The sequence below is a fragment of the Sarcophilus harrisii genome, chromosome 4, assembly GCF_902635505.1.
Source record: "Sarcophilus harrisii chromosome 4, mSarHar1.11, whole genome shotgun sequence".
In the NCBI taxonomy this organism is placed as follows: Eukaryota; Metazoa; Chordata; class Mammalia; order Dasyuromorphia; family Dasyuridae; genus Sarcophilus; species Sarcophilus harrisii.
The window spans coordinates 290,766,196-290,890,943 of record NC_045429.1 but is presented as its reverse complement, the minus strand read 5'-3'; the positions used below and the strand labels follow the sequence as shown (position 1 = coordinate 290,890,943).

Below are 124,748 nucleotides of genomic sequence, written 5' to 3'. Positions count from 1 at the left end.
TTGCTGGGTAACTTCCGGACAGCAATCTAGCAGCAAACATGATAATTTAACCAATTATGTCATTATTGGCAATATACCAAAGGAATTCTTTTTTTTTTTTATTTTAACAAATGTTCAAAGATTTTTAGAGGGGCATTGTTTATAATTTTTTTAAAAGCTGGAAGTATCTAACAAATAGGAAACATGGCATAATGACCAAATACTGAATACATGCAACTGAAATCAACAAGAATGAGGAATCATGGAAATATGGAATACCTTTAAAAGGGAAAAACAGTATGATACAATGGGGGCCATACAGGCAAAGGACCTGTGTTTTTGCTCTACCACTTACTATGACTGTGAGCAAGTCAAAATTCTTTAGTTCTAAGTTTTTTCATCAGTAAATTGAGGTTGAATAAGAATATAGAATCAGATTCAGGATGGGAGAGATCCTAGTCATCTAGTATAATAAGTCCCTCACATTACAAAAGAAAAAACAACCGGACCTTAAGATATCAAATGAGTTAGGTCCACTTGACTCCAGATTAATTTTTTCCTTCTACTGCTCCATGAATTTTAAAGGTTTTTTCTAACCTCTACATCTATGATCCAAGACTCCTAGGACCTCAAATAATTCAAAGTGGTAAAGAGGGGGGAAAAAAACCATATTTACCATGGCCATAGGAGAAAAATGAATGCTGAAATTCATTAAACAAATAATTGCAAGGCAAGCTAAGCTTATGTTAATTTTAATATTACGTTTATAATACACCATTGGGGTAAGAGTGGAGTGTTTCACAGACACTGGAATGGTTTCCCTTCATGGAGGAGAGGAGGCCATACTTAGGTCAACCTAAGCTTGTGATGATTGTGAGAACGTAATGCTAAACTCAAATACAAGGAAATTCCTAAAGGCTGCATGTTGACTTAGAAAATGGAAAATTAACATTGTTTTATTGCATCTTTATTCATTTCGTTATACATTTCCCAATTACATTTTTATCTTATCAGGCTATACTAGAATTTTGCCAGCTATATACAGCACACCTCTGGTCTGAAAGATTAGGGCCTGAATCACTAACATTGTTGATTTATTTATTATTGTTTAAAGCATTAAGGGTTCAACCAAAAGGGAGTTATTGGAATTTCCACTAATATGTCAAATTGTTTTGACAGTTTGTTTAAATTTCTAATATATAGCCCCCCAAATTCCTTCCTGGTAAAGCCTGCCTATCTCCTGACTTGGCAGCCTTAAAAGGGTATATACCCCACCCCTTCTTAAGCTTGAGATTCTCTTATCAATGAAGCTGATTCCCAATTCTCATACTTACTCCTCCTATTCTTTCTCCTTAAGAGTCCCTGTCCCAGTGGGATTTAATACATTCTTAAGCAAAACCTTTGGGTCAGAGATCAAACATGGAGCCTGTATATAGTCCCTGCCTTCATCAGCTTTGCCCTGTGCTGTTACTAAATCCATAAACCACCCCTCTGCCTTATTCAATCCTAACATCAAATGTTTGGGGTCAGACTTAGAATTGGAAGGTAGTGAAATACTCATGAAATAATTATATCTTTAAAAAAAACTCTTATAAATTAACAAAAACACAGATTTTTCCCCCACTTCGGCAGTCACCATAGCAGCAGAGCTGTTAGAAGAATAGTTAGAAAGGTATGCAAAAATCATTAGCACATCAGCTCCTCAGAGGCCTGCCTTTTTATGTCTCAGACAACAAAGAAGCAATGGTTTAAGACCTGATCTTCCAGGCCAACCAAATCCGGAGGGTAGTCTCTTTGCATGACCTACCATTTGCTGCCTCTGATGTGTTATCCAACAAATTAACAAAACAATAATTAAAGTGAGACAAATGGTTAAGAAACAAGCTGCTGGTGAAATAAAGCATTAATAAATTTCAGCTATTATTATTTTCCGTAAAGCAGAGCAAATAATTCCTGCCAGGATTGTGAATAAACAGGAAAGGCTTTTACTGGTACCAAAAAAAGAATTGGAAAAAAAGTAGCTATCTCTCAAAAGAGAATAGTTAAATAAAAGGTGGCACATGAGTACAATGGACTATTACTATACTGTAATATTACCATACTATACTATACTGTATAATGAACATATAGAATTCAGAGAATCATGGAAAAACATATGAACTTATTCAGTGTTAAATAAATAGAATCAAGAAAGTAATTGGTATAATGGCTGTAACAATATAAATGAAAAGAATGAAAAACTAAGTTATTTCCAAAGGCAAATTTAACTAGTGGATACTTCCAAGTGGACATCTGATAAACATCTCAATTTGATATATCTGAAACAGAACTCAAATCCAAAACAGAACAGGTCTCTCAAATAATCCATCCTATCCCAGTTTCTACCTTCTCTGATAAAGGCACCATTAAATTTCAAGTCACCTTTGTCAATAGCCTTGGAATCTCAACTCTGTATCTTCATCCCACCCACTGATAGTCAATCATCTGCAAAGTCAAACTAGGTCATTCCCCAGCTTAAAAAATTCCAGTAGCCTCTCTAAAATCTATAGGATAAAATACAAATTCATGTAAATCCCTTTATAAGGAGCAGCTAGATGGCATAGTGGATAGCATGACGGCCCTGAAGTAAGGAGGACCTAAATTCAAATCTGGCCTCAGACACTTAATACTTCCTAGCTGTGTGACCCTGGGACAAGTCACTTAACCCCAAATTACCTCAGCCAAAATAAAAAAATTTAAATCCCTTTATAAGCTCTCTTGCCATTCTTCATCACAATAGTTTATCATCTATATGCTTTGCACAATATATCAATCATGTTTAGAACAAAGTATTCTCCTCTCTCTCCCACTTTGCAGAATTTCTGAATTCCTTCAAAATTCAGTCCAATTACCATTTCCCTTTCCAAAAACATTTTCAATTATAAATTCTCTCTTTCCCCTCCCCAACTTACTGAAACAAGGAATAAAAAACCTATTATACCAATGAAGTCATGCAAAACATCAACCACATAGTACCATCTCTTTCTTAGAAGGAAGGACCCTCCTGGTTTGCCCAGTTCTTAGTGACTCCTCCACAAAATTACTTCATGTCTAACTTACATGTGTATATATTATTATTCTTGATTAAAAAAAAAATAAGCTAATTGTAAGGACTGAATTGTTTTTGTCTCATATCCCCAACATACTTTAGGTGTTAATAAATTCTTGCTCCATTTGGTGGAGATAAAGTGGAGATTTTACCTGACAAACTGCAGCTTCCTAAACACTCAATCATAATCTTGAGTCATTTTTCACTCTTTGTCTCAAACATCCATTTAGTTTCCAAATACTGTCAATGATACAACTTTAAAAACATTTCCCTCCTTAATCTGGAGCAGCCACTCAAGCCCTCAGTACTTCTCAAATGTATTATTATTATATGAGCCTAACTGGTCTCTCAATATCCAATCCTGCCTTTCCTTCTCACAATACTGCCAGAATAACTTTTAATTTGGTCATGTTAAAAATCTTTAATGTATCCCAAATAGCCCATTAAATGAAGTATGATTTTCTCACTCTGGAATTCATGGCCCTAAAAAATGTGATTCCAACTTCATCCTCATAGTTTATTAGAATCAAACCTACCTATACTCCCCATGTCTGAATACATTCCATTTCTTCTGGTGTTCCAGCCCTTCTACACTGCCCTTTATGAACACCAAGTACTCATCTCTAGAAGATTATCTTTCAAGCTCTAACTCAGAAAACCAATCCTCCATTCCCCCAAGAGAAGTGATCTGTCTCATAACATTGATTTCATAGGAACTCATCCTACTTTAATCTATACTATATTTAACTGTGTACAAGTTCATCTCTCATACTAGATAAGAACAAGAACTATTTATACCTTTACATTTTAGAAGCACAGATCTTACATTAATAACAAATGAACACTCACTTAATGAAAATATATCTGTCCCTCTGTTAATCTTTCTTTTCTTCACTTTCAGCTTATAGTGTCATCTAGAAGAGATTGTTAACTGAAGCCTCAGCTGATCTCTGCCCTTAATACAAATTTCATTACTTGGTCACCAGCACCTTATTTAGTCATGGAAGATATGTAAAATTGGCAACTGACAGCATAGAAAGCATCCCTCACAGTGTCAATAAGCAGCTGTTTTTATATAGAGGTAAATGTTTGCTAGGGAGAAGCTACAATACAATTCCAAGCTGCCAAGGCAAAATATGGTAAATATACACTCATTTTTAAATAAATAATTTCAGCTAAGACTACTTCTTTTGGTTTACCCCTTCGCAAAGCAGTGACCACAAGTAATATTTCACACATGTAGATTTAAAGCGAGAAAGGTTTTTAAAGATCATCTAACCCATCCCCTCATTGTACAAATAAGGAAAAAAGCCCTCTACCCAGGATTGTAAAGGTGGTAAATGGCTGACTTAGAATTCAAACCCAGAACCTCTAACTCCCAACCCAGTGCTCATGACAGCAGTTTGCTTTTGCATTACACCAGCAAGTAGGTGATGGAACTGAATGCTGCATTTAAAAAAAACAATACATGCAGCAGAAAATGAACAGAGGTTCATGGATGTGATAGCTAATATTGTGTTGGTTGGCAGGATGAGAGGGAATGGAACTGAGTTTTTAGATGTTTAGTAACTATTTTAAGTTACCAGAATGACCTTTTAGAAAGAAATTAGAATTATTTATAGAGGTACTTTTAGAGGCTAACATGAACAGAAGGGCAGAATCTAACGATAGGCTGATATTTATCAATTTTGCTCAAGGAAAATGAAGGTGCCTTAGACATATAAAAAGTTAAAGAACACAGTCAACCTTATAAAAGACTACTGGGAATCACTGAATTATTAATGGTGGAAGTAACCTCAGAGCTTTAGACCTGGAAAGACCCTTAGAAATTACCTAAATCTGACCCTCTCTATTTTACAGATGAAGAAACTGGGGCCCAGAAAAGTGATTTGCCCAAAGTCAAATAATTAATTTAGAACCTGAGTCTTCTAAATCCAAATAGTTACTTTCCACTGTACCATGATTACCAAGCTTAACAATAATTCACATATATGGATGTTGTACTTTCTTCACAATAACTCTAATAAGCTAGTTGTTCATGGTAGCACCTAATAAGTATCAAAATAGAATCCAACCCCTAAAAATTACAAGTTGGGAGACAATATTTCTCCACTGGCAATATTGCAACTTTAAATAAATAGGAGTAGGCCTCATGCTTCATGGATGCCTTAATAGCATACCACCTCTTTCCTTATTCCTGCAGAGGAAGATACCTATCCATGTGATGTCAGGACTCTGTCTTGTAGAGAACTTGTTTAAAACCCAGACTCCAAAAGAATGTGGTATGTCTAAAAGCAGAGACTATTTGCATATTTTATTGTTTTTATATATGTAAAATATCACTTGATATTGCTTATTTAATAGCATTTTAGTTTCTGCTTGCTCTTTAATGTTGAGTTCATCTGTTGTAACAAAAGTAGTATTCAAAACCTGTTGTATGAAAACTGTGAGCATCCAGTTTCTGAGGCTGTTCTTGTCACTGCTATCAAATACCTGGAACCTTCTCTCACCTGGTGTCAATCAGCAAGCCTGGGAGATGAGGTGAAAATTCTGAGTTGGAATCTAAGAAGCCTAATTTGAAATGACTTTAAACTACAGAATGACAAAAATGCATAATACCTCACTTGATGAAAAAATGGTGGGATCCACCCTTTATATCCCATAAACTAACCCCTAACAAGCACATGATAAAAATCTGCTCACAAGGCTTCATGGTCATCCTCCACCTGCTTCTGATCTTGAGAGTAAGGATTACTCATTTCATCAGCATAAGAAGGAAAAGAGAAAAAGGAAACAAGGAATATGCCCTTGAAAACAAAATCTGAGACTTTTCTTTCTGAACCTGCCCTAACACCATGAGGGAAGCTCCGTGCCACAGGAAAAGTCAATTCCTCTTTCTAATTTATGAGCCAGATATTTGAACTTCTTGCGTCAATATATTCCAGCTTTTGCTTTCTCTCATACAGGCCATATATCAATTTCAATCTTCTTTTTCTGTAAAATTCATTGTTTCCACAAAAAAAAAATTTTTTTTTATTTTGATGAGAAGCATTTTGTTTTTTAAACCACATGATGATCTTATACAGCTGCCCACAGGACACCATCCTAAGTCATTAAACATGCCAAATGGATTCTGAATAAATAAAGCTACAAAGCCCAAGTTATGCACAAATATCTCAGGCGTGTAAGTTTACAAACCTATATACAAAAAAAAAAATGTAAACAGTAAATGCAGCATGTGAATAATCAAAGGATGCACAGGAAAAACACATAAAGTCCTACCCTTCTGAGGGGCAGTCTTCTCTTTGCCCCTTGGAGACGGGCCACTCAACTCCTCCCAATTCAACTGGTTAGGCCCACTGAGAACAAAACAAAAGTGCTCTGAAGACAATGTTTTTAGCTGAAGGATCTGGAAAGCTGGTGAGGGGGCAGTCAACCCTTCATCAAGTTTGAGGCACAGAAAAAGACATACCTCACAGCTGCAAAGTCCTCCAAAACACAGTCCCTAGGACTTCCAGGGGACCCTGTTCATTGCACTAGTTAGAACTAAATGCTGCAAATGCTAACTCAAAAGACTTCAAGGCACAGGAAACACGTGCCCTGTGTCCATGACTATCATGAATATGGGACAGAAGTGAGGCCCCCCAAGTCTTTGTTATAAAAGACCCTTTTGGGGGGAGCAGGAGATGTTGCGGGGTGGGGAGGGATAGAGAAGCTATCACACATCAATATGATCTTTTAGAGAATTCCAAGATTTGCACTGGTCCTACACTCAAATGACTCCTACTGGAACAGCAAGGAAGGGCTACAGGGGCCGAGTGGGGTGAGGAAGAACTTCAGTATCCAGAGAAACCATGTAATACACATATCAGCTTGTGACCCACAAAAGTGCAATCATATGAAACCAATGGGCACTATGGTGAGAAGAGAAAATAACCAGGGTTAACATCGAGCAGAGTTCTGCAGGGCAGTGGGCATGGTGTTTGCCATGGCATGCCATCTGCTGGCTACGGGAAGGCAGGTGGATATAAGGGCATGAGCTGGGCCTTGCAGGTGTGGGCACAGACAGGTAAGCGTAGGTATGTCCTTGTTCATCAGTAGGAGGGCTGGGTCCTCCACCTGGACACTGGGTGCTCACACGCTCAAAGGCAGCATACCTGGAGCAGACGATGGTCTGGAGGAGCCCAGACCAGTTGGAGGAACTTGGTCAAGGCCATTTACTGTCCTGGAAAGTGATAGAAAAAAAACAAAGATAAAGCACCTTTTAAAAACCATTGTGCAAACATCATAAAATTTCCTTTGTCATCCCCAAACCTGCTTTCTCTCTATTAATGGTTCCCTATAAGGAACTATTATGTACCCCATTCTAGTCACTGGAGATTAGAATAAACTCAAGATGACTTGGTTTCTGAGCCCTGGTGTACAGCCAGTTGTCACTTAATAAGGCACAATAAGCCAGCTGCAGCACTAGTGGCAGTTCCTTCAGAGCCACACCTCTAGCAGTTAGGGCAGGGGCCAATTTGCAGGCACCACAAATGTACCAGACCATGGGCATTGCTTTAAATGTTTTAACACAATAAATGACTCTATTATAGAAAGAGCTTTTTCCCCTCTCAAGGAAAACCCCACATTAGTCACCCAGCTGTCTCAAATCAAACTGCAAGGAACTATCTCTGTACCTCCCTTCATCCCTTAAAGAACAAGGGGTCAAGGTACAAAATGAAACTGCAAATTCCAGGATTTGAAAAAAAGGAATTGCATACTCCTTTGCAAGCAGATATAGTACAGGTTCCAGAAATTTAACTAAAGTCAATGTGTAGTTTAAGAAGAAAAAATAATCAAATAACTTATTCTGTTCAAAATAAATACTAAATATTTTTACAATATGGTAGTCTGGAAATTTATTTTAAAATTAGTGGGGGAAAGGAGATTCAGCGTGTCTCTTTTCTAGCATGGAGGGGAGGAACAAAAAAAAAATTCTTAAAATGAATTTTTTTTCTAGATTTTCATCTCTCATCCCAAATCCAAAAAGAACACAATTACTCCTTTTCTGCTACCTCTGTTTCAACCTCCAAAGCAATCAAGCCTGTGGCAAGTTCAGAAATTGCCAGCATCAAGGCAGGAAGCTAGGGTAAATCTAAGCTGATTTGGTCTGATGCCTGAAAGAATTTGTTCTCACCACCATGAGTCTAAGGACCTCCCCTGAGAAATAGAAAAAGTTTCTATATAAAAATATTAGAAGTGCATAACATCCCACAACATTCAGAGGGAGCATTTCAATATCATAAACCAGTGTTTTTACCCTAAATTCTCTAGGAAGCTAAACTATTGGCAGTACATTTAACAAAGAAACCATATAACTTCAAAGGTGAATTAAGGGGTCAGTGACTTTTGTGTAGAAACTTAATTAAAACAAGCCAATGAACATATAGTGGGATAATCTTATCAGGATCCAGTCCTGAGACCTACTAGATTATAAAACTATATCCAGAGTGACTTTAGCAAAGAGAAAGGCTCCATGCAGAGAAATGCAGGTCATGCAAGCTTAGTATGAAAATAAGCATACCAAAGCAATTAACAAAACTCACTACCATGAAGAGGCAGGGTCATGGATTGTTTTTGTTATAAGGGAGGGTTGGATGAGAAGGATTAGGGTGAACATCAGGGCACCTAGAATTTACAACAAAACAAAAACCTCAAAGTACAAATTCAGCTTGAATACTAGTGGATATCTACCAAACATATAAGCAAAGCAAGAAAAGGGTATATTGCATTATGATGAAGGTCCAAATACAGATATAGTTCAAAGTAATGACTACTCAACTAATGAATGCCAAGTATCAGGTGCAGGTAGATACATCTTGGGGGGGAGGGGAGAGAGGGGGGAAGGAGGCAGGGTTCCTTTTTAATAATCTGTACATTGGCTTAAATAACACAGACAACTTGGAGATGGCTGTTTGAAATCCAGTATGTGTAAATTAGATGAGAGTTACAAAGATTATAGATGGGATTTTAATCCAGTAAATAGAAGTTAGATTACAGAAGGAATTTGGCCATCAGGGTAGAAGAAAACAGATTAGCTGATCACATTACCAAAAGAGTTAATGCAATCTTAGGCTTAAACTTATCAAAGGTTACAGAGCAAAAGTGAGCCAGTAAAACTACAATTCTAGGCACCACAAAATTCAGGAAGATTTTAGTAAGCAGAACAGTTCCTGAAGAGAGTGAACAAGATGGTAAAGAGCTTCAGGATCAAGGGTCAAAATGAAATTTAGAGAAAAGACCTTGTCATTCAACAAGAATTTAAGTGCTTAATATGTGCTAGGTACTGTCCTAAGTGCTAAGAATACAAAGAAAAGGTTAAAAACAATCCCAGTGACAGGAAAGCTATGTGTATGTAGAAGGTGAGGGGGTGGGTGTGTATTTGTGTGTGTGTGTGTGTGTGTGTGTGTGTGTGTGTGTATATATATATATATATATAAAATAACAAGGATATAAATATATCCTTGCTAAAACCTGCTTGGGAGGGATGAAAGGGGTAAAAAAAGAGTAAAAACTATGCACAGCAGAGAACAAAAGAACAATCTACAAAGAAGTAAAGAAAAGATGGTGAATGTTGTATAATTTCTACTATTATATATCTTTTCTTGAATTGGTAATTTATTGTTACATATTTTGAATCCTGCCTGATGTTCTGTTGGACATATGACAATGTTTTGTTTGATTTTGTCTTCCTTTTCTGTTTTATTTTTTAATAAAACAAAAATATATTCATCAATTAAAAAACTAATAGAGCAGACAACAGGTAAAACAACTGAACATACACAAGATATACAGTGGAAATATGCAACGTAAATTTCACAGAAAGAGGAATCGGGGATGTCAAGAAAAGACTTCTGGCAGAAGATAGGATTTGAGTCATGCATATTCAACATATATAGGACTGCTTGCCATCTAGGGGAAGGGGTGGAGGGTGGGAAGGAAAAATCGGAACAGAAGTGATTGCAAGGGATAATGTTGTAAAAAAAAAATTACCCTGGCATGGGTTCTGGCAATAAAAAGTTATTATAAGAAAAAAAAAAAGAAAAGAAAAAAAAAAAAAAAAGGATTTGAGTCATGGCTCAAAGGAAGCTTTAAGGAAAAGAGAGGAGGCAGAGGTAAGAAGGTAAAGCATTCCAAGCATGAGACACAGCCAGTGCAGAGATGGAAATTGAAATGTGCTCAAGAACAGTAAGAAGGATGGTGTTACATGGATCGCAGAATATTACAATAAGTAGAATGGGAAAGCATGTAGGAAAGAATCAGGCTGTATAAGGGTATTATGTCTATCTTTGAAGTAACAGGGAGCCACTGGAATTTAATAAGCATACATACTGGGGCAGGGGCACTGTGGTGAGAAGGCAGGGTCAGGCCTGCACTCTTGGAAATTCCCCGATACTGGATTAGGAGAGAAAAGGCAGGGAGGCCAAATAGAAGCCTACAGCAAGAGAGTCCACACCAGGGCAATAACTGTGTGTGGAAAGGAGACGTGGGTGAGATGCTGTGAAAGCAGTCATAGAGTGGACTGTGAAGAGTGGGAAGCAGGGTGAGTATCAGTGAGGAGTCAAGGTTGACACTCAGGTCACTGTGGTACCTTTTACAGTAGTAATAGGAAAATTCAGAAAAGGGAAGGCTTGGAAGGAAAATGATTTCTGTTTTGAACATGATGACTACAGTATAGGATATCCAGTTCAAGCAGGACTGGAGATCAGAAGAGAGCTATATATAAATTCACCTGCAAATCATCTCATCAGAGATCAGACTGAATCCATGGGAGATGATAAGATCAACTTCAGAAAAGGTTTTTTTTAAGACTTACATAACCTTATGCTAAGTGAAGTGAGCAGAAACCAAGAGTACATGTGTGGATTTGCTCAAGAGAAAAGTCCATGGAATAATGATTGGAACAGTAGGGAAAGAGCTTGGAAGTCAGAAATCTTGTCCATGTGTAACAAGGGACAATTCAATTCCCTTTTTAGGGCTTTAGCCTCCCTCATCTGCAAAATGCAGGGGCTGGATCAGATGATCTCTAAAGTTCCTCCCAACTTTAAAATCTATCATACTATAATTGTGGAAATATGCACAGAAAAACTGCACATGTTTAACATATATTGAATTACTTGCCATGGGGGCGGGGGGAGGGGGGGAGGGAAGGAAGGAAGAAAAGGAGAAAAAAAATTGCAACACAAGGCTTTACAAGAAATATTGAAAACTATCTGTGCATTATGTTTTGAAAACAAAAAGCTTTAAAAGAAAGAAAAGACATACCTGGATTTCTTTCCCAGTTGAAAGATAAGTAGCAAGTATTTAAATAGCACTTAAGTTTTACAGAATACTTTACATATGTTATGTCATTTAATCTACCCAATAACTATTATTACTCGCGTTTAACTGAGACTGAGCTAGGTTAAATGATTTGTTCAAAAGAAAGAACACTGGGAAATGAGTGTAAACTCTGCATTTTTGTTTTTCTTCCCGTGTTATTTTTACCTTCTGAATCCAATTCTTCCTGTGCAACAAGAGAACTGTTCGGTTCTGCACACATATATTGTATCTAGGATATACTGTGACAGATTTAACATGTATAGGACTGCTTGCCATCTGGGGGAGAGGGTGGAGGGAGGGAGGGGAAAAATTGGAACAGAAGTGAATGCAAGGGATAATGTTGTAAAAAATTACCCTGGCATGGGTGCTGTCAATAAAAAGTTATAATTATTAAAAAATAAATTAAATGACTTGTCCAAGTGCTATTAAGTGTCTGAGTTAGGATTGAAATCATGTGTTCTGCATTCCAAGTTTAGCACAGAAAACTGGCATATGATGAGTGAATTAGGAAAGAGACAACAATCATTTGTTTTGATACCATAGCATTTTCCAAGTCATTGAAGTGAAAATGCATTTGTACAGAAATGGATATATAAAACATTTTTTAAGAATTATTATTTCTTTTAACTCTCCCAATAGTCTGCATACATTTTTATTGCTACAACTTAATAGAGTAGCTTTTCCTTTTATGGATGTGACCTCAAGCTCCTGAAAACCAAATTTGTTGTTTGGTATTAAAATCGAAAAATTTAACCAACACATGCCTTTGTGTTTTAAGTATATTTCCTACCTCCATTCCTGCCCTCAACCTCTTTATACCTTCTTAGCCCCTTTGGTAGTGATCTGTGAGACAAGAGATAACCCTCTGGAATCAAAGCTACCTACCAAAAAGTTTTCCTTGGAAGTGGAGTTGGATGGACAGGACTAATGGTAAATGAGTCCATCATATAACCTTTTTATTTTCATTGGAAAACACTTTATATTGTGAGGGCATGTCTCTTATTTCATAATTAAAACTTTTATTGAAAAAATTATCATGCTATGGTATTATAAATAATATAGAGATTTCAGCTTAACATAAGGAAAACTAACAACTGGAGCTCTCCAAAAATGGGAAAAACTGCTTTGGGAGAATAGATTCCCTTACATTAGAGGTAGGGGAATCCCCTCTTCAAACAAAGATTAGATAACTAATTGCCATTATGTTGTAGAACAGTGGTTCTCAAAGTATGGTCTAGAGAATCCTGGGGATCTCTGAAACCCTTTTAGAGGGTCTACAAATTCAAAAATAGTTTTTATTTCCAATATGGTAAATGTCTATAAATATAATCTTTGGAGAGATCCTCAATAATTTTTAATAGGATAAAGATACTGAAAACAAAAGTTTGAGAACCACTGTTGTAGAGGGAAATCTTGTTCAGGTATATATTGAACTTTTCTCCACTTCCCTGAGTGTACACAAACACATAAGAAACAAGATCTCACAAATTCCACCCATACCCTCATGGCTCACTTTAAGTCTCAGTTGTTCCATGAAGCATTTACAAACTATCAGAGTCTGTATGCCAAATGTGAAAAACAATAAGGCATGAAAGGCTGTGATGTGCAGCCTGGGTTAAAATCTCAGATTTTGGCCTTATCCTTTGGCAGATTCAGTATTTCTCAAAACACATTTTCATGACCAGTTGTTTTAATTCTCAAAAGTTTTTTGTTGAAGATAATTTCAAAGAGAAAGACAATTTGTTTCAAGGATATATACTAATGGATCCCTTTTCTTTCATCCTAGTAGTACCAAATGCCCCAAAGTCAATTCAATTCTTTTTCTATGCAGTAGAACAAGTAAATGAAAAGAGTGAAATTCAGTTTGGAATAAAAAAGACCAGAGTACTGAGTCTCAGCTCTACTGTCTACTAGTCATGTCAATTGATCTCTCAAGAGTCTCTGGCTTTCAAATCTGCAAAAGACTTTTTTATCTCAAGAACTGTTGTGAAGATCAGATGACATGCTCTATTTCTCTATATGGATCCCAAATGAAAAGGTAGGTATCAAAGGTGGCAGGGTTGGGGATGAGGGAGGAGAGAACTAAAGGGAAATAGATGACACAGACAGATAGACCACACACTTGCACATGCACACACACATATACTTTACCACTGGGGAGAAGTAATATCCAAGATCTCAGAGAAGAGTAGCTAAATTCAGGTTTCGTAGAAAGCCCAGTCACTGAGATATGAAAAATAAATGCCCATTCTGAATAACGAGGGCAGCAATTTTTAAAGCTGATTGCTGAGTCCTGGCAAAAGGTGGTTCTTTCGAGAAGAAAAAAATAACATACAGGCTCTAAGATGAACTTTAAGCCACAGGCTTCTAGGAGGCCTCTAAACAGCAAGCATTACTAAGGTCACAGAAGCATAAGAAATAAAAGGGACAAGATTATCTAGCTCAAATTAATTTTACAGGAAAATATAAAACAAAAAACTGAAGCAGTAAGAAGGGAACTGATTAACCTCAAGTCAAACAAGTATTAAGTAGAGGAACTAGGATTACAACCAAGGCCACTTTCCCAAACCTTGAGTCAACTTCTATTATTCAACACCAACAACTCCTGGCAGGGATCAGAAATTCAAAAAGATTATTAAAATCTAGATTTGGATATGAGTATAAGGAGAAATCAAATGATAAAAGAAGAGAAAGTCAGGTATGAGTAGAACTTCAGAGGTGTCAGTCAGGTTCTGCCAACTGAAAAATAGCTGATAATAATAGCTAATACTTGTATAAGACTGGAAAAGGACATTATACACATTATTTGAGTCTCATGAGTTCTCACAATGAACCATGATGGTAGGTATTTCAGTTATAACTGCCATTTGACAAATAAAGAAACTGAAGGTCTGAGAGGAGAGTCTCCACTGTTACAAAGCTAATAGTGGTCAGAGACCAGCCTGCTCTTAAAGAGTCCAAGACTTAAAATCCAGCATTCTTTCCAATAAAAAAAGGAGTTCTCACAATTTTTTGGTCTCCGGGCCCTTTATACTCTTATAAAATTATTGAGCCCAAGCATTTATGTGGGTTTTATCTACTGGAAATTAAAATGGATAAAATATTTATTCAGTCATTAAAAATAACAATAAACTCATTTCTTATTAACATAAATAACTTTTATGAAATGTAAATATTTTCCAAAACAAATCTGATCTCACAAAGGGAAAGAAACCTGAGAGTTAGATTACTGTTATCCCTATTTTACAGCTGAGGCAAATAGTTTAAGCAACTTTCCCAGGTTATTGCCCAGGGTAACACAATTACAACAAATCCGAGGCCAATCTGAATTCAAATTTTCCAGACACCAGGCTCTGCCTCTAAACCATCCCCAAAAAATGATGAGTATTTTAATAGGCAAATAAATTTTTGTGCTACTATGAAAACTGTTTTGATCTCAAGGATTTCTGAAATGTACTGAACATCCCCAGAGCTCTTGGACCACACTCTAAGAATTAATTAACTATATCATGTGGTCTCTCATAACAGTCATACTTATACAGTTATTTGACCACTACAGTAGTAGACTGGAGTAGAATTTAGGGATCTCAGCAGTTTTTCTATTGTACAATGTTACATGAGCTGAATGAAGTAAAATAAAAGAAAAAGCAGAAGAGAAATCTATAATCATGAAAAAGTTGCTTCAGATTTCAGCAAGAAGACAATGGAAACTGAAATAGAAGTGATCTGGAAGTAATAAAAGTATTGTGTAACTGACTACTAGACACATTGCTACTTCAATCTTTACAAGATGCTAGTCACCATGAAAGCTGACTATCATTGCTCTGAGTAGAGTTTAATGGGGGAAGAGAAGCTGAAGTTCAGGAACAGTTTCAGTCTTCATCTTGTCATCATCCCTGGTGTTTTAAAAATGGGAAATCACTAGAGAAATTATATATATATATATATATATATATATTTCCCCATATGTTACTGTTACTTACTCTGGTGTCCAATGTCTGCCTCCTAAAGTAGGCATGAAGAATATGGGGAATACATATAAAGCATGATTTTTGGATTTCAAAAAATATTAGGTGACAATATGAAATATACAAAATCACATTAGATTAGGATAAAATAACTTCTGCTTCCACTTTACCTAGAGCCCTGACCACATTAGTAACTGGGCTTTCAAAACTTATCACTATCTAACTCAAGAGGGTTTTGTGAATTAACTAATAATTCAAAGAAAATAACTAATGCTCTATCTAAAAGACTAATGGAAAAGCAGCTATTAGGGAAGAGTAAAGGTAGAAGAAGCTAAGAAAAGAAGGGAGAATTGAAAATACAACCATGAACTTTACTCCTAGGGCAAATTTCTACATAGATCTTGTTTAAGTTTTTCATTGGAGAAGTAAGGTAAATCTAAATCTAATTAACAAACTACTAAAAATCAAATCCCCATTTGCCTATCGGGTAACATAGACAGAAAGTTTAAAACTAGTTACTAATTCCTCAAAAGAAAGAAATCCTAATCAGCCATTTGACCAACAATAAATATCAAGGATTTATCATGTGTCAAGTACTGTGCTAAACACTAAAGATACAAAGAAAGACAAAAAATACAATCCCTGCCCTCAAAGACTGTATATTCTAATGGGGAAGACAATACATATACAATTAGGTACAAACATACATACAGAGTAGATGAAGGTTATAGGAAAAAAAGCATTAACAACTGGGGACACTTGTGAAAGTCTCAAGCAGAAGGTCCACTTTGAGTTAAGTTTAGAAATCAAGGAAACAAAGGCAGGAGTGGGGAAGAACAAAGCATTCCAGGCATGGGAGGACATCAAAGGGAGAGAGATGGGGTATTGTGTTTTAAAAAAAAAAAAAAAAAAAAAAAAGACTTCCAAGTAGGCCCATGTTGCTGAATTGTGCAGTGTGTAAAGGGAAGTAAAGTATAAGACTGGGAAAGACAGAAGGGGGTAGGGAAGCTATTCAGGTTATGAAGAGTTTTAAAGGTCAAAGGGAAGACTTTTTATTTGATTATGGTAATGGTCACTCTGCGGGTGATATGGTCAAACTACACTTTAGAAATATGACCTTGGCAACTGATGGCCTGGTGTGGGGTCAGATTTGAGGCCCAGTGACTAGTTAAGAAAGTTTTTGTACTAGTCCAGATATAATAAAGGCCTTCACCAGAGTGGGCACCCATGTAAGTAGAAAACAGGCTGTATGTAAGAGATTGTTTGTAGAAATGACAAGATTTAGTAACAGATTTGTGGAGAGAATAACAGGAACTGTTCAGTGGCACTAAAACCAGAACTGAAGTTCCTTCAGCTTTTTATAAAAGTAGAATGCAACCAGCAATATGTAGCCATCTCAAAACAGATACTAACAGGCTATAAGCTAGTTAAAACTGAGAAATAAATAGAAGTTCCTTAAATCTCCAGCAGAATGATGGCATGGAGCAAGTCTTATTTGTTGAATTGAACTGAATCAGGCCCATGCAGTTAGTATGCTGAATTTTGGTTAATTTCTCTTCTGTCAGACACCAAGATTCAAACAATGCACCCAACCACAGCAGAATAATTGAATTTACCCATGAACAAGGTGGGGAATATGACTTTTTCTTGCCTAAGAAAAGAAAAAAGGAAACAATTTATGTAAATAGCAACACATAAATTATTTTTATATTATTCATGAAAAATTAACACCTGCAAATGTGAATAAGGCCCAAAAGAAATTAGATTGTTTAAAGACCACCATCTGACATAACACGTTGTGTTTCCTTCCTACCATCAACACTTAAGCAGTTATCAAATGGCAATCTGATTTTGCTTTATTTTGATTTTAATTAAATTGTTTTTTGTACTATTATTAACTTGACAATCATTTTGGGGGTCAAAGAAAATAGGAAATGATGATTCTAAATGAAACTATAAATCTCTATTACACACAGCTTGGGACATTAAAAGTACACAATCAACATAGTATATAAAAGCTATAATACAGCAGCAGTTCCAAAACTGCTTTGCTAATGTATTTCTTTCTAAACTTCCTTCAGCTTCTTTTGTTCTTTTATAATATTTCATTCTTTCCTTGTAGGGGGGCACCACTCTGATCACCCTTCCTCCCTCCTAAAAACTCTCCCTTGTAACAAATACAGCCAAACAAAGCAAATCTACACAATGAGTGTGGCCATTTTTTTTTTCTGTGTCATAGCCAACTGTTTTAATCGCTTAGATCATCAATCAGTGAAAGCCTAGAACACCCAGCAAATTTGTTTTTGAGGAAGAATTCAGTGGCAGAACATAAACTCTTTTAGTTAAATGAGACATTAGGGAAGAACTAAGAGTCGTTGGCAGGAAGGAGAACCGGAGGGTGGGAGTGAGGGGGAGATAGTGATTAATGTGAATATGACAATATACATTTTATGGATTTATGAATTAATAATAGTGAAGCCCTCATTTAGCCAAAATCTTCAAATAACTAGAATTATTCTACAATCTATAAATTAATGTATACTTTTTAAAAGTTTACTTCCAGGATGTGCTCTAGGATCAGTATAAATATAGCATACAGATATTAAGCTTTTTATATCTAACCATACCATACAAAACAACAACCTTCATGAAGATGTCCCTGTATACGATACTGAATCATCAAATTAAAGGTTATTATAGGGCCATATACTATTTGTTTTTACAAATGTTTAACAGCACAGACTGAAATTAAAAGAGGTTCTAAGCCTTAATTAACCAGAACATTCAATTAGACAAATACCTTACTTAACAGGATATAACTATAATATCCTAATTCTAATTTGTTCTTAAAAAGACAGGACAACAGACTTCACACACACTTCTTTTGGCAGAGTAAGTAATAAGTAAATGTCTGAAAACTAATTTTAAAAAATTTCCAACTGACATAATTTCAAAAATGCAATCTGAACTGCCTTCAGAAAAACTCTGGCACTCAGATGTCACCAAAAAATTCATTTGAGAATAAAAAAACTGTTTTCAAATTACATATTTGACAATAAAAAAATATATTTTCAAACAAAAAAAAAAAGATCATGTTCTAATTTTTTTTAAACATTATTTAAATCAAATACTTAACAGAAAATGCTTTACCAAAATGCTGTTGACTCCCAGTGGGAAATAAAAGGTCTTTTAAGACTTTTTGATCTCCTAAAATTAGGGATAGGGCAGCTAGGTGGTGTAATGAATCTGGATCTGGAATCACTCATCTTCCCAGGTTCAAATATGACCTCACACACTTACTAAATGTGTGACCCTGGACAAGTCACTTTAACCCTGTTTGCCTCAATCTTCTCATCTGTAAAATGAGCTACAGAAAGATAGTTCCTGTACCTTTGCTGAGAAAACCCCAACAAAGAAAGAAACTGAAAAATGACTGAACAACAAATTAGGGATAGGAACAGACCTGTGTTCATTCATGTAGGGAACTCCCAGACAAGGAAAACCTGTCTACTAAAGCTAGTCTGTACCCTCTTGGTGCAGTTTCAGAATTACCTAGAGGACTAAGAAGCTAAGTCACTTGCCCAAGGTCACACTTACAATACATGTCAAAGGAAGGACTTGAACCCAGGGTCTTCCAGACTTCAAAGGTAAGCTCACTTCACTGTTTTATTTTTTATATATATATAGCTTTTTATTTACAAAACATATGCATGGATAATTTTTCAACATTGACCCTTGCAAAACCTTCTGTTCCAACTTTTCCCCTCCTTCCCCCTACCCCCTTCCCTTCCCCCTATTCCCTCCCCTAGATGGCAGGTAGTTCAATACATGTTAAAGTATATGTTAAATCCAATATATGTATTTATATTTATACAGTTATCTTGCTGCACAAGAAAAATCAGATCTAGAAAGAAAGAAAAAAACCTGAGAAGGAAAACATAAATGCAAGCAAACAATAACAGAAAGAGTGAAAATGCTATGTTGTGGTCCACACTCAGCTTTGGGTATAGACAGCTCTCTTCATCACTGAACAAGTGGAACTGGTTTGAATCATCTCATTGTTGAAAAGAGCCACATTCATCAGAGCTGATCATTGTATAATCTTGCCGTGTATAATGATCTCCTGGTTTACAATTCTGTCCCTCAAAAAATCAGTAAGAGGCCCCCTATTCCCTTGTAAAGAAGCTTGTGACAGTCTCTCCTGTTCCCTAGAAGCAAAGCTCAACTTACAAATGTGCAAAAAAACAAAAGAGCCCTGATCACAGAAGGCTACTATGGCAACAGGGAAGATGAAAACACAAACCCAGAAGTAGACAGCTAGGACAAAATGCCAACATGTGAAGCCTCAAAGAGGAATATGTATTGGTCTCAAACTTAAAAGGTTCTCTTGGAATAGGTCAAAAAGGATTTTAAAAATCGGGGGGGGGGGGGGGGGGGGGGGGGGGGGGAGGGGGAACGAGAGCTATGAAGAAGAATTATAAAAAAAAGTCAATAGCTTAGAAAAGAAACAAAATTGGCTTAAGAAAACAACTCCTTTAAAAAATAGGATGGCCAAAAGGGAGATAAAGGGAACAATACAATTTTTTTAAAATAAAATTGGGGGGCACATAGATGGCATCAACTCTGCAGTCAGGAGGACCTGACCAAAAATAAAATAAAATTGGGCAAATGGAAAAGAAGGTAAAAAATCTATAATAATTCATTAAAAATTAGAATTGGACAAGTGGAAGAGAATGACAATAGACATCAATAATCAATCAAACAAAATCAAAATAATAGAAGAAAATGTAAGATATCTCATTAGAGAAACAACTAACCTGAAAAAAAGATCCAGGAGAGATAATTTATGAATTATTGGTTTACCTGAAAGCCAGAATCCAAAAAAGAAGAAAGGAGAAAGAAGAAAGAAGCAGTAGCAGCAGCAGCTGGGAGGGGAGGAGGGAGGAAGGGAGGGAAGGAGGGAAGAAAGGTAGGGAGGGAGAGAGGGAGGAAAGGAAGAAGGAAGGTAGGGAGGAAGGGAAGAAGGAAGGGAGGAAGGGAGGGAGGGAGGGAGGAAGGGAAGAAGGAAGGGAAAGGAAGGGAAGAAGGGAAGGAGGGAGGGAGGGAGGGAGGGAGGGAGGAAGGGAGGGAAGAAACTTGGTCAACATCTTTTAAGTAATCATCAAAGGAAACTGCCTTCTAAAACCAGAGGGTAAAATAGTACCAAAAAAAGCCACCTATTTCCTTCTAAAATGAAAACTCCAAGGAATGTTGTAGCTAAATCCCAGAATTATCAGGTCAAGGAGAAAATACTGCAATCAAGCATAAAGAAATAATTCATATATTGAGGAGCCACAGTCAGGATTATCTAGGACCTAGCAGCTTCTATATTAAAGAATCAGAGGATTCTGGATTATAATCTTCCAGAAGGCAAAGGAGCTTAGATTAAAACCAAGAATCAACTATCTAGGAAAAGTTGAGCATTATCTTTCAGAGGAACAGATAGACATTTCAATCAAGCAGGAGATTTTCAATCATTTCTGATAAAAAACAAAAAAAAAAAACAAAAAAAAAAACAAACAAAGCTGAACAGAAAATGTGATCTTCAAATATAAGACTCAAGAAAAGCATAAAAAGATAAACAGGAAAGAAAAAAACATGTTATTTTAAAGGTCAAGCTTCCCTTGAACTCTTCTTTGTTAGATTTAAACCTTAATCTCATTAGAATTTAGTCAAAGAAGGAGTAACTCATACTCAACTGGGTACAGAAATTTAGAGAACAGGGGGGAGGAGGGGCAGGGAAGTAAGAAAAAAGAACGCAAATAGAAGGGAGGGCAGATTGAAGGAGGTGGGAATCAAAAGCAAAACACTGGTGAGGAGGAAAAGAGTAAAAAGGAGAGAAAAAAATATAAATGGAAAAAATATGATGGTGGGAAATACAGAGTTAGTAATCATAACAGTGAAGGTCAATGGGATGAACTCTCCCATAAAACAGAAGCAGGTAATACAGAGGATTAAAAGCTGTAACTCTACAATATACTATTTATAAGAAATACATTTGAAGCAGAAAGATACACACAGACTAAAGATAAAAGACTAAAGCAGAATATTATATTTCAGCTGAAGTTAAAAAAAAAAAAAGCAGGGGTGGCAACTGATTTCAGACAAAGTAAAACTAAAAATAGATCTAATTAAAAGATAAGGAAGGAAATTACATCTTGTTAGAGGGTTCCACAAATAATAAAGTTATATCAATACTAAACATATATGTATCAAGTGGTACAGCATTCAAATTCTTTGAGGTGAATTACAGAAAGAAATGATATCAAAACTATATCTATACTACTAGTGATGGATTTCAATCTCCCTCTCTCAGAAATAGATGAATCTAACCACAAAATAAAGAAAAAAGTTAGGAGGTAAAGAGAATCTTTAAAAAGTTAGTTATGATAGAACTCTGGAGGAAAATTGAATGAAGATAGAAAGGAATATACGATTTTCTCAGAAGTATATGGCATTTATCAAAAAAATTGATCATATATCAGGGCATTAAAAACCTCACAATCAAATGTAGAAAGGCAGAAATATTAAATGCATCTTTTTCAGATCATGACACAATAAAATTACATATAATAAAGGGCCATAGAAAAACAAAAATTAATTGGAAACTAAATAATCTAATACTAAACAATGGGTGGGTCAAACAATAAATTACAGAAATTATCAGTAAGTTCATCCAAGAGAATGACAATAATGAGCTCACCAAAAGAGCCAAAGCAGCTTTTAAGAGAAATTTTATTTCTCTAGATGCTTATATGATTTCTAGAGAAAGAGGAGATAAAGGAATTGAGTATACAGTTAAGAAAGCTAAGGGAAAGAAAAAAATTAAAAACCCCCAATTAAATACCAAATTAAAAATTCTGAAAATAAAAAGACCAATTAATAAAATAGAAAGAAAACTATTGAACTAGTAAATAAAACAAAAGAGCTGGCTTTATGGAAAAACAACAACAAAATAGATAAACTTGATTAAGTTGGTTAGAAAAAGAAAAAAAGAAACCACAAATTACTAGCTTCATTTCAAAAGGAAAAGAGAGAACTCACCATCAAATGAAGAGGAAATTAAAGTAGTAATTAGGGGCTATTTTGCCCAACTAATAAATCTGACAATAAAATTGAAATGGATGAATATTTACAAAAATATAAATTGGTCAGATTAACAAAGGTAAGAAATAAAATACTTAAATAATCCCATTTAAAAAAAGAAACTGAACAAGTCATCAATGAACTCCCTAAGAAAAAAGTTTCAAAGGCTAGATGGATTTACAAATGAATATTACAAAACATTTAAAGAATTAATTTCAATATACTATATTAACTATTTGGAAAAGTAGGTAAAAAAAAAAAAAAAAAGAGTCCTACAAAATTCCTTTTATAATAGATATGTGCTGATACCTAAACTGCTGATAGCCAAAGCAGAGAAAAAAAATTACAAACCAATTTCCCTAAATGAATATTGACGCAAAAATTTTTAACAAAATATGAACAAAGAGATTACAGCAATTATAAAACATTATGACCAAGTATGACTGATACCAGGAATGAAGGATTGGTTCAGTATCAGGAAAACTATCAGCATAATTGACTTGCTCAATAACCAAACTAACAAAAAACATGATTATCTCAAATGATGCAGAAAAAGCATTTAACAAACTACAACACTTATTCCTAATAAAAACACAAAAGAACATAGGAATAAAGAAAGTTTTCCTTAAAATGATAAGCAGCATCTATCTAAAACCGTCAGCAAGCATCAGGGTGAAACAAGAATGTGCATTATCATCCCTAACATGTTAGCTTTTGCAATAAAGGAAGAAAAAGAAATTGAAGGAATTAAGAGTAAACAATGAGGAAACAAAACTACTACTTCTTTAACAGATGATATGTCATATTTGGAAAATTCTAAAGAATCAACTAAAAACTATTTGAAACAATTACAATTTTAGCAAAGTCACAGGATACAAACCCACATAAATCATCAGCATTTCTACCAACAAAGTTCAGCAACAAGAGATAGAAAGAGAAATACCATTTAAGAAAATTGTAGACAATATAAAATATTTGGGAATCTACCTGTCAAGACAAATCCAGAAACTATATGAATAGCATTACAAAACACTTTTCACACAAATAAAATCAGATCTATACAACTGGAAAAATATCTATTATTCACAGGTAAGCTGAGCTAATATAATAAAAATGACAATTCTACCTAAATTAATCTATTTATTCAATGCCATACTAATCAAACTGCCAAAAAATTATTTTAAAGAGTTAGAAAAAAATAGTAACAAAATTCATCTGAGAAAAACAAAAGATCAAGAATATCAAGGGAATTAATGAAAATATAAAAAGGAAAGTGGCCTAATCATAGCAGACCTAAAACTATATTATAAAGCAACAGTCATCCAATCTACTTGGTATTGGGTAAGAAATAGAGTGGTAGATCAGTAGAATAGGTTAGGTTCATAAGACATAATAGTCAATGACCATAGTAACCTAAATCCAAAACCAGCTTCTGGAATAAGAACTCATTATCCAATAAAAACAGCTGGGAAAATTGGAACATAATATGGCAAAAACTAGACACAGAACAATTTATCATAATCTATATCAAAAGAAGATCAAAATGTCTGAACAAGGAAATCTTAACAGCTGCTACAGAAGTGTTTTGAATTACTTTGTGGGGAGAGGGAAATGGAAAGGGCTAGACAACAGAACATGGAAGCTGACATGTTAGAAATGTTATAGAATGGAAGGCCTTAGAAATCATTCAGTCTAATCAAAGAACCACCTATAAAAATAGGTATCAAGGATCATCTTTAGAAAAATGTCCTCTAGATAAGTTGGTATAGATTATTTTGATAACTCATTAGCTTTTCCCACTGAGATTCAGATGTACAATTATGTCTTTAAATCTCTTGGTTTGTTTTTTTAATCACAAACAACTCAAATAAAAAACATTTTTAATACTTTTCCAAAGCTGCCATATGACATATATTAAATGAAATAAGTGAACCTCAGGTTCACTAAAGTCAGAGAGAGGGTATCCCCTTGATCAAAAGAAGCATCAGAGCACCATCTGGCCTTTACATGAGTTCTCCTGGCCCATTAAGAAACACAATGACCATCTAACATAGATTTATCTTTCTTCATGTTTCTAACTAGCCTTATTTTCTTAGCCATAAATTCAATGACCTGAAAAAGGGACAGAGAATAAACAAATAAAGCTTCCAACTTATAGAAGAATCAGAGCTCCAAAGATTTATTTATAGGTCAGGTGTTCAGAGCAAGGAACACATTTTCCCACAGGAAATATTTTAACTGGTAGTTAGATTCCTAAGCCAATCCACAAAAATAGTTTCAGTCCATAACATGATTACAATAACATTATACTGGGCTAATACACACAATTAGTGTATTGATCCCCACAAATCAACACTTAAAACATTACTTCTATGTGAAAATAAATTAGTTCCACACAAGATCTTCTTTCATATTTCCAACATCCACACCTCCTCCTCCCCCTCCCATTAAATAGTTAGTTGTAGTATTCCTACAACTAAAGAGAACTATAAATGAGAACAGGGGATTCTAGCCTGCATCTAACTTAATTTCTCTTCATCCTGATGGGAATACAAATTAGTATGTCACTAAGATAATAATGCATTTAATGAGTGAAGTTATGGTTTAAATTGGTTTCACTGGAAGAGTATTAAATTAACAGGTTTGACAGAATTCATAACTCAATATGGAGAGAAAATAACTGATTTATACAAGTTAATTTGATGTTACTAGGTAAAAATCCAATGTATCTTTTAGATAATTTCCAACATGCATAAAGGATGCTCCTTTATTTTCTCCAAGCCTTTACACAAAAATTAGAGTTAAAATATGGCCACACTCTTCAAGTCTGTCTGGAAAATTAACCATATAATGTCAAGGAGAATGTTTCCACCAAGAAACTCCAGGAAATATATAAAAATTACTTAATATTTTAGCAATAAGGTTATTAAATCTAATGATGTGTGCTTTTAAAAGAAAATGGCCCTTAATCAAATAGTATTTAATTAGTAGTAATAGTTGGCTGGATCCAGAGTCAAATTTTCTAAGGCATAGATAATGAAGATACTCAGTTATATATTTTTGTATAAATAAAAAAACTATTTTTACAGTGGGCTTAAATACACTTGGGGTTAACATAGTTCATACATTTATTATAGATAATAAGCAAAACAAGAATTGCAAGCCCCCTTAAAAGTCTATGAAATCTTCTAGTAACTAATATTTTGCTTTCATAGGGAAAATGGGAGAAAAGAACTTCCTATATTAGTTATATTAGTGATAGAGATGAAATGGCTCAAAAGCTACAAAATCAGAGCTGCCCTTAAAAGTACTGACTTCTTTCAGTTTGCCCCAAGTTTTTTCTTTGTGAGTCAACAAGGATACAATTACCTTGAAAATGGGTTCCAAGATTTGGTGAGAGGCCCTAAAGGGAATAAGAATCCAGCTGATAATACATAATAATATAATACACATAATACACAACCTCAGGAGAAGTAGATTAATAAGTTTCTACTGGTTTATGCTTTCTGGATTTGTACAATGAAGTGTATAGTATTTTATGTTCAAGTATACCTTTCACTAAACACACTTGGTCATTTACTAACTTTTCCTAATATCTTACTCAAAAAAATTAATTCCCATGTTCTTTGGGACTTACCCTTTATCAAAGAAAGATGTATGCCCTGAACGAGAGAACTTTGTGCTGTTACTATTCACCAGGCCACAATTAACATTCCCTGAAATATAGGATTTCCGTGATGCTTGATCCTTTGCAAAATTCCTGCAAGCAGCTAATTTGGATTCTAAAGCCTAAATAAAAAAGAAAGAATAATTCAAAACAGTATCTGCACATAAGAATCTACATTTCAAACCATTTCTGTATTCTAATAGATAATTTGCACCACTCTCCCACTTTATAATAAAGGCTATCTAAATAACTTAGAAAATTAGGGCTATAAGCAAACAATCAGCTAATAAAATAAACGTGTTTGTAAGGAGCTCAAAACACTTTATAAACTTAAATTCTATGAAGGAGGATGTCACTCTCTTTCTCTATTTAGCCTTTAACTCAACAGAATATGTATTTTTTAATATGGGAATGATAATAAAAATTTTAACAATATCCAAACATTTCCCCTGGCTCTTAAAAATTTAACTAGCTCTTCAGATTATACATGTAGAGAATAAAAGAACTGGAATCTAAATCAGTCTTCTGACTTAGTGATCTTTAAAGCACAACTTCTGAAATAAAAAGAATATCTATTTTGCACAAAACTAACAAATTTTTGGTAATATTGCTAGGCTTTATTGTATAATCTCTATCTCATATTTCATGCCTATAATTAAAATGTTCAGATAAAAAGTAACTACTGGTTTAGTTCTCATATAACCCCTAAAAATCCCATATGTCTTTCTGCCAAACTGGAGAAACCAAGGGTAAAGTTAGCATGTTAACAACATGAACCATCTTATTACTCCCATTTTGTGGATGGGCAAATAAGGCACAGAGGAAAAAAGAAAGAATAATTCTTGCAATAAACAATATGACTCTAGGGGCCTATGTACGCAAGCATAGTATAATATTTCACAAATACATAACCCTTCAAGGTTTACAAGGCACTCACAACTATTAAAGGTATTTTATTCATAAAAATAATTAAACTATTGATTTGAGAAATTAATATGAACTTGCATTTCATGTTTAAATATTTTATTTATTCCCCAATTACATATAAAGATCATTTTTAATATTTATTTAAAAAAACTTTTTAAGTTCCAAACCTCTCTCACCTTTACCTTCCATGAGACAATAAACAATTTGATATAGGTTATGCATGTGCATTCATGTAAAACATATTTCCCTATTGTGAATTCCATAATGTGTCTGAGTGCAGACTGAAATATATTTTTTAGTTTATTTTTTTTCATGTTTTTTTTTTCCCTTTTGGGTCTATGTCTTCTTTCACGTCATGGAATTCATAATCACATGAATAATTAAGTCAGATTGATTGTATCTTGCTAAAAAAACAAAAAAACAAAAAACAAAAAAACAGAAATGTGGAGATGGTTATGTATTAAAAAGTCTAGGCACCACATTCTATGGTTTTTCAATTTTGTCTAAACTTTCTTAATAGTAAGAAGGGTTCCTTTCTATTCTTTGCTTCCAACATAATACAGATTAACTATATAGTAAATGAAATTTAAAGGGATAAATAGTTGAGTGCTCACCCCTACTTTCCGCAAAAGATCCCCCACAATGTTTAATGCCGATATCCTTGCAGAAGGAGTTAGTGGGCTGGTGCCAAAACCATTTGGTATACCTAGAAGAAATAAAGACATGTTCAAAATAGTTGGGTTTTTTTTGTTTTGTTTTGTTTTGCTGAAGCAATTGGGGTTAAGTGACTTGCCCAGGGTCACACAGCTAGGAAGTGTTAAGTACTCGAGACCAGATTTGCACTCAGGTCCTTCTGACTTCAGGGCTGGTGCTCTATCCACTGCACCACCTAGGTGCCCCCAAAATAGTTCTTTAAGTTTTTTGCACATGTTACATTTGCTCATTATAATAAGCATAAACTTAACTTTCTTCATACCTGCCAAAGCAATGACAGTTCCCAAGACTTGACAAAATAAGAGAATTTACTTGGAAACTACATTGGCTTTTTTCACTTCATTATTGTAAATAAATGTTTATCTTCACACAATGACATGCTATGGTATGGCAATTGGAACTTTTTAGTTCCAGTTTTGATGATCTAACCTAAGGTCTAAGCTATGCTACGCTATTACAACCCCAATTCACCACCAACAGAAGAGGGGCAAAATCCAAATAGAATCCTAATCCATAAACAAATGATAGGAAAGAAAAAAAAATAATATGTTGCTGAAAGGAAAGAAAGCTGCTTTGACTAATGGAGGCCAATGCCTCTCAAAAAGCTACAGTCTAATCATTCTGAGTCTTTGGGAGCCAGAAGGAAATAGCTGAAAGGGCAGGTTGGAACAAAAGACCTTTGGCAGGGTAGTCAGAATTTAGGGCAAGGGGAGCTATTTGCTTCTCCTCTCCTTTCTCTCTTAATTCTTCCACTTTACTCTTTATAACTTTTCTATTCTGCTTCTTCCCTATCCTAAATGTCTCTTTTTTCCCCTTTCAGCCACTGTTTTTGTTTTGAATGTATTCTCTCTTCTTTTCCCTGGATGTTTTTTTACCTATTTTTATCATTTAAGTTGATGTATTTAGTAAATTTTTATGTACTCTGTGCTTAATTTAAAAAGAAGTTAGTTAGAGTGAAATGAGCAGGACCAGGAGATCATTATATACTTCAACAACAATACTATATGATGATCAATTCTGATGAATGTAGCTCTCTTCAATAATGAGATGAACCAAATCAGTTCCATTTGTTCAATAATGAAGAGAATCAGCTACACCCAGCAAAAGAACTCTGGGAAATCAGTGTGAACCACCACATAGCATTTCTAATCCCTCTGTTTTTGTCCACTTCCATTTTTGATTTCCTTTACAGGTTAACTGTACATTATTTCAAAGTCCAATTCTTCTTGTGCAGCAAAATAACTGAATAGATATATATATACATATAATGTATTTAACATATATTTTAACATATTTAACATGTATTGGTCTACCTGCCATCTGGGAGAGGGGGTGGAGGGAAGGAGGGGAGAAATTGGAACAAAAGGTTTTACAAGGGTGAATGCTGAAAAATTACTCATGCATATATCTTGTAAATAAACAGCTAAAAAAAAAAAAAGTTAGTTAAATGTCATATTTTTCTCTCAAGACGTTTTTTTAATTTATACATTTTCCCAGTATTTTCTTTTGGCAAGTCATTCATCCAAAAAAATGACTTGCATAATTGCTTTATGCTGCCTCTTTTTGGTTTTTAGTTTTTCATAAATTGGCCTTCCCTACCTGTCCAGATTTATTCCTTCCTCCTTTTCCACATACTCTGTGATCCAGTGGCCTCCTTGCTGTTTCTTGCAAATGACACTTCTTCAGCCTGAGCATTTTCACTATCCTCACCTCCTGGAAGACTCTCCTTCTTCAACTTGTTTGAAGTCTCAGCTAAATTCCAAAGCCTTTTTCTCGGTCTTTCTTAATCTTAATCTTTCCTCTGAGACTATTCTCAAATTTTCCAGTCTGTTTTTTGTTTGTATATAGTTGTTTGTATGTTGTCTCTCCCATTAGACTATGAGCTCTTCAAGAGCAGGGACTGTTTGGAAGGATTTTTTTTTGCCTTTTTTTGGTATTCCTAGCACTTAGCACACACAGTGTCTGGCCATTACTAGACATTTAATTATGCTGGTTCTCTGATTGGCTAGAAATGTTCTACCCTTTTCCCAAATGCTCATTAAACATGACATACTTGATAGAGAGCTGGCTTCCAAGTCAGGAAGGTCTGGTTTCAAGCCCTACTTCAAGCTGTGTGATTCTGGAAAGCCAATTAACTGCTAAGTACCCCAAGCAACGCTCTTAGATTACAACATTGCTGAGCAGGTGTCAATCTGCACTGGTAAAAGTAGTTTTTCAAGAGTTCTCATACTGGCATCACTATACCAAAAGTATCATAAGGCCTAGTTCACCAGTATATCCAAATAAGTTGCTTAATTGTCAGATTATTCTAAATTGACATTATACTGTTGGAAAGAAAGAAATTACAAACCTTTTGGTGAAGAAAAGCTGTTTTCTGTCCCTTTCCCCACAGGAGTGGCTGGTAAGGAAAGGGATGCCTGTACAGCAGAATCCATTTTTTCACAATCTAGAGTTGGAGAACTAGGAGCTGACTTTCTGGTTACTTCTTGTTGCCTTTCACGTACTGCTAGTTCTTGTCTTAAATCTACAATTTAAAAAACAGTTTAGGAGTAAGACTTATTAGAAGTAATAGTAACCACAAAACAAATAAGAAAGAAATTAAAGAGGTAAATAGAATATTAGAAAAATTAGGTATGATAGATCTCTGGAGAAAACTGAATGGTGACAGAAAAGAGTAGACTTTCTTCTCAGCAGTTCATGGAACCTACACAAAAACTGACAATATATTAGAAGTAATAGTAACAAAGCTCAGTAGATATCATTCAGTAAACCGAGGCATGAAAGGGTTATATAAATATACACATTCTTTCAATAATGGCTCAATTATAAATTTTCCAAACCATTCATTTTCTCTTATTTATATATCAAAAGGTATCTACTAGGTTCATATAATGACTCAGGTTTTTAAATAATATATTAGAATTTTAAAAATATTTATTCAGTTCTGCTTCCAGACTGGCCCCATAACCATCATCCAGAAGAGCAAAGCCTGTGGAGGAGTCTGCCATATCCATTCCTATCAATATCCACTGGTGACCAACTTTTCCTGCCAGGGAGAGAAGCCTAAGAGCCCTAGAAACTGCAGTATTACCTCATATCACTACTTCTAATCTCTCCCAATGAGAGCAACTGCAACCGCTGCAGAAAAGTGACCCCATGGAAGTATTGAAGCTGCCATCTTCTTAGCAGTCACAGTTACTGAAGACCCAGAAAAAAGCAAGTTAAGGCCTGATTTGATATCAGAAACTGATAATGTTTTATTAATGGGAACCATACTAACGATGAAGTGTTTCCATATGCCTTAGTTCATATTAAGGATCACTACGCCTTTCAATCTAACTTATCATTGAAATCTTCTGTATATGTTGTATCCCCCAATAGGATACAAACTCCTTTGGAGCAGAAATTGTTTAAGCATCCCTATTGCTGAAAATAGTACTATATACACAGTAAGTACTTAAGTGTTTTTTCATTGACTATTCAAAAAAACTGTTGTACCTACTATATTTGAAGTATTGAGAATAATTACTTGTGCCACTGCATACTCAGGTTCAAAAAAAAAAAAAATCAGAATGAGCCAAAAGTATATCAAATGACTGGATGAAAAGAAATTTAGTATACTTTAACTTCTTAATTGCTTTTCTGAAAGAGTAATGGAATTTATGTTCTATTACTAGCAAGTGACATATTCTCTTAACATACTAAGAAGAAGAAAAAACAAAAGACACCCAGCAAAGAAAAGAATAAGCAAGAAGTAATGATGTAAGTATTTCAAAATGGCTTCCTGAAGAATAAACAAAGGACCTGAACCCCTTCACTGGATTAAAATGTGAAGACTTCCAATTCCCTTCTCCAAGAAGTCATTAGTGTCAACAATAATCTCTCTTTAGGTAATGCTAAATATTTTCAAAATCTTTCTCCTTGAGGACCTTTATAGGACAAATGACAATAATTCTCCTCCTAAGATGTCAACTCCTTCACTTGGCACCACTGGCTTATTCTTTATCCTTTATTACTTTTGTTCATTTTTCAAGGCTTGAATTTCAGCTCTTTTCCCTCTAAGAATTAATTCATATTCTCATGAATTCAAACAGCTACTTTTTGGCTAATGACGCCCAAAACCATATCAAGTGGTTTATAGACTAATGAAGATTTTTGGGGTCAGGGATTCCTAAATAAAAAAGGAAGTTAGAGAAAAGGAGTTATAAGTTTTAGGCACTGATTGAGGAGCAGAATGGGAAAGGAAGGCTACTTCTAAGGCAGTAATAGTAGGATATTCAAATGGAAATGAATTGCAAACATTTGAAAACAGTCCTAAAGTTCAAGTATCCAGATGTAGAACTTAGATTCACAAAAGTGATTCTAAAGTCCCAGATAATTGAATGAGTTCTCTAAGAAGATGATGGTTCTCTCATCAAATACCCAGAGGAAAAGTGTCAGGATCAGTAAATATAATAATATAATTATAACAGCTAACACTTGTATATTGCTTTTTAAAATTTGCAAAATGCTTAAACAGACATGATGCCCTACTTGATTCTTACACTCTATCATTATCCCTACTTTACAGACAAGGAACCTGATTTGTCCAATAACAGACAGCAAAGTAAATCTCTGAGTTAGAATTCAAATTCAGGTCCTCCTGCTCTGTTCATCATACCACACAGATACCACATAGAATGAAATGTTTTGGACCAATCACTGCAGAAAAGAACAAACTGTACCTCTTGCTTCATCCTTTAGCCTCTGTACAGAAACCAGCAAAGATTCCTTTTCATCAAGTTCACTTTCCAAAAATGCATTTCGTTCAATGGCTTGATTCAGCCTTTGTTCAAAGTCTTCCAGGGAAACTATTGTAGCCCTAAAACAAAGGCCAAAATATTAGATTTTCATAAAATAAAGTGTTTAAATGCAAGATATACAAATAATTAAGAAAAATATTATTCTAATTTTTATTTTTATTATTTCACCAAAATGATTCCTTTTCCTCTGAATTGAGACAGTCTATCTATAGTCAGACATGACTTTCATAAAGTAGCACAGTACAGATAAAACAATGGGAGTGGTCATAAAACTTGACTTGAAGTATTGCCTCAATAGTTCATTAACTATATGATCAAAGTCACTGAGCTTCTCAAAGCCTTTGTTTTCTCATCTGTAAGAAGGGGATAATAAGTATACTAAAGAGGTAATAAAGGCATCAGAAGTGAAAATATGAAATAGAAATATGAAATAGACTTGGGAGAGCACAGTGGTTAGAGAAATATCAAGACATCTAATCACAGATAACAGAGATTTGCCATGTATTTGTGTTAAACAGCTCACAGAGTCAAACAAATGCTACTAGGCAGGGCAGAGTCCCAACTTGCTTTTGAGGGGATTTGACTTTTATAGCTCAGAAAGAAGAGGGGAAAATAAAGGTAGGATTCTAGGGAGTGACAAGAATGTGTACTGACATGTTAAGACTATCTTAAAGATAGTCTGGGAAAATTGAATTCTCATCAAGGTTGTCTCAAATATGTTAACAAGGAGTCTTAGAGGCTGAAGACAGGATGGATGGATTAACAATGGACTCCAACTTCACATCATTCCACACAAACAAGACAGTCTGGGAGTACTGACCTAATTGTGATTGATAATAAGAACAGGATGAGCTTGTTTTAGCAATTCCTGAAGATAAGCTGTTTTAGGGTTCACATCAATACTACTAATTTCACAATGCTGATGTAAAAAAAGTACTTAGCAAGTCATCATGCATTGTATAAAGGCCAGTGATTACTACCATCCTTAACATGTTGTTTACTTAACTGACTTGAATTGTGAATTTTTTTCTCAAATTTTTTTCTATCGAATTTGATTGTAAGCTCCTGAAGAGGAATAACTGCTGAAAACTCATTATATTCTTCACTAGGTTAATGTGTGTGTATGCAGGTGATGTGAGCATTCACATAATTAGAGACTTTTAAATGAACATAGTTTAGAATATATGCTAGATAATTATCTGATTGACTCATAAGTGAAGTGTCAAATGGCCACTTCTAAGGCTCACTCTTTCGTCTGTCAAGAGCTCTCCTGTTAAGAATTTTTGTCCACACGAGAGATGAAAAGTTCTGACAAGGAAAAGTCTGAATTGTCCCTGACCCTCAAGATTGAATATAGCAGGACATTACAAGAATTCTAGTCCTACTTCACTCTCAAATTTAGCTAAAGAATGTGATCTAATTTCTACCACATCTATAAAAGACTCGCAAGACAAATGCAGAGGATTGTTCTCTTTTAAAAAGTCAGTTTATTCTAGAATATAAGTGCTAACTAAATAGTCCCCAAATGCCTAAAGACTTTTAAGCCTCAAAAAGTCCAAGAGTTCATTAGAGTAACAATCCACAAGGGACTATCTCCAGTGTTTCTCATCAGAGATCCTCTGTCTTTTATCTGGTCTCTTGCTGGAATCTTCAGTGTCACTAACTTTGTTCAAATCATGTCACTATCCAAATCATCTCTATATCCTGCCCTAGCTACATTTTCTCTTGTTTTGAAAAATACAATATTTTCCCAATGGATAAGTGATCAAAGTACAAGGACAAATAGTTCTGCAAAGCATAATGGAAGTTATTAAAAACCATATGAAAGACTGTTCCAAATCACTAACAAGAAAAATGCAATTTCTAAATGATACATTACACTATTGTAAGCTGTAAGAAGATCAAACAACTCTGGGAAAAAAATCTGGGATTATGCAAAGAAAGTGACTAAAATGCACATATCCTTTGATTTAGAATCCCATTGCCAAACATGCAGCCCAAAGCCAAAAATGGAATAAAATATCTTAGAGGAGTACTTTTTATTGGAGCTAAGAATAGAAACAAATTAGATTCCTATTGATTGGAGAATGATTCAACAACTTGTGGCACATGAATATAGCGAAATATTAATAGACTGAATAAAATAAAGAATATGAAGGACACAAAGACAAATGAGAATATTTATAAACTTTTATAAGGTAAAGTAACTAGAATGAGGAAAACAATGTGAAGTTTCCAAAATTTATTAAGCATTCACAATAGTGCTGGGGCTGTAAAGAAAGAAAAAATAGTCTCTGCCTCAAGTTGCTTACATTTTAATGAGTAAGAAGATAAAAGATAAAAATAATTAAGTTATATATGAGATAGGTACTCAGGAGATGGTACTAACTTTTAGAAGGACCAGGACAGGCCTGTGGTAAATGGGGGAGAGGGGTCCCTCAAGTTGAGTCTTAAAGAAAACTAAGTTAAAGTAGAACTGAGGAGAGAGAGCATTCCAGGTATAAAGGACAGTAATGCAAAGCCATGGGGATGAGGGATAGAGTGCTGCGAACAAAAAACTGCAAAGAAGCCAGTAGGTTTAGACTATAGATTGTATAGAGAAGAGAGGAAGGGGTCAGGTTGTGAAAGTTTTGATTATCAGAGGACTTTATATTTGAACTGGAGGACTGTGCTTGAGGAAAATTACCATAGGTCAGATTTAAGTCTTAAGATTAAGTTCTTTCCTTTACCACCAGACAAAATTGTAGGTAATAACTGATGAGTCCTCAGTAACTGGTTAGCAGAGAGGGACTGGAGCATCAATCGAATTGCTCCCTGGGGCAGGGAGGAAAGAGCACTGATTGAGAATAGTTTAGTCTCACAGTCCCACCCTCTATGAAGACTGTAGATAGCCCTACCTTGCTATGTCCAGCCAGAAGTCAGAGTTATGCCATTATGCCAAACCCCTAAGATTAAATTTCCCTGATAAATATGTCCACAGCTCATGCTGAATCCCTAGATCCTACCCCTGGACTATGTCTCTCAGTGTCTTTCTCCTCACCACTCCCCTCTGCCAAGTGGTATCTCTCCTCCTAGTGTCTTTCTTCTTCATATAGCTAACTAACTCTCCTTAAGGTGCTAAATCTCTTTTGCTATTTATCTTGCCAGCTAAGGGCACACTCCAACCTCATGGGGTGTTCCCTTTCTCCTGATAAATTGTGAGTTCCACTAGAAAATTTGTTTTTTCCATGATTAATTACTAAAATCTCTTTTCTTGCTATGTGCTCTCTCACGTTAACATATTTACCATTTCTGGTGCCTACTGTATTCTTCCATGTTGTCTGTAAACCATTCATCTAAATATATCTACCTTTTGCCAAAGAGAATGGCCATTGTGAATTCTTTACATGATTGAACCCCAACATTTGGAGCCCACAACTATCAATACTAGTTAAGAAATTAAATTAAATTAAATGAATAGGGACAGCCAGGTGGCACAGCAGATAAGAGTACCAGCCCTGATGTCAGGAGGACCTGAGTTCAAATCTGGCCTTAGATACTTAAAACTTCCTAGCTGTGTGATCCTGAGCAAGTCACTTAACCCCAATTGTCCCAGCAAAAATAAATAGATAGATAGATAGATAAATATTTGTACTATCTATTGAAAAGAGAGACTACTTAAGTTCTCTCATTACCACAGATGTCTAGATGCCTATGTGTCAGTTTTATATTCTTTGTTCACTTCTATTTGCTGTCCTTGGAATTCAGTTTAACCTGTTTCCTGTTAAATTGTGATCTGCAAAAGGGGAAAGGAATAAGTATTTATATAGCGCTTATTTCATGCTATTTTGTGCTAAGGACCTAAATTAAGTAATCTGCCCAGGGTTAAACACCTGAAGTGACATTTGAATTTAGATCTTCCTGACTTCAGGGCCAGTGATCTATCCCCTGTGCCTCAATGTCCTTATATCTATCTAGAGGTAGCTCTGTCTTTGAGATAGGGCATTTTTCTATTCAGATAATACCTACTCCCATTCTGGATGGGACAGACAAGAGGAACCCATCCCAAAAGAACCATAGATCATATGCAGTCGGCCCTCAAAAAGGGACTAGAAACTAAGTCTAGATGGAGACAGATTTCCCACAATTCACTAGAAAGTAGAGAAATCACTGTTAATATGAGTAGTTTTATGAAGTGGATCACAGAATCTACCTGAAATGGAACTCAGAGTTCATCTAATCAAATTCTCTCATTTTAAAGATGAACTGAACCCAGAGAGATTAAGTGCTATAAATCCAGGGTTCTTTTCACTACATCACACTGTCTCAATTATGTCTAGGACTTGATCAGTCATAGGGTGGTTTACCTGAACAATACACTTGGATTTAAATGGAAGGCCTATTTGGTTTATGCTCCCAATGAAGTTTATTTCATCACATGAGGGAACCAATCACACACAAAAAAAATCCAAGTCTGAGTTTAGGTTAGAGAAATTATTTTGTGGATTTGGTGCCTTCTTATTGTATGCCATGGCTGTTTTTGTTTTAACAAGTAGAAATAATCACAGTTACCAAGCACTAAAAGAAAACCCAGGGGATAAACCTTCACACTAACCTTTTCCCTCAGGTTTGCAAACAGAAAATCTAATAATTAGCAAGCATAAGTGCAGTGGAAAAAGTAATAGAAGCTTCTTGACAAAATAACATCTAATGAGAATAATCATTTTAGGAACTTAACCTGCGATATTTATTAAGTTCATTTTAAAATAAATGATTAAAAAATTATATTTTTATATCACTTTTCCTCAGAATAGTTTTGATTGACATTTTTCTTGCTATCAGTGATTTGAAGTATTTTTCCCCCTGGTTCAGAGTTTGCCACCCTGTTGGAATCTTTACAAACTGTTAAACCATTGGAGTTGATAGAAACAATAATTATCTAATTTGACATGGTTCAATATGATTGATTTGATCTTAGAAGGAGATATTTTGGGCCAGAACTTGAAACAAGGTACTAAGTACAACTGATAGAAATGATGCTTGTGTTCACACCTTTAGAGAGCTCATAAGTAAGTATCTAAGTACTCAATGGAGTTCACACGTTTGGGAGATTTCAGGGCTTAGTATGAGATATCCGAATTCACACCTCCCTTAAAGTTCTTAGGGCCAGAGAGCATGCTGGGAGATATCCCACAATCCCACTCTCGGAGAAGTAGCATAAATACAGCTGCAGTGAGCCAATCGAGAGAGTTACTTGGGAACATTGACTGGGGTTGGAGAGGAGCACTCTGGGAGGAAGCCCACAAGCCCTATCTTCGAAGCAAGAGAGATTTATTGTATCTTCTACCTTAGTGCTGGCTGGAGTCGGAAGGACAAACCTTTGGATTTGGAGACAGGACACAATAAAAGATCTGAACTTTTATCACCTGGCTGTGTTTTGGAAAAATAACACCACATTTTGGCACCCTGAACGTGGGGCTGACAGGCCCCTCAGTGGTTTTCAGTGGAAAAGCTCCGATCCTGATTTCAGTGGAAAAGCCTCTGATCCTGATTTCAGTGGAAAAGTCTGTGATCCTGATTGAGTGGAAAAGTCTCCTCAACCCAGAAATTAGAGTGAGTACAACAAAGAAATTTTGTTAAAAGAATTAAAGTAGAATTTCAGCTAAGATGGGACAGATCTTTAGAAAACAGTCTTCTGTTTCTGTTCAAGGAAAGTATTTAGAGAGCATTGTTAAAGTTATGGAAAGCCAAGGTTTGATTATAATTTTGGAGCAGATTATTGAACTTTTAGAAACTGTTAAGAATATATATCCTTGTTTCTCTCTGGAAAAAGAATTGGATTTAGACGAGTAGAAATTAATAGGAGAAAAACTGGATGAATACTACAGATCTAATTCAAATTCAATGGAGTGGAAATTAGAAGGAGAGGATCATTGTCAATTTTGCAATAAAAATGCAATTTTCAAAGACATACTTAATACATATAATTTAATACAACTGGCTATAAGAAATTATCTAACTGTTAGAATGAAGAAAAAGAAAGTGCAGCAGGGAGAGGTGCCAACTAAACTAGGTGATAAGCAGGAAAATTCAGATAAGAATGGAGTTAAGTACAATTCTGAGTGTGATACTTCACAGCAGGAGGAATTAGATCATTCCTCATCTCATGACCCTCCCCCCTCATGGATGGAGGAAGAAGAGGGAGGGAGAGAGGCAGAAACACAGTCAGCTTCTCCTGTGAAGCAGAATATGACAAGATTAGAAGAAGCATTAATTAAAGCAAAAAATGAAGGAGAAGATATATCTGATTTTATAAATGCATATCCTGTGATTGAAAAGCTTGACCCTTCAGGTCAAAAAGAGAGAAGACACACTCCTTTTAATTTGGAAAAAATTAAAGATTTGAAAAAGGGTTGCACTCTTTATGGGGCTATATCATTTTATGTGAAGATGTTGCTAGATAATTTGTCTTATGAAATCTTAACCCCAAATGATTGGAAATCCATAGCAAGAATATGCTTAGAACCTGGGCAAAATCTGTTGTGGCTTTCAGAGTATCATGAATTATGTAGGATTCAAGCCCAACACAATAGGCAAACAGGAACTATTGGACAAATCACTTTTGACCAACTAGCTGGTTAAGGTCAGTATGCAGAGAATTCAGAACAGATTTATTATCCCATAACAGTGTATGAGCAGATTTCTAAGGCTGCAATAAAAGCTTGGAATTCTCTCCCTGGACAGAAAGATGGAAATAAAGCTTTCACAAAAATAGAGCAAGGTCCCACTGAACCTTTTGCAGATTTTGTGGGACGTTTGCAAACAGCTGTAATCAGAACCATTGGAGATAATGCTGCTACAGAAATAATGACGAGACATCTGGCTAAGGAAAATGCCAATGAGATCTGCAAAAGAATTATATGGGGACTAGACAAAGATGCTCCTTTAGAGGAGATCATAAGACGCTGTGCCACAGTGGGCACAAATACTTATTATACCCAAACTATGATGAACATGGAAAGACAGGGTCCCTCTTGGCAAGGGACTTCTAGAGAAATTTGTTGATGTTTTCAGTGTGGAAAAGTTGGACATTTGAGAGCTCATTGTAGATATGGCGATAGAATGTGAAGACAGGGTGAGAGAAAACCCAAAACTCCACGTCCAAAATTCAATCGAGACTTTCACTGGGCCTCTGAATGTAGATTGATTGGGGTCAGGAGAGGAGCACTCTGGGAGGAAGCCCACAAGCCCTATCTTTGAGGCAAGAGAAATTTCATTGCATCTTCCATCTTGTTGCTGGCTGGAGGCTGAAGAAAGCAGAGGCAGAAGCCAAGGACAAAGCTGCAAGAGCTTTGCAGAGAGATAGGCCTCTGAGCTAACCGGGTTATATTGAAGGACACAATAAAAGATCTCAACTTTTATCGCCTGGCTGTGTTTTGGAAAAAGAACACCACACCACCCCTACCCAGCCACAAACTTTTTCTAGTGCTGACCAGTTTCTTGACTCTTATCAAGAGCAAACTCCATTGAGTCCCAAATTGAAACAAGGTAACTTCTATCAATTTTGATCTCCCCCATGGATCCTTACAGATGGTACTAAGAGACTCTCAATGATCCACAGGTTCACTACAAAGTCTTGGCTGAACCAGATATGTCATATGTGGCAATAAAATATCATGTTTGGGGAGAAGTGGAAGAACTGCAGAGTAAAGTGTCATAAGAAACACAAAAAGAAAGCCCCTGTTTGTAGAATATTGTTCCTACCATTACCTAAACTACAGAGGACAAAATTTGTGTTTTTAGACAATAATCCAGTGGAGAGATCAATAGAACCCCATTGCATGACCTTCCCCAAAGCCCTGACAAAGAAGGAACATCCCCGAGTCATGAATCACCTCACTGCTTTCTACCATCTCCTCATGCCCACCCCTCGGTACAAAACCACCACCAAACGTCTTCCCATAGTCCAGCAGGTTTAATTTCCCAAATGTTTCCACTCTGAAGAGATATAAGTCAATGACCAACTGACAGCCACCAATGTTGAAAACTATGAAGCAAAGGCAAAAGAACCAGATGCAAGCAAATCAGAACTGGAAGATGACAAAGATGAGATGGACATTCCAACTCCTAGAAGTTGTGGCAAGGGAAGATCTCTCAAAAAATCAGCAAGACCAGGGCTGGGGTGGCACAATCTGTCGCTGGACAGGGATAGTGAAGGTAAGTCTATTGGGGCAGAGCACAAAGGGGTGATAATCTGTCTTCTGGACACCAATGATAAGAACCACAACCATCTCAGCTGTTTTAAAAAGAGATGATAAATTAACCAGTATACTGGCACACAAAAACACCAAACTCTTCATGGGGATATGCATGAATTCCTAAACACCCTCACCATCCTTACCAGTTTCTGTAAAGGACAGATACTTCACTCATTTGTGAGGGATCCCCAAGATAAGCCTGGATAAACAAAATCATACAGAGGGCTCAGAAAACTATAAAAGGCATGAATTATCTATACACCAAGGACACTGTATACAAAGATCTGAAGTTCAAGAATACCTTCTCTGACAATAGCAAATTGATCACAATAGACTTCAGGCTATTTAGGATCTTTGGTAAGAGACAGGAGGGCAGCTAGGAAGCTGCCATATAAGATATGATGTTATCTGGCCCCAGAAATTATGTGGGTGCAGACCTCTGGGAACCTTTTCTAGCAGAGTTGATGTTTGTGCCTTTGGGGTGGTTTACTTTGCACTACAAGCAAGAGACTGGTCTTTTAGGACCCAAGCTGCAGAGACCTTCATCTGGCAGAATGGAATCAGGGAATGTATTGAGTAATCCTGGCATAAAACAGCTTGAGGAAAGAAGTCAGTGACATCTCATCAGTTTATTGGACCTTCAATATTGAGATGAGACCTAGTTTTCCCCTGCTAATGGAAATATTAGAAAAATTGTCCAAAGTGAACCAGAGCCTCTCTTACCCAGGCCACTTCTGAAAATTGGCTGAATTACAACTCTTAGCGTTGGTATATCAAATTGGCTTTTTCCCTTCACCTAATCGACTTCTCAACTCAAAAGCTGTCTCTACTGAATAAAATGCAGAAGTGGATTTTTTGCATGAATAATGGGGAATTTAATATCCATTTTTCTTCCTTTTCTCTAAAAATATTTAATCCTTTTTTTAAAAAAAATCAGAAATGAATTCACTAACCAAACCAGGTTGTGATAAACCAAAATATGTTATTTAGAAAAAAATTCCCTAATGATAAAGAATTGTTCAGGCAAAAGAGATAGCAATCTAGTAGAAATTAGGTTGAAATCAATACTTTGTAACATATACCACAAGAAACTGAAAATGACTATGTGACCTGAATATAAAAGGTTAAGCTATTTAAAAAAAAAAAAAAAAAAAAAAAAAAAAAGAACTAAATCAAGTACTTTTCACAGCTATGTCTATGATAGGGTTTCTTTCTTTCTTGTTTTTTACTATCCATAGATTGTTGGATTTTGTTAAGTTAAATGAGAAAATACTGCAGCTTCTTTTTAGATGACATAGAAAACAATAACCACAGTTATTTTACCTACAACATCCATATTTGGGTGAAAAAAATTACACTGCATATTACCTACCTTTTTGCTCGTTCCAAGTCATCATTGGCCTGCTCCAGCTCTCTTACATATTTATGTAATTGTTCTTTAATGGCTCGTGTCTGACTCAAATCATCTTCCAAAACAGAGACCTGTTTATAACTCTGTGCATACTGATGTTCTAGTTTCTCCTAAAAGTAAGAGTAAATGCAGGGGCTAGTACTATATCTCTGATATTAAATTTTCTACAATTTGGTTGAGGAAAATTAAATTCAAATACAATTTTGATAATATGGTACATCACCTTTCCAATATTTAAAAGAAGAATCACATATACATTTTGGATGCACTGATTCATAAAAAATTAAATATAAATTCTAATTTGACATATGTAATCAAGAAAATTAGATTTACTGACATTGCCATCAATTGTCCTGATACCCACCCAAAAAAGAAGCCCGAGAATGAGCTCTCAGAAGTGTCAAAGTCAAGTAATATGATTCCATTGCCTTAAAAACTTAGAAGGATACTGACAAATTCTTAAATGACAGTAACTATTGATGACTGATTAAAAACTTTATACATATTCAATCTATAGACTGACTCTGAATATGAGTCTCAAGAATAATTCTATAATCAAGACTTATAGATATAACTAGGAAATTGAAACTTACCTCAAAAACAAAAATAAACCTCAAAAAAAAAAATTATGAGTCTCAAAAATAATTCTATAATCAAGACTTATGGGTATAACTAGGAAATTGAAACTTACCTCAAAAATAAAAATAAACCTTAAAAAAAAAAAAAAACATTTCTAATCTATGAAATATTTCAGATTGTTTTGGTTTTAGATCAGACTTTAGATTTCATTAGTATATAGAACTCATGATGTGGATACACTCAAGCAATGTTATCTATAATTTATATTTTTAGAAAGTTACCCAGGAGCACTGCCCTACTCGCACAGCTATTATGTCTCAGCAACAAGAATGGGCTCAGTTCTTCTTAATTTTAAGGGCATTCATTTATTCAATAAATCATGCTGCTTCTTAAAAATTCAATACATAAATCTTCAATAACCCCATGGGGAGGAAAACCATTTTAAAAATCAATTTTCTGTTTCTTTCTCCATGCTCTATTATAGAGGCAATGTATATAAGTCTTATATGTTCACAGGCAGGAAGACCTACATTCAATTCCTGCCTATGTCATTAAATAGCTGTGTAACCCTGGACAAGTTTCTATATTTGTCAAATGAGAAGGTTAAATTGGAGGCCCTTCCAGCTTGTTCATATATGGTTCTACAGACAAACAACTCTCTAATTTCAACTACAATGTCATAGACTTAGCTTGCACCCTCTTAGTGAATAGAGCTCTCTACACTGATCCAATTGCAGCTTTTCTTTTGCTCTTAGTCTTTTTCTCCTTTCTTCTTATTTTTTGCTGTAATTATTCCTTATTTTTTACCTTAATAAAATAGAATGAAAGTAGAATTCAAAAGCACAATGCTTTAAGGCATTATAATAAATACATAATAAATGCACTAAATAAATTGTTGTTCAGTTGTTTCAGTCACTCTTCATGACCTCATTTGGGATTTTCTTGGCAAAAATACTGATATGATGTGCCATATTTCCTTTTCCAGCTCATTTTTCAGATTATGAAACTGAAGCAAAAAGGATAAAGTGCCTTGCCCAAGATCACAGTGCTATAAGTGTCTGAGGCTGTATTTGAACTCAGGAGTTCCTAACTCCACACTTGGAGATCTATCTATTGCACCATCTATCTGCACCTTACTAAATAAATGAATTTTTTTTTTTTATTTACTGATTAGAAATCTATTTTAAAAGCCGTATTTTATGTTTCTCACCAAAAATAAAAAACTAAATAACTATATAAATTTGACTTATAATGAGACTTTCAAATACCTTTAATGCTTCTACTTCATATTTCAGTCTTTGGTTATCAGCTTGTAAGTCTCTATTTCTTTGTTCAGCCTGGACTAGCTGAGCCTCCAATTCTGCTTCTAATTCTCTGCTTCCTTCTTGGAATTCAACCAGCTCTTCCTGTGCCTCCCGAAAACTATTTGAAAATAGAGAAGGAAGAGTTAAATTTTGTTGCTTTACAAAGATTTAAGCACTTGAGGACAATTTTATTCAAGTAAAAAACAAAACGCACTCGCATATATGTTTGATATAAAGTAACTAGTATGTGCAATGTATTTTAGCAAGCACCAGGAGAGAGACAAAGACAAATTAAGGCATAATCTCTGCCCTCAAGAAGGGATTAAACTAGTAGAGATGAGAACACAAACATAAATTACAACATAAGAACATTTTAAATGAAGGTAGTAGAATAAGATGACACAAGAAAACCCATATTCTCCTCAAAAATAGCAACAAAAATTATTTAAAAAAAAAAAAGGAATCTCAAAATAAAACATTTCAATAATTTATTTAAAAAAGGAAAAGAATCAAATAAATATGCAAATATAGAAAAGCTCCAACAGGATGGATATACTATGGATTGAAATTACAAACACAAGAAGGAAAAATATAACAAATTATAGTGTCACTATCCACAATAATGCAGCAGCAGAAGCATCAATATGTAAAATAATTGTACTGAAAGAAATGAAGGAAGAAATGAAATTGGTGAAGATAAGAAGTTAATGGAAATTTACTTGGAAATAGCTGTAAAAAAAAATAAAATAAAACACATTCACTGAAAAATATGCCTGTTGAAATGAAAATCAGAACAGTGAAATCAAGGAAGGAAATTATAGTACAAACTTCAAAACAAAAAAAAAGGTGACAAATCTGTAGGAGAAAGCTCTGTTTGTTAAACATAAGAGTTTTTATAAGGCTCTCTAAGAAATGTGATTATTGGGAAGAACTTTAGAAAAATAAAGGGATTTGCTCAAATTGTCCTCCAAACAACTTGAAAAAAGGCCTCAAAATGAATCCTGGAGCAATAGAACCCACAAAAGAATAGGCTAAAACAATTTTCTAGCCCAAGACAACTTAGGTCAGCAAGAAAGCTCTATTGCACCAGGTAAGAGTGGAACATAGAACCTGAGAGAATATGACAATGTTTCACATTCATGGAGTGCCACCAGTTCCTCTATTTTTTTTTGTTTTTTGGCTGAGGCAATTGGGTTAAAGGACTTGCCCAGGATCACACAGATAGGAAGTGTTAAGTGTCTGAGGTCACATTTGAACTCAGGTCCTCCTGTCTTCAGGGTGGCGCTCTATCCACTACACTAACTAGCTGCCCCACTAGTTCTCCTATTTTTTAAAAAAAATGTGGCAAAGAATGAAATTTCCCTTAAAGAAGATATATGAGAAAGTTCCTTTCTTTCACCACTTTACAATTGCCTGTTGATGTTCTCTGACCATTTATCTATTGTGGAAATGGCTCTTGTTCTTATACATTTGTATCAATCCCTTATAGATTAATAATGCATCTAAGACTAGGAAACATAAGGGAATTCAAAAATAACATTAAAAATGAAAACATAGTAAAGACATTCAAAATCTCAATGAAACTGTATAATTTGAGGATCAGAATAGCTCAGATAAATAGGAAAAATAAAGTAATAAAAGAAAAAAGGAAAAATGGCAGATTTAGAAGAGTATTCCAGAATTCTACAAACTGAACCAATCGTGATGAAAAAGTTTTACAAAACAATTTAATAATTATTTGTTTCCCAGAATATATGTGGGAATAAAGAGTGTGCATGCTACTTATATTATTCCTGCAAGCAACACAAGAAAACTTTGATCCCAGATTTTCTAACTCAAGATCAATTTTATTCTTTCTAGTGTACTATGCTGCCTCTTTAGGCAAGGTGGCTGTGACTTACACAGCATTATTTAAAATCAACCTCATGTCCAGCAGAGGAGCACAAATGCCTAGAGGAGTGTTTCTACCCAACAATAAATCATGTCCCTTAGAAAGAACAAGAGCATTAAGGTCAGTAAGTCAGTGTTCTAAGTTGCCCTATCTAGGCATTGTATCTACAATCATGTGTTAAGTTTGGAAAGTGTGGAAGAGAAGATATTAGACTGCCTACCACACTGAAGGTCTACAGAGCCACTGTGCTGACCTCACTGTCGCATGCCTCTGAAACCTGGACAGTATACCAGTGCCATGCTAGGAAATTGAATCACTTCATTTGAATTGTCTTAGGAAGATTCTGAAGATCACCTGGCAAGATAAGATATCAGACAATGAGTCTCTTTTTTTTAAATAAACTGACAAACATTCAGACTCTATTGCAGAGCGCACAAACCCAATGGGCAGTGACATGTTGTCTAAGTGCCAAACATATATTTGCTTAAAAGACTGTTTTATGGAGAACTTACACATGGTAAGTTTTTTTTTTGTTTGTCCTTCATTCTGGAACAAGACCATGTTCCATGAACATGGACTATGAACATTACCTTCCTGATCATGACATTCAAGTGAATTAAATATAAAGGAAGGAGGGCTGTGCAAGATCACCTGCCTCACTTTCCCTCCAAAGCTTTCTGGGTCCAGTGATCAAATAAAAATCAGGATGCCTGGATGCAATGGGACACCTTGGCCTTTTTAAGCTAAGATCTTTGATAGGTATCAATTTGTCTAAGGCCTCACCCATTTAGTGATTAAGGCTAAGTAGAAATTGAGGCAAAGAATGGCCTCTTTTACATGGTAACCGCTCACATGGTAGATAGAAGTAGTAATACAAGGTCACTCTCAAAGGTTTCTCTGAAGAATTCTGGAATTGATTGTGTTTCATGTTTTTACAAAGATCCATTCCTCTTCCTTAAGCTTTTAATTTTGCTCCATGGGATTTTCATTATTTCTTCTCCTAACCTAGAACAATTAGATGGTACAATGGATAGAACAGAATGACCTGTGCTTAAATTTGGCCTCAACACCTACTCCACTCAAACACTGACTCCAGCCAAGTCACTTAATTACTGACTAACACAATTTCCTCAACTGTAAAATGAGGATAACATTAGCACTTGCCTCCTGTAAGGACTGTTGGAAGAGAGAGAGTGACTGTCAGGCACAGAGAGAGTGCTTATTCCTTCCTTTCTCCTATTTGTTGTGAATTCATCCTTTTCAGTTTTGTTTTTAGTTTTTTTGTCGATTTGGTTTCCCTCTTTTAAAAAAAAAATAATAAATTAGTTAAGAGTTTAATCAATTTTCTTAGTCTTTAAAAGCAAAATCAGCTCTTTTAATAACAAAATTTTCCACAAATTTTCAATTCTATTTATTTTGCCCTTCTTTTTCAAAAATCTCATTCGTGTTTGTTTGGAGATTAAGAATTTCTTGCTTTTCTAGTTTTATTACTTACAAACTTAAAATATTTGTCTTCTCTATTTTATTCACTTAAATCCTCAGGGATATAATCAGGAGTTAGGGTTTTTTTGGTTGTGTTTTAAACAATATTGAAGGGGGAAAGTGGTACACTTTTGTCTATTATGTATATAAATTGAACTATTATAACAAATAACAGGGATAAAGTAGCAATGTTCAGTTCTTATTTTGCCTCTGTTTTCTAGTTCAAAGAGAATGATCTATGGGGTGGAAGTAGCAAAACAAAACAAAACAAAAAAGGAATTTTTTTCTTAATAAACAAAGCAACTCTGTTCCTTCCTCCTCCAGTTTCCCTTGAATAAGTGACAGCTTCCTAAAACCAAATTCTAAGTGCAGACCTAATCCCAATCAAGTTTCAGTGATATCTAAAGAGGTCAAATTTGCCTCCTTACATTAAAGTACTTAATTTATTATTTTCTGTGCACTTTGGTATTGGCGTCTAAGGTCATGAATTACTGGTTCCCTTGGTGAATTTTTCTCCTATGGATTTCTAGATGTCCCTACTATTATACTCTTCTTAAATTACCTAGAATATTTTAAGATATCAAGTTTAACAACTATATAATAAGGAAGCTTTCTTCCCCTTTCCCCTACTTTTCAGCTTAAAGTATTTCTTATTAGATTTATAGGACCTTATCATATTTCTATCTTTTAAACTAAGGTCTAGAAATCCAAATTATATTCACTTTTGGTAATTCATATGGCAGCAAATGATACTGCCAGATACTTTTTATGTAGCACTGAAATATTACTAGAAATCTCAAAGTCTTGAGAAAGAAACCAAACATTTCAAAGGTGGTGTTTTCATTACTGCCATCAATAAAAGGGAAAAAGATTCAGAAGAGAAAGGCGGATATGAAAAGACATTAACTGATTAAAATGATGATACATGTGAAAAGAGAACTCCAGAACTACACTATACTCCCTCATGGCACCAGGTACATCTAAAAGATATCTCACATGTGAATTATGCATTCAGTTTTGTGTCAGGCCTAGTCTCTGAAGCTCTGATCCTTCTGGCATTCAGCCTAGTGACCAATATCCTGAGGAAACAGCAGGGATCCACATGAGATGAGTCTTTTCCAATGTTAGGCATGATATATGATATCACCAAAACAGATTAAAATAGAAAACATCATCAGAGTATGAAAGAGATAATAAAGAATCAAAGACCAATAGAGAATAATGTCACAAAGGCTAAAAGGAGATAAGAACACCAAGAAAAAGTAGAGATCAATAAATGCCCAAAACCACAGAGAGGCTAAACAGAATGATGACTATGAAAAAGCCACTGGATTTTAACAACTAAGATGCTGTTGATACCTTTGTAAAGAGGTTTAAAAGTCCATTTGTACTGGTTTGAGAAGACGACAGGTTTCCAGTTATGATGGCAACATGAAAGGTTGTGGCCAGTCTTAGATTGCTTAATAAACATCAAAGAAAAAAAATGTAAAAATTTGCCCAAAAAACAATTATCAAGAAAATCAGAGAGAAATTACATCCATTCAGTACAGGAATGTACAAGAAGATAAACCGAAGTCTACAGGTACTCTGAGCAAGGACAAACTATGGGGGAGCGAAGAAAAGCTAGCCTGACTTACAGGAAACAGAACCTGAAGCCAGCAGGAACCCCCTGCTCTTTTCTGGTTAGTCACAGTTGAGAGGAGCCAGTCTCTATTGCTCAAGGAGAGCTCAAGATTCTAGGGGCTATTCTAGATGTCTGGAATTAATATTCTTTTTGAAGTCACTGAAAAAGACAGCTCCTTAACTCTCACTTCCTTCATCATCCTGAGAGATATAAAGTATGGTCTATCTAGAAACACAAGGAGACATAAATTGGTTGAGACCGTTATCTGCATGGTAATGCAGAAAGGGAAGAAAGACAAGAGATTTTAAATATGGGTGGGGCCTAGTCCCATCTACTTCAACCAAAACTGCAATACTCTCTCTGTAGTCTAGATACTACAAAGGAGAAAGAGCCAAACAGGACATGTCCACCCCATTCAAGAAATAGACATGAGTCAACAGAAGAAAACTCCAAATACTATAAAGAAACATTATGGGTTAAAAGAAACCTAAGAGGTAAATCCAGAAAGATGAAGTGGTATAAGAATGCAATGGAACATTGTGGTACTAAAAGGAGGGGTAGATATGAGAGAAATATGAGCAGACATATAATGTAAAGCAGAGCTAAAAGAAATAATAAATGTAAAGATTATAACAACATAAAGATAACAAAATTCACATCAATTAAAATGGATATTGCTGGAACCAAACTTTCAAAGGTAAAGTACACATTATTCCTGTCTGTTAACAAATCTATAAGCTAAAAAAGTAGAAAGTTGTAGTCACTTCATTAAGAGATTTTACTCAACATTTCAAGAAAGAGTAGCTTGTCTGAAAGTCTGTTTGGATAATTAAGATATGTCTGCTGTGTCAAAACAAAATATATCAATTAATCAAAAATATATCAAAAACAAAAGAAAAAATATATAGCCATGTCCAATATTCAGTATTCATTCAACAAACGAGAATAGGCAAGAAGGCTCAAAAATTGTAGAACTACAAATAGTGCTTTTTCAACCAAGTTTAATATAATCTTTATTACTATTATTCACAAAATAAAAAATATTTATCCCAAAGAAACTATTTTACTGACCTAGAGAAAATAACAACAAAATTCATCTGGAAGAACAAAAGGTCAAGAATTTCAAGGGAACTAATGAAAAAAAAAAATATATATATATATATATATATATATCAAATACAGGTGGCCTAGCTGTACCAGATCTAAAACTATATTATAAAGCAGCAGTCATCAAAACTTTGCATTTGGTATTGGCTAAGAAATAGACTAGTTGATCAGTGGAATAGGTTAGGTTAACAGGACAAAATAGTCAATAACTATAGCAATCTAGTGTTTGACAAACCCAAAGACCCCAGTTTTAGGATAAGAATTCACTATTTGATAAAAACTGCTAGGAAAATTGGAAACTAGAATGACAGAAACTAAGGCAGTGACCTACACTTAACTTACAACAAGATAAGGTCAAAATGGGTTCATAATCTAGACATAAAAAATGAGATTATAAATAAATTAGAAGAATATAGGATACTTTTATTTCTCAATAACTATGGAGGAGGAAGGAATTTGTGACCAAAGAAGAACTAGAGATCATTATTGATCACAAAATAGAAAATTTTGATTCTATTAAGTTAAAAAGGTTTTGTATAAACAAAACTAATGCAGACAAGATTAGAACTAGGAAAACATTTTTACAGTCAAAGTTTCTGATAAAGGCCTCATTTCCAAAATATATAGAGAACCGATTCAAATTTATAATAGTTTAAACCATTCTCCAACTGATAAATGGTCAAAGGATATGAACAGATAATTTTCAGATGAAGAAATTGAAACTATTTCTAGTCATAAGAAAAGGTGCTCCAAATCATTATTGATCAAAGAAATGCAAATTAAGGTAATTCTTAAGAGATACCACTACACACCTCTTAGATTGGCTAAGATGACAGGGAAAGATAATGATAAATAATGGAGGGGATGATGAATGATAATGATGAATAATGGAAGGGGTGTGGAAAAACTTGGACACTGATGGAATTGTGAACAAATCTAATCATTCTGCAGAACAATTTGGAACTATGCTCAAAAAGTTATCAAACTCTTTGATCCAGCAGTGTTACTACTGGGCTTATATTCCAAAGAGATCTTAAAGAAGGGAAAGGGACCATTTTGTGCAAAAATGTTTGTGGCAGGCCTTTTTGTAGTGGCTAGAAACTGGAAATTGAATGTATGTCCATCAATTGGAAAATGGCTGAATAAATTGTGGTATATGAATGTTATGGAATATTATTGTTCTGTAAGAAATGACCAGCAGGATAATTTCAGAGAGGCTTACAGAGTTCTACATAAACTGATGCTAAATTAAATGAACAGAACCAGGAGATCATTATACACTTCAACAACAATACTATATGATGATCAATTCTAATGGATGTGGCTCTCTTCAACAATGAGATGATTCAAACCAGTTCCAATTGTTCAGTAATGAAGAGAATCAGCTACATCCAGAGAGAGAACTCTGGGAAATGAGAGGAAACAATATAACATTTCCACTCTTTCTGTTATTGTTTGCTTGCATTTTTGTTTTCTTTGTCAGGTTTCTTTTACCCTCTTTCTAGATTCAATTTCTCTTGTGCAGCAAGATAACTGTATAAATATGTATACATGTTGTATTTAACATATACTTTAACATATTTAACATATATTGGACTACCTGCCATCTAGTGGAGGGAGTGAGGGGAAGGAGGGGAAAAGCGGGAACAGAAAGTTTTGTAAGGGTCAATTTTGAAAAATCACCTATGCATATGTTTTGTAAACAAAAAGCTATGATATTAATAATAATAATAATACATCACAGATTTATTTTACATATAAGGAAACTGAGCCCAGATTAAGGGACTTGTCCAAGGTCATATAAATAATAGTGAAATCAAAATAACACAAGCATCCCACAAATAATACAATCATCCAACTTAAAAAATTATGCTTCTATATAATATAGACCACGACACTCTTCCCCTTCTTAACTCTGGAAATTTAACTTTAGAACATGCTGTTTTAAAATAACACTAAAAAACAGAACTTAGGCAAATATCCTAATTGTTGTACTTCTCCCCATGACTCTTTTCAACATTTACCTTTGTTTATATTTCAAGGAAAGTTCCTTCCAATAAGCAGTTTCCTCTTTTAAACTTGAAAAGTCTGGTATTTCCTCACCATCCATGATCAAAATAGTCTGTAAAGACAATGAATTAAAAACAATTTTTAAGAATTGGACATGAGAAATAGGAATCATGTAGACAAATACATTTTTAAAATAAATTTTAGAATGGAACAACTCATGCTCAGGGAAAATTGAATATCAAAGATTCTAGGCAAGTGAAATTGTTAATTTCTTTAAGTTGAGTCATCTATTTTTAACTTTGCTTTCATCTACCTAGTGCTAGTCGGATACCAACAAGACCAATAACAGTCCTAAAACAAGGCACATGAAGTCCTTTTAGTTGTAATTAACAGATTGTAAAATATATATGGACTCCACAGCATCAATACTGAGATGGGAACAAGGATCCCAGAAACTATTGCTTCTTGGATCAGGGTTAACATGGTAACTCCTGCTAGAATAGCAAGGAACTCCTTGAAGAGTACTTGGCTCTGAAACTATATTCTACTCAATGAGTTTATTGCCTCTTTGGATTTTACTTCTTCTAGCACTTCAGAAATTATTTGCAGTAAAATATATGTCTATACTTCACAATGCATTCCTCCACATAGCCTTGTCTTTATTTTAAAAAAGCTGGTTTTGAACAAGCGCTCACTCTCGTGCGCTCTCTCTCCTCTCTCTCTCTCTCTCTCTCTCTCTCTCTAACTTATGATTGCATTGTGTTGGGAACTCAACATTAGTTCTCTTACCACCAATGTGGATCAGCAACATTTCTGTAACATAGAATTATAAAGGGGTGACTGGGTCATTGAAGTTAAGTAACTTGAGCCCATGGTCACACTAGCAGTATGTATCAGAGGCAGGACTTGAATCAAGGTATTCTTTACCCCAGAGGAGTATCTGACAGGTAAGACAGAAGGAAAAAATGTAGTCATTGACTTGGCTGAGCCTAATCTGGGCCTCAAACATTTATACTTCTGGAATATTATATAGTCTTAGAATATGTACTTCTGGAAAATTATATTTTCCCAATCAAGTCAATCAATGCTGGAAGCCCAGTCTTAGTGTTAAGACGCAAATTAACCTACAATAGGCAAATCAGTAATGAAAACTAATTCAGAAAATAAAGACTCAAATTTAATGGCAATTTAGATAACAAAGGCACTTTGAAGAAATCTAAAGAGGACTTACCAATTCAAAAATTAAATTGAACTTTCTAAAATACATTCGATTTAAATTTGTCTTGTTATCCTTTCTAACAAATGAACAATTAATTAATTTCCTAGGAAACAATAATAAGAGCTGAAATAGTCTTTTAAAGGCTACAATGTCTTATTTCTTTTGATCTCTTATGAGGCCTGCCTAATAGATATTATAAATATTAACAAATGGTTACATAGTTAATAAATGACATAAGGGGAATTTAACTCAGGTCTTACTGACATGACACTTCCACATTTCTTTTCATTATACCTTTCAAATCAATTACCTGGTTCTTTAATATTCTGTTTGAAATAAACATAATCTCCTTTTTTACCTACATGAAAATTATTTTCAGGGCAAACTTTCATTAATATTATGAAAATAACTAATCAATATATAAAGGCAGTTTCTCACCAATATTTTACTGTTGCAATAATTAAAAACATTAAATATTAAAGGCCTGAATCAGAGAAACACAATGTTAAAAGTATGTCTGACAGATATTTCAGAGGAAGATCTGAAAGGATCTGATTAGCTGCCTGGATATAAGAGATAAAGGAGAAAGAAGTAAAGGATTATTCAAAATTTCAAACTTGGAGAACAAAAAGATCAGCATCATAGGAAACTTAGGAGAGTAAACTATTTAGAAGAGAAGATAAGTTCTGGCATGTCTTGTAGGGAATACCAAAACATACAAAGACAACAATTCTAAAGGGCAGTTACAGATATGGGCCTGGGCTTAGGTAAGAGAGAAGAACTGGAGAAACAGATTTAGAAATAATTTTCATAAAAATGAAGTCCCTATAAAACCATGACAATGGATGAGATCTTTGATCAATCAATAAGTACTTGGTTATTAACTACCTACTATATGGCAGGCGCTATGATAGACATAAAGACAAAAAAGAAACAAACCCTGCTTATATTCTATTAGGGAGAAAACATGTTCTTTAGATATATGTATCTAGATAATGAGAGGAAAGGGGCAAATATCAATAGATAGAGGAGTATGAGGAAAGCTTCATGTAGAAGGTCAGTCAGTTAATTTTGAAGGAAACCAAGTATATTTTAAGAGCTTACTGTGAGAAAGAAGTGCCATCCAACATGGGAGATAGCCAATACAAAAGCAGAGATAGAAAATGGAGTACTGCAAATGAGGAAGAGTTTACTTGTTTTTAAAAAGGTTAGAATGACCTGACTTCAAAACCCACTGTTTGAGTGCATTACATGGATGATGAACCAGTCAAAGAGAAGTTAAAAGAAAAGAATAGCACAAAGACCAAAAAGAAAGAGTAGCCAACAGTGTCAAATGCATGGATGTGTAGGGAAGGATGAGGACTGAGAAGAGATCTCTCTGGTAATTAAAATATCTGATAACTCTAAAAAGAAAGTTTTCAATTCAGAGATGAGTTGGAAGCCAAAGGACTTGAAGAGTGAGAAGGAAGAGTGAGAGAGGAAAACGAGAGGGGAGAGGAAAGAATCTCAGGTACAGCTTTTTTTACCAATCTAACTGAAAAAAACTTTTCAGGTTTCTTTTCAGCTCTAATTCTATGATTTTATGGACCCATACAAGAAAGAACCCATGATTCAATTCTCCTTAACACATCAAACTTGTACCCATTAATGAAAAAATATTGCAAGCTAAATATAACAAGGAAAGAAAATAAGTTATAACTGAAGAAATTAGAATATAATACATACAAAATTATGAAGCACAGGCCATGAATTTAGATTTAGTTACTCAGAAAAACTAGGTATGCTGTAAGAAAGAGTCCATTCTTAAAAACCATTTAGATTCCAAAAAAGTTAGATGTCCTATGTACTTTTGAGAAAGTCTGAACTATTGGTCTTGCCTCAAAATCTAATGGATATTTAAAAATAATTCATGATAGTCTAAATATTCTAGAAAGAAATTTAGCATTATGCTAAAAAAGTGACTAAAATATCAATACCATTTTGTTAAGTATATACCCCAAGGAAATCAAAGACAAAAAGAAAGGCCCCTTTTATACAAAAATTTTCACAATATATTTTGTAGTAAAAAAGAACTGGAAACAAAACAGATGTTTTGCTGAATAGGGACTAAACACCTGGCAGATGAATGCATAAAGTTTTATTGCTCCATAAAGAATGAATATGAAAAGTTCAGAGAAACAGAGGAAAACATAAGAATTAGTGCAAATTGAAAAGAAAAATGATATATATACAATGACTACAAAAATGAAAATGAAAGACCATCACCACCACTACTATCTAAAGGCAACTGATAGAGCATCAACCCTGGAGTCAGAAGGACCTAACTTCAAATCTAACCTCAGACACTTATTAGTTGTATGACCCTGGGCAAGCCATTTAATCCCAACAACCCCAACTTAACTTTTCAAAAAACCACCACAACAAAAGACTAATTATAATGACCTGATCATAAATGTATTATGGATTTTATTCTTTTTTCTTTTCAATAAGTAGAAGGAAAGAAGGAGAGAATTTGGAACTGAAAATAAAATTCTTTAAAAATGTTTTTATTACTGTTATTAATAATATGTCCAAATGTATAACAGCCTAAAACAAATATATGAAAAAATTATTTCTCTACCTAACTTTGAGGGGATGAAATAGCAATGGGGGATTGGTATAGGTGTACAACACTGTATACTGTCAGTTTAGGTTGATGGTTACTTTTGTTGAATTGCTTTGCTGAAGTGCTGGGATTTTTTTTTTTTTGTCAGTTGATAAAATGGTCAAAGGATATGATCAGACAATTTTCAGGTGATGAAATCAAAACTGTTTATAATTTTATGAAAAAACATCTTAAATGACTATTGATTGGAGCAAATTCAAACAGTTCTGACATACCACCTCTCAGGCTAAGATGACACAAAATGATAATAAAAGTTGGAGGGTATGTGGAAAAACTGAAACACTAATGCATTGTTGTGAAAATTGTGAAATGATCCAACCACTCTGGAGAGCAATCTGGAACTATGTGCAAAGGGTTATAAAACTGTGCATACCACTGTGCAATGCCACTCCTGTGTCTGTATCTCAAGAAAATCATAAAGAAGGGAAAAGGACCCAATGTGCAAAAAATGTTTATAGCAACTCTTTTTATAACAAAGAATTGGAAAAGGAACGGATACCCATCAATTGAGGAATAGCTGAACAAGTTGTGGTACATGAAGGTAATGGAATATTACTGTTATATAAAAAATGATGAACAAGCTGATTATAGAAAGGCCTAGAAAGATTTACATGAACTGATGCTGAGCAAAATGAGTAGAACCAGGAATACACATTGTACATAATAACAGCAAGAATTGTGTTGTGATCAACTATGAAAGGCTTGGTTCCTCTAAGTCAGGGGTCCTCAAACTACGGCCAGCGGGCCAGATGCGGCAGCATTTATCCCCCTCACCCAGGGCTATGAAGTTTCTTTATTTAAAGGCCCACAAAACAAAGTTTTTGTTTTTACTATAGTCCAGCCCTCCAACAATCTGAGGGATAGTGAAGTGGCCCCCTATTTAAAAATTTTGAGGACCCCTACTAAATGATTCAGTAATCCAAAGCAATTAGACAAAGACTAAGACTTTAATCCAAAGACTTTAGACAAAAAATGCCATCTGCATCCAGAAAAAGATCTAAGGAGACTGACTATAAATCAACACATGCCATGTTCACTTCTTTTTTGTTTTTTAATCTCTACCATGATTTTTCCCTTTTGCTTTGATTTTTTCTCTCCCAACATGATTCATAAAGCAATGTGTATTAAAAAATAAACTTCCAAATAAAAAATAATAAAAAAAATTTAAATCTTGTTTGGATATAATATTCACATTTCTAAAAACAAGATAAAAACTAACAAAATGTGAGAACACTCATAAAATTGTTACCTAAATCACTAAATATTCAAGTAAGGGGGAAAAAAAGTGTGGAATAAAATAATCTCAAAGGGAGAATTATTTTTGATAAAGTAGAGATCCAACTTAAAACTGTATTACTATTAATATTAGCCACCACAAAGATCAATGACTCTCTGGCCCTCTGCAGATACTGCACCACCCCAGACAATCCATTTAGTTCTGAGATCCAACTTAGGACAAAGACCACCAAAGGGTTAAGTAGAACCTTTGATCTCAATCCTCTGTATCTAGCCTGTTCAGACTGAACTTCATTCTATCCAACCATCCCTAGCTAAACCAGGCATTCTGCCATCTTCCTTGCTATGACAACCTAACTCCCATCTCTTTCCATCTATTTACTCAGAGAATAATTGTCAAATCAATATTAGCACAGCTACTGAAAAGAATCCAATAATGTGCAGCCTTAAGGGTCCACTTAGAATTCTTGTGATTATGAATAGACGACCTGGAGCAAAAACTCCTTTGCCTAGCTTCAAAGCAAGTCATGGCCATCCAGGTAGGCCCTATCCTTTCCACAATCCTTACCCAGTTTTAACGTATCCTTCCATCGTGCCCTGTGGAACCCTCATTCTATCTTTTAACAAATTACCTTTCAATTAGATCTGTTACCTCTAATTTCCCCCCAAAAAATACCATATCCCTGGCAACCCCTCTGTTGTACTGGGGCCTTTTCTCATGTCTCTAGACACACGGGGCAAGAAATAACTTCATTCCTCATTGCCTCTTTCAGGTCCCTTTCCCTACTACCTTCAGGGAGCCTTTTTTTTTTTTTTTTTTTTTTTTAACTTTGTGGTTCATCTATTGAAATATAACACCTTAACTAGATCATGGTGGCTGACTATGATCACATGACCACACAACCCAAATTATTCTTCTTTTTTCCTTGGTTTGGTACATGGCTCAATCTTCTGTACTCACAAATCCTGCCTTTTTTATTTGGGTAATTCAATTTACATGATGATGAATTTTCACACACTCTTGCTTGCCAGCTTATCTGCCTCCCTAACTCCTATGATTTTTCAATACCTCAGCCACATCCAGGGTTGTTTTACACCTTAGATCTTAGTCACAAATATTCCCTTTTCACGATAACTTTGAAATTCTTGAATCTGACCATAACCTCCAGTCACTCCATTCCTTCTTAGTTTATTAAGCTATTACCCTTGTTCTGGCCTCAAATCTTCACCTTTTAGTTAATTCAATGTTACATGGTTCTTGACCCTTGAATCCCTTCCCAATGCTATTTCCAGGGGGGAAAGGATATCCCAAACTTCTGCTATAGCTAACCCATCAATTTGTGCCCTTGATTCTATCTCCACCAATACCCTGCCCTTATGATCTATTTTCCCCCCCAATTTTTAATCTCTTATCCACTAGCTCCCTTCATGGCTACTTTCAAATGTTAAGAGGTCCCCTGAACTTGTCTTTTGAGTTGCCATATTTTCCAGAAATGTTGGATCCAGAGCACAGAAAAGGTCCTGAATGTATCAAGGACAAAGCTCCCACTACTACCAACTGGCATAATTTGTTGTTTGCCCTCCAAGTTGGATTCCCTGTATGTTTTTGGGGAAGTTAAGACAGGTACCAGGAAGTCTATGGCAATCTGGAAGAAAGCTTGTGCAGCTGAGGTCCTTTGCTGATAAGCACTTTCTCCTATCTTCATAGTCGGGTGATTCCTAAAGGAATCCTCCCCTTTGGGAGCAGCTTGGTTCCTTTTCACATCTTTCCAATTCCATGCCATGCTCCTTACTATTTTCTTCTCTCCTTTCGTTATACTATCATAACTGAACTCTTTGGGTTCCACATGCAAGTTCATTTCTCTTGTAATACACCTAATAAAGTCTCATATCATTGAGTTTGCTTATTGACACAAACATGCTCATATATTTCCAACTTTAAAAAATCTTTACTAGATTCAAAGTATTATATTATCCTCCTTTTTTGTTGAATATTGTGTTTATTGACTTATTAAATTATATAATAAAAAGAAAAATTTGGGCACTTAGGTGGTACAATGGATAAGAGCACTGAACCTGGAGCTGAGTTTAAATATGACCTCAGACACTTACTAGTTATATGATCCTGGACAAGCCAAAACTTGTTTGTCTCAGTTTCCTCATCTATAAAATGTATTAACATTAGCATCAACTCCCCCACCAAAGTTATTGTGAGGATAAAATAAGGTAATTCTAAAGAATTTTGCATACTTTAAAGCTATCTAAATGTCTGTATATTACCAATTATTAAATATTTATTTGACTCTAGCACCATTAAATCTATCATCCTATATCCATTCTTCATTTCATAACCTAACTCCTAGAAAAAGCTATCTTTATTGTCTCAGCTTTGTCACCTTCCATTCCTTCTCCATAGAAATTGTTTCCAAAGCCACCAATGATGTTTCTTAATTCAATGGCACTCTCAGTCCTCAGACTTCTTAACTTCTATTTATAATCTGATAGAACTGACCACACCTTTTTCTTATATGCTTTCTCCTCCCTACCTTTTCTTCACTATTTTGTCATACTCATGAGGTTTTTTTCATTCCCACCAAACAGTCAACTGATCCTTCTGTTTCCTTTGTACAATATCCACGTGCCTACCTTTGGGTTGATCAATTGAAATTGATTTGGATCTTGCTGAAGATAGCCACTTCCACCAGAATTGATCCTCATATAGTATTGTTGAAGTGTTTCTCTTAGCATCAGTTCATCTAAGTCTCTCCAAGCCTCTCTGTATTCATCCTGCTGGTCATTTCTTACAGAACAATAATATTCCAAAACATTCGTGTACCACAATTTCCACAGCCATTCTCCAATTGATGGGCAGCCATTCAATTTCCAGTTTCTAGCCACTACAAAAAGGCCTGCCACAAACATTTTTGCACAAAATGGTCCCTTTCCCTTCTTTAAGATCTCTTTGGAATATAAGCCCAGTAATAACACTGCTGGATCAAAGGGTATGCACAGTTTGAGAACTTTTTGTGTATAGTTCCAAATTGCTCTCCAGAATGGTTGGATCCATTCACAACTGCACCAACAATGAATGCATCAGTGTCCTAGTTTCCCCACATGCCCTCCAACATTCATCATTACCTTTTCCTGTCATCTTAGCCAATCTGAGAGGTATGTAGTAGTATCTCAAAGTTCTCTTAATTGGCATTTCTCTGATCAATAATGATTTGGAACACCTTTTCATATGCATAGAAATAGTTTTAATTTCATCATCCGAAAATTATCTGTTTATAGCCTTTGACTATTTATCAATTGGAGAAGGCTTGATTTCTTTAAATTAAGAGTCAATTCTCTATATAATTTGGAAATGAGGCCTTTATCAGAACCTTTAACTGTAAAGATCTTTTCCCAATTTATTGCTTTCCTTCTAATCTTCTCTGCATTAGTTTTGTTTGTACAAAAGCTTTTTAACTTGTGATATAATCAAAATTTTCTATTTTGTGATCAATAATGATCTCTAGTTCTTCTTTGGTCACAAATTCCTTCCTCCTCCACAGGTCTGAGAAATAAACTATCCTATGTTCTTCTAATTTATTTATAATTTCATTCTTTATACCTCGATCATGGACTCCTTTTGATCTATCTTGGTGTACGGTGTTAAGTATGGGTCCATGCCTAGTTTCTACCATACTAATTTGTTGGAATCCTTACAAAGTGCTAATTTAGCATGGTACTTAGCAAATACTCTAGCTCATTAATGTATTTAAGTACTCATTGGAGTTCACATGTTTGGGAGATTTCAGGGTTTAGTATGAGATATCCAAATTCACACCTCCCTTAATCCCTCCCTCGGGAGAAGTCAACCTTTGGGAGATCATATATATAGAAGCTCTTAGAGCTTCAAGTTAGTTAGTTCAGAACATTGCCAAGAATCAAAGAGGAGCACTATGGGAGATTGAGAGCCAGGAGCACTCTGGGAGATACAGAAGCCCACAAGCCCTCTCTTGGAGGCAAGACAGATTCATTCCAATTTTCACCTTGGTGCTGGCTGGAGACATTCGGAGTTGAGCTAGAGGAATCAGATCCATTCCAGACTAGAGGCTGAAGGAAACAGAGGCAAAGGACTAGCGGCAAGAGCTCTTGGAACCAAGGAGAGAGAGGGCCTCCAGAAAACTAGCTGAACCCCAAGTGAAGGAGATAAGATTTTGGAAGAGACAATAAAAGATTGTACTTTAATTCCTGGCTGCATTTTGGGTGATTAGTGATCTAAACTGATACCAGGGCTACCTCCCCAAGAAACCTGCTCCCAGAGAGAACGATCTTATATATTAAAGAAGAAAAACACCACACTAATTTCCAATTTTCCCAGCAATTTTTGTCAAATAGTTAATTCTTATCCCAAGGTTGGGGTCTTTGGGTTTGTCAAACACTAGATTGCTATAGTTATTGACTATTTTGTTCTGTGAACCTAACCTATTCCACTGATCAATTAGTCTATTTCTTAGCCAATACCAAATGGTTTTGGTGAGCACTGCTTTATAATATAGTTTTAGATCAGGTACAGCTAGGCCGCCTTCATTTGATTTTTTTTTTTTTTTGATTAGTTCCCTTGAAATTCTTGACCTTTTGTTTTACCAGATGAATTCTGTTATTTTTTTTCTAGGTCATTAAAATAGTTTCTTGGGAGTCTGATTGGTATAGCACTAAATAAATGATTAGTTTAGGTAGTATTGTCATCTTTATTTTATTCGCTCAACCTATACAAGAGCACTTAATATTTTTCCAATTGTTTTTTGTGTGGAATTTTTGTGTGACATTATTTGTGTGGAAAGTGTTTTGTAATTTTGCTCATATAGTTCCTGACTTTCCCTTGGCAGATAGATTTTCAAATATTTCATACTATCAACAGTTATTTTAAATAGAATTTCTCTTTGTATCTTTTGCTGTTGGATTTTATAAGTGATGTATAAAAAAGCTGAGGATTTGTGTGGATTTATTTTGTATCCTGCAACTTTGCTAAATTTGTGGATTATTTCTAATAGCTTTTTATAGAATCTCTGGGGTTCTCTAAATATACCATCATATCATCTGCAAATAGTGATAATTTGGTTTCTTCATTACCTACTTTAATTCCTTTAATCTCTTTTTCATCTATTATTGCAGAAACTAGCATTTCTAATACAATATTGAATAGTAATGATGATAGTGTTTCACTTGTTTCACTCCTGACTTTATTGGGAATGGCTCCAGTTTGTGCCTATGACTTTTTACTGATGGTTTTAAATGGATGCTACCATTTTAAGGAGAAGTCCATTTATTCCTATAATCTGTAGTGTTTTTAATAGGAATGGATTTTGGATTTTATCAAATGCTTTTTCTGCATCTATTAAGATGATCATATGGTTTTTGTTAATTTAGTTATTGATATAGTCAATAATGTTAATAGTTTTCCTAATATTGAACCAGTCCTGCATTCCTGGTATAAATCCTACTTGTTTATGATGCATTATTCTGGGGATGATTATAATCTTTTTGATAATATTTTATTCAAGATTTTTGCATCAATGTTCATTAGGGGGATTGGTCTATAATTTTCTTTCTCTGTTTTTGTCCTATCTGGTTTAAGCATCAGTGCCATATCTGTGTCATAAAAGGAATTTGGTAGGACTCCTTCAATTCCTATCTTTTCAAATTGTTTATATAGCATTGGAGTTAATTGTTTTTTAAATGTTTGGTAGAATTCACATGCAAATCCATCTGGTCCTGGAGATTTTTTCTTAGGGAGTTGATTAATAGCTTGTTCTATTTCTTTTTCTAAAATGGGACTATTTAACCAATTTACTTCTTCTAATCTGAGCAACCTATATTTTTGAAGGTATTCCTCCATTTCATTCAAGTTATCAAATTTATTGGTATAAATTTGGGCAAAGTAACTCCTAATTATTGCTCTAATTTCCTCTTCATTAGTAGAATGTTCTCTCTTTTCATTTTTAAGACTAACAATTTGATTTTCCTCTTCTCTTTTTCTAATCAAATTTACCAAGGGTTTATCTATTTTGTTGGTTTTTTTCATAGAACCAACTCTTAGTTTTATTAGGGTTTTTTTTTTTTTTTTACTTTCAATTTTATTAATCTCTCCTTTTATTTTTAGAATTTAAAGTTTAGTGCTTGATTGGGGTGGGGGGTGTTAATTTGCTCTTTTTTCTAGCTTTTTTAGTTGCAAGCCTAATTCTTTGACCTTCTCTTTCTCCATTTCATGCAAGTAGGCCTTTAGAGATATAAAATTTCTCCTTATTACCACTTTTGCTGCATCCCACACATTTTGGTATGTCATCTCATTATTGTCCTTCTCTTAGGTGAAATTATTGTGTCTATGATTTGCTGTTTCACCCATTCTTTAGGATGAGATTATTTAGTTTCCAATTAATTTTTGATCTATTTTCCCCTGGCTTTTTATTGAATGCAATTTTCCTTGCATCGTGATCTGAAAGGGGTGCATTTACTATTTCTGCCTTTATGCATTTAAATTTGAGATCTTTATATCCTAATATATGGTCAATTTTTTAATAGGTTCCATGACCTGCCAAGAAGAAATTATATTCCTTTCTGACTCCATTTGGTTTTCTCCAAAGAGCTATCATACCTAATTTTTCTAGTGTTTTATTTACCTCTTTAACTTCTTATTTATTTTGTGGTTTGATTTATCTAGTTCTGAGAGTGCAAAGTTGAGATCCCCCAAAAATATAATTTTACTGTCTATTTCTTCTTGCAGCTCTTGTAACTTCTCCTTTAGGAATTTAGATGCTTATACTGCTTCGTGCATATATGTTTAATACTGATATTACTTCATTATTTATGCTATCCTTTAGAATATAGTGTTCTTGCTTATCTCTTTTAATTAGATCAATTTTTGCTTTTGCTTGATCTGAGATCAGGATGGCTATCCCTGCTTTTTTGACTTCACCTGAAGCATAGTAGATTCTGCTCCAGCTTTTTACCTTTACTCTGTATGTATCACTCTGCTTCGAGTGTGTTTGCTATAAACAACATATTGTAGGATTCTGGCTTTTAATCCTATCTGCTATCCACCTCCGCTTCATGGGGGAAGTTTACCCCATTCACATTTATGGCTAAAATCACTAAATCTGTATTTTTTGCCATCTTGTTAGCCCCAGATTATGCTTTTTCTCTTTCCTTTTCCCTTTACTACCCTCCTCAGTATTAAACTTATGGGTACCACTTGCCTCACACAGCCCTCCCTCTTTAGGATCCCTCCCTTCCCCCTTAAGAGTCCCTCCCCTTTTCTTAGACCTTTCCCTTTCAATTTCTGTATTCCCTTCTATTTATCCTATCCCTTCCCTTTTTGCTTTTCCCCCTCCTACTTTTCAGTGAGGTGGGAGAAATTTTTCAAATATGTCTACTATTTTCTCTTTGAGCCAATTCTGATAAGAGTAAGATTCATACTATGATCATCTTCCTCTCTCTTTCCCTCAAATATAATAGGTTTCCTTTGCCTCTTCATAAGGTGTAGTATACCTCCATTTTTCCCCTTTTCTGGTACAATTTCCTTTCCACCTCTAGATCCTTTTTTAATTATTATAACAGTAAAACCAAATTATACATGTACTCTTTATGTATACCCATAACAGAAATACAATTCTCAAGAGTTCTTTTTATCTTTTTATGCTCCTCTTGAGTCCTATATTTGGAGGTCAAACTTTTTGTTTAGCTTTGTTTAGCTCTAATTTTTTGTCAGAAATAAATGGAATTCACCTATTTCATTTAATGTCCTTCTTCCCTGGAAGAAAATGCTCAGTTATTACTGAGTTACTGAGTTATAACTTACATAAGTTACACTTATTTTTTAAAGAGTTATTTTCTTTTTCCAATTCACAAATTCTGTTGTTCAGGGAGTTTTTTTCTTTTTCCACTCTATCTTTTAATGAGTTACATACAGGCCTTACCCAGACCCTCTTACAAAGCTTCCCTTTCCTTTCCCCAGTTTTCTTCTAGCTTTCTTTTAAGAGCCTTTTTAATTTCTTCTATGAGAACCTCATGTGGTAGAGACCAGATCATATCCACCTTTGGGCTCTCATCTAGACTATTTTTATTCTCCTCAGTGTTTGAAATCTGCTCTCTGCCTTTTTAGTCATTAAAAAAAAAAAAAAAAAAAAAGCACTTTGATCTGCTTATGGCGCAGTGAGGTCTTTCCAAGCTGCCTCTACAGACAACAGGAAGTAGCAGTTAAACAACAGCGGGACACCAATAGTGTGCTGGGATTAGTGGTTGAGGGCTGAGATCATGCTGAGTCCCTCCTGATGCTAGGTACCAGGTGTAGCCAGGTCCCAAGAGACTCTAGCATTTTGGGATTATAGTCTTTACCCTTTGTGTTTATAACTTCTCTGCTGATCTACTGGCTTGTTACCAGGGCAGAGTAGTCGATAGTGATAAGAGTTCTCCCCGCAGATTTTCCACCAATAGAAACCACACCCTCCCCCACTCTGGTCTACTCAGCATGAGCTGTTCTTCATGCTCTCACTGCCTATCTGCCTGATTCTCTGCCTGGCCTATCCCCATTCCATCCCCACACAAGCAAAAATAGACTTTTTCTGGCGAATTTTGAGATTATCTTCTGTTGGTAATGTGTTGTACTCCCAACATTTGTGGGTTCTGACAGTCAAGCATTAATTCAGAGGCTGTTTCGACCTTTTCATTACTTATATATCTTTGTTGAGGATACCATTCTTCCAACCATCCAGATTTGCAACTTAGAATCTTTTCCTTTTCTGATCATAATCTCCCTATCCCCATATCACCAAAGTGGCTAAGAGTTGTTTATTCCATCTAATACAATTCCCAAATTTGTCAACCTCCAATCTCCTTCCCCCTCTCTATTTCTATCCTTTTTGTTTTGTTTTGGTAAGGCAAAACATTATTTACCTAGGCTCACAGTTATATGCATTACTTATCTGAGGCTGTATTTAAATTCAGATTCTTCTGACTCCAGGATTGGTACTCTATCCACTATACTAGCTAACTGCCCCTAAACTCTTCTCCATTAACCCAATAACCACCTTACAGGCTCTCATCTTCTCTTATCTAAATTAGCATATCATATAACAATTGATTAATGGATACTTGAGGATAAAACAGAGGAATTTTATTTATGGTGGATTTGTTAAAGTTTTATTTAAAAACAGAAACAAGAATAAGAAATGTGACAGAAAATGTATTCACATTCTAGTATAATGGATAATTTTATTATTAATAATTAGGTAATGGGGTTTTTTTGAAGAATTTATTTCTTTGTTTAGGTTATATGTGTACATTCATTTTTTCCTATTTCTGTATCTCCACACTGGGAAAGAAAAATTAGAACAAAAGGGAAACACTATGACAAAGGGGGAAAATAAAACAAAGAAAAGAAAAAATGACAACAGGACCTTGGAGGAGGGGAGGCAAAGCCAAGATGACAGAGAGAAGACACAGCTTTTTGGGACCTTCTCTGACCTTCTCTCAAATCAATAGCAGATTAAGCCTCTGAACTGTTTGGGAGTGACAGAACCCACAAATATTTGAAGTACAGCACATTTACAGAAGAAGATACTTTGGAAGAATTTCAGAACAGGTCTGTTTCAATTGTGCAAGGGGACAGTCTACAAAGCCCAGACCGAAAAATTAGGGAGCCACAGGCAAGGAGCTGGGGTGGGAAGCCAGAGCATTGTAACATCCTGTGTTGAGGAATCTTCTGTGAGCCTGCTACTCTGTCCTGTTTGCAAGTGAGTGGTTTAGCAGATTTGCTACAAAAGGTAAATTTTAAACCACTGAACGCCCAAGAACACAAGTCCTGGCTGGGATTACCCAGAACTGGAAGTCAACCAGCAGAACTGCCCCAGAGCAAACTAAAGCAGCTTTGCATTAAGAGCAAACCTCAACCCTTTAAAAAAAATGAGTAAAAAAGCAAAAAGAACTTTCACCATAGACAGCTTTTATGGAGAGAGAAAAAAACAGACCTCAAATCCTAAGGTTCCTAAAGGCAAATCAACTCCAGATGAAGCGCCAAAGGGAGGTAAGAGCTAATCCCCATTTCACAAGGCTTTCTTGGAAGATTTCAAAAAGGATCTTTAAAAAAAGAGAAGAAAAATAAGGAAAGGAAATGAGATCTTTGCAAGAGAGTATGGAAAGGGGAAAACAAATTACCTGAAGAAAACTCCTTAAAAAATAGATTTGATGAAATGGGAAAAGCATATAACTCCCTATAAAATAAATTTGATGAAATGGAAAAAACATGTAACTCCTTCCAAAATAAATATGAAAAAGATAGCAATTCATTGAAATACAGAATTTTTGAAATGGGAAAAAAAATGCAATGAACAAAACAATTCAATTGGTCAAATATAAAAGGAGCAAGGAGCTGAAAAAGGTAACTGAAGAAAATAATACACTAAAAATTAGAATTGAACAAATGAAAGGGAGGGAGGGAGGAAAGGAGGAAGGGAGGGAGGGAGGAAGGGAGGAAGGGAGGAAGGAAGGGAGGAAGGAAGGAAGGAAGGAAGGAAGGAAGGAAGGAAGGAAGGAAGGAAGGAAGGAAATATGAAATACATCCTAGGAAAAACAACTGACCTAAAAAATAAATCTAGGAGAGACAATCTAAGGATTATTGGACTTTCTGAAAGCCATGATGAAAAAAAAAAAAAAAAAAAAAAAAAAGAGCCTAGAAATCATCTTTCAGGAAATCATCAAAGAAAACTGCCCTGATGTCCTAGAACCAGAAAGTAAAGTAGCCATTGAAAGAATTCACCAAATACCTACTGAAAGAGACCCCAAAATGAAAATTCCAAGGAATATAGTAGCCAAGTTTCAGAATTATTGGATCAAGGAAAAATTACTGCAGGCAGTCAGAAAGAAACAATACAAATACTGAGGAGCCACAATTAGGATTACCCAGGACCTAGCAGCTTCCACCTTAAAGGATCTGAATATTTCTGGAATCTGATATTTCGAAAGGCAAAGCAACTTGGATTACAACCAAGAATAAACTATCCAGCTAAATTAAGCATTACCTTTCAGTGAAGAAAATGGCCATTCAATGACACAGGTGAATTTCATTTATCTCTGATGAAAAGACCAGAGCAGAACAAAAAACATTGATCTCCAAATACATAACTCAAGAGAAGAATAAACAGGTAAAAAGAACTCTTGAGAACTATATTGCTCTTATGGTATACTTAGAAAGTGTGGATATAATTACATTTTCTTGTGATAATATGAAAAAGAAACTAGAGATGGAAAGGGGAGCATCCTGGAAAAAGAGGAAATGGAGGTAAAATGAGGGAAATTACATTTCACAAAAAGGCAAAGAAGACCTATTATAAATGAAGGAAAAAAAAGGGAGGGGGATGAACACTATGTGAATCTTATTCTCATCAGATTTGGCTCAAAGAGAGAATAACATATTTGGTTTCACAGAGAAACTTGTCTCGCCATATAGGGAATTGGGAAGGGAAGGGGAAAAAGAAAAGGGAAGACTAATAGAAGGGGAAACAGAAGTAGCAAGAGAAAGATGTAAGGAAGGGGAAGGGACTCTAAAAGGGGAGGACTATTTGAGGGAGATGGTAGTCAGAAGCAAAATACTGGGGAGGATGGAAGGGTGAAAGGAAAGACAAAAGCATAACTTAGGGTACATAAGATGGCAGGAAATACAGAATTAAGTTATTTTAACCGTAAATGTCCAAAGGACAATTTGGATCCTATGATATTAGGACATAAAACCCTCAAAATCAAATGCAGAAAAACAAAAATAAGAAATAGTAAATGCATTTTTTTTTGATAATGCAATAAAAATCACATGCAATAAAAGGCCAGGGGAAAATAGACCAAAAATTAATTGGAAACTAAATAATCTAATCCTAAAGAAATAGACTAGTTGATCAATGGAATAGGTTAGGTTCAAAGGACAAAACGGCCAATAACTTTAATTATCTAGTGTTTGACAAACCCAAAGACCCCAGTTTTGGGGATAAGAATGCATTATCTGGCAAAAATTGCTGGGAAAATTGGAAATTAGTATGGCAGAAACTAGGCATTGACCCACACTTAACACCGTACACCAAGATGAGGTCAAAATGGGTTCATGATCTAGGCATAAAGAATGAGATTATAAATAAATTGGAAGAGCATAGGATAGTTTACCTCTCAGACCCATGGAAGAGGAAGGAATTTATGGCCAAATAAGAACTAGAGATCATTACTGATCACAAAATAGAAAAATTTGATTATATCAAATTGAAAAGTATTTGTACAAACAAAATTAATGCAGACAAGATTAAAAGGGAAGCAATAAACTGGGAAAACATTTTTACAGTCAAAGGTTCTGATAAAGGACTCAAGTCCAAAATATATAGAGAATTGACTAATTTATAAAAAATCAAGCCATTCTCCAATTGATAAATGGTCAATGTGAAGATCGTGTATTTTTAAATCAGCAGGAGTCCGGAGTTCAGGTTAGGGGAAAATCGCCAGTCTTTATTCTAAGTGAAGAAGGATCAGAAGCGGAAGAGAATCGGCGATAGCAATGTGTGCAGCTGAGTCAAGAAGCTAGCTAGACCCGCAGCCACACGACCAGCAGCTAGGAGAATGGAACCCAGGCCCAATCTCTCCCAGCTTCTCTTCCTGTTCCTCTCTCTGTCTCCACCCACCAAAATCGTCATTTCCTCTACAACACATCAGGACTTGCAGGGAGAATGGGCAGGGACCATTCTTTATCCAATCATGTATATTAATAGAGTATAGCCCAATTACTATTTAGCCTCATGTACTTGAGACCTCAGTGCATCAACTCAAACTTCAGCCAATTACAGGTCAAAGGATATGAACAGACAATTTTCAGATGATGAAACTGAAACTATTACCACTCATATGAAAGAGTATTCCAAATCACTATTGATCAGAGAAATGCAAATTAAGACAACTCTGAGATACCACTACACACCTGTCAGATTGGCTAGAATGACAGGGAAAGATAATGAGGAATGTTGGAGGGGATGTGGGAAAACAGGGACACTGATACATTGTAGGTGGAATTGTGAACACATCCAGCCATTCTGGAGAGCAATTTGGAACTATGCTCAAAAAGTTATCAAACTGTGCATACCCTTTGATCCAGCAGTGTTTCTACTGGGCTTATACCCCAAAGAGATACTAAAAAAGGGAAAGGGACCTGTATGTGACAAAATGTTTGTGGCAGCCCTGTTTGTAGTGGCTAGAAGCTGGAAAATGAATGGAGAATGGTTGAGTAAATTGTGGTATATTAACGTTATGGAATATTATTGTTCTGTAAGAAACGACCAGCAGGATGAATACAGAGAGGATTGGCGAGACTTACATGAACTGATGCTGAGTGAAATGAGCAGAACCAGGAGATCATTATATACCTCAACAACGATACTGTATGAGGATATATTCTGATGGAAGTGGATTTCTTTGACAAAGAGAAGATCTAACTTAGTTTCAATTGATCAAGGATGGACAGAAGCAGCTACACCCAAAGAAAGAACACTGGGAAATGAATGTAAACTGTTTGCATTTTTGTTCTTCTTCCCGGGTTATTTATGCCTTCTAAATCCAATTATTCCTGAGCAACAAGAGAACTGTTCGGTTCTGCACACATATATTGTATCCAAGATCTACTGTAACCTATTTAACATGTATAGGACTGCTTGCCATCTGGGGGAGGGGGTGGAGGGAGGGAGGGGAAAAATCGGAACAGAAGTGAGTGCAAGGGATAATGTAAAAAATTACCCTGGAATGGGTTCTGTCAATAAATATTTAATATAAAAAAAAAATTAAAAAAAAAAAAGAATGAATGGGTGAAACAACAAATCATAGACACAATCACTAACTTCATCCAAGAGAATGACAATAATGAGACAGCACACCAAAATTTGTGTGATATAGCCAAAGCAGGGGAAAATTTTAAAATCTAGATGCTTTTTTGCATAAAATAGAGAAAGAGAGGATCAATGAATTGGACTTACAACTAAAAAAGCTAGAAAAAGAACAAATTAAAAACTCTCAATTAAATATCAAATTTGAAATTCTGAAAATAAAAGGGAAGATTAACAAAACTGAAAGTAAGAAAACTATTGAATTAATAAATAAAACTAAGAATTGATGTTATGAAAAAACCAACAAAATAGATAAACTTTTAGTATTAGCTCAGCACAACTAGACATGGGCCACAGATGCCAATAGTCTTAAAGGTTTGGTATACTGAGATAGCAAAAGCAGAGAGCTTCTAAAAAAAAGCTCCTTTAAGGACTTAAGAGTCATAGCAACCAGTATAGGTATAGTAGCCCTCAATTTGAGACACCGAAGGCCTAGGGTTTTGAGTTCCATAAACTCTGTCCTAAGATGCCACAGAAGGCTATGAAAGGCTAAAGTTCTAAATATCAAAATATCTAGAAAATCTAAAACTTATTAGCATTTTATCATATACACTTCTGAGGGGTGAAGATCAGCAAAGAGGTCCAAACTGAGCAAACTGATTCATCTACCCAAAAATACACCAGTCAATACCAATCAATAGATATGCTCGCTCTTGGCACAATGTCTTATTTCAGAAACCAAAGCTGCAGATATACATTTAAAAAGGAAGATACAAACCAGTAGAATTAGAATTATTACACATATATACAATTATTATAAATCCAAAGAAAAAAATCCAACCTAGAAGAATCTGAATCCTTGTCCAGCACAAATTCAAAGGAAAACATGGGTTTTATACAAGGATTATATGAATACCTGAGAATAGTATTGTTCAGATCTGAAGAACTAGAAGACAAAAAATAAAATAAAATAGTTTAAAGTGTCAAAATGTACCCAAGTAGTGTGCTCCCTGAAAATTAGGTAAACCAATCAATGATTACATGAGACAAGAAATATCGGAAAGCAAAAGACTAACACAAACAGACAAAAGTAATGACAAAATGATGAAATGTGACAGTATATGCAACATTCTATTCTTATAATCCCTTACCTCTTTGATAAAGAATCTGTTACATCATCTGTTCTATAGGAATAAAACTAGTCATTACAATTAATCTAAGTTTAAATGAACAAATAGGTTTGTATGAATGTTTTAGAGCAGGCAACATCTTGCTAAGTGAAATGAGCAGAACCAAGAGATCATTATATACGTCAACAACGATACTGTATGAAGATGTAATCTGATGGAAGTGGATTTCTTTGACAAAGAGACCTAATTCAGTTTCAATTGATCAATGATGGACAAGCAGCTACACCCAAAGGAAAAACACTGGGAAATGAATGTAAACTGTTTGCATTTTTGTTTTTCTGCCCGGGTTATTTCTACCTTCTGAATCCAATTCTCCCTGTGCAACAAGAAAACTGGTTGGATCTGCACACATACATTGTATCTAAGATATACTAGGACATATTCAACATATATAGGACTGCTTGCCATCTAGGGGAGGGGGTGAAGGGTGGGAGGGAAAAATCGGAACAGAAGTGAGTGCAAGGGATAATGTTGTAAAAAAATTACGCTGGCATGGATTCTGTCAATAAAAAGTTCCTATAATAATAAAAAAAAAAAAGAAAAAAGAAAAAAAAAAGATCTCCCTTGGATATAAACCCAGTAGAAACACTGCTGGATCAATGGGTATGAACATTTTGATAGCCCTTTGGGCATAAGAACAGGTGTTCTTAACCTAGACCTTCTTTTTATATATATATTTGATGACTATACTTCAATAAAATTGATGGTCTTAAAAAAAAAAAAAGAGCAGGCAACATCTTTATACTCATGCAACTGAATGAAAGTTGTGAAAAACATAAGATTCCATTATGTCTATTTTTGTAAACGATGATGAAACATTAGATTTCTATGGTACAAAACAGAACTTTAAAAGCTGTTCAAACTGGAAAATGAATAGATGCCCATCAATTGGAGAATGGTTGGGTAAATTGTGATATATAAATGTTATGGAATATTATTGTTCTGTTAAGAAATGACCAGCAGCAAAAAGTTATCAAACTGTGCATACCCTTTGATCCAGCAGTGTTACTACTGGGCTTATATCCCAAAGAGATTATAAAGAAGGGAAAGGGACCTGTATGTGAACGAATGTTTGTGGCAGCCCTTTTTGTAGTGGCTAGAAACTGGAAACTGAATAGATGTCCATCAGTTGGAGAATGGCTGAATAAATTGTGGTATATGAATATTATGGAATATTACTGTTCTATAAGAAATGACCAACAGGATGATTTCAGAAAGGCCTGGAGAGACTTACACGAACTGATGCTGAGTGAAATGAGCAGGACCAGGAGATCATTATATACTACAACAACAATACTATATGATGACCAGTTCTGATGGACCTGGCCATCCTCAGCAACGAGATCAACCAAATCATTTCCAGTGGAGCAGTAATAAACTGAACCAACTACGCCCAGAGAAAGAACTCTGGGAGATGACTAAAAACCATTACATTGAATTCCCAATCCCTATATTTATGCACACCTGCATTTTTGATTTCCTTCACAAGCTAATTGTACAATATTTCAGAGTCTGATTCTTTTTGTACAGCAAAATAACGTTTTGGTCATGTATACTTATTGTGTATCTAATTTATATTTTAATGTATTTAACATTTACTGGTCATCCTGCCATCTAGGGGAGGGAGTGGGGGGTAAGAGGTGAAAAATTGGAACAAGAGGTTTGGCAATTGTTAATGCTGTAAAGTTACCCATGCATATAACCTGTAAATAAAAGGCTATTTAAAAAAAAAAAAAAAAGAAATGACCAGCAGGATAAATACAGAGAGGCTTGGAAAGACTTACATGAACTGATGCTGAGTGAAATGAGCAGAACCAGGAGATCATTCAACAATACTGTATGAGGATGTATTCTGATGCAAGTGGTTATCTTCAACAAAGAGAAGATCTAATTCAGTCCAATTGATCAATGATGGACAAAATCAGCTACATCCAGAGAAAGAATACTGGGAAATGAGTGTGAACTATTGGCATTTTTTGTTTTTCTTCCCAGGTTATTTTTACCTTCTGAATCCAATTCTTCTTGTGCAACAAGAGAACTGTACAGTTCTGCACACATATATTGTATCTAGGATATACTATAACATATTTTACATGTATAAAACTGCCTGCCATCTAGGGGAGGGGGTGCAGGGAGGGAAGGGAAAAGTCAGAACAGAAGTTAGTGTAAGGGATAATGTTGTAAAAAATTACCCATGCATATGTTCTGTCAGTAAAAAGTTATAATAATAATGAAGTTGTTCAAGAAGGCATTTCCAACTCATATGTCCAAAATCATAAAGATTCTTTGAAAATGTAATGTTTGATAGTGTAATTATTAATTTCAAGTAAAGTATAAAACAGGTAGACATGTGCTAACTATATGCCAACATCAAGGAGGATGGCCAAGGTAGAATCCAAATGGAAGAAAGGATTCCCTATAAATGGTGAAGTTTTCCAGATGATCCTAGTTGCAGCTGACAATGTGTTTTTAGCCTCAAGCCTCACTATCCAAACAAGAAAAAAACAAATGGATGAAATGTATTTATTTTCCAGACTATTGGAATAGAGTACCCAGAGAGCTGCCTCACAAGTTATTCTAATCACATATCCATCACTTGATTGCTAGACCAGAATTCAGAACAATTAAGTTAATGTTTATGGATAATTGAAAAACTATGATATTTATAATCTTCTGTCCCATTCAGAAAATATTCTACCATCACATCTTGCTAAGCAAAGAGATGGCAGCCAAGAGCAACATTACTTCAGAAGATAAATGCACACATAAGATGTGACATATTGTTTCCCCTGGCAGAATGTAATAAAGTAAGGACAGGGAGTAGCACATGAGAATTGCTTTGCAATTTTCTTTGTTTTGTAGCCAAAGAATTCATCACCAAATGGTCAGCCTACAGATGTTAAGAATCTTCATACTTAACTAGATGGTACTCAGAAAGCATAATATATTGTTGGGACATACTAAGCCTTTATAATGAATAAAATATGCCATAACTTAACACTGGCATAGACCCCAAGAAATCAGTGTCACCTCCATATTACAATGAGACACATTAAGAACAATTTAAAGCAGGAAAACAGAAAATTTAGCTTAAGTGACAGGCTAGATGAAAATAAAATATTTTAACTTCATTAAACTTCCCTATGCAGAGATCATGTGTCACAGATCTGTGTTCAAAAACTTTCAGTGGATCCCCAAGTACAATTTAAATCCCTTTCTTTAATATTCTTCTGTATGAACTATACTTCAGCCAAAATGGGCTTCTCTTATTTCATCTCCCTATATTCCCTCAAAAAAAGAAAAAAAAATCTGCCTTTCATTTTCTTGCTTGCCTTAGCTGCTCACATTTCTAATTCATGAAAAATGTTTTCCTTTTCCATCCATTTGTTAAAGCACAACTCAAAATAGTTCCTTTATAACAACTCCGCAACTCGCTTGTCAGTTAAACCTTTGTTATGAGATTTCACATAGGCCTTTTATTCTGTGCTTCTCTAATGTACTTCTACAATATCCTATATTGTAGTTATATGTCTATATCTAATCTTCCTAATACTCTCTTAGTTCCTTGAAGATAGCAGCTATATTAGCTCAATTCTGTATCATCCCAGAACCTGGAATATGATTCTTAACACAGATAGTGGACTGAAGGAAATATTGTTACTATATTTTTGTAGTATAGTTTCTGGAAATAAGTTAAAGACTCTAAATAATATTATTGTTATTACAATTAAAAATCAGAGTCATATAAGTCAAACCCAGGAATGGACCACTCAATAAAACTGTCAGCTTCAGAGAGGCCTACTACCCCTACTACCCTATGGATGGTTGTACTACCTTCTATTGAGAGCATCATAGAGATCAAAGAAGAACTAGAGATCATTACTGATCACAAAATAGAAAATTTCGATTATACCAAACTGAAAAGTTTTTGTACAAACAAAACTAATGCAAACAAGATTAGAAGGGAAGCAATAAACTGGGAAAATATTTTTATAGTCAAAGGTTCTGATAAAGGCCTCATTTCCAAAATATATAGAGAATTAACTCTAATTTATAAAAAATCAAGCCATTCTCCAATTGAAAAATGGTCAAAGGATATGAACAGACAATTCTCAGATGAAGAAATTGAAACTATTTCTAGTCATATGAAAAGATGCTCCAAGTCACTATTAATCAGAGAAATGCAAATTAAGACAACTCTAAGATACCACTACACACCTGTCAGATTGGCTAAGATGACAGGAAAAAATAATGATGATTGTTGGAGGGGATGCGGGAAAACTGGGACATTGATGTATTGTTGGTGGAGTTGTGAACGAATCCAACCATTTTGGAGAGTAGTTTGGAACTATGCTCAAAAAGTTATCAAACTGTGCATACCCTTTGATCCAGCAGTGTTACTACTGGGCTTATATCCCAAAGAGATTATAAAGAAGGGAAAGGGACCTGTATGTGCACGAATGTTTGTGGCAGCCCTTTTTGTAGTGGCTAAAAACTGGAAACTGAATGGATGTCCATCAGTTGGAGAATGGCTGAATAAATTGTGGTATATGAATATTATGGAATATTACTGTTTTGTAAGAAATGACCAACAGGATAATTTCAGAAAGGCCTGGAGAGACTTACATGAACTGCTGCTGAGTGAAATGAGCAGGACCAGGAGATCATTATATACTTCAACAACAATACTATATGATGACCAGTTCTGATGGATCAGGCCATCCTCAGCAACGAGATCAACCAAATCATTTCTAATGGAGCAGTAATGAACTGAACTAGCTATGCCCAGAAAAAGAACTCTGGGAGATGACTAAAAACCATTACATTGAATTCCCAATCCCTATATTTATGCACACCTGCATTTTTGATTTCCTTCACAAGCTAATTGTACAATATTTCAGAGTCTGATTCTTTTTGTACAGCAAAATAACGTTTTGGTCATGTATACTTATTGTGTATCTAATTTATATTTTAATATATTTAACATCTACTGGTCATCCTGCCATCTAGGGGAGGAGGTGGGGGGGTAAGAGGTGAAAAATTGGAACAAGAGGTTTGGCAATTGTTAATGCTGTAAAGTTACCCATGCATATATCCTGTAAATAAAAGGCTATTAAAAAAAAAAAAAAAAAAAAAAAAAAAAAAAAAAGAGCATCAAAGAATCATAGATTTATATCTGGAAGGAACAGAGATCGTAGACCATAACCTTTTCTTTTTACATTTTGAAGAAAATGATGGCTAGAAAGGTTAAAAAACTTGACAAAAGTCACAGAGTTAGAGCCTCTGAGTTAGGATTTGAATCTAGGAATTCCTGACTTCCTGACCCAGTATTCTAAAAGATCCAGCTCCAAATAAAACAAAAGAGTGAAAAGTAGAAGCATAACAGAAGTTTTTCTGCAGGTTTTCTAACTGACAACAAGATATATGTCTTCTTCACTTATGATTCTATTGCTGGGTTCCCATAATACCACCTTCATACTAGTCAGAAGAAAAGAAATAAATAAAAACCTCTCAAATACAAACTGTAATAGATAGAAAACATCTACTACTAATGTCCTAATAAATAATAAAATTTAAAGTATGTTTCATAGTAAAGTTATTTAATAGTTAAAACTATGAATACATTTCAAAAATATTTCAAGGAATAAAGAACCATATTATTATGAATGAATTGATTTCTTTACATCTTAATAGTGTACAAAAAAGGCAAAGGAAATGATGTTTAAAAAGTGTTATGAGAACATCAGAAGAAAAATATCAGATCTTTGATTTTCATTCTTTCCTTTGGAAAACCAACATGTCTCATTGTTTCAGCTATCACTTTCATGCTAAAGACTCTTAAGGTTGAAAGATTTTTTTGTAAAAAGTACAAGTAAAATTAATAATACAACGATTCCATCTGAAAGAACATACAACATTCCACATCTGTAACACCCAACCTGACATCTATTTTTAAAAATTTAAAAGGCCTAAGTTTTCTCATCTACAAAAGAAGGAACTTGACAAAACAGGTCCTAACTCTAAATTCTATGATCTTCTGAAATATTTATTTTTAGCTCCAACCATACCAATAAAGTTTCATAAAGCGTCTCTAGCTGCCTTATGGATGTCTCCAAATCTACTTCAACATGTAAGAAACTAAATCACCCATACAATTTGGAATTGAAAGGGATCTCATTTTATAGAAAACCAAGATCAATATAGGTATTATCATCATTAATCTTCTCTCATCAAATCAGCTTTTACCTACCTCAAAATTTCACTGTTTTCATCAATAGTACTCCCAGACACTAAGGCTCAAAACCTCTGAATGATTTTTGTGAAAGAGAAGCAATGAAAAGGGAGAAAATATCATTCATGACATGATTTCAAATTTTCTTTTAAGATGTTTCTCATCCATTCCCCTTTCGGTTCTCCTACTATAAGCATTTAGTCTAGACCACTATTCTATACACTGTAATAGGATCAATTTTCCTGACTTTAGTCTCTGCCCTCATAATGCAGCCATAAGATCAATTTAACAATTTCAAAACATAATTTCCCTCCTTAAGAAAATCAGTGGCAACAAAATAAACAAATAAATACCATTAAAAAAAAGAAAGAAAGAAAATTTACCAGGACTTATCTAAAAAAAAAAAGAAATAAAGAAAATCAGTGGCTCCCCATTACCATACATTAACTTTTCAGACGTTATCTAGGAAGTAACTTAGTTGAAAAGAACATCAAGAAAAGATAAACAGACAGAAATAAAGATTAGACCAACACTTTCTACCATATTCCACCACATATTTCACAATAAATTCAAAATGGATATATGACCTAAATATCCATACCATAAAAAATCAGATAAACCTATGAAAAAAAATTAGAAAAGAAGATCATAAAGTTTTCACAAGTATGAGTAAGGGGTAAACACGCAAACAAAAGACAGGAACAATTACAAAAGATAAAATAATTTTGATTACATTAAATAAAAAGGTTTTATAAAAAAATTAATGCACTTAGTAGAAAAAGGGAGGTAGCCAAATGTTATCACTATTTATAATTAGAGTTTAATATCTAAGACATATATAGAAAACCAAGAGAAATATGTAAAACCAATAGACAATTAGTCCAAGGATATAAATAAATCATTCTCAAAAGAATATCAACTTTTAACAGAATGTTCCAAAACACTAATAAAAGAAATACATAGCAAAACAATTATGATGCTGGCAAACTACTGGAAAAAAAAAAATAATAATGGCAACAGTCTTCATTGAAGAAGCTATAGCAAGACAGGTACATTAATGTATGGCTAGTGAAGCTATAAATTGGTATAAGCAATTTGGAATTTTGCAAAAATACTCACATATCCATACCTTCTGTCCCAGAGATTCCACTATTAGGCACATACCCCAAGGAGCACAATGATAAAAAGAAAAGCTCCTTTTAAACCAAAATATTTACATCAGCACTTTTTGTGCAAAAAACTGGAAATAAAGTAGATGTCCACTGACTAGGTCATGGCTAAATAAATTGTAGGATGATTACTCTGTCATAACAAAGGGTAAATATAACAAAACAAGAGAAACAAAGAAATTCTTAAAAATGAAATGATGCAAAGTGAAGATATCCAGGAAAACATATACAACTTAAAAATATCTCTTCAACAGTTATAAATTATTTGTTTTTCTTTTTAAAAATCAGTTTGTAAATTTGTCTTCTTTTTATCCCATCCTCAAATTAAATAGATCCTCTGTCTTGTCTATCCATTCTGTGAGAATTTTTTTGTCTCTTCTTTGAATTTCTATTTTGGTTTTTACCTGGGAAGTGATTTATTGTAAAGCATTTATCTATTTTTTTCATCTTTTACTGATGAAAATTTAGAGAGATAAATTTCCCACATGGATTGCTTTGGTTCTATTTCAAAAGTTTTAATATGTTGTCTCATTGTTGCCATTTTGACAAAATTATTTTTTGTTTCTATAATTTGTTCTTTGACCCACACATTCTTTAGGATATTGGGCTACATTTAACTTTAGATCCTTTCTTTAAATACTCTTAATTGCAATTTTTGTTGTGTAGTAGGCAGCTAAAGATATATTTAGTATTTATATTTTAATATATTTAACATCTACTGGTCATCCTGCCATCTAGGGGAGGGGGTGGGGGAGTAAGAGGTGAAAAATTGGAACAAGAGGTTTGGCAATTGTTAATGCTGTAAAGTTACCCATGCATATATCCTGTAAATAAAAGGCTATTAAATTAAAAAAAAAAAAAAGATATATTTAGTATCTGTTCTATAAAGTATGAGATACAAAGTTGGGATATGTATATACTTCTTTTGATTCCCATTTAGTAATCACTAGAGGTCTATCAAGTTAATATTTCAAATTCTACCTGGGGCCTTAAGTTTTTCTTATTTATATTTTTATTCGCTTTATATAAATCTAAAAAGAACACACTGAATTCCTCAAGTTTTATGGTTGTGCTTCCTTTCTCCCTATAGTTCAATTAGCTTTGTCTTGAAATATTTTGATTCTATACCACTAAGGACATAAATATTTAGTGGTTTCAATAAAATAGCATTTATTATCTTCCACATACATGACATTGTGATAATTACTGGGAATATAAAGATTTAATAGTCCCTATTCTCAAAGAACTGGCAACCTAAAGGGGGGAAAACATAAAAACTATGTACAAGATGGAGAGAGAGAGAGAGAGAGAGAGAGCGCACTAGTTCACAATTAATGTAATTTTGAATAACACAAAATTCAATTTAGTGGCAATTGTAAAATAATACAGGTCATATTTAATGTAAATCAAAATCCAACACAACAAATGCAAGCTAATCAAATGTTTTTAACACTGTACCAAGTTGTCAGTCTGCACTTGCTTAGGCTGAGTGTGGATGTGACGAGCCACTGAATACTTTAACAAGAATTGTATTTTTTTCAAAACTAATGCAGGCAAGATTAGAATGAAAACAATAAACTGGGAAAACATTTTTACCGTCAAAGGTTCTGATAAAGGACTCATTTCAAAAATATAGAGAGAATTGACTCTAATTTATAAGAAATCAAGGCATTCTCCAATTGATAAATGGTCAAAAAGGATATGAACAGACAATTTTCAGATGATGAAATTGAAACTATTTCCACTCATATGAAAGTGTTCCAAATCACTATTGATCAAAGAAATGCAAATTAAGACAACTCTGAGATACCACTACACACCTGTCAGATTGGCTAGAATGACAGGGAAAGATAATGAGGAATGTTGGAGGGGATGTGGGAAAACAGGGACACTGATACATTGTTGGTGGAATTGTGAACACATCCAGCCATTCTGGAGAGCAATTTGGAACTATGCTCAAAAAGTTATCAAACTGTGCATACCCTTTGATCCAGCAGTGTTTCTACTGGGCTTATACCCCAAAGACATACTAAAGAAGGGAAAGGGACCTGTATGTGACAAAATGTTTGTGGCAGCCCTGTTTGTAGTGGCTAGAAGCTGGAAAATGAATGGAGAATGGTTGAGTAAATTGTGGTATATTAACGTTATGGAATATTATTGTTCTGTAAGAAACGACCAGCAGGATGAATACAGAGAGGATTGGCGAGACTTACATGAACTGATGCTGAGTGAAATGAGCAGAACCAGGAGATCGTTATATACCTCAGCAACGATACTGTATGAGGATATATTCTGATGGAAGTGGATTTCTTTGACAAAGAGAAGATCTAACTTAGTTTCAATTGATCAAGGATGGATGGACAGAAGCAGCTACACCCAAAGAAAGAACACTAGGAAATGAATGTAAACTGCTTGCATTTTTGTTCTTCTTCCCGGGTTATTTATGCCTTCTAAATCCAATTATCCCTGAGCAACAAGAGAACTGTTCGGTTCTGCACACATATATTGTATCCAAGATCTACTGTAACCTATTTAACATGTATAGGACTGCTTGCCATCTGGGGGAGGGGTGAAGGGAGGGAGGGGAAAAATCGGAACAGAAGTGAGTGCAAGGGATAATGTTGTAAAAAATTACCCTAGCATGGGTTCAGTCAATAAAAAGTTATTTAAAAAATAAATTAAAATAAAAATGAAAAAAAAAAAGAATTTTATAATATATATTTTAGGCGTCCTTAATAAAAAGACCTTTAGAGCATTCTCAATCTACCCCTTTTATGGGAATGGGAGATTCACAGGAATTACACACATTTTTAGACTTTTTCAATGTACAACCCACTGGGGGCTGCTAGATGACCCTGAAGTCAGAAAGACCTGAGTTCAAATCTGGTTTCCACTTAACACTTAATAGCTATGTGACCCTGGCAAGTTACTTAAACCTAATTGCTCTACTTCCTCCACTCCCCACCAAAATCACAAAATAATGTATTCATCAGTTGCAGGTTTTTTCCCTCCTTTGGGGGAGGGGGGGGGAGCTCTAAAAAAATGCCAGTTTCAGAGTAGTCAAGTAAATGCCTACGATGTACAAAGTGTCATGCAACCCTTTGGAATATAAGGAAAGGCAAAAGACAGTTCTTGCTCTCTAGGGCAATCTGATAGAGGAAGATAATATATAAAAGAAGCTGGGGGGAATGGGGGAGGAGGAAAAGGAAAGTGGAGGGTGTGGAAACATAACCAGGTATGGGAAAGGACATTATCAAGTCTAGAGGTGTATGGCCTTTTCCAATCAACGTTCCCTGGGAAGGGTCCCAGGGAAAAAAACCACGGAGGAAAAGTGTGAGTTTCAGGATTGATGTTATATTACAATATAGTGAAATTTCAAAAAACATGATGAAATCCAGAAGAATACAACCAGGTTAGAAATGAAAAAAGTGAAAGTAATGGGGGGGTGGGAGGGCGCTCTTTAATATAATAAAATGAACAAAAAGGAAGAACACTTCTAATGTAAATATTGCCATCACTAAAAAAAGAAGCTTGTTATTAGATTAGAACAAAAATTTAATGTAACTGAATGGCAGCAATATGGTCCTACAATAATACTAAAATAGGATGAAATGCTGTAATGTCAAACTATAGAATATTATAAAATACGCAGGTGAAATAAAAGGGCAAAGTTACACCAGTTTTTGTGGCCTACAAACAATTACAATGAACAGGAATGTTACACTGATAGAAATGAAACATCATTTAGCTGTATGGTTTCAAAAGTAATCAAAAACACATTCCTTTTAACAACCATTCAGATAATATCATCAAGTATATGATAATGAAAGATAATAAAAATGAAGAGGCTAATAACGAAATAAGGCATAATGTAAAACTACTCTGCAGGAGCAAAGTACAGATGAGGATATGAGAGTTGGATATCTTGATATTTTGAACCAAATAATTAAAAAAGAGCAGGTTAATAAATAAATTTTTAATTTAGTGAATGAAACAGACTTATTCTGGAAAAGGATGAGTTCTAGAACTTACATTTCTAAGAAGGAAAAACTCAACTTTAATTTAAAGCATCTAATTTTTATTAGGAGGTAATTTAGGGGATTTTATTTTTTATACTATCCTTATAATTAATATTTTATATTTATATTTTACTTAGAGGACTTAAATAAAAACAATGCTTGTTTATTTCCTGAAATCCTCACACTCTAGGATGTTACAACCATCTACTACTGTTCTTTGATGGTCAAATAAGAAAGCATAAGTGAATAAAGCTATTTTCTAAAGCTGCTGAAAAATACTTCAAGGACAACAATATTATATTTAAAGCATTATTAATTTCTGATAACATCTCTGGTAACTTGATTTATTGTATGAAAAAGGAGCGTGCAAATTTGCCAAGATATAAATAAAGCTCTCAGTATCTACCAGCATATATATGAAAATTTAAAGAAGTTTTAAACTACATTGTCAAAATATTTTAAATAAGAGGTTTTTTCCATCTCACCAGTGTAGACTTTAGCAACTACATCCTAGGATTGTTGTGAAGATCAAATAAAATAATATCTGTAAAGCTCTTAGCATAGTGCTTGATACAGGGTAGCTACTGAATAAATCCTTGTTTTCTCCCTTTGGTAAAATTACTCAATAATTTTTTTAAATTTTGTTTTCTATAACTATTTTATTACCTTGTTTCTAATAAACCTGAAACTGAAATCCATTTTTCTTATCCTTTGCTATAATGTTAAAAGATTTTTAAAACTTATTCTTTAAAATATTCATTGCATATTTTCATTGGGCTAAAACCAATTATCATGTTTTACAGATATTTATAACTTTGAAAAATGAAAATTCAAATATGTAACCCCTCTGCAGGAGTCATTACTTGCACAAGTCAGGACCAGGGCAGGACAACTTAGAGGTAATTTCTGAGGTAGAACACTAAAACCCTGCTTTTTTTGATTCATCTGAAGTAATAATAAATATGGCTCCAACCCTTAATCAAGTTCTGAATATTTTTCAAGCTTGTTTCCTGTAAACAACTTATTTTTGATTCTGCTATCCTCCTGTTCAATTCACACTCACAATTATGTTAATTACTCTTCCCTCCATCATATCATATTTTTTCCTTTTTTTGCTTCTTACCCATTCACAAAGATGAGGGGAAAAAAAAGGATTCAACACCAGTTATATATAACTGAAATGGGGTATAAAGTGTGTTCAGGGAAGATTAGTAACTGTGGTATGAGGGTTGCCAAGCCCTTTTCAGGTTTGCTTTCTACCTCCAGTGAAATCTGGTGAAATCTCACCTGTGGCTCCAAGAAGCTGTAGCATGCGCAGCGGCCACACCCCGGTAAACCATTTTGACAGACAGGCTAAACCAGGTTGAGGGTAATAGAGGGGTCTCTTTGGTGAATTAGAGGGATGTCTACCCCAAGCATGTGAAGATTTCCCTTGGTGGAATGGGCAGATGAGAACAATTTGTTCCAATGGGCCATGAAGGCTGCAGAAGCGGGCGCCGGGGAATGCTTAGAGCTTGGTTAGATATCGAAGACACCAAGGTCATCCACCGCATCCTGAGCCATCGTCAGTCGTCTTGACTTTTGCCTTGCCACTGGACTGTGGTGATTCTGGAAGAGAGAGTGAGGCCTACAAAGTCAAGCAACCCTGCCTCACTTAAATCCAATTTATGTGCAAAGCAAAAGACATTACCTAACCATTTTACCATTTTTACCTATCTCAAAGTCCTGTAATGACAGGCAAATGATGAAGCAGCAGGTATAGATGTAATAGGAATTGTAGTCACAACCCTGCACACAGGCAGCCAGGCCACAGGGTCTTCTTCTCACTGAAATGAAGCAGCAGTGGAATTTGGCAGCCCCCAGGTGTCTCAGCAGTCTTTTTAAAGGCCTGCATGGCTCTCCTACTATTAGAAAGGGGTTACAAAAGGGGCCCTAAAAATTTTCTGCTTCACCCAACCCTGGCCTCCTTATCACAGTGGGGGGGAGGGGAGGAATCCCACCCTGCAGTCGAAAAAAATGTACAAAAACTTTTGCAAAGATGATTTCACTCACCATTGATACGTGAAATGTGCGCACGCTTATGGACAACACGAAATCCAGTAGACCTGAAAGACGAACAGCTTTTGTTGCAAAAGAACTCAGCAGATATCACATCCAAATAGCAGCCATGAGTGAAACAAGGCTGACAAATGAAGGCCAATTTACCAAAATCAGAGCTGGAGACTTGTTTTCCTGTAGTGGCCACACTAAACAGGAGCACCATGAAGCTGACCTAAGTTTTGCAATCAAAACTAATCTAGTCAACAAGCTTGTTGTATGCCTACCAAAAGGAGTGACCAACAGGCTCATGAAAATATGAATGCCTCTTGCAGGAAAATGCCATGCCACCATCAGCAGTCCATCTGTTCCTATTATGAATGACCTGATGAGGTCAATAAAAAAATTTAGGAAGACCTGAAGACTCTCATTATCAATGTGCTGAAAGAGGACAAGTTTATAATTCTGGGTGATTTTAATGCAAGAATAGGCACAGACTACCAGACATAGTCAGCAGACATGGCAGAGAATCCTTGGGAGAAATGCAATCAGCCACAGCAACAGCAATGGTCACTTACTACTGAAAACTTGTGCATCTCATAACCTTCTCATCACCAGTACTATCTTCTGCTTACCTACATATAGTAAAACTTCGTGGATGCACTCTCATCTCAAACATTTTATAGACTATGTCACTGTAAGGAGAAGAAATGTGAGCACAACTAGTAATGTGTGGTGCAAAATGTTGAAGAGATTATAGATATACTCTCCAAGCTAAATGGTCATTCAGCAAAAGAAGGGACCTCACGACAAGATGACTATCAGAAGACTTAATGAAAAACAGATTAGAGCATTTCTCCAAGAAAGAACAGTTTGGTGCTAACTTGAAGGAAAAACTGAGCGAACTCACAGCTGGCAATAATGGATCAGAAAAGGAGTGGGAAGCTTTCAAAAATTTGGTACACAACATTGCATTTACTCATCTGGACCAACATTCTCACAAACATCAAGACTAGTTTGATGAAAATCATGGGAAAATTCAACAGCTGCTAAATGAAAAATAAGAACTCTACAGGATTTACCAGCAGGATAATTCATCCCTCTCTAAAAAGGAAGCATTTAATTTCATCAAAAGTAAAGTACAAACTAAGCTTAGAGAGATGCAGGATTCTAGGTTCAATAAGAAAGCAGATAAAATTCAGTTTTACATAGATATGACGTTCTGAAGGGTATTTATGGGCCTGTGGTACACGTCAACTACTCGGTATTAATAGTCACATTAATTTGTGTTAAGTACATGAGCAAGAAATGTATTGAATACTTTTATAATTTTCTCAATATAATCAAGCAGTGCTAAAACCATTAACTATTTACCTCAAGTTGGAATCAATCAACCTAGCAGAAGTTCTAATTGAAGAAGTTCTAAATGCTCTCCCTCTCATATGTCAAAGTACCTGATAATGATTCTATACCAGCTGAGATTTACAAGGGGAGATCTACTGCTCATACAAAAGCTGACTGAAATACAGGTTATAAAATGATGTGTGTGTGTGTGTGTGCGTGTGTATTTTAAAAGTTATAGGGCAAGAGAAGGTTTTTTTCCCCCCAGGAGTTCAAGAATACCTCCATAAAGGTATAATGGTCACATGTAACAGGGGAGAGAAAAATAAAATATATATTTTTAAAATAGGCTGATCCTTCATCTGAAAGACGATTGTCTATCTACCTGAGAGCCAGTGTGGTTTCAAAAAAGGCTGAGGAATGGTTGATATAGTGCTTATTGCCTGACAACTCCAGAAGTGCCAGGACCATCAATCTAACCAAGGCTTTGTATAAAATTAGGGCAAAATTTGAGTGCAAGAGAAGTTCATCAGTGTTGTATGTCAGTTTCATAACAGCATGTCTATGTGTATTTTAGATACTGGATGATGCTCTTGCACTTTTCCAGTCATCAATGGGGTAAAGCAAGGGTATATGCCTGCTCCCATGCTAATTTTTAGCATTATGCTTTCAGCAATGTCGGATTCCTTCAATGGGATGAAAATAGCATCAAGGTTAGGTCAGCTACCAGACCAAGGTTAAAAAACTTGAAAAGGCTTTAAGTCACAAATAAAAGTGAGGGGAAGAGTTGGTATGTGACTTTTTTTGATTGTGCATTCAATGCAGCCTCTGAAACCAAGATGAAACAAAGTATGGATTCTCTGCTGCTTGTCCTAATTTTAGCAACAACAAAAACAGAGGTTCTTCACCAGCCAGCATACCACCATCCATTTGTGCACCCATGTGTTACATCAAATGGAAAAATACTGAATGCTGTAGATAAATTCACTTATCTCAGCAGTATACTTTCCAAGGATGTACACACAGTACCTATTGCCAGAGCTAGTACAGTATTTGGGAGGTTCTAAAGGAAAATTTGGGAGAGAAGTATTAGACTACCTACCAAACTGAAGTTCTACAGTCATTGTGCTGGTCTTATTGGGCCTATGATACCTGGACTTTATTCCAGCACTATACCAGGAAACTAAATCATTTCCATTTGAATTGTCTTAAAAAGATTATGAAGATCACCTAGCAAGATAAAATGCCAAATCACCAACCTGCCAAGCATTCAAACTTTAAAGTCAAAGAACACAATTTAGATGGGCTGGCCATGTTGTTTAAATGCCAAACATACATTTGCCTAAAAATCTATCTTATGGAGAACTCACACAAGGCAAGCATTCACATGGAGTTCAGAAGAAATAATACAAGGATACTCTCAAGGATCTCTAAAGAGCTTTGAAATTGATTGTGTGACATAGGAGATGCTACCAGAAGAATATTCAGCATGATATACCTACATCAAGAAGGTGCTCTATGAAAGAAGCAGATTTGCAGGAGCCCAAAAGGAACATGAGATGTGCAAATTTAGAGACATCTTCACTCCACATGTTCATGTAAATTATTTTTGCCCAACCTGTGATACAGTTTTTCAAACTGCCTTATTTCTTGCCTTCCTTAATATAAAATAAAAATTAAAATCACCATTCACTCAAGTTTTCATCTTTGCTATCTCCTACACCTCACATCTAATCAATTGCCAAGTTTGTTGTTGACTTTCCTCTGATATTGAAATTAGCACGCAAACTTCTTTGAGGTCCAAAAGAATTTTATGCAGATCTATATTAATAATGAAAGTTGTAAATTATCAATAAAACAGGAATTGGCCTAAAAGAAAATAAGAATACTGCCCAAGTAGTGTTTAAGATTCACAAATATGAACAAAGGAAGAGTACAGGACAATTACTAGGAAGAAAGACAAGTACTGAGGTTACCACTTCCAGCAGGTCATACAAAGCAAGAAGATGCTTGAAGTGATCAACACTGAATATTCAATGCTCATATTTCAAAGTCAAATGATTTATCTATTTTCAGCATAGAGGCTGCAATCCTTCCCACATAAAAAGGTAAAGAGACTTAAAGAAAACCTCTCTATTCTAAGATATTAAAAAAAAAAAAAAGAATGCCCCAAAACCAAAACAACAAACAATAACAAAAAACAGGAAAACTTCAGGGTAAAAACAAAGAATAAAAATATAGAAAAGAATCTTGACCTATATAAGGAGATTAAAGAATGAAGAAATGTTAAACAAAAGAAAAAGGAAAAGATCATTGGAACTGGACATCTGGAGCTAAAAAACAAGGTTGTGTGAGAAGATAGAGTTGTACATTCTGAAGGAGCAGCAGCTATTTGTCCTCCAAAGAATTGTATTATGAATCCATGAGCTGTCAGATGAGAATTAAGAGTCAAAAGGAGAAGAGAAAAGTAGTGGTGCCTGGTGACTCCCTGCTGCAGTATACTGAAATAAGGTTCCTGAAGCAGAAGCAGAGGCAGAGGTACAGTAGCAGTGGGACAGTGATGTAGTAGACAGTACTTTGGGCTCCATCAGCAATGACAACTGAGAGAGAAGCTGAGCCTAGATGCAATAGGTTAAAGAGAAATAGGTAAAAATACTGGATTCTGCAATATAGCCATTGGCATGGGCAATGGAAAATGAAGTCCAGAGCAGTCCTTGAAGGACTAATGGATGTCACCTTTGGGAGGCAATTATTTTCTGACAACAGGAAGGTAAAAGTGTCTACTCAGCAAACACAGAATAAAGAGGGGGTTAGTCCTTCAGAGGCTTCTTATGAAGCAAAGACTTGGTCTTCCCTACCATGGACTCCATGGAGTTGTCAGAGAAGAAAGTTTTGAGTGATGGATCACAAAACACTAAGTGAATAGTATAGTACAGGACAATTCTTCCTGACTTGTGATAATGATCCTGATTAAACAGGAAAAATGCTATTATTTTCATTTGCAGTCCTGATAGCTCTTTGTATTATTCTTGCTCTTGGTCATTTCTTTACATCAAGAAATCAGTTAAAAATTACTTTCCTAGACTTTCACAAACTGATGCAAAGTGAAATGAGCAGAACAACATACCCAGTAACAGCAATATTATAGGATGATCAACTGTGAATCATTTAGCTCTTCTTAACATTACAATGACCTAAGACAATTGTGAAGGACTTATAATGAAAAATACAGTATCTCTAGCGAAAGAACTGATGGAGTCTGAATGCAGATTGAAGCTACTTTATTTCCTTTTCATAATATGACAAATATAGAAATAGGTTTTGTAAAAAAGCATATAACCAATACTAAATTGCTTGCCTTCACCTATAAGAGGGAGGGGAGAAAGGAAAAGAATAGTTTGAGATACTAATTTTTTTTTTAATGTTAAGGGTTTTTATATATAAGTAGGAGAAAAATAAAATTGATTAAAAACAAACAAACAAAAAGAATTAGTTTCCTACACCAATCACATTATTTATATATATACAGAATTCAAGTCTAATCTTGGCTCTCTCGTATTCAAAAACTCTCTTTTAAGGCTCTATTAAACACTATTTTATTTTGTTTTTGCTATATTCAGATAAGAGTCTGACATCCAAGAGTATCTAGCCAATAAGAACAATTATCAAAAGAATTGCATTTTATAAAAGAATGCTCCAAAACACTAACAAGAGAAATTAATATCAAAACAATTCTCAGGATTAACATGACACCCAGCAAGCTGGCCAAAAGTACCCATGTGGAGCTACTTGCACGCTCAGGTCAGAGCCAACCAGTAACAATAATAAAGTTAAGTAGAAGAGGAACAATAAAGTCAAACTCAAAGAGAAAAGAATCTCTGTGGGCATAATGACTTAAAAAAAAAAAAACAACATTATCTGTGTTGTATTTTAAAAACCGTTTTCCAATTACATTTTAATTTGAATCAGGCCACACAGCCTGATTCAGGGTGACCATGCTGGCCAGGCATTACCAGTGAGTGACACCTGTGCTCTAAAATTCCTTAAGGACCTTACCACCAAGGAGTGTGGTGTGCTATCTTAATCCCCTGTTTCCCTCCCCTTCCCAAAATAGGCTAGTTTTTCCTTTAAAAAGGCTTTCAGATTTGGCTGGCTCAACTCACTGACATAGCTTTCTGATCACTTAGGTACAAAAAAAAATAATAAAAATAAAAATAAATGCCAGGACATCTAGCTCCTCTCTAAGTCTTCAGACATCAGACCTGAAGCAAGAGCTAGAATGGAAGGCTGTATTCAGCTGAAAATCCTAGACATCCCCCTTCCCTGATCTCAACAGCCTATCCTTAATATAGCCAAGTAAAATTCTTTTTTTTTTTTAATCTGTAAATGGATTGAGTCTCAATTTGTTCCAATTTCTGATCTTATAGTTATATATCTATTTATATATCTATATGCTACAAATGTGGTTAACTTATTTACCTGCCCAAATTCCATTAATTTGGATATCTGCAATATCCTTTACCTTTTTTTTTTCAATTAGTACAATGGAAAAAAAAAAACCACCATCTCTGGAGTCATAATGATGAGGGAGTGAAACTGTGTACCCTTTAATCTGTAAAGTCATCACTTTAAAATTGTGTTCCCTTTGATCTATAAAAGGAAGATTCAAAATCTCAGGCCCTCCTGGGAAAGCATATCTCCTTAGACAAGTTAAGCATCATTATTCAATTGGAAATCTTGATCAAAAGCACTTCCACTGATCTTTTAGGGTGTCTACTTCCTCAGGAAATTCCAGATTCTAGAAAAGATCTTGATCTGATAATCAGCTCAAACTGCCCCCCAGCCTCCTGCGGGTTTTCAGTTCACTCATAAAATAGGTTTCTGTTAATTCCTTCTTTGCAGAATGTCCAAAGTAGTATGCTTGGCTTCTTTGGCACAGCTGCTAGGACTCCTGCCCTCTGTGAAGACATTCTCTTCTCAGTGCCAGCCTCCATTTCCCTAATAGGACTTTGCTACTTGGAAGTCAGTCATCCTAGCAAAGCTGACTTCTCATCCAACAATAAACTTCCCTTTTTGCCACTTAATATTTTGAGTTCATGAATTCTTTCATGCGGACCAGAAGAGTACACACCTCAGCTCTCTGCACTGCCACTAACCTCCTCAGTAACAGCCTGCCAAATTAACTTCAATTCTGATGTTTACTACCTGTATGACATTAGGTAAGGGGCAAGTCACATAACCTTGGGCCTCTTCCTTTGAAGTCCTTTCCAATTCTAGTTATAAGCTTTTGATTCACCATAGTCACTGCCCTAGTTCAACCTCTGGAGATTGTATCAGAATAGGCTCATTGTCTTTCGACTTCCAGTTTGTCTAATCCCATACACTACAATTAGCATAATCATCCAGAGCACTAGACAATGCTCTGTAATACATTAATCCCTTGCATTGTTGTTAAGTAGTTTTACTTGTGTCCAGCTCTTTACAATCCCACTGGGGCTTTTTAGCAAAGATAATGCCATTCCCTTCTCTAACTTATTTTACAAATGAGGAAACTGAGGCAAACAAAATTAAATGATAAGGTCACAACGATAATGAATGCCTGAGGTTGGATGTGAACTGAGGTCTTTCTGACTCCAGACCTGGCACTCTATCCACTGTGCCACTGAACTGCCCACTACTTAATGGAAAAAACTAAATTCCTGGATTAATGTATGATAAAGCTGGAAAAGTCATTTGGAGCCTTTTTATGAAGAGTTTAAAATGTTATATTCTATTCTAGAGATAATAGCATTTCAAATTTACTGAGTTGACAAGTGACAGTGTCAGATCTATGCTGTAAATATACTATTCACTTTAAGCTCTACGAAGGATATAACAGATAGATAGAAACTTGAGACAAGAGACAGAGGTAATGCCTTTCATGAATTTTACAATCCAGCCAAAAGCACCAGTCTTCTTTTGCCTTAGTAAGATATTCTCTCCCTTAAATCAGAAACAGCACTCATGCTTCTCAGCATCTCTCACTTTCTTCAAAGTTCATTCAATTCATACTTAGGTTTAAAAATAAACAAGTAACCTGCAGCTCAGTATAGTGAGAAGAGCACTAACTCCGTAGTCAAAAGGACCTGGGTCAAATACCATCTCTGATGCTACCTATGTGTCCTTGAGCATATCACTTAATCTCCCTGGAATCTGGACTACATAGACTAGACAGCCCGAGGTCCCTTCCAGCTCTACAACAAAACAAAAGCATCATGTCAAAGCTGTATCTATCGCACCAGCAGAGCAACCTGAAAACAGCTGGGTGACATTTAACGGACCCCAAAACCTCAGGGAAAGAAGAGCGTGGAAGAGTGATAAGCGTTGCCACATCCGCATCCCCACCCCCTACGCCCTGCTCGGTCCTTCCGTGCACCAGCACAATCTAAGTGCCGCCGGGCCACGTCCCGGACTGTCTCGGAAGCGCGGTTCCCCCGCACGGCCTCCCTGCCGCCTTCTCCCCCGGCCCCACACGCCGGCCTCCATCTCCCGAGAGGGGTCCAGAGCACACGGTGGGCGCGGCCACTCCTGCTGAGGTTGCGCAGGACTGACGGCCTGACAGCACCAGGCCTGCGGCGGGCTAGCTAGACCGAGAACCCGAGGAGAGCAGAGCCTAGTCGGCCCGGCCCGGCCCGGCGCGGCGCGGCGCGGCCCCGCCCGAAGTCTGAGGCGGCCGACCGGCTGAAGCGGATTCAGCCGAGGCCCAAACAACCCTGCCCAGCCTGGGCCTTTCCGGTCCTTTCGGCGCGTCAGTCTCACCTGGACAGTGTCAAACCGACATTTTCGCAAACCAGACTGGACCGGACCAGACCCACTTCTCAGCTTCCCGATTTTGCCTCCGCTTCAAGCTTTCCCAGCAGGCTCGTTCTCGCTCGCTCGCGCTCGCTCTCCTCCCCGGTGCCGCGTCACGCGCAGCCCCGGCCTCCGCGCGCGATACTTCAGGCGGGCGGGGCCGTCACAAACCTCTCTGTGACGCAACTCGCGGAGGGTGTGGGTTCGGAGCGTCGGGCGTGGGTTCGGAGCGTCGGGCTTACGGTAGTGTGAGAAGGCGAAGGATAGCATCGTGGGGGAGGGCGGAGAGGGAGGGAAAGGGGGAAGGGGGGGGCGGATGTTCAGGACAGCTACGGGCTAGCCCGGGCATTTTTTTCTTCAGCCACGCAAGAGTGGAAAAGCTTGGCCGAGTTCTTGCGCAAGCGCGGAGGCCTGCCGCAAAGAACCAACCGCGAGGGCCCCGCCCGGTTCCTTCCCCCTCCGCCGCTCCCGCTCATCCTGGATGTCTTGCTGAGCAAGCGCTGTCACCGGGGAAGAACGGGTCTCCGCTGCGTGGGCAAGGTGAAAGAGCTCGATCAGGTTGAAATCCCATCCTCCTTCTTGGCTTAGCTGCTGTGCACCGTTGACAAAGCCCTGTTCGTGTCTCGTGCCTCGCTTCCCTCATCTGTAAAATGGCTAGGTTAGACTAAATCATTGGTTCTTCAACCTTTCTTTCTTTTTTTAATCTTAAACCCTCTTTACACTTTACAATTGCCGAGGACATCCCTGTCCCCCGCCTTCCAGAGCTTCTGTTTGAGTTGTAGCTATGAAATTCACTATGTTATTCTATTATGAAACTAGTTTTGACCTAGCAGACCTCAGGGACCCACAGGAGTTCTCCTGAATCACGCTATCCTATGGGCTTCCTTACGCCTGCAAACGCTCCCTTCCTCTTATCCAGAAACGCTCCTGCATTCTTTTATAGTTTTTCACTTTAAATGCTGTCCTTGAAACCAATTTTAACTTGATTTAGAAAAGCTAGAGAGGAAGAACGGAAAAAATTGTGATTTATCCTTGCCGTGGGATTATTAGAATGGGAGAGATGGATGCAAGGGATATTTCAAAGGAAGATAAGGATAAAATGTGGCAACTATTTAGATATAAGGAATAATAGGCATTCAAAAGAAGAGGGGTGTGGAAAAAAAGAAGGAGTTTGGGGTCAAAGATGACTTGGACCTTAAAGATATTTCCTTTCATTGAACTCAAAGTAAAATACTTTCATGAGACTAATATGTTAATTAAGCTATTCAGCTGAAAAATATCATGATTTAAAATATCCATAATCAGTCAACTCAAAAATATGTATCTTCTCCTACCTTCCCAAGATAGGCTGTAATCTATATTAAGTATGTTAATCAAATAAATCTGTGAATTAGCTGTCACCTTTAAATAGGACAGGGCAATAAAAAAAAATAAAAATAAAAAAGCTGTTTTTGTTAATTGCCTACTTTATTTCTGACTCTGTTAGATACAGGAGTTCTTGACCCAAAAGAATTTACACACCTGTCAAGAAAGTAATAGTTAAACATATGAAACAATAAGGAAATAATAGAAAGAAGTGTAAAATCAAATACTCAAGTACAATAGGAGTTCAAAAAAAGGGGAGGGGAACATTAATGTGTAGACTATGGTGACTGGGGAAGATCAGAGGTGGTGAAATATATCTTTGTCACCAGTGATCAGCAAGCTGAGCAATCAACTATCCCCTGAGCCAGAATACCAAGATCTTCCATGCTTCTCCAATCTCTCCTATATAGAACTTTCCTAGAAGCCACCCCACTCCTCACTCAGAGTCTGTCTTTGTCTTTAAAGAACAGTAAGTTAAGGCAAAGTAGCAAAAGGGGGGAAAAATTACTTCTCTTCAGTGTCCCTCTTTGAATGGCAGTTTCAAGTTTCCTCCTCATGCCCAAAGAGACTCTTAGCCAAATTTCACATTTTACAGATGAGGAAAATTGGGCTTTGTTCTGATTCCAACTCTCTTTGTTCTGGATCACTCAGGAGATAATATAGTAGCAGGGGAAGAAATAAGTAAGAATGAGTTTGATGTGTCAGAGAATAATGAAACTGAATTGACTGAATAGAATTCAAAATGAGAAATAATGAGAGAAAAAGTGAGAGAGGAAGAGGACAGCACGATTATGGAAACTTTGTGAATAATAGGAAAGGGGAGGAGCCTTGTGATGACTTAAGGGTTTTAAATCTGGGTGACACAGCAGATTAATTGACAAAAAAATCAGGAAGCTGAGTGAGATAATCTGGGTAGAAGATGATGAGTTTAATTTGGGACAGAATTTATAGCTGGAATGAACCTTAAGTAAGGTCTAAGAGTCCAGCCCCTTAATACTATAGAAGAAACAGATTTTGAGAAACAGGATCACACAACTAGGAAGTAGCAAAGCCAGTAATCGGAGAAAATTGAATTTGAGGTTAGAGAACAGAACATCTATTAGACAATTATTGGTTATAAGATTGTTAGTGAAAGATAATAATTGGAAAAAGGAATTAAGGAGTCATCTACTTGGAAGTAGCATGCATGGCATGCAAAAAGTTCTACATGAATTTCTGAAGATGAACACACATCATTAACAAGGTCAGAAAAATTTGGCTACCTCCAGATTGTGATGCATGAAATCTGAAATGACAGAGGAAATAAAAGTTCAAGCTTTCAAACATTGATTTATTAAGCAATACATGCCTAACAATTAGAAACAGGCCTCCTCAGCTTGCCCACTAAATCCTGAATACAGCAGGAGATATCATTGTGCATTAAAAAAAAAAAAAAAAAAAAAGTTAACAAAAAACAAACTAGGATACAAGGTTAGATGATCTGATTTCTATTGAAGAAAAAATTAAGGACTTTACAAATTAAGCATAGAATGATGCAATTTCCTGAAAACAGGAAAAAGGTGTCCTACTCCTTCCCCCCTCCCTCCACCAAGTGTCTGTATTCAATCAAAAGAAAAATGAAAAGCCAATTTTTAGTTATGACATGGGCTGTTTGAAATGTAGAATTGTGAGAAAATTCCATGACCAGTCCTTGGATCTGACTGGGTTTCTGGTCAGCCTAACCCAAGACCTTAGTTGAAGATCTCTAATAAGTTGAAGTGGTCCAGCTTCTTAACCATGCAGGGTTAGTTTCAAACAATAACAGTAAAGTTTTCTCACTACTCCCACAGTTGAATAAAATTTTCTCACAAAACAGAAATTGTTCTAGATCCATAATTGTATAGAATGTTAATTGAAATTGATCCAAATTGAGTCACAAGATGAGAGTCAATGGTGTGATTTGCTAAATTCCCCTCCTTTGATTCTTGGGGAGAATCATTTGGAAGTAGTTAGATGGCAGTAGATAGAGCACCAGTCCTAGAGTCAGGATCACCTGAGTCTAAACAAGGCCTTAAACACTTAACACTTCCTAGGGGTTATAATCCTGGACAAGCCATTTAACATCCCCATTGCCTCAAAAAATTACTTACATCTGTAAGCCAAATCTATAAAATTGTCCATATATTCATAATCAGAATTACATGTCAGGCTACAGATCAAACTATATAGAGGGCTCACAGTAGACTAATTTTGAGACTGGACATTTGTATGTCATCAACAACTTCAGTAGACCTAAACATCATGAATCAAAAAGCCAATGTAACTTAATGATGATCATCAGAACTAAATAACATCAAGTTTTCTTGTATCCTAGTAACCCACTTCCAATGCCCATTTAATAGTCATATATATGTCTTAAGTCCCAGTTGTCCCATGTAGTCATCTGATCCCTAGAAATATCTTCTTTTGGACATTCTGGAATAACTCATTTTCAGGACAGCTCTGAATAGAACTCTGTTTCTCTTGTTCTAAATCACTTATAGAGATTCCTAGATAATTGTACTAAAATCTGCCAGTGTCAAAATTGGAGAAAGCTCAGAGCACCGGGGCCTGGAGTCAGGAAGCCCTGAGTTCAAATCCTGCCTCAGACCCTTATTAGCAAGTCACTTCTTCTCTGTTTGCCTTACTCCATTGGAAAAGAGTATGGATGGTTCACAGGATCACAAAAAGACAAACACATTTGAATGACCAAACAAGATTACAGTATACAATATACATAACAATGGTACAATTTAGGACACTCTTAAATTTGACTTTCTAATAACTAGTTCATGTATTGTTATTATTGAAATGCATATTATGATAACCCCGAGGTATCACTTCACAGATTGTCTAAAATGACAAGAAAAGCTAATGATTAATGTTGGAGGTGATATGGGAAAACTGGGACACTTAATGCATTATTGATGAGTTGTAAAACAATCCAACCATTCCGGAGAGCAATTTGGAACTATGCCCAGAGGGATAGAACACTGTGCATACCCCTTGCACTACTGGTTCTGTATCCTAAAGAAATCATAAAAGAGGGAAAAAGACATGTTCAAAAATGTTTTATAGCAGCTTTTTTGTAGTGGCAAGGAACTGAAAGTTGGAATGGATGCCCATCAATTGGAGAATGACTGAATAAGTTATGGTATATGAAGGTAATGAAATATTATTCTATAAGAAATGATGAACAGGCTGATTTCAGAAAAGCCTGAAAACATTTACATGAAGTGATGCTGAATAAAGTGAGCAGAACCAGGAGAACATTGTGTGATGTGATGATTATGTGATGATCAACTATTATCAACTTAGCTCTTCTCAGCAATGCAGTGATCCAAGACTGTTCCAATAGACTTGGCATTTAAAATGCCATCTACATCCAAAGGGAGAACTAAAGAACCTGAATCAAAGCATACTATTTTCACCTTTTTTTGTTGTTGTTTGTTTGATTTTCCCTTCTCGTGTTTTTTTTTTTCTTTTTTGATCTGATTTTTCTTATACAATATGACCAACATGGATATATGTTTAAAAGCTTTGTACACATATAACCTATACTAGATTGCTTACTGTATTAGAAAGGAGGGAGGTATGGGACTGAGAGAAAAAGAATTTTGGGACACAAAATCTTACAAAAATGAATGTTAAAAACTAAAAAAAAAGAAAAACCCAACAACCTAGTTCATGTGGTAAAAACCAACTCAAGTCTTATGTTTCTGATCTGATTAACTATAGAACTATAAGAATAACATCAAATTTGAAACCTATAATTCACCTGACAATTTAAAGAATTTCAGCTTTTTATATAACCATTTACTGTTTTTATCTTTACTTAAGCCCTATATTTGATATAAGAATCTTTAAAAAAATAAAAAATAAAAATCACGAGTATCTAACTTGTAAAATGAACACTTACATCTTTTAAAATTGTCAGGAAAAAAAAAAGGGAAAGTAATTTCATCTTCTTTACATTTGTCAATGCAATTTTATATGTAAAATCCTTACTCCAATTTTGAAAACTTATTACTAAAATGTAATAAAAGCCTGAATTTTCATATGAGATATAGTTAGAAGCCAATTATATACATATGTATACGTATGCTTAGAGAAAAGTCTAATCCTGTTACTTTCTCAAATTTTACTATCCCACCTAATTAGAAAACTTTTACATTACCTCTGTCTTATTACTTTGTCTAATTTCCCCCTCCTCTTCTTAGAAAGACATCATGCCTATAATATAATTTGACCAGAAATACTGATTAAAATTGCAAAATGTTTTAAACTTGCATTCTATTATGATAACTCAGAGATGCTCTAGTAGTAATATATTAATTAATAGAATTAGTATTCTACTTACAAAACTAATAATGCTTACCCAACCTGATTATAGAAATTTTCTCTGAAAGGAAAAGTAGGAATATAGTTATATAACAGTGTCAAGACTCATCCCTTCAAGGGCACAGACTGATCTAACATATACCATAAGAGGAAGAAAACGCTCTTAGCACTATTTGATTCCAAACACCAGTCATAACTGATAGCCAGTTAATGTGGAGTTAAAGCTCTACATTATTCACAAAATTTCAGATTCTAGACTCAGGATTAACCACGTGGCAAAATTTCTTGTTCAGAAAGGAAATAGCATAATGGGGAAATTGAGTCAAGAGGATCCTTCCTCTTCCATATATCAGTGGTGTCCTTCAATTTTTCCCAAATACAAATATCCACTTATAGCAGCTTCAGACTGCAGCACGTGCCATTTTCTACTGTTAGCTTTATGACTGATATTAAGATCTTTTGCCTATATTTTTAATATAAGATAAATTGGACATATATTAGGCTGAATTGATATCATCTGGGTGGTAATAAGTTTTATTTCATTTTTTAAACATGATTTTTTCTAAATTTTTTTACATTGTAAAAATTGTAAAATTATGTCATAAGTGCTGTTAGAAAAACATTTTTAAAAATCTGGATATTAGATTACAAATTAAGCTGTTAGAAGAATGTGGTATATTTGAAAACTGTTAAAATATTTAATGGGGTATGATTTCTTTTAAAACAATAATTTACTATTTGGGGAAGAAATTGCACAGACCCTTAAATATATCTTTATATGAGGGCCCTTGAGACCTTGCATACAGGTGGATACAGGCATCTTCTCTGATCCTATGTTGCAAAATTTAAAATCCTGAAATTTGAGAACCTAGATTTGAGAAAATAGAGTTCCCTCATCCACTCCCATTTAATATATCTTTATCTGTGAAGGCCCTTAAGACCTTGCATACAGGCAGCTATAGTCACAAGATCTTCTCAGCCCTACTGACTTTATGCTACAAAATTTAAAATATTGAAATTAGATGTAAAATCTCAGCCATATGGAGTCAGGGCCCCTCCAATTTGATAGATGTCTGAAGAACACTCAAGTTATCATGCCCTGCTTTGATGATCAGATGCATTTTCAGGGGGTAACATAAGGGACTTTGTCATTACAAAGCTAAGTGCCACTATATCCCTCTTGTATACGTTTTTTGTTTTAGGGCAAAGTGAACCTCTTTTTGTTTAGTTGTTCATTGACTTAACAATTGTTTCAGTTCATTCCAAACTTAAACCCTGAAATTAAAGAGTAGTGAAGTTAGGTAAGCTTGTCCCCGAACATTGACTGATAGTCCCTTAGTAAACTGTTAGGTTTTGATTATGTAACCCTTGTGTCTTCCCCCATGCGAGTATCACATGAAACAAAAGTCCCCTCCAAACCCCTAGTTCACTTTGGGATGCTGCTTAGTCTTCTGGCTCCTTGTTCCCACCCAGTCTGAGAACTTTACTACTTGAAAACTTTCCAGGGTGTAACCATTGCAAGATCATTCATGGGAGGCTCAGAGAATGAACAGGTTTGTCTGCCAGAAAGACAAATAAAACTTATGTAGTGATTATAGGAAAAGACAACACCTACCTCCTCAGCAATCTCATCATTAATATCCTTTCATAAGGGCTCTAGCAAGTGCTTTGTCTAGTGTAACCCTTCAGTACATTCCTCAGATATTTTCTTAGTGTACCTCCTACTGAGACTTATATGAGTGAGTTATAAGAGTATAATTCATATGGCTACTGGCCATCAAATTGCCTAGAGTTATCTGTAGTCCCCACAAGATAAGGATGTCACCATCACTTCCTCTCCATCCTCAATTATTCTATTTCCACAGAATAATCCAGCATCTCCCTCCAACCATAGTTCTCCAGCAGATGGTATTATTCTATCTGGTTTCATGCCCTCATCTCTACATCTAGAATTCTTAGATAAAATACTAAGCACTGAGTAGACAAATACAAGCAAGCAAAAGTGTGAGCACACAAAAGAGATCCATGGAGTACCCAATCAGCAGCATAGTTTGGAACTGTTGCCCAGGAAGTGAGGAAGAGGTCTGGTTCCTGGTGAGATAAGGCAAAAGACCACTTCTGAAAGCCGAGATTCTTACAAAATGAAACATTTCGTAGTGCTTGCTAAGTTGTTAAAAGATTTAGCTATAGCAGGAAAATGATATCTAGGTGTGACGACCACGCTAGCACCCAGGACACCCCAGAATCAGCCGGAGTCAGGATAAGCAAAAATCCTTAGTCTTTATTCTTGGTCTTTAGATGCAGGATTGAACAGGATGGAATCAGAATCTCTGTGACCACCTTCTCCCTTGTCTATGGCCAAAATGACTCTGGCTGGTCTTACTCCACCCCCCTAGTCTCTCCTACAATCCTCTGTATACACCAATCATTGAGCCAGCACAAGATACTGGGAAGGGCCATTTTCCAAGCATATGCCCATGGAGTATTGTCCAATTAGCCCTAAGTGCTTGAACTGACCTCAGTGCTTCAACTCAAGCGTTTTAGCCCTCTACACCTAGGGATGATATAGCATTGATTTATCTGAGCCTGTTTATATCTGCTATTCAGAAATCTCAGGAAGCAATTCTTTCCTTTTTTCAGAGACCAGGAAGCTGAGCCTTAGTCACCTTAGCCAATCAATTCTCTGGGACAGTTTCAATGCCTTTTACCTTTCTATTTTAAGCTTTTGTGGGACACAATATAAGGAAAAGCGCTGCTTGGCAGACACTGTACCCAAAAGTCCTTGGCTTCAATTGATCAGTATGCCAAATGGCACCACCCTCTTTCTTTTCCTCTCCCCTGCTTTTTATATTGCAGCCCCCAACCCAACCACCCATGACCATGGTTAATCACTTCATGTGCTTTGATACCTGTGTCACATAATAAGCTCATAGATCAAATTTCTTTCAAGTCATTTGAAGACAACTTCTATGTTCCAAGAACACTGGAGAAATAAAAGATTTGAATGCAAGGAATCCAGCTTTCATATTCCTGGGTTCATGTGATAAGGTGGTAACTTCCCACATTATAATGGCACTGGTTGCAAAACTATCTACATATTTATTCTTACAGAGAAATGTGCTGACTAGAATTTCATCCTGAAGTACACTGGTTCCAGCATTTTGACAGATAGCAAATTCTGAGATCAAAATAAATAACTCCCAATTTTTTATTTGAACTGTTAAAACTGGTTGGATGAAAAATACTTGGTCTTTGGCCAAGTGAAAAAACTTCACTTGGAACTTCATGAAAATCATGGAGCATTTCTGTTGCTGGGGAAAGCATTCCCAAATCTTGCCACCTCTTATATCCTGTAATCTTTGTGTTCTCACTATAGTTCTCTTTGGATTTCATTTATCTTTTTCTTCCATTAGTTTGACTAGAGTTCAGAGTTAATATTATGATCATGAAATAAAAACTGAACTCAAAAAAAAAGTGAACCTTGCTGATCTCTGCAGATATCTTCCTATTACTCCCTTCCCTTGATGATGTTTCTTTTCTTTTTTTTTCCTTTTTTTTTTTTTTTAAAGCTTTTTATTTACAAAACATATGCATGGGTGATTTTTCAACATTGACACTTGTAAAACCTTGTGTTTCAAGTTTTCCCTTCTTCCCCTCATTCTCTCCCCTAGATGGCAGGTATTGCTATACATGTTAAATATGTTAAAATATATGTTAAATCCAATATATGTATACAAATTTATATAGTTATCTTGCTGCACAAGAAAAAACGGATCAAGAGAGAAAAAAGCTAAGAATACAAAATGCAAGCAAACAACAAGAAAGTGAAAATGCTTTGTTGTCCACACTCAGTTCCCACAGACTTCTCTCTGGGTGTAGATGACTCTCTTCATCACAAGATTATTGGAACTTGTTGGAATCCTAGTGCCAACTGGAACTGATATGAATCATCTCATTGCTGGAAAGAGGCATGTGATAGTAAGTTTCTTAAAGGATATCTAGAGTATTGGTATCAAAACTAAAATGGAAACCACACAGAAGAAACCCTCATTTCAGTCATGTTCAATTATTCCTGACTCCATTTAGGATTTTCTTGGCAAAGGTATTGGAGTGAGTTACAATTTCTTTCTCCAGCTCATTTTATAGATGAGGAAGCTGAGGCAAATAGGATTAAGTGATTCATCCAAAGTCACACAGTTTGTAATTAACTGAGGCTAGATTTGAACTCAAGTTTTTCTGATTTAAGGCCTAAAACTATTCATTCTGCCATCTAGCTGCCCTATATATTGACTTAGAAAACCATGTATTAACATTGTTTCATTCATTTTGTTAAATATTCCCCAATTCCCCAACATTTTAATCTGTTTCAATTGTTGTAGGGCCTTCTGCTGCCAACTGGCCATATATTTGACATTTCTACTTAAATGGCCTTAGGTCTGTTACTGGACAATCCTAATCTAAAGAATGCAAGAAATCTGGTAGAGGCAGCCCTGGAAAAGAAAAGAAAAAACTAGAAAGATAGCAGAAACAAAAGACAAGAAATGAAGTATCATTCTGATTGTGGTCAACTGTGAAAGAATCTTAAAAAATCAGAAGTATCAATCCTTGCATTCCTCACTTCCTCATACTCCCAAACAACATACTTTGAAAGGACAGAGTTTTAGATCAAAACATTCTGGTTACTATGTGTGGTAGTTGATGCCAGTATTTTGCAGTTTTCCTTCTTTATGCTCCCTGTACCAGAGGTTCTATAATTAGATGCCACCCATGCCCAGTATTCTCTGGCCCAGCAACCCCGGTCCCTCCCTGAGAATGGGTGTCAGGGATAGAAAGGGAGAAAGTTTGCCTCCTTAAAGGATGAATGGAAAAATATATTCATTCTTCTGTGGGAGTTGGGTAAACAGTTTCAGATCTCCCCCATCACCAAGAAAACCAGCCACTTCCCAATGATGAATGCTATCTCTTTGGTCCTCAAACTCTCCCTGGGGAAGAAGCAGTCCAAAGTCCACTGGACACTGTACTGGTAAACAACATAGAGATACCTAGCATCATTTCTGGATTACCCTAAGCAAAAAGATTATATTGAGCCTATCTTTTACCACTTGGCTCACTCTGTTATAGCCTACATCATCGACCATTCAGCTACTGTTAGGGTATGAACTATATTAGGCCTGCTACCATTACACATTGCCTCTGAGGGATGAACTGCTGCTAACTGTCAGTGATATGGGGACTGTACCACTGCCCATTGCCACCAGGTCCTAACCCATTATCCTATGTAGCAGTCTCTGCTACTGGGACCCATGTTTCTCTCCCCTGCTACTGCTGCTGTGATAGCCCATGTAATTTCCTTCTGTCCTTGGGCTCCACATGCACATGCACACACACACACACACACACACACACACACACACATTTTGCCTAGACCAGGCTTTGCCACCTGTGCCTAGGACTGTAGCTCTGAGCACGACATAGGCACAGCTAGACAAATGTCACCATATAGAACCTGAATCTTCTCCCTGTTGGAGGCTGACCCTGTTTTAGATCACAGTCACTGTTTCTGGAGTCTGATTCCTAGGCCTTGTGCTATCAACGTTCCCTGGGCTAGGTAAGCTACACATCCCCATCCCTCACTAGTGTTGCATGCATGTTGCCCCATGTCATGGGGCAGAATGTTACTGCTTGATTGATCTACAAGTCAAAAATACCACACAGAAGACTCAGTCAACTGCAAGGATTGTGACCAGCTGGGTCTGGATTGGTTCCTCTTCCTATCAATTGTCATTCTCACTAATGCAAGAAATTCCTCCCACTGCCAGTCGGCCCTGAAAATAAACTTTGAAGGGCAGCTAGATGATAAAGCACTGGCCCTGGAGTCAGATGAGTTCATATTGGCCTCAGATATTTAACATTTACTAGTTGTATGTCTCTGAGCAAGTAATTGCCTCATTTAAAAAAAAAAAAAAGGAAAAAATAGATTTTGAAGATATGTAGGGATTGAGATATGGAATGTAAAACTTACAGTGGCCCTCCCTTTGGGGCACTATTTTTATTTTTTTTTATTTCAATATTTTATTTTTTCTCAATTATATGTAAACAATAATTTTTAACTTTTGTTTTTTACAATTTTAAGTATCAAATTCTCTCTTACCCTCACTTTCCTCCCCTGTCATTGAGAAGACAAGGAATTTGATAAAGGTTATACATGTACAGTTGTGCAAAACATTTCCACATTAGTCATGAATGGGACTGATTGGATGAAGTATTTCTCAGTATTGTCACATGATCTCTGTTTCCAGAACTGGTTCCTTGGGAGATCATTTGATCTCTGGAGGGATGAACTTTGAAACTGGGATACAGGAAGTTGCAGGAAGTGACATGATCTGTGGGAGGCAACCAGCATTAGTGACCATTGGTCAAGGAAGGTTATGTCCTTTTAGTCTATCCAATGAGAAGGCTTGAGTCCTTTGCTTTTAAATCCTGGACAATCTGGAAGCTGGCCAGGTTCCAGGAGCACATGATGGAGTTGGGATGGCTCCCAGGTGTGTGTCTGCAGACCTCTCTCTGCAGGGATTAAATAAATGCTTTCTCTTTGTACCTTATGATGTCTCCGATTAGTTAATTGGGAAGGGGGTCTTGCACCGGACCTGTCCTACACAGTTTATGGGGGCTCTGGCTTCCCAGAGAGATGGCTTGGGTCCCACATTCAAGGTAGATGCCAGGTTGGGTTCTCCAACTGACCTTGAGATCAGATTCTCAGACTTAGCCTCCCTCTCTGTGAAGAATGGGCCTAGGAGAGAAAAGACACTCAGATACAAACAGAAGGCACACAAGGCTTCTGAGATGAAGCCCAGGTGAGAGAGCCAGGTAACTTATTCATGCATGATCCTAGAGGCACTGTCTGTTAATGTGCCCTTGATCTATCCTTGTGGGCCCTGGGATCATCAAGCCTTGGTTGGGATCCAGATTAAGGGGTGAGGGCCAAAATAAGGAGTTCTGTTAGTGGCACAGGATAGGGATCTTCTATGGTTGTCTATGAAGGCAGGCAACTACTCCTGACCCTATTCTGCCAAGCCACCCTGGGGAGGTCGGCTGTACATTTGTTGGAGACCAGGGGTGAGATTGAATGCTCTAAGAGGGGGCAGTCCAACTCAAATCGTCGGAGCAAAAAGGAAAAAAAAAAGTGCACTTGGGTATTTCTGTTGTATGTGGGAAAGTAGGGAAGGGATGGTCTCTTCCATGTGACTTTTGTCTGTGTGTGTCTTTGTGCAGAATGTTTTTGTCATGTTTGTTCTGTGAGCTAGAATTTGTTAGGAAAGAAGAAAAAGAAAAAGAGAGAAAAGGGTCAGACTTTTCTGAAGGTTCCAACTCTGGACAAATTTGGAGTTTAGGAAAAGTCCATTGGAAATAATGACCACATGGGGCCAGAGAGAGAGAAAGAAACTATACTGTTTAAGGAAATTCATTTTTTGAAATATGATAGCAAAAGCAGTTTTATATTATTGGGAATTTAAAGCTGTATTTGTTTGCATTTTAAGTTAAAATATAGATTATTGAAACAAAATGCCAGTAGCTTACTTTAGCGGAGGTCGTGTTTGTATCTCCCTATTTAGATAGTATGTTGCTTTCTAGAAGTAGTGGGTAATTTGTAACCTATGAGTTATGCCTTTAAAACTTGTCAGCTCTGTTGGATATATGTATAAGTTTTATGAAATTTGGTTCAAAGTTATTTGCGAATCTTGAAGTTTTAAAGTTTTTGGGTTTTTTTTAGGTGATTTAAAGACAAGGGACAAGAGGGATTGATTTGCAAAAGCAATTAATAGTTTAAATGGAGCATCTAGTCAGAAGGATTGTTGGTTTGGGAGTGTTTAAAGTATGTTGGAGAAGGTTTGAGCAAGTAGGCATTGGGAGAAGAGAGATAGAAATGGAACAGGAAGAGATGGTGTGAGAGAAAGAGGAAGAAAGAGGAAAATGACTTTCCAGAAATAGGGAACAAAAAGGCACAAACTCCTAGTAAATTTGCTATTTGCCATGGGAAAGGAGATACTCCATGAGGTTGGAGCCTGTCTTTAGCTGGCAGATTGGATCCTGGGGAAATTGGCACCCTAAAAAGCTGTGAGAAATTGGGATCAGAAAGCATGGTAGAATGGGAGAAGGGCAACCACATGGAAAGGGGCCTTGTCAGGTGATCTAATCCCCCTTCCCCCATTATGTATGTATCCAGCTTTTTTAAAGAAACTGCAGCTCCTTGCTGGTTCAAACATTAATCTCTTCTACTGTTTAAAGGAACAAGGAACATCCAACATTTACATGGTGTTAATAACAATGTTTTATTTTTATTTTTCAATTCTATAGCTGCTCTAAGAAGTTTGTTGGAACTTAAGTTTTCTGAAAGTAATTTATTTCTACTAAGATATACCATCTGTCTTCAGCAAATTATTTAATGTTTATTTAAGTTCATAATAGTCTCCTTGTTTAAGGAATATGATAAAAAATTTAGAGCAGAATTTTAATCTTATGTGAGATGGAAAGATGAAGAACTTACAAGATAAGTATTGTATGAATATCCCTCCACCCCCGCTTTTTGTTATTTCCCTGTATCCTGCATAAGTATAAAAATATGCAGACATATTTACTTAACATCAGTCAGTGACATTTATTAATATTTGACATTTATTGATATTTAGTCTATTAGCTTGACCACTGTTGGCTTGATTATCTAAAGCCTGAAGGCCTAAGCCAGAAAACTTCCATTACAGTCTCTTTGGATAGTGACAGTCAATTAGATGCTCCTCTCCCCCCCACTTCCCCAAGCTCTTTTAGTTGTGATATAATCTCTTGTAACAAAATCTATAAAAACTGTGTATATTCACTGATTCTTTGGCTCTCGTGCTGTGAGTACTTTCACTTCCCTTTATCTCTCATGGCTGGACTGCCTGCCTCTCATGAGATGCTACAATAAACAATATTCTGCTTTCTACTTTGAGTGCTCTCTGAGTAGTCATTTTTCGGTAAGGGTCTTTACATCCCACACAGTTGGGGGCTTGTCCAGGATGGGGATCTTTGGGGGAGTGGCTATGCACCCCAAACAGGGACAGGCACGCCCATGGAGTAGTTTCCTCCATGGTCTCTGGCTCTGAGGGTGCAGCCTTCCTCCCCTCTTAGACAATGACCGGGGGCAGAGGTATTTAGTGGAAAGTAGAATTGAAGATTGAAGGAAATAGAGTCCAGATGGCCAATGTGCAGTCTGAAAGAATTTACACGTGTAATTGGAGGTAAAGTTCTCAGGATTCTGGGGGTCTATTGGCTGGGTTGAGGGAGATCCGAGGTATTAGCCCTCCTAAATTTGTTTTTGGTGGGGACTGCTGTCAACCCCAGTGATAAAGGACTTTCCTGAAGAAACTCTTGGGTGACTGCTGGTGTGAGGGTGACCTCCATCGATACCTGGTTTGGGGCTAGTTTGAAAAATGGGACAGAAGCAGTCCAAGAATCGATGTCAGGATCTTAGTCAGGGAAATCTGGTTGACAGCCCTCTTGGGAGTCAACTTAAAGACTGAGAAGAACTTCCCAGATATAAAAGGGAAGAAAACTGTTCAAACAGCCTAACTTGTCAAGCAAACTCAGCTGCTGGTTCTTCACATTTGGGAGCAGTGTGGTGAACCAAATGTTTCTGTCTCAGACTGTTCTAATCTTTATTGGTTAGATTTGAGAGTTTTTGTTGTTATTGTTCTTGATTTTGGTCAAATTACAGATTGTTGAACCTCTTCTGGGACATGGATCGGCACATCTGAAGCTTTGGTAGCTGTCAGCACACCACACATACTCCCTGCATGGACTGAGAGCCTCTGCCCATTTTCATCCTGAAGCAGCTTAGATTGAGACCTGCAATTTGGACTGTATTGTAATTTGGACTGATATGGGGGGAGTGGGAAAGTGGTTGGTGAATTAATGTTAAAATTTTAGCTGTATTACTGTATTTTAGCTGTATTACTATGTGTTTAAGATTTGGGATGGAAATTGTTAAATTGTACAATTATCGCTGTTATGTATGTATAAGAACTTTATATGTGGAGTGGTTACTTGATGCTTTAGCTTTGAAATCCCATATTCTATTGGAATTGCTCTGGCAGACTATTCTCTGATTGCCTGTTTTTAGGAAATCTCCAAGGTATAGATACCTGTCTTGGGACTGGCAATTTCCAGCCCTGTAATCCCATTTTCTTAATTGGTATAGCATTCTCAAAAGACATTGCAATTTTGAGATCAGGCCTCTAAAGTTCAGGGTTTGCCTGCCTTCATTGTCTAACTGTGCATATTCTGCTCAGAAATCTGGATCATATCTAGATCCTAGTAGCAGCTCCTGTTCTTCTGAGCAGGGACAGGTAGAGCTACTCCAGGCCCCACTCTTTCCCTCCTTTGGAGTCCTTGGCAGACTTGGGGTAACCCTCCTAACATGAGCAGCATTATTGTTTTGAGCACTGCTACTCCCTTTGTAAGCAGAGGCTGAGGTAAATGCACAAATGACCACAGACCTCACAATGAACTGTCCATCTCAAACTGGATTCTCTGGCTCAGATGCAGAGGACCTGACATGCTAGCAATAGGGAGCCTGTGTATTGCTGATTAACTCTGGGGTTATCAGGGACAGACTGGGCCTTGCCATAAGTCCTTGCATTTTTCTAGTTTTATTTTGGTTTATTTGTTTACATAGAGTTGGTCAAACTCCCAGGTATCTAGGGGGAGGTAATTCAATAATTCAAATATTCAGAAGGAGAGTGTGTAATGTTGTGCCTCAGTTTCCCTAGATTGTCATCTTTATCCATTGAAGAGGTGGTATTGAGGCTGCCAACATAGTAGCTCCTACCCATTTGGGTAATTGGCTATGAGAGTAGCTCCCATTGCCTTTAAGAAGATCCCTGTCCCATAAGGTGGTTGGGAGACCTGGGACTATTAAGGGGGTAAAAACTCCAGATCTCCCACCCACTTCCCATTTTAGGGGTCGAACAGAAACAAAGGCATATTTAGTACCTCCTACCCCAGTCACTGTGACTCCCTCCTTGATGGTCTCCCAATGGGGAGGCCTGTCTAATTCTCAAATTACAAATGTATCTGCTCCTGTAGCTAGGATCCTGAAATGGGGCATCCCTCAACCCATATTGTGCACGTGGGTGTTTCAAAGGAGATTATTTGGCATAAATTTACTTCTGGTTCATCAATATTTAGTGGGAATGCAATGGTTATTTGTTGACCTAAGTCAAGTAAAATTGGGTGGGCATGGGAGTTGGTAACTATTATCTGCCAGCTGCCGGGGGGAAGAACTATAGCATGTACTATGCAGGGAGCATAGTGTTGTGATCCAGGGTTCTATGTGAATGCCCGTGACTGTACTTATTGGCCACCATCCTGCATCCTAGGCCATTGGTATTCTCAGAGGAAGTCTGTTTGCGGAGCCTAGTGGACAGGGAAGGCCTGTGATTTTTGGTGGGAAAGAGATGGTTGTTGAGGGGCCCTCAAGGGCCCCCCCCTTCCCGTTTCCCTGGTTCCTGTTTCGGCACTGCTTTGCAAAGTAGCCTAGTTTTCCACATTTAAAACATCCCTTCTCCTTAGGGTTGGAACACTGCTTTTGAAAATGGCCCTATTTATTACAAGAGAAGCATCTTCCTTGTCTTTGTTATTGCTGCTCTATTCCTTTGGCTACTCCTTGTGCTATAGCTGTGGCCATAGCCTCCCTTTCCATGGCCCCATAGTCTATATTTGAGCATCTCTCCAAAGTCTCTTGTAGGGAGCCCTCTGGTCCTAGGGAGGCTGTTGCCACAGCACAAGGTTTGTCCAATCCTTCTCTAACCAATCTAAGACACAACATCTCTTGTCCTTCTCCCTTTCCTAGGACTTGGTTACACACTTGGTGGACCCAAGCAATAAAATCTTGTACGCTCTCAGCCTTTCCTTGTTTCAGCCCAGTAAGGCATGTGTGCACCAGGCTGGAGGCCTCTAGTTGTTCCCACACTTTTAAAGCACATTGGGAGATTATTACAAAGGCTCCTGAGTCATAGATTATTTGCATGTAGGTGCTTGAATATTCCCCTGACCCTGTTATCATTCTGTATGCAAGTTGGTCATCTTGTTGGGGGTTATGTTTGACCCACGCTATGGCCTCCTTTTTTTTTTTTTCTTTTTTTTTTTTTATTATAACTTTTTATTTACAAGTTATATGCATGGGTAATTTTACAGCATTGACAATTGCCAAACCTTTTGTTCCAAATTTTCCCCTCCTTCCCCCCATCCCCTCCCCCAGATGGCAGGTTGACCAATATATGTTAAATATGTTAAAGTATAAATTAAATACAATATATGTATACATGTCCAAACAGTTATTTTGCTGTACAAAAAGAATCGGACTTTGAAATAGTGTACAATTAGCCTATGAAGGAAATCAAAAATGTAGGTGGACAAAAATAGAAGGATTAGGAATTCTATGTAATGGTTTGTAGTCATCTCCCAGAGTTCTTTCACTGGGTATAGCTGGTTCAATTCATTACTGCTTTATTGGAGCTGATTTGGTTCATCTCATTGCTGGAGATGGCCACGATCTCCTGGTCCTGCTCATTTCACTCAGCATCAGTTCATGTAAGTCTCTCCAGGTCTTTCTGAAATCATCCTGCTGGTCATTTCTTACCAAACAATAATATTCCATAATATCCACATACCACAATTTATTCAGCCATTCTCCAATTGATGGGCATCTACTCAGTTTCCAGTTTCTGGCCACTACAAAGAAGGCTGCCACAAACATTCTTGCACAAAGGGACCAGTAGGTCCCTTTCCCTTCTTTAATATCTCTTTGGGATATAAGCCCAGTAGTAACACTGCTGGGTCAAAGGGTATGCACATTTTGATAACTTTTTGAGCATAGTTCCAAATTGCTCATCCAGAATTGCTGGATGTATTCACAATTCCACCAACAATGTATCAGTTTCCTGTTTTCTCACATGCCCTCCAACATTGTGCATTATCTTTTCCTGTCATTCTAGCCAATCTGACAAGTCTTTAGTGGTATCTCAGAGTTGTCTTAATTTGCATTTCTGTGATTAATAATGACTTGGAGCATCTTTTCATATGGCTAGAAATAGCTTCAATTTCTTTGAGAATTGTCTATTCATATCCTTTGACCATTTATCAATTGGAGAATGTTTCTTATAAATTAGAGTCAATTCTCTATATATTTTGGAAATGAGGCCTGTATCAGAACTTTTGACTGTAAAAATGTTTTCCCAGTTTATTGCTTCCCTTTTAATCTTGTCTGCATTAGTTTTGTTTGTACAAATACTTTTCAATTTGATATAATCAAATTTTTCTATTTTGTGATCAATAATAATCTCTAGTTCTTCTTTGGTCATAAATTCCTTCCTCTTCCACAGGTCTGAGAGGTAAACTATCCTATACTATTCCAATTTATTTATAATCTCATTCTTTATGCCTAGGTTATGAACACATTTTGACCTTATCTTGGTGTACGATGTTAAGTGTGGGTCAATGTGTGGCTTCCTTTTTAAACAGGGATTCCCATATCATACTCTGTCCTGGGGACAAACATGCAGAGGATGTTTATATAGGTATGAAGGCAGTCTTTTTTGTCAAATGGTCTAGCATTTGCAATACAAAAGGGGGGGGGGCATAGGAGGAGCAGGCCAATTTCAATTTTTTTAGCATTTTAAAGGGCACTGGGGCATACTGAACGGTATCTAGTGGAAATACATTTAGTTCGGATTCCCACCCCTCTAGCTCTTCCCATGGCTTCTGTTCCTGCACTTGCCACAATGTTTTTTGTAACATGGAGGTACCCTTGCCCCTTGAGCCTTGGAGGGTAGGAGTGGTGGAGGGGGAGCTGAGGGTCTTGAGAAATAGGAGTGGGGAGAGTATGAGAGGCAGGGTTGGATACAAGGTAGTACAAGGGACCAGGAGTGGACCTGAGAGTTGCTTTTTTGCTGGAATTGGGTCCTTTGCCTGATTGTCTTTATCCTGTTCATCCAACGAGACCCCAGTCTGACAGACTACTGCACATTTAAGGGGTACTTTCTCTGGACCTAGTAATGCCATTTTTACAACCCTATAGAAGACAAAATCCTGGTCTACCAGCAGCCCTGGTAATGTTTCCTCATAAGAAGTCATCTGATTCCCCACTGTCTCCCACTTTTCTGGGTCTAGCCCAATAAATTCTAGCCACGGGGAGATGGTAAGGATGTTCTGTACAAACCTTCTACATTGTCTTAATGCTGGTCTCAATCCCTGGTTCTTTGCCAATTTGTATATCTGTCTTGTAGATACTTCCCCCATGTGAGGTGTGATGACCAGGAGGCTAGTAATGCCCCCATCCCAAGCACTATTTCACGCCCCTGGTTTCCAAGTCACTTTGCTCCTTTAAGAAGAGGCTATCCTGCCCTTCCTTGGATTAGCAGGGGAGTGGACCTCAACCCGCTGGTGCTCCCTATACCTTTTCTAGGATCCCTGTTCGAGGGCGCCACATCTCAGGTTTCTACCTGAATTGGGCAGCAGCTTTCCTTACCTGGTTGCCACTACACCTCTCCGATGTCTCCAGATTACTTCGGCAGGATAGTCAGTCACCATACCCGAGGAAAGTTTCAATCTCTTTATTAGTATTACATCTCTTTATTACTATTTTATTAGTTCTATTTAGTTTATATATAATATATATAGTTTATTATATTTATTAGTATTACACTATATCATTATTATTAATTAATTAAACTAAAATGGAATTAAATTAATTAAACTAAATTAATATTAAACTATTATATAATAATAATTTATTATATTTATTAGTACTATATTATATTACAATACATTAGTATTATATACTACATTAGTATTATATTACATTACATTAGTAATACATTAGTATTACATTACATCTCTCTTTCTTATCCTTCCCTGTCCCCTGCTTATATCCCCTTTCCCCTGTTGCCCCTTCATTGCCCTGACAACAGTATCACCATTGGAGAAGAGTGATTTCCCATGTTTGGTACATATTCAATGCATGACTTCTCCGTGTTTCCTTGACCACAGAAACTCAGGAATGCAATCGGCAGATTATATGCCCAGGGCACCTCTTGGACCCTCTCCATATGTACTGTTTCCAGGCAATGATCAAAGGCAAGGTTGGGGTTTTACAAAGGACAGAGAGACAATCCATCATACCCTTATATGTTTATAGTAACCATAGCATAGTTAATGTGTAACTATTCTGGGGGCCCAACATTTGGTCATCCTGAAAATCACTGAGACCTGATTCTGATGTTCAGCACCAGACATTGCTTTTGCTGCTGCTGCTGCTGCTGCTTCCTACAACTCACTCATCTCCCCTTTTCAGTCTGAACTCCACTAGATAGAGTCAGCTATACACCCTTGGTCAGCCTGAAGCAGTTCCAGAAGATGAGATCTTCGTCCCTTTGTCCCAAATAAGTCTGGGTCTGCACTGCTTGAGGTGGGATGTATATATATTGGGGTGAGAAATCTTCAAACTGATGAAAAAGAGTGGGGATTGAATGGGACTTAATTGATGAAGTATTTCTCAGTATTGTCACATGATCTCTATTTCCAGAACTGGGACCTTGGGAGATTATTTGATTTCTGGAGAGATGAACTTTGAAAGTGGGATACAGGAAGTTGCAGAAAGTGACATGACCTGTGGGAGACAGCCAACATTGGTGACCATTGGTCAAGGAAGGTTATGTCCTTTTAGTCTATCCAATGAGAAGGCTTGAGTCTTTTGCTTTTAAACCTTAGACAATTGGGAAGCTGGCCAGGTTCTAGGAGCACATGATGGAGTTGGGATGGCTCCCAGGTGTGTGTCTGGGCCTCTCCCTGCAGGGATTAAATAAATGCTTTCTCTTTGTACCTGATGATGTCTCTGATTAATTAATTGGGAAGTGGGGTCTTGCACCCGATCTGTCCTACACAGTCATGTGAAAGAAAATGCCTTCCCCTCACCAAGAAAAATAGGATGACAGAATGCTTTGATCCATCACTTCTTTCTCTGGAGGGGGATAATATTTTTCATCATAGGTAATCAGAATTGCCTTGGATCTTTGTACTGTTGAGACTAGCTGTCATTCAAATGTCATTGATCATTGTATAGTATTGCTATTATTGCTTACTTCATTTTCAATCAGTTCAAGGAAGTCTTTCCAGGTTTTTCTGAAAATATTTTGCTTTCATTTCTTAGAGGACAATAGTATTCCATCACAAGTATATACTACAGCTTGTTCAGCCATTCAACAATTAGTTGCAAAGAGACAGTTTTTTTCTCATTAAGTTTTTTTATTCCTTCAATTTCTTTTCCTTATTGCTAGCACTGGCATAATATTAGTAATAATAGATATCCCTGCTTCTCACTTGACCATTTTGGAAAAGCTTCTACTTTTATAATATGGATCTATTACAGATGTTTGCTTTTGATTTTGAATAAATACTGTTTTATCATTTTAAGGAAAGCTCCATTTAGTCCTTTACTTTCCAAGGTTTTTAATAGGAATGAATATATTTTGTCAAAGCTTTTTCTCATCTATTGAGATAATCATATGATTTTTATCCATTTTCTTAATGATATGATTAATTATGCTAATACTTTTCTTAATTAAACCAGGCTTATCTTCTTGGGGTGAAATTTTTCCTTACCTACTCCTTTGGTTGCATCCCACAAATTTTGTTATGTCGTCTCACTGTTGTCATTCTTTTTAATTAAATTACTGGTTGTTCTATGACTTATTCTTTGATTCCTTCTTTCGTTAGCATTTAATTATTTAGTTTCCAGTTAACTTTTAATCTATACTTCTATGGCTCTTTATTAAATGTAATTTTATTTCATCATGGCCTAAAAGGGTGATTTAATACTTCTGCTTTTCTGCATTTGGTTGTGAAGTTTTTAAGCACATGATCAGTTTTTATGAAGGTGCCATATACAACTAAGAAAAAGGTATATTTCTTTCTATTCCCATTTGGTTTTCTCCAGAGTTATATTACATTTTACTTTTCTAAAGTTCTATTAATCTTCTTGACTTCTCTCTTATTTGTTTTTGGTTAGATTCATCTAGTTCAGAAGGGAGAAAGTTCAGGTACCCCACTAGTATAGTTTTTACTCTTTATTTCCTCCTATAATTCATTTAACTTTTCCTTTAAGAATTTGCATGCTATTTCATTTGGTGCATGTATGGTTAGTATTGCTATATTACTTCACTGTCTATGTCACATTTTAGCAAGAAGTAGTTTCCCTGTTTATCTCGCTTGATTATTTTTTCCTTTGTTTTGCTTGAGATCACAATTGCTATCCTTACCTTTTACATTAGCTAAAGTGTAATGGATTCTGCTCCAGATACTTATTTTAACTCTCTGTATGTCTCTCTGTTTCAAGTATGTTTCCTGTAAATTACATATTGTTGAATTCTGGTTTATAATCCATTTTACTATCAATTTCTGTTTCATGGGTGGATTCATCCATTCACATTCAAACTTGTGATTACTAACTGTGTATTTCATTCCATGCTATTTTCTTATATTTATCTTTCTCTATTTTTATCCTTTCCTTCCTCTAAAGTCCGTTTTACTTCTGACCATTGTCTTCCTTGTTGAGTAAGATAGATTTCTCTTGATTGAGTGTGTGTGTGTGTATAAATATCCCTTCTTGGAACCAATTTAGAAGTGATTAAGATTTAAGCCCATCACCTCATTTTCCCCTCCATTATAAAAACTCTTCTTCATTCTTCCTCTCTCTTCTCCCCTTTCCCAGGGCATCCCTCTTTCTCAGCTATCTATTTTTTAATGAGCTCAACATAATCAACTTCCTCCTGTATCCTCTTTGTATGTAGAATCTTTCTAACTGACCTAATACTGATAAAGTTCTTAAAAGATACATGATTGTTTCCCATCTAGAAAGGTATAATTTAATCTTACTGAGTCCTTTATTTCTTTTTTCATCTTTACCTTTTTATGCTTTTCTTGAGTCTTGTGTTTAAAAGTCAGTTTTTTTTTTTTTTATTAAGCTCTAGTCTTTTCATAAGGAAGGCTGGAAAGTCCTCTATTTCATTAAATTTCTTTCTCCTCCCCCATCTTGAAGGATTATACTCAGTTGTAAGAGGCAAGTTATTCTTGGTTCTTCAAGTTATTCTAGCTCTTTTGATTTCCAGGACATCATATTCTAATTCTCTTGCTCCTTTAACAAAAAAGTCATTAAATTTTGTGTGATCCTGACTGGTTTCACAGTATTTGAATGGTTTCTTTACTGATTCTTAAAGTACTAGTGGGCTTTGTAATTCCACTATTGAATTCCTTTGAATTTTCATTTTAGGATCTCTTTCAGAAGATGATAGGTGCATTATTTGTATTTCTATTTTTACTTTCTGATTCTCACTTATTGGGCAGTTTTCCCTGATAATTTCTTGAACCATAATAACTAGGCTTTTTTTTTTAATCATAGCTTTCAGGTAATCAAATTACCTCTTCTTGATCTACTTTCCAGGACAGTTGTTTTCACAATTAGATATTTCATATTGTCTTCTATTTTTTCATTCTTTAGATTTCTGTTTATTGTTTCCTGTTATCTCATGAATTCACTACCTATTTGCCCAATTCTAATTTTTAAGGAATTATTTTCTTCAATGAACTTTTGTACCTCTTTTCCATTTGGTCAATTTTGTTTTTTAAGGTGTATTTTCTTCAGAATAACTGAATGAGTTATGGTATATGAATGTTATAGAATATTATTTTTCTATAAGAAATGATCAGCAGGATGATTTCAGAGAGGCCTGGAGAGACTTACATGAACTGATGCTAAGTGAAGTGAGTAGAACCAAGAGAACATTATACACAGCAACAACAAGATCATGTGATGATCAACTCTGATGGACTTGACCAGTGGTTCTCAAAGTAAGGTTTAGAGAATCCTGGGGATCTCTGAAATCCTTTTAGAGGGTCTACAAATTCAAAAATAGTTTTTATTTCCAATATGGTAAATGTCTATAAATATAATCCAGATAAACAAAAACGTTTTGGAGATATCCTCAATAATTTTTAATAGGATAAAGATACTGAAAACAAAATTTTGAGAACCACTGAACTTGACTCTTTTCAATAATGAGGTAATTCAGACCAATTCCAATAGACTTGTGATAGAGAGAAAAGAAAAAGGTAGGAATTGAATGTGAATCATAACATAGTATTTTCATCTTTTTTTGTTGGTTTGCTTTTTTTCCTTAATTTTTTTCTTTTTGATCTGATTTTTCTTATGCATTATGATAAATATGGAAATGTGTTTAGAAGAATTGCACGTGTATAACATATATTGGATTACTCAATAATCTTAGGGCTTCTTTTCAGAAAAAAATGCTACTTCTCAGGATCACTGATCCCTTTGGGCCAGAAGTGATAATACCCTTCAGGGCTTCTATCCCTGGTCCTATGTCCGATGCTAGCACTGGAGTACCCTGCAGTTTCTTTCTGACCAGTTGCTAAATCCCCTTTCTATCTTTTGTTTGAGAGCTCCCAAAGTTACTGATGTTTCTGTCCTAAATCCTCTTGGATTGGAGATAAATGGAAGTCAGAAGGTAGAGAGGGCTATTCCCTGGCAACTACTCCATACTCTTGGAAGCAATAGCCAAAGCCTGGTCATTTTACTGGCAAACATGTACTCAGAGTTGTTTGGATACTTAAGAACATTTTTGTAAACTACTTCCTGTTCTGATGAGGTTTAAGTATCAGTCTTCCAGTAGATTGTAATAATAAATACAAATTATTGAATTGTTTCAAGCCATTTGGTCGATGAATGCTGTCAGTCAGTCTTTTATGCCTAGCATTTCCTGTGTGGGTTGGAATAAATTGCCTGTTTCATGCCTGAATCATAGTGTACATAATCCCCACACTCCCTCTGGGAGTGAACTATAATTATTAGCTATCACCAAAATTATAAGTAAATTTGTCCCTGGGGCACTGGGATAAAGGTTTTAAATGACTTAAGAGTATTAGAACAAGAAAGAAGCCTAGCCCCACCCCTTTCACAAGGTACTCACCTCCAAACTATAAAGCTAGACACAAAATATACAGTATCCTACCCTTTGTGGGCCCAATATGGCTTCTCAATGTTATACATGTATTCAGAATATACTATAGTGTGCTTTATATAAGGTAACTTTGGTATGTGTGGAAGGAAGCATAACAAGGAAACATTAGCTGTTGATGTTTCCAGAAAAGCTCCATGAAAAATGTCATCTACAAGCTAAACTTTGAAGGAAACTAGGGATTCCAAGAGTCAAAGATGGGCAGAGACTACATAACATTTATAGGGGACCCAAGATCAAGTGTTATATGTAAAGAACAATAAGATGGCCAGTTTGATTAGACTATGAAATATGTGAAAGGGAGGAATGTATAAAACAATTACAAAGTAATTTAGAGCCAGGTTGTGAAATTCCACACAGAAGAATCTATATCCAAATTTAGAAGTAATAGGCACTATATCATGGGAATGATATAGATTTTTGTTTTCAGAAAATCACTTTGGCAGGTATGTGTAGAATAAGTTAGAGTAGAGAACTAATTCAGGGAGATTAATTGTGAGATGAGAAATCGATGGGGGTGGTGATTAAACAATTAGAAAGGAGGGCATATGAAAGACATAGGACTAGAATTGATAAGACTTGGATATGTGCAAAGAGAAAGAATGAGTAATCATGAGAGAAAGTAAGGATGACTTCAGTTTTACAAACCTGAGTGATGAGAAATATTGTGGTGGCCTTGACAGAAATATGGAAACTTGGGGAAAGGGCTGGCTAATAAGTTGCTAAAGCCAGCCTAGAGAATAGAGCTGGATATATTAAGCTATAAATCATCTCAACCAGAGAAATTTGGATGAAGTGAAGGAATTGGGCTTGAATATATTGAATTGTATTTTGAACATTTTGACTTTGAACTGCTGATGAAACCTCCAAATAGTTAAAATGTTAGAAATTGTTAGAAATACTGGATTGGATTTCAAGAGATATATCACAGCTAGATATTTCCATTTGGAAATCATCTTATATAAAGCTAATTCTAACTTGTACTGTGTGTGTGTGTGTGTGTGTGTGTGGTGTGTTTGCATGTGTAAGGAGGTAGGATTGAAATCATTCTATACATCTTAGCCTTGATATCTCAACTAGGTGAGAAAATGTCTCAATTAATAACCCATGGGCTTTGTCAAAGTGTGAAAAGTCTTTGAAAACCAGTTGTGAAGTGAAATGAGCCAGACAAGGCATTTTATAGTTGGCTGGGGGATTTTGTTATAATCACTGTATAAAAATATAAAGTATAAAAATTTCTATTTGGGTAAAATAGAGAAATTTCAAAAATTAGAAATTGTATTCTAGTGAGAAATCCTGAGTAGGAACTATCTATGGGGAAGAGAGTTCTTGGATTCAACCTTGGCTGGGAATCGTCCTTCCATTTAACCAGAGGAGGACTTTCCATCTTCATAAGGATTCAGAGGATATTAACTTCCAGTCCATTGATTATTAGTTCCCATTTTCCATAAGTGTTGTTCCAGAAATCAGCTAGTGGCAATGTCTGGTTTGGGAGCCAAGACTAAGCACAAATTCACTGTGTTTACAAATAACTTCTTGAACACCATGTATAAGGGAGAAAAGGACTAGAAAGCAGTAACTCTTTGTTACCCTCTTGATTCTTGTCCTAAGTTTGAGACTAATTTCTCCTAGATTCAATATGTACTTATAGAAGAACATGTCATATGCTTTTTTGTAGAGGGATTAAAATGAGGAAGGGATGTTTTGTACCAACTCTGCTTACTCTACCATCTTAGTAAATATCCTTTTAAGAAAACTACTTGAGACTAATTAAATTATTCTCAACTAAAAATATTGAGGTAAAGCTCACAGTGGAAGTTTGAACCAATAGCAATAGAGAAAGATACTCTCAAACTGCCATAGTTTGAGGACCATAGGACTCTGAAGAGGAGATGCATCTGGTCTTCCTCTGAAAAAGGAAGCCCAGAATACTTGCCACATACATATATGATCCCTTTTCTCCATTATATTTTAAACTTCTTGAAGGTAAGAATCTTGTTTCTTCCTTCTTTCAGTATAAAGAATACTGTTTGGGGGCAGCTAGGTGGCACAGTGCATGGAGCGCCAGCCCTGAAGTCAGGAGGACCTGAGTTCAAATTTGGCCTCAGAAACTTAACACTTCCTAGCTGTGTGACCCTGGGCAAGTCACTTAACCCCAATTGCCTCAGCCAAAAAAAAAAAAGAAGAAGAAAAATGATGTTGTTTGGTCTATAGTAAATGTTTAATAAATGTGAATTGAATAAGAATGAAAGTATACTGACTTTCCCTGACTCATGGTATGTAGTGTTCTTCTCTTTTGTATAATATATGATGGTTCTCTCTGGGAGCAGGTTTCTTGGGGAGGTTTTCTGGAGGCAGCCTTAGTTTCAGTTCAGAGTAATAATCACTCCAAATACAGCCAGCTGATAAAATCCAAATGTTTATTTTCTCCTTCCTTGATTCCAAGAGCTCTTGCAGCTTGTCCTTTGCTTCTGCCTCTGCTTTCTTCAGCCTCCAGCCAGCACAAAGGTGGAAGATGGAATGAATCTGACTTAGCTTCCTAGAGTGGGCTTGTGGGCTTCTGTATCTCCCAGAGTGCTCCCCTCTCAATCTTTTCAACTGAACTAACTAACCTGAAGCTGATCTGAAGCTAATTCTGATCTACTATGAACTCACTGTTTCCTCATTTTATTCATTTCACAAGTGCCAAGGTACCCAAGCTGCTGACTGATGCTTTGCCTAAAATTCATTCTTCCTGAGCTTTGGAGGTATATATATAAAAGTTCATTCATTGGCTGGTAACCAGGAGACCCAGAGGACAAGCTCTGACACTCTCACTGTCAGACTTCTTATTTGCAAAATGGGAAGATTAGAATAGAAGACTTCTAATATCTCATTTAGCTGGCATCCTGAAATTCTGTGGATTAGGGCTATTCTCCCCTTTACAGATCCTATCACAAATCCTTTTTCCCTCAGAATGTATATGGCCTGGATCTCAGCCCCTGTTGCTTGTTGCTATTTAACCTGACAATGTTATGTAGAAGCATGAATCAGTTCAAAACAACAGGATACAAACAGGAAGAATGAATTTCACAAACTTTATAGCTAAAATAGCAAGGAGAGGAAATAGGTTTGAAGTCGGAAGTATTACACAAGGTTGTTTAGAAACAAAGTCACAGAGATCAGAGAGTTAGCTTATTAATGCTGATTCTAATGATGTAAGATTTCAGTGGTTGGGGAGAAAGGAGGAAAAAAAAGAATGTCAGAACCAAAAAAGAGCCTAGGAATCACCTTATCATAGGATTATCAACTTTTAAAGGAAAGAGATGTCAGAGGCCACTCAGTCCAACATCTTCATTTTACGGACAAAGAAACTGAGAACCAAAGAGAAGGGATTTGTTGAGCATTCTCTGCCCACTGCTTGTATCTTCTGTTACATCTCAAGGGGACTGCCTCAGTGTATTCTTATTTCATACACATTCCCATCTTCATACTTTTTTTCTCTCACAATTGCCTCACCATGCAATAAGCTAGGAAAGGGCTTTCCAGTTCCTTTCCAATTCTCCAGTTTTTAAGGTTAGATGTTTAAAGGAGACAATTTTATTAATTATCTAATTCTAAGCCTGTCTACTTAGAGAGAAAAATCCAAAGACTGTACTACTGTAGAACTTTACTACTGTACTACTTTAGAACTGTACTACTTTAGAAAATCTCTCCATCCAAGCTATTTTGTAAATTTATAAAATTTAAGACAAAATTCCATAGTCAAGATTAGAGAGGAATACAAAGTTTAAGGGATAGTTGTTTTTTTTTTTTTTTAATTTCATCAAACAAAACACTAGTAATTACTTTTAGTGAACTCTGGAGAATCATTTCTCTTAATCTATCAAATCCCGTTTTTTTTGTTTTTTTTTTTTAATCAAAACCATTTCTTTCAAGGATTCTCTGTTCATCCTGAAAAAGGTAAATTCACTCTTAATCTGACCATTAAACCAATCAGTTTCAGAGCAGAGTCCTTACTGGGCTCATTGGTCTTCTCCCTTTAGAAACTGGGTGGGCATTCAATAAGAATGATTGTAAAAACATTTCAGTGTTAGACATTGCTTTGAATATTGCTTATTTAAAATGTTTCAGTGTAGGACATTTCTTTGGATACTGTACATTTAAAGGAAGAATGCTAAATTATTCAGATTAGACCAAGGACCTCAGGTTAAAGTACTGTCCTAATATTATTTTGCAATAAAATTATCCTACCAGTAGGAATAAAGAGGTCTTAGTATGTTCCCAATTTCTATAGGAAGATAAGTGGCCAGACATGGAGTCAGGTAGACCTGAGCTCAAATGCAGTGTCAGATATTACTTGTGTGACCTTGTGTGACCCCGGACAAGTCATTTAATTTCTATCTCAGTTTCCTCATCTGTAAAAACAGGAATTATAATACCAACTAATTTCCAGGGTTTGGAGAATAAAATGTGATATTTGTAAAGTTCCTAGTGAACTCTAAAGCATTAATGCTTATTCTTATTTCTGTTATTGTTAGACCAAAGTTTTTCCTGTAAATGCTGATTTATACAGTATACCTTGTATCCCTGTAAAGCTGTGAAACTGATTATAACTACTTAAAGCCATGAAAAGTAACCCCTTTTCCCCAAATCTTTGCCTCCTTCCACGTAGCACAGAACCCTGGGGAATGTAAAATCCTACACTAGGAGAGATCACAAAACTAAAAAGCTAGAATTAGAACTCCATGGCCTTTCCTCTCTTTCCCCTTCTCTTCTTCATAGAAAGTAGGCAAAAGCAAGTGGATTCATTTTTAT

General features: G+C 35.9%; 1 protein-coding gene across 6 annotated transcripts; it reads right to left on the bottom strand.

Moving 5' to 3' along the window:
- Positions 1-3,595: 3,595 nt before the first annotated feature.
- Positions 3,596-94,438, bottom strand: NDEL1 (nudE neurodevelopment protein 1 like 1). Of its 6 annotated transcripts, XM_031965492.1 has the most exons (14): positions 94,069-94,438; positions 85,945-85,997; positions 85,605-85,718; positions 85,180-85,500; positions 52,294-52,391; positions 44,130-44,283; positions 42,244-42,392; positions 32,557-32,693; positions 30,183-30,356; positions 27,733-27,824; positions 26,162-26,313; positions 25,894-25,927; positions 17,016-17,050; positions 3,596-7,292 (listed from the first exon to the last, which is right to left on the bottom strand). In XM_031965492.1, exons 5-14 carry the CDS (start codon positions 52,377-52,379, stop codon positions 7,202-7,204), a joined length of 1,104 nt encoding a protein of 367 aa, XP_031821352.1. In that variant the 5' UTR covers positions 52,380-52,391; positions 85,180-85,500; positions 85,605-85,718; positions 85,945-85,997; positions 94,069-94,438; the 3' UTR covers positions 3,596-7,201. The 6 variants fall into 6 exon arrangements, with proteins under 6 accessions (XP_031821352.1, XP_031821351.1, XP_023358517.1 ...); XM_031965491.1 differs by lacking the exon at positions 85,605-85,718; XM_023502749.2 differs by lacking the exons at positions 85,180-85,500; positions 85,605-85,718.
- Between the last annotated feature and the right edge of the window lie 30,310 nt (positions 94,439-124,748).

What these genes read in the sequence shown, in the direction of transcription:
- NDEL1 (XM_023502749.2), bottom strand. An exon ending in GACTTGGAACGAGCAAAAAG is followed by an intron (nt 32,694 to 42,243) that starts GTAGGTAATATG and finishes CCTTTGTTTTAG; the next exon opens with GGCTACAATAGTTTCCCTGG. An exon ending in TCTTGGAACCCATTTTCAAG is followed by an intron (nt 17,051 to 25,893) that starts GTAATTGTATCC and finishes TTCTTTTCTTAG; the next exon opens with GCAAGAAAAAGTCATATTCC.